We start from the raw sequence: 144,179 nt of genomic DNA on the forward strand, positions 1-144,179 counted from the left end.
TTGGTGTATATTCCTAGACACCACCTCATGACCAGTGCCCACTCCTGTCCATTGACACAAGACCACATCATCCACTGTTATTTTGGCATCTTAATGTTTCAATTTGGGCCTGTCCATATAGGCCAGTTCCATTGAGTTTAAGAAGCTACCGTTGATGTATCTTCACTATACTGCAAGCATCAACTGCAGCTTCTTTCAATTCTGTCATTAGCTACTGTCTTGTACAAAAGATAGTGTGCACTACTACACCACACTACTATGTTATTTCTCCTAGTACTTATTGAAAGTAGAGAAAGCTTTGCTTTTAAATCCCAATGAGAACATGTATAATATATGACTGGAAGCCTCCTCCTTGTATTCCTTCTCCTAAATAAACAGAATAATTTCAACTCTGAGATTTTTTTTAAAGAGACCGAGAGGAATCGTCTGATGTTCTGTGAGACGTGGAGAGGGGGCTGCTACGCTGAACGAGGGTTCCACTGGCATGGGTTAATTAGACTGTGTGTAGTGCGTCCATGTCATGTACGCACATGCACATTTGTGTGTGTTTTATGTGTGTGTGTTACTGTGGGGACCATGTGACTGACATGCTCTTGTATGGGCCTTAGAAGCCTTTCTACACCTCACTAGGAGGTCTGTGAGGCAGGGGTCTGTCTTTCAATGGCAAACCCAGGGCCTTTGATACATTTTTTAATAGGCCCCCACTGCTCAGGCAATGATACTCACTGTGTGTCGGTGTCCCAAAAGGCATCCTATCCCTATATAGTGCAGCGCACTACTTTTGGCTAGAGAGACACAGGCTCTCATACGATGCCATTTGGGACACAACCACTGTCCTCACTTTGCTCTTTTTCTTCTCCCTCCCCATCGTAGATCTTTTCATGCTCAATATTTCTATCCCACCCCGTCCTCTCTGTTCACTCGCTGCCTCTGTATCTCGGTCTGAGTGGATGTACGTGTAGCTAGCTAGCCATCCTACGTACACATGCTACCCACCACTATGACACATTTATTTCAACATTAATCGTAGTGTACCGGATCTATTCTGTTTGTGCTTTAGCCTTTAGCTCTACAGGGGGTGAATAGCTAACAACAGACTACTAGAGTTTCCTCTGGAAGATTTCTTGACAACTAGAATATGAATTCTACGGCGACATTCCAAGGATGTATGCATGCGTGAAAGTAACTGGTTTACATTTTTCTTGCCGCTATCTCTCCTCAGAGAGGGAGAAAGAGAGAGAGGAGAGAGGAAGGCAGTCACGCCTGTGGTGTCCCACTTTTCCTACTTCTATCCCTCCACCCATCCCCCCACCCTATCCTCCCTTTTCTCTTTTCCTCTGTCTAACGCCTACAGAAGCACACACACGTGGGGGAGTCTTGCTGTGTGTGTGAGTGTGCCTGCGGGCATGTCATGCCAGCTCGGTCTCATCAGAGTGGCACTGACATCCTGCCCTCCCCCTAAGACTATCTGTTATCCCCTGAACAGCTCACCTACCCATGTGTGTGCCCACCTGGAGGTATCCGGAGTCCTGCACCCCCCCCCCCCCCGATGGTCCCTGTCTCGTCACATCGAGTAAGGCAGCCTTCAACAGGAATCCCACGGGAGACTGATATACTATGAGACGTTAACCTTTGTTCAGGAATTATGCGTGGAAACCGAGCTGAACAGGCTTTCTCCGTATCTTGCTTTCTTTCTTTAAAGCTTAATCCCTTTTTGTGTATTTCTTCGTTCCGTGGTTCCCCACATCTCCCTCAGGTGATTCCTGGGTTTTGTTCCTTTAGAAACACTCCGTTTACAGGTTTACCAGATCACTGCTGCAACAGGGTCCCCAGGGAAATTTTACACACACACACACACACACACACACACACACACACACACAGGTTGAACGGAAGAAGGGTCGTTCCATCTCAAATAGCATAACAAAGAGGATTTCGACACCCACCATCTCAGATTTTTCTGAAATCGTTTCTGTTATTAGAAACAGATAAGGTGAGCGTTCTCTGAAGAATTAAGCTAATTGATTGCATCCAATGGCTAATTTTCAATTATAGGATTCATATAATTTTCAATAAATATGGTACCTAGAATCGGATTTGGACCAAACTTTTTTCTAACAATGAGTTAGACATGAGGGATCCAAAGCAATGATCAAAAGCCACTCAGACCCCCCTCAGCATTTACATTTACATTTACATTTAAGTCATTTAGTAGACGCTCTTATCCAGAGCGACTTACAAATTGGTGAATTCACCTTCTGACATCCAGTGGAACAGCCACTTTACAATAGTGCATCTAAATCATTTAAGGGGGGGTGAGAAGGATTACTTATCCTATCCTAGGTATTCCTTGAAGAGGTGGGGTTTCAGGTGTCTCCGGAAGGTGGTGATTGACTCCGCTGTCCTGGCGTCGTGAGGGAGTTTGTTCCACCATTGGGGGGCCAGAGCAGCGAACAGTTTTGACTGGGCTGAGCGGGAACTGTACTTCCTCAGTGGTAGGGAGGCGAGCAGGCCAGAGGTGGATGAACGCAGTGCCCTTGTTTGGGTGTAGGGCCTGATCAGAGCCTGGAGGTACTGCGGTGCCGTTCCCCTCACAGCTCCGTAGGCAAGCACCATGGTCTTGTAGCGGATGCGAGCTTCAACTGGAAGCCAGTGGAGAGAGCGGAGGAGCGGGGTGACGTGAGAGAACTTGGGAAGGTTGAACACCAGACGGGCTGCGGCGTTCTGGATGAGTTGTAGGGGTTTAATGGCACAGGCAGGGAGCCCAGCCAACAGCGAGTTGCAGTAATCCAGACGGGAGATGACAAGTGCCTGGATTAGGACCTGCGCCGCTTCCTGTGTGAGGCAGGGTCGTACTCTGCGGATGTTGTAGAGCATGAACCTACAGGAACGGGCCACCGCCTTGATGTTGGTTGAGAACGACAGGGTGTTGTCCAGGATCACGCCAAGGTTCTTAGCGCTCTGGGAGGAGGACACAGTGGAGTTGTCAACCGTGATGGCGAGATCATGGTTGGCACACGCCAATGCCAACCCAACATCAAGTATATGGTATCAGTTATCTGTGTCTGACAAGTAGTATGAAGCTGTGGCTCTGAGCAATGTTTTTTCATCCTTTGAAATGTATTCCCAGTGAATTTGGTGATTATTTTCCCCCTCTGTTCAGGCAAAATTGTCATTGAAGTTGTTAGAACATAAACCTATCTTGATATTATGAGGTTCTGAGCATTAGATGGTGCTCTTCCTGCTATTAGGTGAAAAGAATGTGAAGAAGTACAGTTCCCGCTCAGCCCAGTCAAAACTGTTCGCTGCTCTGGCCCCCCAATGGTGGAACAAACTCCCTCACGACGCCAGGACAGCGGAGTCAATCACCACCTTCCGGAGACACCTGAAACCCCACCTCTTCAAGGAATACCTAGGATAGGATAAGTAATCCTTCTCACCCCCCCCCCCCTTAAATGATTTAGATGCACTATTGTAAAGTGGCTGTTCCACTGGATGTCAGAAGGTGAATTCACCAATTTGTAAGTCGCTCTGGATAAGAGCGTCTGCTAAATGACTTAAATGTAATGTAAATGTAAGAATCGCACCCCGATGGTAGTTCACCTAAATGACAACATCACATTGGTTTCCAGTCAATTGACAAGGTAGGACAGCAACCCAAGCTTTGGTTTTGTTTATAACATTTTCACTCTTCATGTTTCAAATAATCTTAATGTTTTCAAAAAAGGATTGTGCAACTTATAGAGGATATGGATATGAAGCCGAAAAGTGCTAATATTGGTTCCACAAATGCTAAAAGGTTTACATTTGAAACAGTGGCCAGGTAAACTAAACCAAAGCATGGGTTGTTGTCATACCTTGTCCATAGACTGCTTACAGGGTAAGGAAACCAATATGTCATTTTGTAATTTAACATTTAAGGGAACCTTTTTTTAAATGACCTAATAGCAGGAACATCAACATCTAGTGGTCAGAACCTGGTAATATTAGGATGTAGATGTTGATCAGACATAGAGAGCTGATACGGTATACTCGTTGTTGGGTTGGGATTGGCGTGGATTGTGAGTGGTCCGTGGGTGGCATTTGAGCCCTAAATAGAATGTGATGAGTGTTGAGATTTCTCAGTGGATTATGTGATTGTGACTGTGTTGTGTTGAGTATGAAAGAGGACCAAAGAGGTCAGCTGATCGAAACAGAGAGAAGGCAGAGAAGACAAGAACTCGCACAGTCGCGCAGATACAGCCACCTCGAATGGCTCCTGATTTAACATACTGTATTTCATTCTTTCTTTTAATTGTTATTGTCTTTTTTTATATGTTTATTATTTTCCAATGAAAAAAAGAAGACAGAGATACAAACATTGACATTTGTGCTGGAGAGGATGGCTGCCGTTGTATTGGCTCTTAACCAACAGTGCTATTTTGTTTATTTTTTTTGCATTCTTGGAACTTATTTTGTACATAATGTTGCTGCTACCGTCTCTTATGACCGAAAAGAGCTTCTGGACATCAGAACAGCGATTACTCACCTCAAATTGGACTAATAATCTTTTTTAAATGAGTCGGACGGGAAGGATTTACTCCAAACACCTGAACAGGCCCTCATCCCCGTCATTCGCTGGAGAAAGAAACTAAGATTTTGCGGAAAGAGATCGGGGTGCCTTGTGAGGATCAGGCGACGAGTGGCTAATCTGCCTTTGACATCCGTACTGTTAGCCAACATTCAATCGCTGGAAAATTAATGGGACGAACTGAAGCACGTATATCCTACCAACGGGACATAAAAAATTGTAAGATCTTATGTTTCACCGAGTAGTGGCTGAACGACGACATTAATAACATACAGCTAGGGGGTTATACACACTATCAGCAGGATAGAACAGCAACCTCTGGTAAGACACAGGGCGGCGGCCTATGTATATTTATTAACAACAGCTGGTGCACGATATCTAAGGAAGTCTCAAGATTTTGCTCGCCTGAGGTATCTCATGATAAGCTGTGGACCACTCTATCTACCTAGAGAGTTTTCATCTGTATTTTTCAAAGCTGTTTAAATACCACCACAGACCGATGTTGGCACTAAACCTGTACTTAATGCTCTGTATAAGGCCATAAGCAAACAGGAAAACGCTCTTCCAGAGGCGGTGCTCCTAGTGGCGGGGGACTTCAATGCAGGGAAGCTTAAATCAGTTTTACCTCATTTCTATTGGCATGTTAAATGTGCAAACAGACGGGGAAAAAACTCTAGACCACCTTTACTCTACACACAGAGACACATACAAAGTTTTCCCTCACCCTCCATTTGGCAAATCTGACCTTAATTCTATCTTCCTGATTCCTGCTGACAAGCAAAAATTAAAGCAGGAAGCACCAGTGACTCGGTCAATACAAAAATGGTCAGGTGATGCAGATACTAAAGTACAGGACTGTTTTGCTAGCACAGACTTGAATATGTTCCGGGATTCTTCTGACGGCATTAAGGAGTACACCACATCAGTCACTGGCTTTATCAATAAGTGCATCGAAGACGTCGTCTCCACATGTACATACCCCAAACAGAAGCCGTGGAATACAGGCAACATTCGCACTGAGCTAAAGGGTAGAGCTGCCACTTTCAAGGAGCGGGACTCTAACTCGGAAGCTTATAAGAAATCCCGCTATGCCCTCCGACAAACCATCAAACAGGCAAAGGGTCAATACAGGGCTAAGATCAAATCATACTACACCGGCTCTGACGCTTGTCGGATATCGCAGGGCTTGCAAACTATTACAGACTATAAAGGGAAGCACACCCGAGAGCTGCCCAGTGACACAAACCTACCAGACAAGCTAAATAACTTATATGCTCACTTCGAGGCAAGTAAAACTGAAACATGTATGAGAGCATCAGCTGTTCTGGATGACTGTGTGATCACGCTCTCTGCAGCTGATGTGAGTAAGACCTTTAAACAGGTCAACATTCACAAGGCCGCAGGACCAGACAGATTCCCAGGACGTGTACTCCAAGCATGCTCTGACCAACTGGCAAGGGTCTTTACTGACATTTTCAACCTCTCCCTGTCTGAGTCGGTAATACCAACATGTTTCAAGCAGACCACCATAGACAATGTGCCCAAGAACACCAAGGTAACCAGCCTAAATGACTACTGACCCATAGCACTCACGTCTGTAGCTATGAAATGCTATGAAAGGCTGGTAATGGCTCACATCAACACCATTATCCCAGAAACCCTAGACCCACTCCAATTTGCATACCGCCCCAACAGATCCACAGATGATGCAATCTCTATTGTACTCCACACTGCCCTCTCCCACCTGAAAAAAGGAACACCTATGTGAGAATTCTATTAATTGATTATAGCTCAGTGTTCAACACCAGAGTGCCCTCAAAGCTCATCACTAAGCTAAGGACCGTGGGACTAAACACCTCCCTTTGCAACTGAATCCTGGACTTCCTGACGGGCCGCCCCCAGTTGGTAAGGGTAGGTAACAACACATCCACCACGCTGATCCTCAACACAGGGGCCCCTCCGGGGTGCGTGCTCAGTCCCCTCCAGTACTCCCTGTTCACTCATGACTGCACGGCCAGACACGATACCAACACCATCATTAAGTTTGCCGATGGCACAACAGTCACCTAAAATGATGAGGCAGCCTATAGGGAGGAGGTCAGAGACCTGACCGTGTGATGCAAGGACAACAACCTCTCCCTCAACATGATCAAGACAAAGGAGATGATTGTGGACTACAGGAAAAGGAGGACCGAGCAAGCCCCCATTCTCATCGGCTGTAGTGGAGCAGGTTGAGAGCTTCAAGTTCCTTGGCGTCCACATCACCAACAAACTATCATGGTCCAAGCACACCAAGACAGTCGTGAAGAGGGCACGACAAAACCTATTCCCCCTCAGGAGACTGAAAAGATTTGACATAGGTCCTCAATCCTCAAAAGGATTTACTGCTGCACCATCGAGATCATCCTGACGGGTTGCATCACTGCCTGGTATGGCAACTGCTCGACCTCCGACCACAAGATACTACAGAGGGTAGTGCGTACAGCCCAGTACATCACCGGGGCCAAGCTTCCTGCCATCCAGGGTCTCTATACCAGGCAGTGTCAAAGGAAGGCCCTAAAAATTGTCAAAGACTCCAGCCACCCTAGTCATAGACTGTTCTCTCTGCTACCGCACGACAAGCTGTGCCGGAGCACCAAGTCTAGATCCAAGAGGCTTCTAAACAGCTTCTACCCCCAAACCATAAAAATTTTGAACATCTAATCAAATGGCTACCCAGACTATTTGCATTGACTTTGTGCTGGTACCCCCTGTAAATAGCCCTGCTATTGTTTTTACTGCTGCTCTTTAATTATTTGTTATTCTTATCTCTTACTTTTTTTTAGGTATTTTCTTAAAATTGCATTGTTGGTTAAGGGCTTGTAAGCATTTCACTGTAAGGTCTACACCTATTGTATTCGGCGCATGGGACAAATACAATTTGAGTTGGAAGTTGTGGGAACCTACGTTTTTTTGTTTCTAATTGGTTCTGGGAACGAAGCGATAAGTTTCCTGACTGGTAAAATTTAACGCGTTTTTAAACATTCTGAGAGCAGAAGTGAACATTTTTTTGCGTATAGGAGGGTCAGAGAACATTTTACTCTGGTTCCTTAGAAGTTTTTTTCCTGGGAGGTTTTATTAATGCTCTGAGAACAGAAATGATAAGTTATTTGGAGTTGTTTTTATAACTCCCTTAATAACTGTTTCGATAAGACTTTTAATAACACTGCTAGCATGGAAATTAATTTCCTTAGGAATTATTCATGCAAACACATATTTTTTTATTGTGACACAGCATCAGTGAGATTCAGACCTACAGTGTCTTCAGAAAGTATTCCGACCCCTTGACTTTTTCCACATTTTGTTAAATTACAGCCTTATTCTAAAATTGATTAAATTGTTTCCCCCCCATCAATCTACACACAATACCCCATAATGACTAAGGCAAAACTGTTTTTTAGAAATGTTTGTTAAGTTATTCAAAATATAAAACTGAAATATCACATTTACATAAGTATTCAGACCCTTTACTTTGTTGAAACACCTTTGGCAGCGATTACAGCCTCAAGTCTTCTTGGGTATGATACTACAAGCTCGGCACACCTATATTTGGGTAGTTTCTCCCATTCTTCTCTGCAGATCCTCTCAAACTCTGTCAGGTTCAATGGGGAGCATTGCTGCACAGCTATTTTCAGGTCTCTCCAGAGATGTACAATCGGGTTCAAGTCCCGATCTATTAGTTAAAAAAGAACCATGAGGAAACCTGTAGGAAAAGTTATGCTGAAATGCCTCTTTCTTAACATTCTCTGAACTGTCTGAGAATATTCTCAATGTCAACCCAGTTGGAGAACATTCCTGGAACATTACCAAAATTGAAATTAAATGTAACCATTTTTGACCATTTAGGAAACACCAAGAAAATAATGTTTTTTTTGTCAAGTTCCTTAAATGTGCTGAACATCATAGTATGAGTACCATAGTATGAGTCATAATACCCATACAACCTAGCGGTCAAACAGGAAAATGGTTCCAGTCATTTTTCCACCATTCATTTTTCCCATAGGGGATTTTAGAAATAATTCAAATAAGGGCTGTGTATTGTGTCGGTTTACTTTGGCATGACCTTTTTATAACCATGTAAGTCTCTCTCGGACAAGGTGACTTTTATCAATATATTTGCCTGTATTTACCTCCCAAATATGAAATGCTAATTAGCTGCTAATGTGGCTATCATAAAGAACTACAAATGCCATGATGATCTGGATGAGACTGACAAATCGAGGCAAAGTATCTAATGACTATCTTATGTTAGCTAAATGTAGTACATTTCTTTATATTGACAATTCTGAACTGTCTTGTGCAAGTTTTACATTGACACAGTAATGGTGTCTGTTAGAGATGACGTGCAGGAGCTTGCAGGAATTTGTAGTTTTGCATGATGTCTACTTTGATGCTAATTAGCATTTTCAAATCTGAGAGTAAATGGAGCTGAAAATATTGATAAAAGTCACCTTGTCCTAGCGAGATTTCCATCACTATCAAAATGTCACGCCAAGGTAAACATACACGAAACACAGCCCTAAAATCTCCTGTGAGAAAAATGAATGGTGGAAAAACGTTTTGAACCATTTCTCTGCTTGAACCATTTCCCAACTCCACTGTGGGGCTCTATGTTCCAAAGCCAAGCAACTATCCTGCACCATTTCCAGAAAGTTGTGGGAAAGTTTTCTGCAAAAATAATCATAAGACAACCACGCTCTCACCAAGCTCAAAAACACATGTGGTTCTCAGAACGTGCTATGCGCTAACTTGGTAATAATACAATTAATTAAACATGACTAAATAACAAACTGTATGCAGGAGAGAGGGAGAGAGGGAGAGCAAGCGAGAGAAAGCTCCAGAGTCTAATGAGCTGTCCGCGGGCCCCTCTTCTCTTGTACTCCATGTGATTGCACGGTAATTGGGTCAGTCAATAGCCCCATACGGGTGGGAGGGTGGCTGGCTGAGCTGTGCCGTGCTGTGCTGGGGAGAGCAGAGCAGAGGAGTTAAGTGCACTGTCTGATGAGAGTCCTCACCATGGTGGGAAATGTGGGCCAGAGGAGCAATGCAAAGCCCCATGGCTCACCCTACGCTGGGAAAATACCAGTCACCTGATCAGTGGTGGGTGGGCGAGCCAGAGGGATACACCAAACTGGGCTAAGGGGAAAGTTGGAGTTCCAAAGTTGTTTGTTTTAGGGGGGTTTCTTCTTTTTTTGTGGCTTTGTTCGACACACATCAGTTCTCATATGAACATATCGGAAGCAATTGTCTAATGTCATGTAACCTCATAGTGCATAATAAGCCTGATATGTCAATGATTCAAAGTTGGCCTTAGTGAGAGTGAATTCTATGAGAGTGACCTTACTGACTAAAGTATTTGTCATCATTTAATTTTTATGAATCACACAACTGCGAGGCGTAGCTCTGTGCTTGTGGTGTACTAGTGTACGGGGAAGGTTAAGGGGAAAGTTCTTGTGGTAGATTGGCTGCTAGTTTAAGGACTAGATTCAATCAGATCAAATGTTAACCGGCACAAGCCGACACCCGCATAGCTGATGTTTTGGCTGTGCCTAAGAAATCGGTGAGCAGCTGCTCTTGTGATCATTGTCAGGAAGCCACACCCATCCCACTCTCGTTAGAAGGTCAGAATGAGAAAGTATGTAGGTTGTATACAAATAATAACGCTGAAATTAAAAGTTATTTAATTAAAGATATACAAAATAATGAGGGTTTTTATCAGCCTAATAGAGGTCTAGATTAAATCTCACATTCCAGGGTTTGAATTTGTAAACATGGCTGCATGGGATTTCTCTTAATTCAACTCTGTGCAGCCAATGGCACTTGTGGATATGACAACTCTAACACCGCCAAAATAAATGGTATGCGGGTGTCAGCTAGCGTGGATCTGATCAATCAAATAACATTTTATTTGTCACATGCTTCGTAAATAACAGGTGTAGGTAGACTAACAGCGAAAAGCTTACTTACAGGCCCTTTTCAACAATGCAGAGAGAACAATTTAAAAAATAAGTTTAAAAATAATAACACAATGAATAAATACACAATGAGTGTATACATTGGCTGTATACACAGGTTACCAGTACCAAGTCCATGTTCAGAGGTACGAGGTAATTGAGGTAGATACAGTGGGGAGAACAAGTATTTGATACACTGCCAATTTTGCAGGTTTTCCTACTTACAAAGCATGTAGAGGTCTGTCATTTTTATCATAGGTACACTTCAACTGTGAGAGACGGAATCTAAAACAAAAATCCAGAAAAGCACATTGTATGATTTGTAAGTAATTAATTAGCATTTTATTGCATGACATAAGTATTTGATACATCAGAAAAGCAGAACTTTAATATTTGGTACAGAAACCTTTGTTTGCAATTACAGAGATCATATGTTTCCTATAGTTCTTGACCAGGTTTGCACACACTGCAGCAGGGATTTTGGCCCACTCCTCCATACAGACCTTCTCCAGATCCTTCAGGCTTCGGGGCTGTCACTGGGCAATACAGACTTTCAGCTCCCTCCAAAGATTTTCTATTGGGTTCAGGTCTGAAGACTGGTTAGGCCACTCCAGGACCCTGAGATGCTTCTTACGGAGCCACTCCTTAGTTGCCCTGACTGTGTGTTTCGGGTCGTTGTCATGCTGGAAGACCCAGCCACGACCCATCTTCAATGCTCTTACTGAGGGAAGGAGGTTGTTGGCCATGATCTTGCGATACATGGTCCCATCCATCCTCCCCTCAATACGGTGCAGTCGTCCTGTCCCCTTTGCAGAAAAGCATCCCCAAAGAATGATGTTTCCACCTCCATGCTTCACGGTTGGGATGGTGTTCTAGGGGTTGTACTCATCCTTCTTCTTCCTCCAAACACGACGAGTGGAGTTTAGACCAAAAAGCTCTATTTTTGTCTCATCAGACCACATGACCTTCTCCCATTCCTCCTCTGGATCATCCAGATGGTCATTGGCAAACTTCAGATGGACCTGGACATGCGCTGGCTTGAGCAGGGGGACCTTGCGTACGCTGCAGTATTTTAATCCAAGACGGCATAGTGTCTTACTAATGGTTTTCTTTGAGACTGCGGTCCCAGCTCTCTTCAGGTCATTGACCAGGTCCTGCCGTGTAGTTCTGGGCTGATCCCTCACCTTCCTCATGATCATTGATGCCCCACGAGGTGAGATCTTGGTATGGTACCCCAGACCGAGGGTGATTTACCATCATCTTGAACTTCTTCCATTTTCTAATAATTGCACCAATAGTTGTTGCCTTCTCACCAAGCTGCTTGCCTATTGTCCTGTAGTCCATCCCAGCCTTGTGCAGGTCTACAATTTTATGCCTAATGTCCTTACACAGCTCTCTGGTCTTGGCCATTGTGGAGAGGTTGGAGTCTGTTTGATTGAGTGTGTGGACAGGTGTCTTTTATACAGGTAATGAGTTCAAACAGGTGCAGTTAATACAGGTAATGAGTGGAGAACAGGAGGGCTTCTTAAATAAAATCTAACAGGTCTGTGAGAGCCAGAATTCTTACTTGTTGGTAGGTGATCAAATACTTATGTCATGCAGTAAAATGCTAGTTTCAACTGTTCTGCCTTATTATTATTCGACCATGCTGGTCATTTATGAACATTTGAACATCTTGGCCATGTTCTGTTATAATCTCCACCCGGCACAGCCGGAAGAGGACTGGCCACCCCACATAGCCTGGTTCCTATCTAGGTTTCTTCCTAGGTTTTGGCCTTTCTAGGGAGTTTTTCCTAACCACCGTGCTTCTACACCTGCATTGCTTGCTGTTTGGGGTTTTAGACTGGGTTTCTGTACAGCACTTTGAGATATCAGCTGATGTACGAAGGGCTATATAAAAAAATTGATTTGATTTAATTAATTACTTACAAATCATACAATGTGATTTTCTGGATTTTTGTTTTAGATTCCGTCACTCACAATTAAAGTGTACCTGTGATAAAAATTACAGACCTCTACATGCTTTGTAAGTAGGAAAACCTGCAAAATCGGCGGTGTATCAAATACTTGTTCTCCCCACTATATGTACATATAGGTTAGGGGTTAAGTGACTAGGCAAAAGGTTAGATAATAAACAGTAGCAGCACCGTATGTGAGGAGTCAAAAGAGTTCATGCAAAAAGGGTCCATGCAGATTGTCCAGGAAGCTATTTGGTTAACTATTAAGCAGTCTTTTGGCTTGGGGGTAGAAGTTGTTCAAGGTCCTGTTGGTTCCAGACTTGGTGCTTTGGTACCATTTAACATGTGGTAGCAGAGGAAACAGGCTTTGACTTTAGGGCCTTCCCCTGACACCACCTAGTATAGAGGTCCTGAATGGCAGGGAAATCAGACCCAGTGATTTACTGAAGCTTTCGACCCACTCCACTACAGCCCGTCAATGTGGATGGGCGTGCTTGACCCTCTGTTTTCTGTAGTCCACAATCAGCTCCTTTGTCTTGCTGACATCGAGGAAGGTCACTGACCTCCTCCTTATAGGCTGTCTCATCGTCATCTGTGATCAGGCCTACCACCGTCGTGTCGTCAGCAAACTTAATGATGGTGCCTCACCACCTGGGGGTGTCCCATCACATAAAGTCCAGCATCCAGTTGCAGATAGAGGTGTTCAGTCCCAAGGTCCTGAGCTTAGTGATGGGCTTGGAGGACACTATGGTGTTGAACGCTGAGAAATGGTTGTTCCTTATGTCCAGGTGGGAGAGGTTAGTGTGGAGTGCAATAGAGATTGCGTTATCTGTGGACCTGTTGGGGTGGAATGCGAATTGGAGTGGGTCCAGGGTGTCTCGGATGATGGCGTTGATGTGAGCCATGACCAGCCTTTCAAAGCATTTCATGCCTACAGATGTGAGTGCTACAGTTGGGAGTGCTACAGTGCGATAGTAATTTAGACAGGATACCTTGGCGTTCTTGGGTACAGAGACTAGTGGACTGCTTGAAACATGTAGGTATTACAGACTGGGTCAGGGAGAGGTTGAAAATGTCAATAAAGACACTTGCCAGCTGGTCAGCGCATGCTCCAAGTATGCGTCCTGGTAATCCATCTGGCCCCGCGGCCTTAAGAATGTTAACCTGTTTAAAGGTCTTAAATAGGCTACATAGAGGGAGATCACACAGTCGCCCGAAACAGCTGGTGCTCTCATGCATGGTTCAGTGTTGCTTGCCATGAAGTGAGCATAGAAGGTATTTAGCTCGTCTGGTAGGCTTGCGTTACTGGGTAGCTCACGCCTGTGTTTCCTTTTGTAATCTGTGAAAGTTTACAAGCCCTGACGCATCTGACGAGTGTCAAAGCCGGCGTAGTAGGATTCGATCTTAGTCCTGTATTGGCGTTTTGCCTGTTTGTTGGCTCGTCGGAGGTCGGAGCGTGATTTCTTATAAGCGTCCAGATTAGTATCCCACTCCTTGAAAGTGGCAGCTCTAGCCTTTAGCTCAGTGCCGATGTTGCCTGTAATCCATGGCTTCTGGTTGGGATATGTATGTTTGCTCAGTGTGGGGACATCATTTCAGTGTGGTAAACGTATCCATATTATTGGGTGAATCCTGGAACATATTCTAGTCTGTGCTGGGGAACCAGTCCTGTAGTTTAACATCTGCTTCATCTGTCCACTTCTGTATTGAGTGTGTCACTGGTACTTCCTGTTTGAGTTTTTGCTAGTAAGCAGGAATCAGGAGGGTAGCTATGGTCAGATTTGCCAAAGGGAGGGCGAGGGAGAGCCATGTATGTGTTTATGTGTATGGAGTAAAGGGTATCTAGATTTTTCTCGCCTGTAGTTGCACAGGTGACATGCTGGTAAAAATGAGGTAAAACCGATTTCAGTTTCCCCTGCACTAAAATCACCGGCGACGAGAAGCATCACCTCCTGATGTGCATTTTCTTGTTAGCTTATGTTCTTCTACAGCTCGTTGAGTGGTGTCTTAGTGCCAGCATTGGTTTGTGGTGGTAAATAGACAGCTGCGAAGAATATAGATGAAAACTCTCTCTCAGTAAATAGTTTGGTCTGCAGCTTATCATGAGGTGTTCTAACCCAGGCAAGCACAACTTGAGACTTCCTTAACATTAGAGGTTGCGCACTAGCTGTTGTTAACAAAGAGACACACCCCTCCCCTCTTTGTCTTACCCCATGCTGCCGTCCAGTCTAGACCATGCATGGAAAAATTAGCTCAAATGGAGCTCGTCCAGTTTGTTCTCTAGTGACTGTACGTCAGGGTAGCGGCGGTTAGGACCTGGCCCTAAGGTCAGAATAAGGTGTTTCTGTAGAAACACCTCTGCCACACCTTCCTTTCTGATGATCTCCACCCCAAACGAATAGAGGGTGAATAGCATGCTAGGTCAGAATACGTGTAGAGAGAATAGTGCATTAATTAAAGGGAATTACATTCTATTTACGCACACTTTAAAGTTGCACTTGGTAAACATTTCTTGACCAGGTTTAACTTTAAATGTAAAATGTTTCCTTACAAAACTAGAATCTTGGTTTGATAAGGTAACTGCCAAAATAATGGAAACACTTGAGTAAATGAGGGATACAAAGTGTATTGAAAGCAGGTACTTCCACACAGGTGTGGTTCTTGAGTTAATTAAGCAATTAACATCCCATCATGCTTAGGGTCACGTACAAAAATTCTGGGAAGCCCATTATTTTGTCGACCATGGCTATGCCTCCCCCCAGTCTTTTCTACCAAAATTAACAAAACACCATATTGTGGAATATCTTGAAGAAGAATGGTGTTGCATCCATCCAAAAGAGTACAAAGACGCTTGTAGAATCTATGTCAAGTTGATTGGAGGTTGTTCCAGCTCGTTGTGGTCCAATGCCTTATTAAGACACTTTATGTTGGTGTTGTCTGTATTTTGGCAGTTATAATACGACCGATAGTGATTTGACCAAATCAAATCGTATCGGTTGCGTACATAATTTAGGAGGTGTTGTGGCGGGTCCCGCAAAATGCTAATGTTCCTAGTTCCTATCAATCCTTGCGGTAAATGTCAACCAGCACACAATAAGTCAAAATCAAAAAATTTGCCAAATGTAGTACAGCAGTAGATATTGAAATAGTATGTAAACATTATAAAAGTGACCCGTCCTCAATGACTATGCCCATAGTGCAGCAGTACCTAGAGCTTACTACAAGCTCTATGCAGACACAATATTTGACTATTCATTTATTCATTAAAGTAGCCTATTTCAAATTGATAAACAAATATAATATCAGCGACTGTTCAAATAATAAACCAAACAACAAGAATCCACCCAAAAATGTATAAAAAATAAATAATAATAATATGCACGCCGAGGAACTTCAAGCTTTTGATCCCCTCCCCTGCGGACCCATCGATGTGGATCGGGGCGTGCTCTCTCTCTGCCACAACCATGTTTCATGAGTGGAACTGAATGGTTTTACCTCTCTGTCTGAAACATCGACTTAAAAGCAAATGTCTTCCAAAGTTTGAATTTGATGTATTCAATCTTAAATTCATGACCTAAGATACAGTAATCAATGACGAAGCAACATTTACATGTCTTCGTACCTCTGCCACAATATCAAATGGGGTATGCATGCTCATAAGAGCGTTAACAATATATACTGTAAACAGCATAGCTATTGCAACATATTCTAAGTCATTGTCATGTATAAAAACTGTGACGCCCAAGGTAGGGGGATGAATTCAAATCAGTCAAACTGATGGTCACAAGCAAGAAACAACCAGTTATAAGAAAGAACAGTGGGTCATATAATCTGGACAAACAACTTTATTTCTGGTAATGCATCTATACACTGTACATTCAGTCACTGTGGTATATAAGCATAGCTATTTTCAAACATAATCTCATAAAGTCCTTTACTTTACAATATAGTCCGTGTCATGAGAGAGGGAGAGGGTGTCGATGGGGGGAGGTGGAAAAGGCGCGCTAAAACATGGGAAAGGAAGGAATAGATAAATAAGCCAAGCTTTTTTTCATACTATATGCGTGATTAATAAACGAGAAAGCACACATTTACCTCTTACATAAAAATATTTCTAGAATTGTAAAGTTGATATAGTATTAGCAGCAGCGTAGGGCTAAAAAGATACAAGGATGGGAAAAAAATCTACGAGGTGACGGTAGTTCCTGTGTGACTCATTTTTACCATGGGGACACTATTTGATATTGAATATATTGTTAAAAATATATATGAACTGGTGAAAAAAGTCATTCAATATAAAGACTCTACAGTAAAAAAAAAATATCCAAACAATGGGATAAAAACATATTTATGTAGGGTATATTCTCTAACGCACTGCAATAATGATTTTTTAAAAACATGTTCTCGGTTAAAACACAAACTCAAAAAAACAAGACAGCTATTGTGTCAGAAAAGATTTCTTTTTGAATAAGGATAAACCTTGTACATATATAATACAATATTGTAAATGAAAAATTATTTACATTTGTAAATTCTTCTTTTTTAATCTTCACACTGGCTAGTTTTGTCTATGAATATTTACTGTTATTGCTGCTTTATTGTCGTCCATTTAGGAAAATGGTTCTTGTTTAGAAAATGATAAATAATTTAAGCGTTTTTTTCTTTTACTTGGGAGCGAAGCGCCAATGTCGTCATTTTCTCCCCTTTTTGTAGAAAACCATGAAAAGGAAACTACAAATATCAATTTGTTTGAGTGTAAAAACAACTATAAAATGTGCCAATTTAAGGTCTGTCAAAGTCACAAACTCAGTGTTAGTCTCTCAATAACATTGCCCTTTCTAACGTTGGTTAAGGCTTCAACATAATGCCCTCTTCACTAGTCATAGATGTCCACCTTTGGATAGGCAGACCAGATCATGTAAAACTGGTATGACATCCTTATCTACAACCAAGATTAACCTTATAATACCGCATAGCTATGGTATGTTGATACCTATAATTGTTTTTGACATGCATATCTCTGAAAGAGCATTTCTGAATGAATTACAGATATTATTGTTTTTTTAGCAGTTAAAAGTAATTAAATTGTTTTATTGTTGGTAATGTAGAGTAAATGTAATTACTACCGTAAACTGCAATAGCTTCATCTTGTGACTTGAGCAAGGTAGTCAAGTCAGGCCTGTCGAGAGGGATAGTGCTGAGAGGAGGGAGAATGTTCTAGATACTCCCCTCGAGAGTGCAAAAAGAAAGTATCCCCTCCATTGACAGTGTCTGCACTGTGTGACAGGCTTGACATCTGCACTGTGACGGGAATGACATCCCGTGGTGGAGTTGACTCTGAGCATGTCCCTATGGGCCAGCTACAATTACTTCATCGCCAGTGTTCCTGATCTGGAAACCATCTGCCCACTTTCAGGCACTTGAGGTTGTCCAGCATTGCGTTTGAACTTGTGTTGTGTTTTGGGGTGTACTTGTGAAGTAGTTCTTCTTCTGATCTATGTAATAAACAAAGTTAAGTTTCCTTTAAAAAGGAGGGTTTTTTTTCTTTAAAAAATACATGTTTGCTGTATATTGCATAACACAATAAAACCCTTACATGTACAGTATCAATGCCCAATAATGACTATATGTATGGTAAACCTTCTCAAATGTCATGCATATGAAAGAAAATATGAGTTTTCGATTGGAAAAACAGACGAGCAATAAAAATATCCCACGTTAAAAACATCAAGAACATCAACAACCAAAGGAAAATGTCATAAACACAACGTACATTCGGATTGCATTGTACCCACTGTGTATTTGGAGCATTATTAAATGTATTTTTTAATTAATCATGAATTTCTCCCAGGTAAACACGTGAGCAATGTGTCTTCGGACTCTAACAACCACTGCTTTTCCATGACTGGTCAAACAGCTTTGTTTAACATCTTGGAACTTCGATGAATCATTGGCGTATTAATAAATACCAAAAATGTAGGAGAGATGGGCACTCAAAGACATTCTGTGTTTTGCAATCTTACATCCCACTATCTTTCTATTTTGAGGAGTGTCAATTGATTAAACAGCCAAAAGGGTATAATTAGTGCCAAAAAATGATTGAAATGACATTTTTCAACAGCCCAAACTGTATCAGCAAGCAAGCGTGTACACCCCTTTTCTCTCTCATTTTATTTACAATATTTTGTCTTAAACACATGAATACATTGCATTTAAATGAGTTGCATATAATTAACAAAATGCTCACTTGGATTTATATTGTTCTTGTCATGGATATGTCCTCTCCAATGGAAGATTGAAGACAATAGTGGGAGTATAATGCATTATAACAGTATTTTGTTATGACAAAGTGCGATTTATAATTGTAACATAAAAAAAACATATCTATATTTACATAACATAATTTAATTAAAAATAACATTTTGTGGTTCTGGCTAAAGGCTCCACTTCCAGCCCTAAAATCATAATATTCAAATGTTTAATTTTTTTATCTTAATTTGAGCAAGGCATGTCAACTCTCTGTAATCAAATGAAAAGGAGGAAACACAGGCAAGCTAGTTTTAACCAACAGTCCCAGGGAAACTGACAGAGGTCTGGGCTTCAGATTGCACCCAGATCCAAATTGATCACAAAGTTTATCTTTATAAGTTCTTTACAAGTTCCAAAGATATAAAATATCTAGTCCAATGCAATCCTCCTCACCTCTCCCATAGTAAACGTTATGTATTTCTGGAATAGTACGAAAAAAAAAGATCAAACTTTTCCTCGGTGGATCGCAATGGCCTGCTCTACACACCGACGAACCATGGTGGTACTGGCGGTAGTTTGCCTTGCTTGTTGTCTGTTAATATATTTTGTAAATCTTTTTTTAAGCTCCGATAGAACAAAGAATCAAAGATTTTTTTAAAATATTTTTTTTTATATCACTGTGCACTCTTAAATAGCTTATAAAGTCATAAAATTATTTAACTTCTTCATGGGAAATGGAGTAGAAGTCCTGCTGGGGCACGTGTGCAGAGTCCAGTCCTCCTGCTCGGCTCGTCTGCCATTTTGAAAGCCCTCCATTTTGTTTCTATACAGGCCAGTCTAATATCTTGTATTATTATCATGTTTTTTTTTCATCATAGAAAAGTCTGTATCCAAAATGTTCACCAGTTTTTGTCTCAGAGAAAATACAGGCACAACCATATTTTGTGCTATATTGTTTTCTTCTTCAGATTCAATTTTCAGTTTTTGGAGGAGAGGTGCGTTTCAGTGCTTGTCCTTGTAACACATACAGAGTTTGACTTGCTTTGTTTCTTGCTCCAAGGATGCACCCAAGCACTCATACATTTTTTGTGAGGATGGATACGTGCACATATAGAGGTTCGATATATCTGCTTTTCTCTATTTTGTCTCTGTTAACTCAGTCTCTCTGGTTGGGTTGGGTGGGGTGGGCGTATTTTTGTTTTGGGGTGCTGATGGTGAGGGATTGGAAGGGGGTTGATGGTGGAAGGGGCTAGTTGTTGGCGGGGGTATCCTTGGTTGTCTTGTCCTGCTCCTTGGGCCACAGCTGCTGCTGCAGCTCCTTAACCACTCTCTCCAGGTGCTCCCTGGCCTCCCGTTCCAGCATTAGGTCTGCCCGGAGCTGCTCGCGGTCTGCCTCGGCATGCTGGAGCTTCATTTGCAAGTCCTCGATCTGGAACAACAACAAAAACACCATGAAGGGTTGAGCTTAGGAACCAGACAATACACCTGCTTAGTGTGTCTACTTTCAGCATTGTATGCCTTTTTTTGTTTACTGCCTAATATCATCTCTTTAACTCTTAAAACTTAAATCACACACACACACAGCCAGTGTGACAGCAAGACGTCATAGCCACATCCTTCCCCCCGCCATTGCAAACCTCTAAGCCTCTCCACTTCCCGACCCAGACACACAACAGTGAACTGGCGACACAGACCCAACTTAGCTGTCTCTCCAAATACCACAAACACTGTAAACATTCACTCAAGTAAAGGCTTTTAAGACAGGGCTAGAAAGCTAATTGCTCTTTTTAGAGAAACTAGGACTCAAGGCCAGTGTACTTCTCTTTTGTTTTGTCTAATCTACATTTCCCATGATGCTTAAAAGGAACTACACGTCTCTTCCTGTTTCCTCTTTAGGCTAGCACTTATCTTGTGTCTGTGCTCTTTGGGTTACACCCATATGTTTTCGACCACGCAGAAGGAAAGTTTTTTTTCTTAGCTAGTTGACTTTGAGCGCTTAACCTTGGTGTTAGACAGAAATGCTGCAATTACTTTCAGGGATAGCCTCAGCTTCAGAGTGTTTATGTAATCGGACTACAGACACTTTGACTATGGCCTCTTCTCTATCTGAGTTTGAGTAGCCTATGGTGTGTGTGTCCTCACCTGTGCCGAGTACTTGGCGCGCAGGCGGCCCGCCTCGCAACCCTTGTCACACACTCGGAGCTGCCGGGCCTGCTCCAGCTCCCTCTTCAGGCGCATGCGTGACTCATTAGCCTCCTTCATCTTCTTCTCGCTCTCAGCACGCAAGCGCTCAATCTCCTTCCTCAGGTTCCGCTTGGCCTCCGTGGCCTCTCTGAGCTTCTCTTTCTTAGCCACCCGCAGGAACTCCAACTCCTATGGGACAAAGTTGACGTAAACATTAGGATGAGCTAACTAGCAGTAGCATTACTGAGTTACCAATAGCGTGTACAGGTTAGCAACAGCAAATTAGCATTAGCCTACAGAGGAAGAGTTGGCATTAAATGTAGTCAGGGACGCTAAACCAGACAACAAGCTAACTGTTGAGATTGCGCCTGAGGAATCCCTGTTGAACTTTGAATCCTCTGAATCTCATAGTGAACTCCTGGTAAACAGATAAAGAGATGGCGTTAAATTATTTTATAAAAGTTATGAAAGTTCATCCAAACTAACAATGCAAGTTTACTGTAACATTAAATCTGTTGAAAACGTTCTACTGCACAATGTACTGTGTTATAATACATACAGTTGAAGTCGGAAGTTTACATACACTTAGGTCATTAAAACATGTTTTTCAACCATTCCACACATTTCTTGTTAACAAACTATAGTTTTGGCATGTCGGTTAATTAAGATATCTACTTTGTGCATGACACAAGTCCATTTTTCCAACAATTGTTTACAGACAGATTATTTCACTTATAATTCACTGTATCACAATTCCAGTGGGTCAGAAGTTTACATACACTAAGTTGACTGTGCCTTTAATCTGCTTGGAAAAGTCCAGAAAATTATGTCATGGCTTTAGAAGCTTCTGATTGACGTCGTTTGAATCAATTGGAGGTTTACCTGTGGATGTATTTCAAGGACTACCTTCAAACTCTGTGCCTCTTTGCTTGACAAAAAAGACATTGTAGACCTCCACAAGTCTAGTTCATCCTTGGGAGCAATTTCCAAATGCCTGAAGGTACCACGTTCATCTGTACAAACAAGAGCACGCAAGTATAAACACCATAGGACCACGCAGCCGTCATACCGCTCAGGAAGGAGACACGTTCTGTCTCCTAGAGATTAACGTACTTTGGTGCGAAAAGTGCAAAGCAATCCCAGAACAACAGCAAAGGACCGTGTGAAGATGCTGGAGGAAACAGGTACAAAAGTATCTATATCCACAGTAAAATGAGTCATATAATCGACGTAACCTGAAAGGCAGCTCAGCAAGGAAGAAGCCACTGCTCCAAAACCGCCATAAAAAAGCCAGACTACATTTTGCAACTGCACATGGGACAAAGATTGTATTTCTGGAGAAATATCCTTTGGTCTGATGAAACAAAAATAAAACAGTTTGGCCATAATGACCGTCGTTGTGTTTGGAGGAAAAAGGCTGAATGCTTGCAAGCCGAAGAAAACCATCCCAACCGTGAAGCACGGGGGTGGCAGCATTATGTTGTGGTGCTTTGCTGTAGGAGGGACGGGTGCACTTAACAAAATAGATGGCGTCATGAGGAAAGAAAATTAGGTGCATATATTGAAGCAAGATCTCAAGACATCAGTCAGGAAGTTAAAGCTTGGTCTCAAATGGGTCTTCCAAATGGACAATGACCCCAAGCATGCTTCCAAAGTTGTGGCAAAATGGCCTACGGACAACAAAGTCAAGGTATTGGAGTGGCCATCACAAAGCCCTGACCGCAATCCTATTTGTCACGTGGGTATGTCACAATCGCATTTGTCACGTGCGCCGAATAATACAGTGAAATGCTTACTTACAGGCTCAAACTAATAGTGCAAAAAAGGTATTAGGTGAACAATAGGTAGGTAAAGAAAAAAATTAAATAAAATACAGGCTATATACAGTAGCGAGGCTACATACAGACACCGGTTAGTCAGGCTGATTTAGGTAGTGTGTACATGTAGATATGGGTAAAAACTTCTTCGGGCTGCAATCCCGTCACCGGGATCAATATGACAACAGTCAGCGAAAGTGCAGACGCAAATTCAAACACCAGAAATATCATAATTAAAAATCCTCAAACATACATGTATTTTATACCATTTTAACGGTAATCTCATTGTTAATCCCACCAAAGTGTCCGAGTTCAAATAGGCTTTACAGCAAAAGCACCAAACTATTATGTTAGGTCACCACCAAGTCACAGAAAAATCCAGCCATTTTTCCAGCCAGAGAGAGTAGTCACACAAAGCACAAATGGAGATCAAATTAATCACTAACCGTTGATGATCTTCATCAGATGACACTCATAGGACTACAAGTTACACAATACATGTATGTTTTGTTCGATAAAGTGCATATTTCTATAAAAAAACCTCAGTATACATTGGCGCTTTACGTTCACTAGTTCCAAAAACGTTCGGTGATGAGAGCCACATCATTTTACAGAAATACTCATTATAAATGTCGATGAAAATACAATTGTTAGACATTGAAATATAGATACACTTCTCCTTAATGCAACCTCTGTGTCATATTTCAAAAAACTTTACGAAAAAAGCAAACTATGCAATAATCTGAGTACACCTTTCAGACAACAAAGCAGCCAAAATGATATCCGCCATATTGGGTAGTCAACAGAAATCAGAAATAGCATTATAAATATTCCCTTACCTTTGATGATCTTCATCAGAATGCACACTGAGGTATCCCAGTTCCACATTAAATGTTTGATTTAGTTCAATAATGTCCAAAGAGCTACTTTTGTTAGCACGTTTGGTAAACAAATCCAAAGTCATGAAGCGCGTTCCCTAGTTTTAGACGAAATGTCAAAAGGTTCCGTTCCTGTCCGTAGAAACATGTCAAACGATGTATGGAATCAATCTTTAGAATGTTTTTAACATAAATCTTCAATAATGTTCCAACCGGAGAATTCCATTGTCTTCAGAAGTGTGATGGAACAGAGCTCCCTCTCATGTGAACGTGCATGGTCAGAGCATGGTCAGCTCATGGCAGAACTGACTCATTCCTCTCTCATTCGGTCCCACTTCACAGTAGAATCATCAAGCAAGTTTCTAAAGACGGTTGACATCTAGTGGAAGCCTTAGGAAGTGCAACATTACCAATATCCCACTGTGTATTCAATAGGGGCTGGGTTGAAAATCGACCAACCTCAGATTTCCCAATTCCTGTTTGGATTTCTCCTCAGGTTTTTGCCTGCCATATGAGTTATGTTATACTCACAGACATCATTCAAACAGTTTTAGAAACTTCAGAGTGTTTTCTATCCAATATTATTAATAATATGTATATATTAGCCACTGGGACTGAGGAGCAGGCTGTTTACGCTGGGCACCTTTCATCCAAGCTACTCAATGCAAATAGTTCGGGTAGCCATTTGATTACCTGTTCAAGAGTCTTATGGCTTGGGGTAAAAACTGTTGAGAAGCATTTTTGTCCTAGACTTGGCACTCTGGTACCTCTTGCCATGCCGAGCAATTGCAGTACCAGGCAGTGATACAACCAGTCAGGATACTCTCGATGTTGCAGCTGTAGAACCTTTCGAGGATCTCAGGACCCATGCCAAATCTTTTTAGTTTCCTGAGGGGGAATAGGTGTTGTCGTGCCCTCTTCATGACTGTCTTGGTGTGTTTGGACCATTCTAAGTTTGTTGTTGATGTGGACACCAAGGAACTTGAAGCTCTCAACCTGCTCCACTACAGCCCTGTTGATGAGAATGGGGGCGTGCTCGGTCCTCCTTTTCCTGTAGTCCACAATCATCTCCTTTGTCTTGGTTACTTGAGGGATAGGTTGTTATTCTGGCACCACCCGGGCAAGTCTCTGACCTCCTCCCTATGGTCTGTCTCGTCATTGTCGGTGATCAGGCCTACCACTGTTGTGTCGTTTGCAAACTTAATGATGGTGTTGGAGTCGTGCCTGGCCATGCAGTCGTGGGTGAACAGGGAGTACAGGAGGGGACTGGGGAGCTCCAGTGTTGAGGATCAGCGTGGCGGATGTGTTACTACCTACCCTCACCACCTGGGGGTGACCCATCAGGAAGTCCAGGATCCAGTTGCAGAGCGAGGTGTTTAGTCCCAGGATCCTTAGCTTAGTGATGAGCTTTGAGGGTACTATGGTGTTGAACGCTGAGCTGTAGTCAATGAATAGCATTCTCACATAAGTGTTCCTTTTGTCCCGGTGGGAAAGGGCAGTGTGGAGTGCAATACAGATTGCATCATCTGTGGATCTATTTGGGCGGTATGCAAATTGGAGTGGGTCTAGGGTTTCGGGGATAATGGTGTTGATATGAGCCATTAACAACCTTTCAATGCACTTCATGGCTACGGACGTGAGTGATACAGGTCTGTAGTCATTTACGCAGGTTACCTAAGTGTTCTTGGGCACAGTGACATGTTGGTATTACAGACTCAATCAGGGACATGTTGAAAATGTCAGTGAAGACACCTGCCAGCTGGTCAGCACATGCCCGGAGCACACGTCCTGGTAATCCATCTGGCCCCGCAGGCTTGTGTATGTTGACCTGTATAAAGGTCTTACTCACATCGGCTATGGAGAGCGTGATCACACAGTCATCCTGAACAGCTGATGCTCTCATGCATGCCTCAGTGTTGCTTGCCTCGAAGCGAGCATAGCTCTTAGCTCGTCTGGTAGGCTCGTGTCACTAGGCAGCTCGCGGATGGGCTTCCCTTTGTGGTCTGTAATAGTTTGCAAGCCCTGCCACATAAGACGAGCATCGGAGCCGGTGTAGTGTGATTCAATCTAAGCCCTGAATTTTTTTCCCCCAGGTTGCACATTTAACATGTTGATGGAAATTTGGTAGAACTGATTTAAGTTTCCCTGCATTAAAATCTAGAGACTTCCTTAGATTTTGTGCACCAGCTGTTGTTTACAAATGTGCAAGGACACCCCCCAGTCTTACTGGAGTGTGCTGTTTGTTTTTTCGGAAGAACTGAAAAACCGTGTGCGAGCAAGGAGGCCTACAAACCTGACTCAGTTACACCAGCTCTGTCAGGAGGAATGGGCCCAAATTCACCCAACTTATTGTGGGAAGCTTGTGGAAGGCTACGGTTGACCCAAGTTAAACAATTTAAAGGCAATGCTACCAAATACTAATTGAGTGAATGTAAAGTTCTGATGTAGGAAATAAAAGCTGAAATAAATCATTCTCTATTATTCTGACATTTCACATTCTTAAAATAAAGTGGTGATCCTAACTGACCTAAGACAGGGAGTTTTTACTTGGATTAAACAAAATTGTGAAAAAATTGAGTTGAAATGTATTTGGCTAAGGTGTATGTAAACTTCCGACTTCAACTGTAGTTGAACAAGTCAAGTGGTTTCAGTCAAGGGATGCAAAGTTAAGAACGTGTAGGCTAGCTACTGATACATTCATAGGCAGGTCACCAAATAGAGCTTTCCTCCATATACTGTACATGTACCTAGAATTCCTATTTCAATACGCCACAGCCCACAGTGTTTACTATAGGGATGGGTGAGGTCCTCTGAGTGAAGGGTTAAGGAGATGAGGGGGCGAACAGATGTGAGGTTTCCTTCCTCTTTGAAACTGAGAGACTAAGACATTTCTCTCTCTCTGTGTGTGTATATGTGTGTGTGTATATAGAAACACCCTTCTCATGGGAACCTAACTGCCAGGACCAGCATGTCTGTCGTCAAGCTTTGTTAGCTATTTCGTAAAAGTATGATTAAAAGGACAGAAAAAAAAATCCCCCGTTCTACTTGCTCAATTTACAAAATGTCCTAGTTGGTCACTTAAGTGGAACTTTTGAATAATGTTCCATGTCGGAGGATGCATGTTGTGTACCTTCACACACACACAGTTGTCGTTTGTTTTAAAAAGTGTTTCTTTCCAATACCAAAATAAAAATGGAAGTCTGCTCCGACTGCTTTTGCAGCAACATCCGTTTAAAATGTTTTTGCCAAGTCATGGTGTAAGCCGCCAGTCATCTGAGTTCTTAACATTTTGCCCTCCGTCTGGCACTTAGAGTTTGAGGAAACTAAGACAAACTGGCATAAGAATAGGGCTAAAACCTAGACATTTGCCCTGGGAGTTGTCAGATCTTAGCCCCCATCACACAGAGATAGTTCATCAACCGGTCTCTGCAATTCTATATATTTTATATTTTATAAATATTTATGGATATTTGATTAAATATACACTGAGTGTACGAAACATCAGGAACACCTGCTCTTTCCATGACATAGACTGGCCAGGTGAATCCAGGTGAAAGCTAAGATCTCACTTGTCAAATCCACTTCAAACAGTGTAGATGAAGGGGAGGAGACAGGTTAAAGGAGGAATTTTAAGTAATTTAACAATTCAGACATGGATTGTGTATGTGTGACATTCAGAGGGTGAATGGGCAAGGCAAAAGATTTAAGTGCCTTTGAACGGGGTATGGAGGTGACAGGTGCACAGGTTTGAGTGTGTCAAGAACTGCAATGCTGCTAGGTTTTCCACGCTCAACAGCTTCCCGTGTGTATCAACAATGGTCCACCAACCAAAGGACATCCAGCCAACAACTGTGGGAAGCATTGGAGTCAACACGGGCCAGCATCTCTGTGGAATGCTTTCCACACCTTGTAGTCCATGCACCGACGAATTGAGGCTGCTCTGGGGGTCAAAGGGGGTGTGGGGTGTGTGGTGCAATTCAATATTAGGAAGGCTTTCCTAATGTTTAGTATACTCAGGGTACATGAATTGGGATATATGATAGTTGATTGATGGGTCTCTGTACCTGTTGGAGGCTGCGTTTGGCCTGCAGAGCTGAGCCAAGCTTTTCCTCCTGCTTCACCCTCATCTTGACGATCTCATGCAGGAACTTCTCCTTAGAGTCCTTGGAGTCCAGCCCGCTGTCCAGCGCCTGCCTCAGGGTCTCCAGCTCCGACTCAAGACCCCCGGCCCCGGGTACATCAGGGGCCAACACCACTGCCACTGCTGCTGCTGCTACCCCAGTGAAAGGGCCACCCGCTGGGGTCAATACAGCCGACGTCAATGTACACACTGGGCCCTGTGCGCCAGGCGAGCTCAGGTCCTTAGCCGAGCTGGAGGAGGTGAAGGATGGGGAGGAGAGGGAGGAAAGGGACGAAGTGACTGGGAAAGGAGGGGATAGAGAGAGAGTAATGTTAAGTTTTGAGTCAGAGAAAGAGGTTTTCGGCTGTTGACAAACTTAATCTTACACATGCCATGTTTCTGGGATACTCACATTCCTCTCGGCTCTCCACCTCAATCTCAACCTCTGAGTCCTCCTGTGGGGGCTTGCTGGCTGCTGCTGATGGGGGGCAGAGGGGCTCAGGGCCTGGGTGCGGGAGCTCCCCGGTGACCATCCTCTTCCGGGGCCTGGAGATGGCCCCGTCTCCTGGGGCCTCCCTGGCGCTGGGGTGGAAGGTGCTGGGCACGGACGGGGACAGCGGCCCCGCCTTTGCCGGGGGGAGGGGTGTGAGGGCAACGTTTGGGGCCACGGCACTCTCCGTCGTCTTGAAGTTGTAGAAGCTAAGAGGGAGAGAAAGAAAGAGAGAGGAGGATGTCAGAGGTGGTTGGTTTGTAGGTGTTTTTGGTTGGACTACTGGGAAAGAATTTAGAATGTTGCGGATGCTTTGACAATGAGATAACAATGAGCATGCGTGATACTTTATGTCACAATCCAAAATGGGTTCAACAACCACACGTAATAGTCTGTTAGATATTCACTCCTACTAAGTGAAAAATTGTGAATGTAATGTGTGTATTATGTGCTTATGTGTGTGTGGTGATTCACTCCGAGTGGGTGCACACGGTTGAGTGTGTGTGAGTGGTGCCGTGTGGGAGGCGGCGGTACAGTCAGCACTACCCCCTGACCTCAGCCCACCCAGACAAGCCGGTGGGCCCTCCTGATCGTGAGGCATTCTGGGAGGGAGCACCTCCGTGACATAGGAATGAGCACAAAATTCCCATCCAAAATGGCTGCCGTGGTTGTGCTCTCAAAGCAACCAAACTGTTGCTGCTTTTAAACAGTGGTTTTTTTTCATTGTTTTAGAGCAGGGCTGTTGAACTCATTTTGTCCCGGGGGGAGCATTCAGTCTTCACCCAAGTCCGGAGGGACACTGAAAATTGGTTATATTTCCTTGCCGTTGAAACTTGGAAAAAAATAGTCTCTCTATCCATGTGTTTTATTTTATTTTTTGTTCCCTGACTGTCAATAAATAAACTGTATGAATGTAGGTTCATTGACTGTGCGCGGTGATTATTAGCGAGCTGGACAGTCAAGAAACTGTGTGAATATTGGTCCATAATCATTTCTACACAGTTTCGATTTGGTTGTAGTGATTTTAAAGTATATTGAGTCATTTTAAAGTATTTTAACTCTAACCACCCACGGGCTGGATTGAACACCCTCACAATGTTTGATACCCCTGTTTTAGAGGCTTGGATGATTGACGTGTGTTTAAAGCATGGACTTGGTGTACTATGTCGACATGTGTGTTTCTTCAGGGTAGTGTGCTGTTGTTTGTTGTTGTGAGTATGTTGAGCTCACCTGTCTCTCAGTGCAGCCAGAGGGCGGGTGGGCGTCTCTTTGTCCCCAGCCGAGAGGTTAGGGGACCAGGGCCTGAAAGCCGAGGGTCTCTGTCTGGGCTGGATGCAGTTGAGCCCCGTATTGTCTGAAGCCGAGAGGGATCTTAACCAATCGGGTTGCTTCTCTTTCTCAGCGGACAGAGGCAGCGATGGGAAGTCTTCATGTTTGGACTTCTTGGCTGGGATGGGATCTGATGCCTGGGGAGAGAAAAGAAGGGAGAGAAGAGAAAATGTCATGTAAGACAAATTGTAGGGCAATTTTAGAAGTACAAGGTCAAATCTATGTTCTATTCAGAGACCGGACGTTTCCTTTGTCCAGCGGATGGCAATTTGAGCCGCACTGCCTGCTTGGCATCCTCAATGGCCTACCAGTCTCTAATGCCAGTGAACTGAAAATGCATCCAGCGGTGTAAGGTGGCTCTCACCTGTGTGTGTGTGTGTGTGTGTCCGTGAGCCCAAATCAACGATTAACTCCTCGAAACAGGTGTCACAGAAAAGGCGTCTGACAACTCGGATTATAAGTGTGTGTAAATTTAGGAGTGGTGTTGACTGTGTGTGTGCGTGTATTTGCTATAGTTGGGAGTGCTTGAGGGTTATTATAGTGTTAGACAACACAAGACGGAAGCCTCAACTCTCACACTGGGGCTTGCAAGCCCTTCTTAACCAGCTGGTATATTGACATACTGTATGACCCACTTATAAGTTATACAGAGACTGTTTGACTGAGGTTGAGCTTGTTTTGGTCAAACAAACTATCAACAGTGACAGCTTTTGAGCAGTGTTGCAATAATGTTGACACTAAAATAGGCTACATTGCTTCAAACACTTACAGTACACACACACACGCTCACACTCACACACAGTCTGCACACGCCAGTACTCCAGACAATTGTACTACAGTGTATTTCAGCAGAGGTGAGACGTCTCTCTCTATCCCTTTCTCTCTCTCTCTCTCTCTCTTTCTGTCTCTGAGCTGAGGGAGTCTTTAAAAAGCAGACAAGGGCAGGTCTGTGTTCTGGACTGCCATGACCTCAGCCTCTCCAAGCTGTGGCTGTCACTAGTCTCCCCCGCCCCCCCCCCCCTTCCCCCGCAGCCCTCCTCACTGCAAGTCTCTGTCTCTCATCTTCTTCCTTTTTTCATTCTCTTGAGCCAACCAATAAACGTAATGCTGTGTATCCTTTACTAATATCTTGCTTGAAAAAGAGATACACATGTTTTTTGCAAATGCTAATAGTTGGACCGAGAGTGAATGACAACAGAGCATCTGGAAATTATATAGAAATGTATAATAGCTATATAATTCCACTCCCTCATCATTAGCATCATAACACAAACCAAACCGTATGTCACAATTGCTGATTGTAATATATTGTTGTACACAAGAACAACATTAGAGAGCCCAAATCTAGCTTTCGTTCTATCACACATGTAGCCTATCGTTACAAAATCGACTCAAATGATTGAGAACGTGGAAATGGGAACTAGGACATAGGAAGAAAAGACACTTTGGAATATTGGGACGTGGACGTGTCTCTGAGAGGAGCAGATGTCTTGCTTCCGTCTACCTGACCACCTAACCAGGGCTCTGCGTGTGCGCGCGTGTGTGTGTATACGTACGTACTCTGGACGCGTGCCAAGGTCTTCCAGACCAAACAGGAAATGCTGGGAGCAGTGCTTTGTGGAAGGAAGTGAAATCTGAAGGACGGGCCGAGGTGAATCGAAACATTGCTGTCTCCCAACGTATTGTCTCACACACACCCCAACACTAACTGTGTGTGTGTGTGTGTCTGTACGTGTGGTGTGTCCTACACAAGGTGGGACACATCTACTTTTATTAGAAAGCCAACAGCCCTATGCTGATAAGCCACTGCGTTGCAACAGGATTGCCAATACCACCGATTATTAGAATAACTTTAGAGAGAGAAAATCTTGGGCTGCAAATGTGGGGCAAGAGTACATGCTTGTATAGCAAGAGTGTGGTGGAAGAAAGGGAGGGGCAAGGCTTGTTTTTATGATCCTGTCTGGATTACACAGCATAGACAGGATGTCACACTCGAATATAAGGCCTTTGATTAGCAAGTTGTGTGAGAGACATGCCCAGACGAGTTTCGGCTCACTGAAAATACCCGCTTTTGAAATCTCACACCTCCGTGGAGTCATAGTATCTGCACCTCCACCGCCTAGGAATAGCCCGGGGTTGAGAGCGTGACAAAGCCTTTTCTCATGAGGGCTGGCTGTGTGGATGGAGGTAAGGGGTAGAAAATAGAGAGAGAGAAGATAAAGAGAGTAGCGGGTAATGCTCAGCTGCCAGGAAGCTCTCCGGATGAGTGTGTGGCATGCATGTCTGCCAGCGTGTGTGTCTGCTCATGTGGGTGGGGCACGTCACACTCTGTCAGTCACGCTCTGTTTAAGTCTATGTGCCCTGTATGAAACTCTTCAAGTTCTTCTGTCTGCTAGCTATCACAGTGTGGTACACCAAGGTAGCATCCAGCTCAGCACAGTCAAACACTCATGCTATGGCTAGCTAGCGCTGAGGCTAACACTAGAGCAGACGAGGAAGCAAAGGTCACCTCTGGCCACACAGGCAGGGGGCTCTTACTCAGACAACTCCATGTCTGAGCCCTCAATGTTACACATCCAATGAGGGTTTTGGATGTTACAGAGCCAATCAAATTCCTAGTAAGTTAGAGAATTGCTTGATTCTGGGGGGGGGGGGGAATGTGACTTGGCAATTTTGGTGGGAGGATAATTGTCGGATCTAAAAAGGCTTGAAAAAAATCCTCCTTGCCGAAAAAGCCCAGGCTTTGTGGTACAGTGGATAGACGGTCTGTTTTCTCAAGAGGTAGAACTGACACTCCCATGACACAATCTGTAATTTTCATTGCTCTCTCCCTCGGTCTCTGTCTCTCACTGTCCCTGCCTCCCTCTGTCTGTTTGTCTGTCTCAATTCAACACTGCATTTCTTGTGACACAGATTACAGGATGTCCTCTCCAAACAAGCAGAATTCCATTCAACAAAAGCAAGCAAGCAAATCCAAGCTAGAATGAAGAAAAAAAGTCCCGACAACACACGGAGGTAAACAAACAAACTGTCAGGGGTAAACAGTCAACCGTATCTCAACCCAATTTAAAATTCCCATCTCACGATCAAAATGAAACCAAATTCCTGCAACTCTCGGACAATGCGGTTCAATGTCATACTCTGGTCTTATTCTGGTCCGGTTTCAACTATACTACATCTTGGTTGTCTAGGCAAACCCTGACCGTGACATTGACCGCGTGAATGAGGTCACTTCCTGTTTGGCCTGCCGACCTCACTTCCACGTTGAGTTTGCGGCCTGAGTGTGAAACCTTGTCAACAGTGTCAGTGACGTGGTTGTGTCAGAGAGAAGAATGGCCCGTGGCGCTAGATCATGTATATGTGGCCCCAAACATGTTGTGTTAGCTAGTGCAAAGCTAACATCCTCTCAGACTAAGGGGAAATTAAAGTCTCTAACTATCGAGTCCCACCCTGCCTGTGACCTGTCTTTGACCTCCTTGCTGGAGGGGCCACACTGTGACTGCAGGAAGGGAGGGCCTTCCTGGAAATTAGCCTAGCACCTTGTCTAGCGTTCGCTGCTAGCTCGCAGAAGGACATGAAGCGAGAGATGTCTCACTGCGCCTTAACCGCAGAAACCTAAAGTCTACATCTGCTGGCAAACAAACAGGCGTCAGACAATGCGTTTCCGTGAAAATGTGATTAAAACACACACACACCTGTGTCTCTGTACTCGGTGAGGTAAATAACTATAAACAGGTTTTTGAGTTACAGCAACACAAGCTCAACGCTGCAGACTAGGCTCAATTTCATCTTAAGTGTCTACTCTATACTATAATTATTTAAATATCTAAGTACGGTGCAACTGGATATGTGCATTTTGGAGATTCTACTTTTCTTCGCTTTGCTGACTAAACTTGAAAGTACCTCATTTAGTATTCACTTTGATATACCGAGGAACACTTTCTCTGTGCTCAGCAGTTAAGTGAGTATGTTTAGTCCTTCTAGTTGGGCTGCTGTATAGAGAGGGTGTATTCAGTTGTTGATTGAATATTCCTGTTCTAAGGCAGTCATGTTCAAAATATACAGCCAGGGATTTACTGACACGTTTCTGTGTGCGTGTGCGCGTGTGTGTACTGGTAGCAGCAAGGGGTGAGACGGGAGGCATATGTTCAGGTAGCTGACTTCTGTAGTGAGAGAGAGGGGTCAGCATCTGTGCTACCTTTACATACACACAAACACCCTCATCTAGCAACCCCATCTCTTTTCATGTCTCCCTAATACGAGAACAAAAACAGCCCAATTCCACAACTTAACCTTAACCTGCAACTTCAACCTCCAACGGTCCTAGCCATCCCTTATCAAATCAAATCTGATTGGTCACATACACATATTTAGCAGATGTTATTGCCGGTGTAGAGAAATGCTTGTGTTCCTAGCTCCAACGGTGCAGTAATTTCTAACAATACACAACAATACACACACATTTTAAAGTGGAATATATAAATATCATGTAAGTCCAATGTTAACACTTTGCTCCTGACAGCATTCTCTCAGTCTCCACGTCCTTATGGAAGGACAATGTTGATAACTTTCAGAAAATACAGACTACAGAACATAGTTGTCTTTTTTTTATATGGCTGATGCACTTTGGGCTTTCCCAGAACAGAATGCGGTCTGGTGTTGTTCCTCCTCAACTGAGGTTTCCACTTCCAGGAAGAGTCCATGGGGACAGACATAACAGACCCTTCTACGTGGTTGTGCTCGGCTACATTAGGCTAGGCTAGAAGCCCAGGCTAGGGCCACCACAAAAAGGGGAGAACAGGCTAGCCAGCCGCAGCTAAATTAGGCTCAGGTCCCAAGGGGACAGGAGTCTCACACACCCTAGCCACATCAGAGAGAGAGAAGGGGAGGAGGAGAGAGAAGGTGTCTGGGCAGATGGAAAGAGAGGGAGGGAGCGAAAGGGGAGAAGGGAAAGACTGAAGTAAAAGAAAAAGAGGCAAGATAACCACTGCGTGGCGAGGGATCATATTTAAGCAGACTACAGAAACTCTCCCTTAAATACAAATGTATGAGAGAGAAGCAAGAGAGAGGGAGAATGTGAGATAGAGGGAGAGAGAGCAGTTAATGACTTTCCTTGTTCCACAGGCCTCCCATCCTGCCTGAAAGTAACTTTCCAGTGAAAATCTCACTTTTAAAAGTTAACATGCTGTTAACTCATAACTAAATAATGCATATTTTTGTTGTGCTCCGATTACAAGCAAGCGCCTAGTTCAGCAGTTTAAACATGGGCTGCTGGGTAGCCTAGTGGTTAGAGCGTTGGTCTAGTAACCGGAAGGTTGCAAGTTCAAATCTCCGAGCTGACAAGGTACAAATCTGAACAGGCAGTTAACCCACTGTTCCTAAGCCGGCATTGAAAATAATAATTTATTCTTAACTGACTTGCCTAGTTAAATAAAGGTACAATTAAATTCAAATATGTGAAAAACCTTACTAGCGAGCTAACGAGCTTTCCTCTTTTGTTAGTTAGCAACCTAGCCAACGGTAGCTCTCATTTGACTGGTATAACGTTACGTTAGCTAGCTAACTACCTAGCTAATTAAAACAAAACCACATTCATTGGCTGGCTACCTTTATTTGCCTCTTCGCTAGCTAGCTAGCTTTCAGTTGACTGGTGTTAGCTAGATACAGCGGCTGGCTAACTGCTGGGCTTTGTACAAGCAAGCTAACGTTAGCTAACTAAAATATCTGTTTGCATTTATTGATTAACCTCAGCTTGAATACCACCATATAGCTAGCTATATTTTGTATTTTTTTATTTCACCTTTATTTAACCAGGTAGGCTAGTTGAGAACAAGTTCTCATTTGCAACTGCGACCTGGCCAAGATAAAGCATAGCAGTGTGAACAGACAACACAGAGTTACACATTGAGTAAACAATTAAAAAGTCAATAACACAGTAGAAAAAAAGGGTCTATATACATTGTGTGCAAGAGGCATGAGGAGGTAGGCAAATAATTACAATTTTGCAGATTAACACTGGAGTGATAAATGATCAGATGGTCATGTACAGGTCATGTACAGGTAGAGATATAGAGTAGCCTAGGTTTGTTAGCATGCACTTCAAATGACTGGCAGCAATACTCTTGAGTTTTGGCTAAAAAACATGTTAGCATTGTCAGAATTTCTACAAAAAAGTGTCACAATGTTTCTTAACGGATTATTAAATTATCAATTTAATAAAAACTGTTGCACCCTACAAACTTAATCAATTCATTTTTAAGTCCAATGATAACTTTATGGATGTTATAGTCTCGTTTTAATTCAACGTCTAGAATTTGAGCTAGGTACTATAAGAAATACTCTTAAAACTGAACTGCTAACCACCCTGTTATAAAATCTGGTACGTGGATTTTTGGTAATGGACAGACGGATAATGACGAGAGGCGGGGAGTGCGTTGTGTACCTCCAATCAAGTTGATTTGCTAATTTTCATCGAGATTGGTGTCATATTGGCTTATTTATAATGATAGGGAGATTTTAATTTAGCACTGAGCTTCAACCTATAACCAGAACAGGGTTGACTCATCCTATACTCATATGTGGCCAAAGCATACATTAAGAAAGAAAAAAAAAGAAACACAACTTTTATCTGAAACAGGCTGTTTAAAAAATGCTTGCCATTTCCTCATAGAGGATTGACGTCATCCACCTGAGGAGGATGAGCTGTCCACTCAGCAGTCTACTCACATTAATATTTTTAATAACCAGTAGACGCCCTCACCATTCTGTTGTTGGGGTACGCCCACACCATTCCAACACAGAAAAGCTGCTTTTTAACGCATATTGTAATAGTACGTCATATTTCATAGAAATCTGGAAACACTGGAAAGTTACTTGAAGGCCTAGCAGAGAGCAGTGAACACACAGCCACTCTGACACACACACAAAGACCTGGCGCAGCGCCAGTGCTTCTGAATAGTCTAAACCAGGTCGGAGAGTGAGAGAAAGAGGGAGAGTGAGAGAAAGAGGGAGAGGAGGGAGAGTGAGAGAAAGAGGGAGAGTGAGAGAAAGAGGGAGAGTGAGAGAAAGAGGGAGAGTGAGAGAAAGAGGGAGAGTGAGAGAGGGAAAGGGAGAGTGAGAGAAAGAGGGAGAGTGAGAGGGAGAGTGGGAGAAAGAGGGAGAGGAGTGAGAGAAAGATGGAGAGTGAGAGGAAGAGGGAGAGGAAGAGGGAGAGTGAGAGAGAGGGAGAGTGAGAGAAAGAGGGAGAGGAGGGAGAGTGAGAGAAAGAGGGAGAGTGAGAGGAAGGGGGAGAGTGAGAGGAAGAGGGAGAGTGAGAGAAAGAGGGAGAGTGAGAGAGGGAAAGGGAGAGTGAGAGAAAGAGGGAGAGTGAGAGGAAGAGGGAGAGTGAGAGAAAGAGGGAGAGGAGGGAGAGTGAGAGAAAGAGGGAGAGTGAGAGGAAGAGGGAGAGTGAGAGTGAGAGAAAGAGGGAGAGTGAGAGAGGGAAAGGGAGAGTGAGAGAAAGAGGGAGAGTGAGAGTGGGAGAAAGAGGGAGAGGAGTGAGAGAAAGATGGAGAGTGAGAGGAAGAGGGAGAGGAAGAGTGAGAGAGAGGGAGAGTGAGAGAAAGAGGGAGAGTGAGAGAAAGAGGGAGAGTGAGAGGAAGAGGGAGTGTGAGAGAAAGAGGGAGAGTAAGAGAAAGAGGGAGAGTGAGAGAGGGAAAGGGAGAGTGAGAGAGGGAGATTGGGGGGGGGGGGCTCCATTTCCTATGGCCAAATTTGCTTTGGCAACTGTTTCCGTGGGAATAGTGCGAGACTGGTTCCCCTAAGCCAGAGAGGGATCAGCTCCACTGGAGGAAGAGTTGAAGCATGGGGGGTGGCCATGGTAAGCAAATGCAGCTGGACTTTTCCATCCTCCATCCATATCTATACCCCCCCCCCCCGTGCCAAAGCAAAACATGAGCCGGTCTGTCTGCTAGATGAAGCTAGCTGATTGTGGAGGGATCAAATGCTAGCCAAATGCTAACACGACACGTTGGATGGCTGTGCATAGCTATACACAAGGACATGTCCACATTGTGACATGACATGTTATAACTCTGCACCAACTGGCCATAAAATGGCTTATGAACATGCCATGCTATGAAGCATGGAATGATGTCTGATTTATGTGAAGGTTTTAAAGCCAGCTTTGTCACCTTATGTGTCTCAACGCCAGTGGGTAGTGGGCAATTAAGAAGAGTGTTGGAAGACTCAAATATCACAACTAAATATTTGTTGCTTTTGACTTCTTTGGCCCCTGGCCAAGTAAGATGGGCCAAAGACCCAAAGTGCCCATTTTCCCATAGGCACGTAATGCTAGAAAATAATTCAATGTCTGCCTTACTATCCAAACAAGTAATGTTTTATAGCCATCTAAAAGCTTGATAATTCAATTGACTATATTTTAAAAGTTGTTCTAATCCCTGCCACACACTAATGGACAGTTTTATCGATCTGCCTCTGTGTGTGTGTGTGTGTGTGTGTGTGTGTGTGTGTGTGTGTGTGTGTGTGTGTGTGTGTGTGTGTGTGTGTGTGTGTGTGTGTGTGTGTGTGTGTGTGTGTGTGTGTGTGTGTGTGTGTGTGTGTGTGTGTGCACGGGCGCTCGCGCATGTGCATATCTCCTCCTTCCTGGCCATGAATGGAGAATAATTGTACTCCCCATCTTAATGATAACATGACTGACCATCAAGTAACCCAACTCATGGATAATCAAACATGGACATGTGGCCATGCCTTCTCACCATATCACAGTGCCGTACTTCTCATAGCTATTGGGTGCTGTTGGGGTAGCTAGCCTAGAGAGAAGAAACAACATTTCTCAAAGGAATGCCGGCCAATTTAGGTGGGGCTTCATTGCCGTGGGTTATGACAGGGCTTTACAGTCCACTCCAGATAGTTTATTTGGCGTCAGAAGGCCTCCCCTTCATATGGATTATTCTGAGTGGGAATGGCAGAAGAGAACAAGAATGCCAGTCTTTACAGCCTCGTAAAGGCTTCCTCTGGTTAGGGAAAGGCTGAGAGGGATGGAGGAGATCCACTGAGGAAAACTAAGGCCCGTTTTCACAGGAGCAGATGTGGACAACAAGGCGAGGGGAACGGTGTGTGTGTTGGGGGCGGGGTGGGTGTACAGTTGAGCCTAGTGTGTATGTGAAAGCGCACCCCCGTTTTTAATGTAACCTTTATTTATCTAGGCAAGTTAGTTAAGAACTAATTCTTATTTCACAATGACGACCTACCCCGATCAAAACCTCCCCTAACCCGGACGTTGCTGGGCCAATTGTGCTCCGCCCTATGGGACTCGATTGTGATACAGCCCAGGGTGGAATCAGTGCCTGTAGTGACGCCTCTAGCACTGAGATGCAGTGCCCTCGGGGGCCGGTTGAGGTTGTATGTGAAAGGGTTAAGCCCGCATGGCTGAGTGAACACATCAATTGCAGTGAGGGGTGTGTGGGCATTGCATGCTCCAGCTGGCACGGAGGCACACACACACACCGCCAGTTTGATTTCCAAGTATTACTTACGGGGCAGTGGAACACCAGCGGGTACATTGTTTTTGGGTGCTCAGGCTATTGCTGCACAAGCCTCGACATGTGACGCCCTAAACCTACCACACACAGACAATCCCCAGAAAGCAGTGTGCAAGTTCTCACTGCTACAGACACACACACAGGCATGTTTACACACCTATGCCAAATTTCACACACACACACACACACACACACACACACACACACACACACACACACACACACACACACACACACACACACACACACACACACACAAGCTGTGCCACACAAAAAAAAGCAAACATGCCCACGGCCACACTTCAAAGAGCTGCAGTGTGGGGTTAAGTTGTGGAGACAAGCCTTACTCCATAACAATAAATCACAGATCTGAGGACCTAAAACTGACTCCCAACTGTTCCCAACTGCACTTCTATAGACACCCCAAACAAAACACACCATGGGGTGCCCTGCACTCAAATAGATAACGTTAGGCCCCCTCTCAATACTTGAAAACAGGCATTTCTCCGTAATCCTCTTTTGGGGATTTTGCTGTTTGACAGAATACGGATAGGTTTAAAGACAACTTCAAGGTAGAAAACCTATCACGTTAAATCAGTGATTGCAATGGGATAGGAGGAAGGAGGGATGCATGTCTCAAGTAGTTGAGACCAGCCACAGGACTTTCCCCATGCAGTGTGCCTATCTGTTGCTAACCTTGTTGTAACTGCTTTAAGTTATTGAACAGAGCTGCATTGACAGCTGAGCAGCAAGCTGCCTTTCTCTATGTGTGTGTGTCTGTCTGTGTGTTTGTGTGGTGCACGGGGTGGGGAATTTAGTCAGGCTAGTTGTGAGGCAGCACAGGCTAGACATCACAATCCCCCCTCCCCTGTCTATAAGGCTAAAGCCCTTCCCTGGAGCCTGCCAATACCAGGGATAAGGACAGACGACCAATTACAATCTTAACCTCGATCGCCCGCGCCCAAAGCCGCTTTGCTGCTTTCTCCTTTTTCCCTCTCTCTCTACCAATCTACCAAAGGGGGGAGCCGCCACACACAGAACCAGGAAGAGGAGACGTCGGCTCACTCTAGAGGGTGGTGCCATTATAGAAATAGAACAATAGAACAGAAGTGGTTCTGAAATGTAGGACCTGGACTTGTTCTCTTTTTCTACAGCCACTATGGCTGCCTGTCTGTATAGCCCATCGCCTGCGCTACGTTTCAATATTCACACTGGCATACCACTTGGAATGTAATCCTTTGCTTCATTGCAAGTGGTATTCTGGTATGAGTTTGGGATTTTGTGCCCATAGGGGCTGACTAAACTTGGTAGCTCCTATATGGAATTCGGCGTAAGGAAAGAGGACCTTGAAGCAATCACTTAGAGGTGGAGTGGTTTGTTGATGAAAGAGTTGGATATTGTGCCACATGAATAGGAGTCAATGGAACTCGAGACACTGAGGATAATGAAAGGTATGAAAATGGTAAAAGGTGCGAGTAGAATGAAGGGTGAGTATTCTGGGGTTCTCGAGTAATCGTACTCACATCGAAGTAGCACTCGAGACCGATCCACGGCATGTATAAGGGGACTATTCATGTCAATATCAAGGTCCACAAGGAAGCTGGAGAAATGAGTGTATTTGTTTAAAATGTATGGAGTCTGTGTGTGTATAAGTAGTTTGTTTATTTGAACGTGAGTGTGTGTACGTAGGGTCCAATGTGCTAGAGTATACCGGGTAAAGGGTAGTTGTTTACCACTGTGATGCCATTCCAGAGTGTGTGACACTAGACAGACTGGGAGGCTACTAGCCCGTATTGAGTAGAGTGCAGGTCAAAGAGCAGGAACCCTTTCTCCCCTCTGCCTGAGCTGGAGAAGTCTGATTATTGCCACCTGGCATTGTCTGCCGTGTGTGTGTGTCTGCGTGTGTGTGTGTGTGGTGTGTATATGTGAATCTGTGTGTTGGACTGACTCTATGTCAGCGCCGGCCTTCATTTTCATAAGAAAATCCTATAAATCCTCTCTCTACCTCCTTCTCTATAGCAACCCGGGGAGACACTCCGATTAAGCGGCTCCATCTCAGCCGGGCGCCCCCGTCCTTTTCATCTTTTAAAATTCTAATTGAGGACTCTTTTCAGAATGGAGCTTTTATGGCTTTTATGGGTCACCAAAGTCCCAGGCTCCCGTTTTTCCTACAGTTTTTCCGGTTCTTTCCGACGGATGTTGAGATAAAACCGGGGGCTGGATGTGGGATGTGGCGGGATTAGGCTCTTCGGGGATTGACCCCAGCCGAGCTGTCTGCTCCATCCTCCTGATTAAAACCGGTGAGTGTGTGATACAACAAACGGATCTCTGTCGTGGTTTCCCGCCGGGCGCAACTAAGGTTAGGGCCTTAGACAATCCTGAAAGAAAGCATCCAAAACACGTGTGTGTGTGTGTGGGTCGGGGTGGGGGGAAGCAATGCTTCCCAGTCCTCACACACACAACTGCATAAGCCCTGAACCATCTGAGTTTTTCAGATCTCTAACACGCCAGAGAACACATTTATCCTGGAAGAGAGAAGGTGTTCACTCTCCTTCCCTTTTGTCTTCTTCCTTCCTACGGGGCAAGGTAGGTTAGCCATTTTACAAACCGATTCAAGTCCGCCGTGGTGGTTGACGTATGGCGTATGACGTATGACTCCCAATGCCGATTTGGGACACCCAGACTTCCTGAGACACAGCCACTCCTGTGGAGCGTACAGAAGGCGGACTGTGTTCACTGACGGACATGTTTGTTGTAGTTGGGCATTCGGTGGGCCGCTCGTGGCTACGGTAATGAGCTTTTAGACATGCAGGTCAGTAGATGGACCACGCTGGGTACATCATCATCGGAGCAGGAGAAACAAGTTCTAATACATAGTAGGACTGACGTGGAGGACTCCATTATGTAGAGAGGGACAAAACAAGGAAGGCGGAGGGGAAGGCTGAGTCTGGATGAAATGAATGGAGCATGCTGTGTTGAATTCCATAGTGACTGCAATGTATGATAGTGCAGGAGAACAAGTGGGAGATGCAAAGAATAAGCTGCCAGAAAAGGTTTCAGGAAAATTACAGGGCCTTTGTGGGGGGAAACGTTGACAATGTGACGCATGTTTTCAGAGATAATTCGGATATCATGTCCATCCACTTCAATTACAATAAGAGATTTGGATTGTAGAAAATGGCACATTGTAATTCGGATATCATATCTTGTATGTAAAGTAGCCAATGTATTGCTGCTGTTCAGTTTAGCAGTTCACTGGTTATACACTCGCTTCCATAGAGCCAGCTTTTCCGCTTCCCTTCCCATTTAGACTGCAAGACAGTCAATAGTGGAACAGCTGCAGCCACCCCTAGTCCTCCCTCTCCTACCCAGAACAAACCCGCCTAGGACAGGCAATCATATGTCAATACTATAGCATTAGCACAAATTCCAACACTTTAAACGCAATGACAATGAGTGTGCTTGTCCACAACTGGCATGACAAAACACTCTATGTGATGGCCAGCCAGCTGTTTCCCTCCACCAGTCAAACACTATGGAAATGATGTGATGGGCAACTTTTGCATATAGTGGCCAGCTCCTGTGGTGCGAGGTTGGGAGGGGGGCGAGACATTTACGGTCGAGCCACTGGCATTTTGACAGTGGCTGCCATCTCATTTGCAAACCACTAGAAAGCAGGAGTGGCTGAAGTCGCCCAAACAAACACTATTAAATGTTAGACTATCAGACAGGAAGCTGCCAATCACAATCGGGAAATAGGCCAAGCCGAGAGACGTCAGGTCACATTGTCGGGGGATACTGCATGGTGGCCTGAGGAGCATGCGATGCATGGCCAACAAAGTTTCTCCATTGACTCCAATGGCTCAGCTTAACAACTCCCCCAAGTTGTTAAGCCTAGCCTAGCGGTGTCTTCCAGCCTGCACTAACTGTGACAGCGATGAGGTTATTTTTGGAAAACCACAAAAATGTCCAAGCCAACCGTCACAACTGTCAAGTACTGCACAGCACCGAGCTGACGCCACACCAAGACACTGACATTCCAGCCTTGGCTGAGCGGGAAGAAAATGTCAGCTTCTGTGCTTTTGTCTACCGCAAAGTCGCATTTCAGTGTCTGCAGCAGCTTGTCTTGCTAGTCAGTGGCTTGACTCAAAGTCAAGGCTGTTCTGTGAGTGAGGCATAGTGGTCCGGGGGTTGTTACAGCTCCAACGTTGGTGTGATGGAATGTTTGTGACAGCTTTCAGACACAAGCTCACTAATGACGCTCTGCATGCCCGATGGGCAATTTGGATTTTTTTCCCTTCTCTCGCTCCCTTCCACAATCAATGTACCATACAATTTAACCAGCCATGCAAACAAGCAGCAGAATGCCAGCCCATGAGCTCATCCAAGGTAAATACTATTGGGGAGATGTGTGTCCAAGTTAGAACTGTGTCTACGCTAATACTCTTTAAATAAGGCTTTGGTCGTAACCAAGTCTATTGGAAAATATTGACGCTTAATTCATGTCTATAAAAAGTCTGCCTGGGATACTTCCTAGGTCTAAACTATAAAAGCAACCTTTTAACTATAGTATGTGTGTCAAATCTTTGTTACCAAACAGTGTTATCGGTTTGTTCTTTTCTCTGTCTAGCTAACAATGATAGATATTAGACATTTACATTTAGAAACTAAAATGACATCTATACTAATCTACCAGTCTACTGTTTGTCAAATCCTTGTTATGTCTACACTGTAGCCTATTGTAGGTCGAAGCCTAGTTCCACCAGCCAGTAGTGGGAGGGAGAGCAGCGGACATGAGGGACAAACCAATGAGCAGCACCATCAGGGGGGTGGTAGGGTTATTGTTAATCAATGAGCAGCCAATTCATTTCCATTGATACCATCAGCCTAATGACACTGTGTAATAAAATTATAATCAGGACTTTAGCTTGCACGGATGCAAAGTTTGGTATCAGAATGACGGCACAAACATCACAAACCATCATTCTGTTACCAAACTTTGCATCTGCACCGTTCTTTAAGTAAATGTGTTTTTGTAAAATATTCGGTGGAAATGATTAAAACTAGTCATTGTGCATAGAGTTGTATGGTTTGTTTACCTTTGCAATGGTTGTTTTTTGTTTGACGTACATTTTAAAGTGAAAAATCGTAGTCTCAGCGTTATTCTGCTACCGTGGAATTGCCATATGGCTACAAAAAGTTGTTTTTTTATTGGTTAAACAGTCGCTGAGATTATACTTGGTTATCTTTTTATTTTATTTAACTAGGCAAGTCAGTTAGGAATAAATTCTTATTTTACATTGACGGCCTACCCCGGTGAAACCCTCCCTTAACCCGGACAATGCTGGACCAATCACAGCCCGGGATTGAACCAGGGTCTGTAGTGACACCTCTTGCACTAAGATGCAGTGCCTTAGACCGCTGCGCCACTCAGGAGCACTTATCAATGCAATAGACTGATTATTTGATTGAAGCATGGTCTATAGATCAGATGAAGATCTTCGCAACACTGCCCCCCACCCCAACGTACGGAATAATACATTGCACCAAAAAATTGGAGCAGAGAAAATCTGCGTGGCGCCATAGCCAAGCCTACATGTAACAGAGAGCCGCCCATTCCGTGACAAAAAAACGACATGCACATACTGCGCTATGCTCAGAATCGCTACATTGCGTGAATTCTGCCGAGGCTCTAAGCCAACCCACATTCCCACTGTACTGGGGGAATGGGATCCATGTTCAGCCCTTTGAGAACCACAGACATCTGACACGACAACCAATCAACTGAGACAAACTATCAAAAACCAGAGGTGACGCACTTAGGTCAAACCACAAATAAACACCATTGGATAGCGGATCACGGCCGGGCTATGTGCGAGTGAGAAAAGACGAAGTCGTTTATCAGAAATATTGTTAATGTTTTAGATTGTGGCGGGGCCAAACATTCCTGGAGTCGAGGGTTCCCGTTTGGCTGTTGTTGACGTAGAGAATTAAATGTGGGTCAGCCCATTGTGAGGCCAGCTGTCGGAGCCTAGTTACCCATGGTCCATTGGTCCGGCTCATTAAAATGACCCCGCACCCCTCCCTTCAGCCCAGCCAGAGAACACATCAACTGAACCCTGTCTGGGTCCAGGTGTCACACAGACAATTGCAGATGCCTAAAATGCCTCACGTGAACAGTTAAGGCCCCCCCTGTCACTCCCCTGAGCCTAGTATGAGCTTCCTCTCTGCTTGCCACGCAACCTTAGCCCATACGCCATCAGACAGACAGACAGGCAGGGGAGTAGAAATAAACACTGACTACTGCCAAGCTCCATGCCCTACTTCCCCCCCACACCCATGTGCCAGCCCCTCCAGTGCGGTGCCAAGCTCCATGCCCCCCCCCCCCCCACACCCATGTGCCAGCCCCTCCAGTGCGGTGCCAAGCTCCCTCTATGTTGCCAGCCATTATAGAGGACAGGGCGATGCCACAGGAGCCGATGTCACTCATGTGAAATCTATATCTGTAAATCAATTCTGTCTGGCGGCGAGCGTGTGCACTGACGACAGATGAAGTCTTTGAAGATGGGTTTAGTCTCGGGCACTTGGGAGACACGAGCCAGAGTACTATCAATCGAGGTGGCGTCGTAATAGGGTTCCACATAGTTCACATACCTAGTAGATCAACGCGCTCCAGCTCCCTTGTGATTTGCCACGTCTGTATGACAGAGGGAGAGAATATCTTCCAATATCTTTTCATAGATACCGCAGCTACCTGTAAAATCCTAATTTGGAACCTTTGCCACACACGTAAAAAAAACAGGATCCACTCAGCTGAAGCAGGGATACTGTCGGTCTGTCAGAACTGAGGAAAAGGTGGCGGATTGATGAGAAGAAATTAAAAGAAGTAGTAAAATAAAGTGAATGTTGGAATGAAAGGGGTGGGGGCAATGTTAAGTGAGTGGGGGGGGGGCATATAGTGAGCCATCCCATCAAAGTCCTGCTACAGGGGCAGGAACAGGGGCAGGGGGTGAAGTTGGGGTCGCATTGTTTCGCCTGGCAGGAGGATAGTTGTGTCTGTTGCAGGAGTTCACCCAGAGGTGAGCGACAAGACTGGTGCTGTAAACAAGTCTGAAGTTTATAGCCACTTTTGGGCTTGTTGTTCCTTCAGCCCATTCTACCCCACTGCTCTCGGGTGGGCGACAAAGCAACGATGGCGTCAAGAAAAGCAAGGGCAGGCCATAAAAGAAGAGTAAAAACAGCCATGTGGTAGCTCAGGGGACCAACTGGCCCGTTAAGACTGGGGTCAACTAAAGAGCAGCTTCAGGTCAAGCCCCCATGTCTTTCATTCCCTTCCTCGGTCAGGTCAGCCCAGGAGCCATCTCGTTTTACCTTAGCCCTGTTTTGGATTCCCTTCTGTTCTACTAGGAAGTTCAGTCAATGTAATCTCAGGGAACTACAGTTTAGACACACGCAGGACAGAGAAGAGAGAGGGGGGGGGGCAAAGGGATGTTGTGGTTGAGGAAAGAACAGAGAGGGAAATCAAAGAGAGAAAAGGCCGGCACCCTCTTTTCCTCACCGGAATCCGCTTTAATTAAAAAGGATTGGTTTTTATGTGACTGCCCGGGGGGAGATGTGTTTACTGCAAACATGTTCAGAAATGAGGGAGAGACTGGAGGAGGGAGGCAAGAAAGGGGAGGAGGCTATGGGAGGGTGAAGTATATGGCTATTCTTTCCTAGTAGCTCACAGCTACGGGGCAAAGCCCTACTTTATTGCAGGCGATGAAAGCTAAATGAGTAGGTGGTTTGGAGGTCGGGTGAGAAGCAGATTAATAGACCTGGCTGGGACTACTTTTCATCAGTTTTGTGCCACTGAAAATCACAGTGAAAAACCCCATGTGACTGTTTCGTTCAGGCCCTTGTCTCCAGACTGGAACAGTTGGATCCTTCCCTGTCTCGTCAATCGGGATTTGTTTGGTAGGATGTGTTAAACACCACCTCCTTCGCCAGCAACACACATCGCCATGGGAACCTTATCCTCCATAAATACCAGTGCTGAAACAGTATTTTTACATTTACGTCATTTAGCAAGACGCTCTTATCCAGAGCGACTTACAGTATTTTCATACTTTTTTGTACTAGTCCCTAGTGGGAATCGAAACCACAACCCTGGCGTTGCATGCTCTAACAACTGAGCCACACGAAACTACAACTGATAGATGCTGGTGTTACTGGATATTTTATGGCGTCAACCTCAGGGACCACTGTCACACACAGAGATGGAGATTGATGTCACCAATAAGCTATTCTGTTCAATTAAATAGGTTAATTATGTCAATGTAAATGTATAACGTTCCTTCAACAGCGACGTAATGTATTATTTTTATGTATCTATTTATATTTAAAAATTGAATCACAAATCATCCTCCATCAATTCCAGTATTTGTTCAAGCCCAGATATGTCCAGGCGATGAGGTAGGTGGCTTGGACTGTGTGACATAAGAATAGCAGACACATTCCTCCGTCATGGAAGATGTTGCGAGCCAAAGGGCCGACCGAACAGGACTCTGCACCATAGCAACGAGTAAACCCAACAGTTGTGGAGAAAGGCTAGACTAAACTGTTCACGCTCTCTGACTCAAACCAGAACAAGCCCTTTGATCCCTTGACCAGACATAACGCATACACACAGGCATGCAGACACACACACACACACACACACACACACACACACACACACACACACACACACACACACACACACACACACACACACACACACACACACACACACACACACACACACACACACACACACACACACACACACACAGCCTTTCTGCCCACAGCCTGTACAGGGGGCATTGTGACCTGCCAAAAGCCAGGGTACATGATGTTGTTGGTCAAGGTGACATCTGTTGGGCAAGGAATTTGACCAAACGGGGTGTGTGTGTGTGTGTGTGTGTGTGTGTGTGTGTGTGTGTGTGTGTGTGTGTGTGTGTGTGTGTGTGTGTGTGTGTGTGTGTGTGTGTGTGTGTGTGTGTGTGTGTTAGCTGGGCAGGGGTGTGTGGGAGTGGGTGGCTGAGAGAAAGCCCACCCGGCGTGGCTGGAAGGACACAGATAGTGAGTCACCTCGCCAGTCTACCATCACAATTGGCGAGGGGGCTTTGTGTGTGTGTGTGTGTGTGTTGGCACCGCGTGTGGGAGCAGTGGCTCAGTTCCCTTACTGCAGGTGAGCTGCATACCAAAGCCTAGGCACAGCTAGACAGATAACAGGCAAGCAGGTACGGGCACGATCCACACACACAAACACTTATTGAGGAAAAACGTAACGCAGCTGTGTATGTGAGAAAGAGATCTTACCAAAATACACAAATGAGAAAACAATAATGTATCCCCAAAATTCTTAAAACAAACACACACCAATCAATAAAATGGATGAGTGGTAGCAGCCGTGCACTCTACTCTGACCTTTCACTCACTTCAATTTGTTAAATAAAACGCACCCCATCAATCTACTGTCTGACAACACTAATATACCTCATCTCTCATTCATTCTCTCACACACACACACGCACACGCGACCCCACATACTAATGCACCTCATCTTTCATTCATGGGGGGGGGGAGCATGAAAAAGCCACAACTCTGTTCATACTAAAATGTCTGATAAGCACTCCTATGCAACATCCTAGGTTAGGGCCAGGACAGATTTAGAATGAAAAGGGCCATGAGAAAATGTAACAATAACGATCATATTCAAATGGTGGTGCATTCCAGCTTGGCTTTGCTTGAGTTGTTTTCTCTACACCAAATATTTGAGGGGATCTTTTCCAGCATAGACATGACTCCTCCTTACGCCTGCCAGATCTGGATAGGTATTTTACATATCAGCTAACCACTTCATATGTTACAGCAATCTGTCAGTCGCTGACACAATCAATGAAATGGCAAGCAAACATTGGTTGATGCATGCAACGTCTGAGTAGGGGAACGCGACCGGAGTCTGTTGACTGAGACAGCAGCCATTTTGTTTCCACCAGACTCCATTTTTCATCCACTGTCTGAGGGAGGCTGTTACTCCTCATTCACTCACTCCAGTCTCTCTCTCTCCACGCCCTGCAAATTCTTGGATCGAGGTTCCTCGCTTTTTTTCTTTCCAACATGTGTTATTTTTTATTCCTTGTACTCTTCGGAGTCTGGCATGGCCTGTGTTATTCACCATAGAAACCGACATAACAGGCCAATACGCAGCCAAGCTCAAGCTCTGCAAACAGAACCAAATAAAATCTATCATTCAGTTGCTCTGTGCGTATGGGAATACCCCCCCCCCCCAACCCATAGTTTAGAGCTGGGAGGTTTGAATTAGGTTTAAACGTGGTGTTGGGTGCACCTTCCTGACTGCTAACACAATTAAGCTAGCCATTCAGGCAGAAAATAGCCCCCCCATCTGATCCGTTTATGATGTAATTCCCCTAAAACTTGGATATTTGTTTTAGTTACGTAAGTTCTCGTGCTACAGATGGAATGAGTGACAAATCTCAGATGTTTGGTGTTCCCTGTCCAAGAGGTGGTAGGGGTAATTTTCAACAATTTCCCAATGCATAAGAACAAAAGCATTGAAATCTGGGAAGCACAAAGCTACGTGAAAATCCTTAAGCCTGACTGTCATACGAAGTCGTGTACAGTACATATAAGGAATTACACACAGTATGTCCAGAATATACAGCAAAGGTGTTATATGTGTTTGCCAGTATAAGTAGGCTAGTGTGTGTGTGTGTGTAGCCTGTGACAGTCGCACACACACAGTGGACCACACCAGCTGACATTGGCCAGCGCAGGCCCCAGCCAACCAGAAGTCTGCGCCTCCAACCAATCACCTCTCTGCCCTCAGCCAAACTCTTGCCCTCTGGGATATGTGTCCTTCAAGAGCGGGAGATCATGATTGGTGGGCTGGGGAAGTGGACATGACACACAGACAAGAGCCAGAGAGACAAGCTATAGGAAGACGTCATAGTGCCGCTATCACCGGCCTGCTCTGGACTTTGTCAGCTCTCCGTCTGTCTCTTCCAATATCTATCGTTCTCCCTCCCTTTTTCTCCTCCTTTCCCTAATGATCTCTTTTCCTCTTTCCTTCTTTCTCTCTCTCTGTCTCTGCGTTTCCCTGTTAGCAGGTGGACCTGGGTTTGCATCACACCCCAAAAGAAATCCCCCAAAACTCACTAAAACACTCCTCTCTGAGTTCCACTTGGGTCTCATCCATGACACCATTACATAATGGCATTTAGTAAACAATGAGCCCCCCCCTCGGTTATGCCAGGGCCAGCATGTTGTGTCTGGGGCGCAGGAGATGGATTCCAGACAGACTTATCGCAATCTGTTTGTTACAATGCTAGGCACACAGAGTTACTTTTATCTGCCATCTCGTTCTCTTTCTAAAGGCAAATTAACGAGAGATGACAGAGTTCCTGACCCAATATTCCTTTTCCCGCGATGCCGAGCATTGCATAAAGGGCTGATAGTAAACTCTAAGAAAAAGTTTATCAGTTGTTATAGGTTAAGACAAAAAAAAATAGCTTGTAGGTTATTATAGGGTTACAATGGAAAAGTCTCTGAGCTCTTACACTAAATATTCGGCTTTCTTTCTGACACAAGCCCATCAACACAACTGTAGGTCGTGTCAGGAACTCCAGTCCTGTGCCAGGAACTGATGTTTGGTCTAATTTGTCCCTGGTGACGCCTATATAAGCCACGCACAGAGGGAAACGGACTAAGTGGGAGAGCAGAAAATGAAAACAGCTGTCTCTCTATGAGAAGGGAGGAAATACAAGTGTTCTCTCCAGAGCTAGGCCCCAAGATTTTTCCACTGACATGTTTCCCCAAGGTTTCTCTCTTCTTCCTTTTCTCCCTCTCTCTTTCTTTCCCCAACTTACCCTGCTCATAGAGTGCACACACACACTGACCTAGCCAGAGAGATAGAGAGAGAACGTGGGGATGTGAGAGAAAGGGAGCGGGCATTTCCTTGACTTTTTCCATACTCTGTATCTTGGTTAGCCGAGGGGGAGGAGACAAGGTTCCATAGCCTACCGGCGAAGATGAAAAGACAGGAGAGGGAAAGCAAAGAGGAAAAAAAGGGAATATGAGGGGAAAAGAGAAAGAGAGAAAAAACACACTGAAGAAAAACAATAAAAAATGCATCGGAGGGGAAGCAGGAAGCAGCCTGTGGGCCTAAGTGCTGTGGAAATTATCATCAAACCGTCCCTGATCTGCAGCTAGCCGCAAACAAGGCCTGCCCCTCCCCCCGCGTCTATAGAATCATAAAATATACATTTAAAGAGTGGAAATTCACACATCCCCTCCTGCAGCTGAGGTTAGACAGAACACAGAATGGTCTAGGATGAGTTGTGCACCAAAAGATACTGTAGTGTACTACACGTAAAGACGTGAAGCTAGGAGGATGTGCGTGAAGGCCTGCGGAGATAGACACAGAGTACAGACTGAACCTGTCTTCGCTAAATAGCTACATGAGGAAGCCTAGTGGAGAGTTCATCTCAACCACTGTGACACACAACGTCGTTTGCCGCTTCACTCTCGAAGATGTTGTGGCCACGTACATGAACTTCCATTGTGTAGACGCCAAAGAGATGTGTTGTATCTAGCTGTGTTGGACTAAGACCGAGCGTGATTCAACACCAAGCCCTTCCGGCTTAAGGGCTTAGGCAGGCAACCCAACACTAGCAGATCTCCACTGGTGTGTGTAGGCAGCTAGCTACACATATCGATTTCATTGAGCAGATTAGATTTGGGGGAGTACACAGGCTCACATCGATGCTACTTTGTGAGGGGGGCATGAGGCGCCTGCCTAGTCTTTTGGAGTCTGGCTGAGGCATGTAGACACACACACACACACATACACAAGCCCAGGGAGTAGCTAGCAGTCAGGCAGCTGTTAGCGTTTCAGAAAAGATTAGCACCAGGTTTGACTGTCAACAATGAGCTCATTCTCCTGCGCGGCCCGAGTTGCAAAACTCTCTCCACATCTGCTTTGGAACAAGCTGCCTTATTCAAGCCCCACAGCGAGCGAGCGAACAACCCACGTACACCCCCTTGTAAAATAAAGAAGAGGGAAAGCACATGTGGGGGAAAGGGGCTACTTTCGAGTCATGCTGTGTAATGGTATGTCGTTAGCCATGTAGCTCGTAACCGACCATGTTCCCGATTCCTTCACCAACGCTTGGCTATGGCTAAATGCGTAATGCCACCGCTAGTCCGCGGGGCCAAGCGGCCTCCCATAACGTGGCTTCCTGGTTACGTTCCGTGCTGGAGTGTTGTGTATCTGAAGTCCACAGCCACACACTCCTAGCGAGGCTTTATAACTGCTCAAGATCAAAGTGGCCATTTTGAAGGAACACTCTGATTCCTACTCTGTCTTCAATAAGCTCTTGGGTGAAGCATGAGCTTGGCGTACGACCACCTATAGTATACACACTAGGGGGGGAGGGGGGTAGTGAAGTCAAAAGCACATCCCATGAGTCAGGCTTGGTGTGTGTGTGCGTGCGTGTGTATGTGTGTGTGTGTGTGTGTGTGTGTGTGTGTGTGTTTGTATGCAGGCATGTCATGTAATCATGGAAGTGTGTGTGTGTGTGTGTGTGTGTGTGTGTGTGTGTGTGTGTGTGTGTGTGTGTGTGTGTGTGTGTGTGTGTGTGTGTGTGTGTGTGTGTGTGTGTGTGTGTGTGTGTGTTAAGCTGGAGGACGGGTCTGCTGGCCTGCGAACCACAGACGAGGGGAACAGGTGGCACCCAGGTGGGGGTTGGCGTGGAGGGGGTTAGGGCTCAGAGCGGACCGGGCGCCGTTGCCCTTTCACGCTCCACGTGCCATCTGCCTCTGTTGGCACGGCAACACTGCAGTGACTCACCTCCGAGCGTGCGCGCGGGAGAGAGAGAGAGGCAGGGAGGGAGGGAGGGAGGGAGGGAGAGGGAGAGGGAGAGAGAGAGATAGAGAGAGAGAGAGAGAGAGAGAGAGAGAGAGAGAGAGAGAGAGAGAGAGAGAGAGAGAGAGAGAGAGAGAGAGAGAGAGAGAGAGAGAGGGAGAGAGAGAGAAACATCTCGTTGTGTGTGTTATTGACAACGGCTAATACCTACTATTATCACTAAGAGTGGTATCATTATTAGTGGTTGTGGTAGCAGAGGTAGTCATAGTGGAAGTGGTGGTAGTTGTGGAAGAGCAGTAGTAAGAGGCGCATAATGGTAGTGATTAAGGCTGGAAATTACCTGGGACCTGATAGTACGATATCACGATACTTGAGTGCTGATATGATATGTTTGCAATTCTCGCAATTCTATTTGTATTTCAATTTTATACAGCAATTATATTGCAATTTGATTTCCCAAACATATTGCTCAATATACCGTATGTCTGCTGCAGAGAGACAAGAGACAGCATTAGAAAACGAATTTTGATCAGTCATGGAAATAAAAGTGCTGAAAACATGTTGGCTCACTATTTAAATAGAAGATGGAGAACAAAGCTATAGAATGTTTTGGGGCAGGTAAAGATATGTAACTGTATAGATGTTTTAATCCATCACCAGTAGTGATAGTAGTAGAAGTGGTACCAGTCATAGTAACTGCAGTAGAAGTGGGAGCAGTCATAGTAACTGTAGTAGAAGTGGGAGCAGTCATAGTAACTGTAGTAGTGGTGGTAGCGGTCATAGTAACTGTAGTAGAAGTGGTAGCAGTCATAGTAACTGTAGTAGTGATGGTAGCAGTCATAGTAACTGTAGTAGAAGTGGTAACAGTCATAGTAACTGTAGTAGTGGTGGTAGCAGTCATAGTAACTGTAGTAGTGGTGGTAGCAGTCATAGTAACTGTAGTAGAAGTGGTACCAGTCATAGTAACTGTAGTAGTGGTGGTAGCAGTCATGGTAACTGTAGTAGAAGTGGTAGCAGTCATTGTAACTGTAGTAGTGGTGGTTGCAGTCATAGTAACTGTAGTAGAAGTGGTAGCAGTCATTGTAACTGTAGAGAAGTGGTAGTATTAACACCACACCAATAACAGCACACTGTCTCTGTTTTTAGGAATACAGACCACAGTGCATCACATTTCACCAAGCAGAAGAACAAAAAACTGTGGTAAAACTTAGTTGACCGAGTCTCCAAAGACTTGACGATGGTCGCACTCTGCCAATTTCATTTGGCAACCCAATTCATGGAATTGTTAATTGCAACACTGTTCTATTTAATTGTCCAAATGAGTTAGAGGGGGTGTTCTGTACCGTGTCCTCGAAGAAGTCAGAAGTGTGCTTGTGTCTTCTTGGAATTATGAGAGAGAAAGCAAAATTGCTGTGGCGTAATGCTCAATGGCTGTTTGAGTATTTGGCGTGAAGTAAAATGGCATTCACTTCTGGTAATTCTTTACAAAATACTTGAAATCTCTAAGTGTGTGTTAATAGACAATTGACAATGTGAACAGGCTTTTCAAAATTTGAGAATGGATGTTGTTGTGTATACATGTGTATTTGTATATGTATATTTAAACATGTATGTTGTGGCCAGTGTCCATTCACACCGAAATACGATTCAACATACTTCTCCGCTCAGATCTGTCAGGAATTTTTCTCTCCTTACTTCTCTCATTTTTGCCCTTTTCGAAAGAGAGTAGAAGAACAAAATGATATGTTCTATTTGCAAGCAAGGTCAATAAGAATGGGCATGACTAGAAGCCAACATTCTCTTTCTCTCTACCTCCCTCCCACTCCCTCCCTCTACCTCCCCCTCACTCCTTCCCTCTCTCTCTGTCTGTTAGGCAGGCAGGCAGGGAGGGGAGCCACTGCTCAGGAACTCAATAATAACTTTCAGCAGTCTAGCCAGGAGGCTGGAGGCCCAGACTGCAGCTGTTCTGTCATCTTGAGCTCCCTCCCCCCTCCGCAGCCTGGCTCCCCTCTGTTCCCTCCCCCTGTCGGCCTGCTCCACAGCACTAATGCATTCTGCAGGCAAGTCTCTCTCTCTCTCTCAAAGGGCCAGGCGCCTAATTTTTCTCCAATAAAATCGCTTCAATTAGATACCGCCGCTAACTAACACAGGCAGCCATTATTTTCCTTCCCTCAGCTTTTCGATCTCTCTCTCTCTCTCTCTCTCTCTCTCTCTCTCTCTCTCTCTCTCTCTCTCTCGCATGGCCTTTTTCTTTTTTGTCGGTCCCCATCTCTTGAAAACTCAACAGACCCACCACAGAGGAGTGGGCGAGAGGAGAGCGGAAAAGGGGAGATTGGGTGTGAAATATGTTAGCGACTTTGAAGGAAATGGAGCGCAGCAGCGGTACAGCCAGTGTAGGGCAAACGCACCTTGTCGAGGGCTTCCTTTTGATCTTTCATTTAGAGAGCGATGTGAAAAAAGGAGAGGAGTAGAAGTGTTGAGTGTGCTGAAACCCCTCTGTTTTCATCAAAGGATTTATGATTCTTTCATATATTTTTTTTTCATTGCACTGACGAAGTACTACAAACAGAAGTAGCAGAGTGCGGGAGAAGAAGAAGGGAGTGTGAAAAGGAAGTTAGCAGGGTTGCGTTTGCTTGGGCAGTTTGGGTTGTGATCTTGTGCGGGTCTAGTTGTTGTTTTTTTACTACATTTGTCAATCATCCACCTTTGTGTGTTTGAGGAGTGCTCGCTGTAGTGAATGATAACAAGGCGCGACATGAATGAACCTTGAAGGTATAGAGCACTATAGGTATACAGTATAGACTGACCCGTCATCGTCTTCCTCTTCCCTCCTCCCCTCTATCCCCCCCCCCTTCCCATCCTTTAACTCTCCTCTACTCTCATCTGGTTTCCACTCCTCTTCTCCCCATTCTACCAAACTCCTTTCCCATCCTCTCTTCTTTCTCATCCCCTCCCCTCTTCTCCTGCTCCCATCCCTCTCTTCTTTCTCATCCCCTCCCCTCTTCTCCTGCTCCCATCCCTCTCTTCTTTCTCATCCCCTCCCCTCTTCTCCTGCTCCCATCCCTCTCTTCTTTCTCATCCCCTCCCCTCTTCTCCTGCTCCCATCCCTCTCTTCTTTCTCATCCCCTCCCCTCTTCTCCTGCTCCCATCCCTCTCTTCTTTCTCATCCCCTCCCCTCTTCTCCTTTCCCATCCCTCTCTTCTTTCTCATCCCCTCCCCTCTTCTCCTGCTCCCATCCCTCTCTTCTTTCTCATCCCCTCCCCTCTTCTCCTGCTCCCATCCCTCTCTTCTTTCTCATCCCCTCCCCTCTTCTCCTGCTCCCATCCCTCTCTTCTTTTCTTCTCCTCTGCTGGGGAGTTTTCCGTTTGTGGTCATTGGGTGAAAAAGTGGAGCTGTGTGCCAGGCAGAGGGAGGAAGCAATTAAAAATGAATGGAAGCTGAGTGATAAGAGAGACCTGCAAGGGCGTGCCGCCCGCCAAACACACACACACACACACACACACACACACACACACACACACACACACACACACACACACACACACACACTCTGCTTCTCCCAGCCGTCAGCGCTTTTCCATCCATCCATCCATCCATCCCTCCCTCTCTTTCTTTCTCTCTCTCTTTTCACTCACTCGCTTGTTCCCTCTCTCCATTGCTCATACAAGGGACGTCCAAAACGGGAGAAAGATTATGTTATTCGGTCTAACCAGTTTCTTCAGAGGAAATGGCACACAAAAATAGAATGCAATTGTGGCGTATAGGTAAATCGCGGTTAATTACCAACATACAATATATGGGAAAAGTAGTGTGTCCATCTCCACACTCTCGCTCTGTCTCTGTCTGTCTCTCTCTCTCATCATGTGACACAGGCTTGCACTTTGCTCCTGCTTCACTCTGTGCTGCTGTACTCTGTGGAGAGTTGAACCACACTCCCCTCCTTCCAACCTTACCTCCCCTCCCCCAGAGAACCCCTCCCCCGTTCTTACTCTCTCTCTCTCTCTCTCTTTCTCAGCTGGTCCTGACTGATCTCTCCGCGCCAGGAGACCCCCTCGCCAATATCCCCCACAAGTCCCCTGAGGCACGCCATATTAACAACCCCGGGGCTCATTTGCATGTTGGAGACCTTGCCGCCTGTCCCTCCGGAGAGGCCCGACCCCCCTCCAGGGGCCACTTCTAACCCTTGACCTTTCTTTGTCCCTTCCCCTAGTCTCCCACAGATGTGGCTCTCTCCCCAGGCTGGTGCATTATTTTAGCCCTACAGAGATAGATGGTTGTTGCAGGCAGTAACCCCATTGTCCTAGGTGAGACACGTCAAAGTGGGCATGGAGGAGTGGGTTGAGGAGCAGGGTGGATGGAATTCCCTCCATTTTTTGACCAATGTGTGTCTGGCTGAGTACAGTCTGGCTGGTTACAAGAATGGACATTGAGGGACAATACAGGTCTCGTCATGTCAAGTCGAAATGAAGCAAAAATGAAGCACAATATTGATAGGTGCAACCATCTACAGTCAAGACAGCATGTCACGGGACAGATGCTACGCAGACAGTCCAACACTGGCACTCTCCAAAATTCTGCCTCATATGAACTACTATCTTCTGTGACAATAGAGACAATGGAGAGAGGGGTGGTGGAGGTTAAACGTACACAAAACAACAACTTCACTTAGACATACTATCAAGCAAACGTGCGTCTGTCATTCAGTGTAGTAGCTTGTGTGATTTGGGTTTGTTGCATCAAAGCAGAAAATAACCCACGCGGTAAGCCCTACTGGCGTCCTCTATCAGAGAGACTGTTGTGGGCGGCCATTTTGGTTTTGGTAAGCCAAGGTCGGTCTGCACCGGGGTTTCAGTACTGTGGCGCGCAGGCGCTCTGAACCCCCCTCACCACAACAGCTCCCTCTACTTAGTTCCTCCCTTAGAACACAACAGCAGCACTGATAGTTATCAGATGAATCTCTGCTTACACAGGAATCCATTTTAAGAAGAGGGGAATGCAATTCGTGTAATGTAGGCTGCATAGTGGTTTAGACTGTTTCGGTGGTGCACTGGGGTGTAGTTGGGTATTCAAAGTGATGTATTCAACACACTCTCCTGTCCAACAACCTTTAGAAGGTATCTTAGAGGCAGGCCATTTTTTGGGACATTATTTTGGCCCCCATGGCTATGGCCCATAGGATGAAAATCACCCATCCACGTGGCATGAGTGGTCACTGAATGGTTTGATGAACATGAAAACACTGTAAACCGTACACCAAGGCCGTCTCAGTCACCAGATCTCAACCCAATTTGAATATGTACGTGGGACTCTGGAGCGACGGCTGAGATAGCAGTTTCCACCACCATCAACAAAACACAAGTGGAAGAATGGCGTTGCATCCCTCCAATAGAGTTCCAGACACTTGTGGAATCTATGCCAAGGTGCATTGAAGCTGTTCTCGTGGTGCCCCAACGCCCTATTAAGACACTTTACGTTGGTGTTTCCTTTATTTTGACAGTTACCTGTATGTGTTATGTGGTGTGTCATCTGCATGTAAGGATATATGTGCTGTAGGTGTAGAGGGCAGGCAGCATGGTCTTGCAGGGAGGAAAGGGCCCACTAACTGTACAGCTGATTCGGTATGAAATATTAGAATTGGAATGAAAGACACTCACCTATTGATGACCAAGGACAGCATCAAGGAGACATGGAATAAAAAATAAAAAAAATAGGAAGATTAGTTACATGACAACGTATCACAATTATCAAAGATTATTTTGCTTTGTGGTATGAAAAACAGCTGAAGTTCACGGAGAGGAATGCCTAAAGTCCCATAGGGGTAACCCCCCCCCACACACACACATCTCATGAAAGGTGGGCTATTTTTTTGCATCTGCTACTCTATGGGCGGCAGCTTTTTTCAGCAGTTGTTTTATTTTTCCTCCGTCTGCTTAACTGACACGGCGAGGAGGGCCTGTGAAATTCCCCACAGGCTCATTAAAGGCAGTAATTGCTTTGAGAACAGTGGCTCGTAAAGGACTCCGCTGCCTCCATCTCTTTCTAGAAAGTAGGGGAGAGGGAGGGGCCCCAACTGTGGTGGTGGAGGGGGGGGGCTCAACAGCCCTCCGCTCCCCCCTAAATTACCTTTCCCCGTGAACGTGAGACTGAGTCCCAGCACACACATCACACTGTCAAGCACACAACTAACATGCGCAAATACACATTGACAACGGCAAAATAAAACCAGACAGAAGCAGAAACCTTACTATCTGACTCCATTTACTTATTTTATCTTTGGAGGGTAAGCTAGGAAAGAGGCTATGACCGCAGTACCCTTTATAGCTTCTTAACCACCCCTCCACCACCCTCTTCCACCCCTTTATCCACATAGCCAGGGGGCCATAGGCACTGAGTAAGTTCCCCTGCACTAGGCTGGTTAATGAGGGTAAAACCTCCACACGCGGCTCTGATAATTACTTCCTAGCTATACTATAACCCCACCGTTGATGCTTCGGTCCTCCATGCTAACGATGGTTAAAACGGATTGGCTGTAAAGCATGAGTTAAACCTCGAATAAATATAGCCTGTGTAGTTTGCGTAGCCAGGTGTGGGGTAGCTCGGCTCGGGTATACAAAGGGTTGAGACCGAAAAGTGGCTTTCTTGCACGGGCAAGTATAACGTTCGTGTTTTATGGAATTTCAATGTTCTCTGATGGAATCTGTATGGGTATCCGGTGAAGTACAGTATTTTTCAAAGTGTCTCAATCCCACCCTGTTTTAATAGTTAAGCATATAACATCCGTTGTAGAAACCCAATGTCCTTTGCTGGGAAAACCGTAGAAAATATCCCAAAAACCTCACCCAACCACGCTACTGTTAGTTTAACTCTGTGCTATTTAGGCCCAGGGAAAAAACACATCAGAGATAAATAAGTTAACATTTCAAGGTGGATAATTCTTGATTGTCGATTAAAACCACTTAAGAAGATTGCCCCCTCCTTCTCTTCTTTTACATTGATGCCGCTAACAGGATTGGTCTGGCTAATGTTCCCTGCTTAACATGTTTTCAGGCTGGCTGAAAAGTGTTTTCATGTGAAAGGGTGGATCATTTCGAAAGACAAAAGAGAGATGATAGTCCTTGACTTTCTCTTTTTGGGGGCTCTTTTCTCTCTCCTTCACTGGGTCTCAACAGGCTTGGCTTACCCTCCACATAGGCTCACCACATCCTCCCAGCTAGCAGGGGGGCTAAACTTTCTCTGCGCTAAAGGGATTAGCTGTAATTGGGACAAAAGGCTTGTCCCCTAGGTTTTCTAGCCATGGGACTCCCATTATAGACTGTTAGTTGTTGTATATCCTCTCAATTCAACCCCCAAGTTAGCCTCTTTGCTGATGCCTCGCTCTGATGTAGCATTTTCCTTTCAGGCTGATATATTTCAGCTTCTCTAGTGCTAAAGCTAAATTCTCTTGTAGAGCTCCTAATTCTTGGCCACCCAATTCAGCTACAAACGCTAACTGACCCATTCATTAAGTCTCGCTGGTGAGGTGACGCATGCATTTGGTGGCTGTACGTCTCAGGATAAGAGTGCATTTTCCTTTATCTCTGTGTGACCTTTGAACTGGGACTGCTGTTATATCTGCCCAGTCTATCTCTGGTGGCGTTGAGAATGTTCGCATGTTTCCTTTCTCACTCTCTTATCTGTCTGTCTACATGGTCTAGTCAAGTCAAGTACGAAAGTGGTGGTATTAAGGCAGAGAAGAGAGAGAGAAAAAAAGTGTTAGCGAGAAGAAAGAAAAAAGAGTGTAAGAGAAAGAGGAAGAAAGAGAGGAGAAAAGCCTGTTTCTGTGACGTATCTATCGAAAGTGTCAGCAAACAGAGTTCTCTCTGTTTCTCTTTCAGACTTACAAGTCTGAGCGGAAAGGAGACTGCTGTGTAAAATGTTACCGCTGCACCCTCCTCGCAACCTTCGGCACACGTTCCACGGCCAAACAATCTATAAATAATGACGAGAGCTCAACATCTGGGGCTCGCTACTGAATTTGTCAGTCGCGTGTTTCTCTCTTTAACGTGACAACCTGGTGACGCACTCCCCCCCCCCTCTTAACCCCGGCGAACGACCCCACCCGGACAGAAACACTTACTTTCCGACCAAAATCAAAAAGACAACAGGTTTGAACTTTTGACCCCCTTAGCTCCCCGGATTTGGCGGAGTGAAGCTGTGTGGAACTCTGGCGGAAGGTGAGAAGCCAGGGGCAACCCAGGAGTCCACTACTTCTCCCCTTCCTTTCCCTCTCTCTCACCCCCTAAGAGCCCCATTAAAGAGCACAAAAGTCGGACTTACTGGGCTGACTTTATGGCTACCAGATGGCATGAGCTGGGCCTGGGCTGCATGTGAACTAGCCTCCACCCCTGTAAAAGGCTGACCAGTTGACCCTGAGTGCATATAAACCTTCCGTCTAAGACAACAAGGCTCCAACCGCCGAGACACATCACGCCAGACAGTCAGCCAGTCAGTCACACAAGGAGACCCACCGGCTCTGTCTTTAAACAGTTCTTCCTGCCGCCATTTTAACTCATGGTTTGGTGCGCACTACAGAGCTGTTCTCTGAAGCTAAAATGGCTGTACAGTGGAGCCTTGGAGTGGAGTGTTTTCTCCATGCACAATGGGGGGGGGGGTATAGAGACTCAGTTGAAGGCCAGGTGAACGTTGGAATCATAATATTTCCTGAGATGAGCGATTTGACCCAAGGACAACTGGACTATGGGATTTTTTTAACAGCACGTATACCGTACAGTTGAAGTGGCATATCCAGTTTGTGATCAACAATTACACACTTAATAGCCATGTATAGGTTAATGTCGATAGCACTGAAATATGTTGTCGGGCTGCTGCTTAAGCCGGCATCTTATCAGTGACCCTCATGATGGTGCTTGATAAGAGAAGCGTGTTCAACACCCGACTTGCAATACATGAACCCCGGGTGTCTTGGAGGGTTCACGATCCTCGCTGACCTCGCTCTGGAACGGCCAACCCCCCTCCCCCCCCCGGACTAGGTTTACGGTCTGAACCACTGTAAAAAATAAATCAATAAAAACATTTAAAAAGGTGGGGAAGGAAAGGGAGGGGGAGTCTGGCTGTTCCTTTAGAAATGCAGCCTCGCTCTTTAACGCTATCATGAGAAGTAATGAAGGGAGGGACACTTAAAGCTTCATTCCACCAAATGTCTTTTAATGACTCCAGTCACAGCCTCCTTAATTAATGGCCAGGCTGGGGAGCCAGGAGCCTGGCCTGCGGGATTCAGGAGGGGGTCAGGTTGAATAACAGGGACGTAAACCCTGGGTCGCCTCCAGAGGATCGGCCCACATGGTGGGGATAGAGAGGAGAAACTGGAACTGGGAGCTTCGCAGAGGCTGCAGGGGCGTCAGGAAAGGCATTTGTTCAGGAAGGGATGCAGGCCTAGTAGGCAAGCCAACTTTTAGACGCCAAGAATAAAATACCATCTACGGTTGGAGGGGGGTAAACTAAGGGGTAATGATGTCATATCTGTGTGGCTGTCGTATTTGTGTGACGCCACGCAACATTATTTTGAGCAACTGAGTGGAGTGTCATTGGAGCCAAAAGCAATCAGTAAAAAATAGTCATATTTAGAGAATGGGGGAGAAATCTTTGCTAATTTCCATTTTTTCTTCCTTCCTTTCCCTTCTTTTTTGCACACATCTGGAAAGCAAGACTGTGCCAGCCCCACGCCTCGCTCCAACACACACACACACACACACACACACACACACACACACACACCCCTCTCGCTCCCAGGCACTGACATCATGTGTATCTTACTGCGTGATAGGAAACACATTATGGGGGGTCATCCGAAAACTGCCAGAACTTTCTACTCTTCTCTAGCCTTTCCCCACCTTATCACACAGCTCTGGTGCTAGAAGATTCCCTTCCCCATTGACCGCAGCATATTCTCATCCACGCGGCCTTCCAAACACAATTTTTTCGCCATAAACTTTTCAAACAGCCGACTGTGCTTAAAACGAATGACCGATAACTGTGATGCGACCCCCCCCCACACACACATCCCACCCACTCCTATTGCCATAGTTAGCAAAACAACAACATTCAGGCTATATATATATACTTTTTTTTAAAGAGCAACTCGCTGGTTTTGAACATGAAACTTATGTCCACATTCATTTGTCCTCCTCCCTTTAGCAAAATAAGCCGAGCGTGGAAGGGGTAACAAACCATCTGGGCTGGGGGGAGACTTTCTTGCCTCGGGTGGCTAACTCTTCCCATGGCTTTACTGAGCACAACCCCACGGCGTCTCTACCCTGTCCTGTGTCTCAGCTTCTACTTTCTTCTGCCTGTTGGTGAGCCACTGGAACTCACAAGGGGACAAAATGGTAGAAGAGGTGAAGGAGAAGAGGGCTTGATCGATACTTGTGCACTAACCTTTTGAAATTATACATAACAGTGTGCTGTAATCATAATCATCACAAACACTGTCCTAATACTGCACAGAGACACACACACTCCCACACACAGGCTACTCTGCATTCATGAAGCTAATCCTGTAGGTGCAAGTAAACAACTGGCTAATGCAATTAATTGGAGCTGCTGTTGGAAGAGGACTCAATGGAAGCTTCATTTCACACAGTTCAGATAAGCTTGTGTAATGAAACAAACCCCATTTCCCCTGTTTCATGTGACAGAGTGAGAAAGGCACACTGCCACATTTCCTGTCCCTGCCTCCCTCTCCCTCTCTCAACAACGTCTCAGTGCGAGTCACGCCTGCCAACATGGGTTAGGTGCGAGCTCCAGCCGATACACACGCACACACACAAACATCTACAAGCACTGATGCACTCTCACAAACAAACGGAGACCAGTCCAAATGAAGAAACACAATAATGAACACAGACACACCCACACGCACTGCAGCGAGTGCAATACATACAACTAAACAAAAGAAGATTAGAGTCTCAAGTGGAGGAGGCGGTGGTGTAAATGAATTGTGCGCACTCTGCAGTTGATAAGCCCCTTCGTGCCGAGGGGCATGCTAATAGCGCTAATTCAAGAACAATGAGGCATGCCCGCTGCAGTGAAGAGCAGAGGAGCTGGCTCTATTTAAGGCTAGCTAGCCCTCATCTACCCATCCCTGAGAGAGTGTAGGCACGGCTGGAAATAAGGCCAGACACCACCCCCGAGAGAGAGAGAGAGAGAGAGAGAGAGAGAGAGAGAGAGAGAGAGAGAGAGAGAGAGAGAGAGAGAGAGAGAGAGAATTACCGAGTTTGCACGATGCTAATCTGAAAAGCTGCTTGGGAGTTGTTTTAAGATATACGACTGTGTGGTTGAAGGCTGTCCTCTCTCGCCTGTCTCTCTCCTCTCCCTCCCTCGGCCTTGCCAGGGATAGATTCCGAGGGATGCTAATAGCGCTAATTCAAGAACAATGAGGCATGCCCGCTGCAGTGAAGAGCAGAGGAGCTGGCTCTATTTTAAGGCTAGCTAGCCCTCATCTACCCATCCCTGAGAGAGTGTAGGCACGGCTGGAAATAAGGCCAGACACCACCCCCGAGAGAGAGAGAGAGAGAGAGAGAGAGAGAGAGAGAGAGAGAGAGAGAGAGAGAGAGAGAGAGAGAGAGAGAGAGAATTGATAAGGGACCAAAGGTTTTCCTCAGGAAGGGGAGCTAAGTGTGAGTGTGTTGGTGTCCTCCACTCTGATGTTAAAGGCAACTCGCTTTGTCTAAACTGGACAACAACACCAGTAGACCTTCTCTCCTGTAGTCCACCTCCACCTCTCCCCAGTCCCTCCTTTTGTCTAAACTGGACAACAACACCAGTAGACCTTCTCTCCTGTAGTCCACCTCCACCTCTCCCCAGTCCCTCCTCTTTGTCTAAACTGGACAACAACACCAGTAGACCTTCTCTCCTGTAGTCCACCTCCACCTCTCCCCAGTCCCTCCTCTTTGTCTAAACTGGACAACAACACCAATAGACCTTCTCCTGTAGTCCACCTGTGTCCACCTGGTGTCCACCTCCACCTCTCCCCAGTCCCTCCTCTTTGTCTAAACTGGACAACAACACCAATAGACCTTCTCTCCTGTAGTCCACCTCCACCTCTCCCCAGTCCCTCCTCTTTGTCTAAACTGGACAACAACACCAGTAGACCTTCTCTCCTGTAGTCCACCTCCACCTCTCCCCAGTCCCTCCTCTTTGTCTAAACTGGACAACAACACCAATAGACCTTCTCTCCTGTAGTCCACCTCTCCTGTAGTCCACCTCCACCTCTCCCCAGTCCCTCCTCTTTGTCTAAACTGGACAACAACACCAGACCTTCCCCTGTAGTCCACCTCCACCTCTCCCCAGTCCCTCCTCTTTGTCTAAACTGGACAACAACACCAATAGACCTTCTCTCCTGTAGTCCACCTCTCCTGTAGTCCACCTCCACCTCTCCCCAGTCCCTCCTCTTTGTCTAAACTGGACAACAACACCAATAGACCTTCTCTCCTGTAGTCCACCTCTCTCCCCAGTCCCTCCTCTTTGTCTAAACTGGACAACAACACCAATAGTCCACTGGACAACAACACCAATAGACCTTCTCTCCTGTAGTCCACCTCCACCTCTCCCCAGTCCCTCCTCTTTGTCTAAACTGGACAACAACACCAATAGACCTTATCTCCTGTAGTCCACCTCCACCTCTCCCCAGTCCCTCCTCTTTGTCTAAACTGGACAACAACACCACCAATAGACCTTCTCTCCTCCTCTTTGTAGTCCACCTCCACCTCTCCCCAGTCCCTCCTCTTTGTCTAAACTGGACAACAACACCAATAGACCTTCTCTCCTGTAGTCCACCACTCCTCCACCTCCACCTCTCCCCAGTCCCTCCTCTTTGTCTAAACTGGACAACAACACCAATAGACCTTCTCTCCTGTAGTCCACCTCCACCTCTCCCCAGTCCCTCCTCTTTCCCTAAAAACTGGACAACAACACCAATAGACCTTCTCTCCTGTAGTCCACCTCCACCTCTCCCCAGTCCCTCCTCTTTGTCTAAACTGGACAACAACACCAATAGACCTTCTCTCCTGTAGTCCACCTCCACCTCTCCCCAGTCCCTCCTCTTTGTCTAAACTGGACAACAACACCAATAGACCTTCTCTCCTGTAGTCCACCTCTCCTGTAGTCCACCTCCACCTCTCCCCAGTCCCTCCTCTTTGTCTAAACTGGACAACAACACCAATAGACCTTCTCTCCTGTAGTCCACCTCCAGTCCACCTCCACTGGACTCTCCCCAGTCCCTCCTCTTTGTCTAAACTGGACAACAACACCAATAGACCTTCTCTCCTGTAGTCCACCTCTCCTGTAGTCCACCTCCACCTCTCCCCAGTCCCTCCTCTTTGTCTAAACTGGACAACAACACCAATAGACCTTCTCTCCTGTAGTCCACCTCCACCTCTCCCCAGTCCCTCCTCTTTGTCTAAACTGGACAACAACACCAATAGACCTTCTCTCCTGTAGTCCACCTCTCCTGTAGTCCACCTCCACCTCTCCCCAGTCCCTCCTCTCTAAACTGGACAACAACAGTGTCTAAACTGGACAACAACACCAATAGACCTTCTCTCCTGTAGTCCACCTCCACCTCTCCCCAGTCCCTCCTTTTGTCTAAACTGGACAACAACACCAATAGACCTTTTCCTGTAGTCCACCTCCACCTCTCCCCAGTCCCTCCTCTTTGTCTAAACTGGACAACAACACCATGACCTTCTCTCCTGTACCATCCCCCAGTCCCTCCTCTTTTGTCTAAACTGTTATTAAAGTGTGTAGACCTGTGTCCACCTCCAGTCCCTCCTCTACCAGTGTCCTCTTTGTCTAAACTGGACAACAACACCAATAGACCTTCTCTCCTGTAGTCCACCTCTCCTGTAGTCCACCTCCATGTCTGTCTGTCTAAACTTGACCTTCTCTCCTGTAGTCCAGTCTAAACTGTGTCCCTCCTCTTTGTCTAAACTGGACAACAACACCAATAGAAAACTATCATGGTACAAATAAATACTTTGCCTGAATCTTCTTCCACAGCTACTGTAATTGTCCCTCCTAACAAACTGAAACCAGTGACCTTTAAGATTAAACTGGACAGACTTCTCTCCTGTAGTCCACCTCCACCCAGTACCTCCACACACACTCAGTGCATAACATGTGGATCATAGCCTCATGACATCCGGTTATAGAGTTGGCCAGTGAGTCTTTAAGGTACAAATAAATACTTTGCCTGAATAGAATCTGTACACCAGTGAGCTTTAGTACAGTGCATGGAACATAACATGGGCTGGAGTTGGCCAGTTAGGTCCTTACATAAACGCCTCAACAGTGGCTTCGCTGGCCACCTCCTTGATGTCACAGCGAGAGGGACAGAGGGAGAGATGGAGAAAGAGAGGAAGGAGAGAAAGAAAGGATTAGAGGGATAGAGGCCGAGTCCCATGTCTGGGTAATTGGGGGTGACAGGCCTGGGATGCTGCATCAGCCTCCCAAACAACAGGCCATCTGAGAGAGAGGGAGAAAAGGGTTGGATGGAGGGGAGAGAGTGAGAAAGAGAGAGAGATAGGGGACCCTCCCTCCAAAAAACTTCTGAGTCAGCCATAAAAAAAATAGGGAGAGAGAGGGACGAGTGCTAATGAGCGGGGTGGTGGGGTGGGGGAAGTGGGGGGGTGGAAATGGGATAGGAGAGGGGGAGAACTAAGGGGAGACATCAGCCCCGTCACGGCGTCAGGTTACATGGCTAGCGAGGTGGTAATCTAGAACGTGTCTAAGAGCACGCTGGCTTCGTTTACCTCTCAGGGTTTCTGTCGACATGCCGGGCCCCGTGTGTGTGTGTGCGCGTGTGTGTGTGTGTGTGCAGTGCAATGCACATGTGCCAAAGTAGATATTCCCTAACCCTGCAGAATGCGTCACACACCGACCGAGCTTTCCACCCTGCCTCACAGAATGCTGCAACGTAAAGCGTCACTGTTTACACGTGTATATGTTACACTGACCTCATACACCAACGCCATGAAGTAGTCCATCTAATACGTAGCTGCTTTGTAAGAAAACAATTATGGCATTGTCATTTTGGATCGCTTTATATTGCTATAAAACAGACTTCATTCGTATTGTCATGTTATAGGGTAGGTATACTCCATAGGCTATGCCGCCACCAACACCCAGTTTGTCTGTACTGTAAGTAACTGAGGTGTGTGAACATGCCAGGCCGGGCTGTGGGAGAGGTGTGTGTGTGTGTGTGTGTGTGTGTGTGTGTGTGTGTGTGTGTGTGTGTGTGTGTGTGTGTGTGTGTGTGTGTGTGTGTGTGTTGTGTGTGTAACTCTGACTGTGTGAGACCGAGCTGTGCTGCAGAGTCGCTGAGGCTCACAGTAATGTGGCTCCGGAGTGGGGGAGAGAGAAAGAGGAGAGACGCACACGATGCCGACTAGAATCAGGTCAGAGCAGGCACAGGAGGCCCCCTCAAATAGAACTGGGCTACAGCAAAGCTCTGTACTCAGTGGCCTGCCGTTCACACGTTCCCACCGACTCTTTCTCAGGCCCTTTTGTTTCTAAACTATTTAGTGGTCAAAACAGCACTTAATAAAAATTGTAATGATGTCGATAGTACTTTTCTATTTGTTCTATAGCGTGTCATAGCTGTCCCACAGCACAAATATTATTTGTGTGCTGTTTATTTGAGCTTATGTGTAACTGGCAGTGGAAATACATTCAGAACTGTCGGATGAATACGGTGACTGAGTTCATCAGGAAGTGGATAGGAGATGTTGTACCCACTGTGACTATTAAACTACCCAAACCAGAAACTGTGGATGGAGGGCAGCATTCTTTAGGAAGTGGATAGGAGATGTTGTACCCACTGTGACTATTAAACTACCCAAACCAGAAACTGTGGATGGAGGGCAGCATTCTTTAGGAAGTGGATAGGAGATGTTGTACCCACTGTGACTATTAAAACCTTCCCAAACCAGAAACGGTGGATAGATGGCCACATTCTTTAGGAAGTGGATAGGAGATGTTGTACCCACTGTGACTATTAAAACCTTCCCAAACCAGAAACGGTGGATAGATGGCCACATTCTTTAGGAAGTGGATAGGAGATGTTGTACCCACTGTGACTATTAAAACCTTCCCAAACCAGAAACGGTGGATAGATTGCCACATTCTTTAGGAAGTGGATAGGAGATGTTGTACCCACTGTGACTATTAAAACCTTCCCTAACCAGAAACCGGGGATAGATGGCCACATTCTTTAGGAAGTGGATAGGAGATGTTGTACCCACTGTGACTATTAAAACCTTCCCAAACCAGAAACGGTGGATAGATGGCCACATTCTTTAGGAAGTGGATAGGAGATGTTGTACCCACTGTGACTATTAAAACCTTCCCAAACCAGAAACGGTGGATAGATGGCCACATTCGTGCAAAACTGAAAGCGCGAACCACCTCATTTAACCAGGCCAGCGTGCACGGTGTTTCCTCCGACACATTGGTGCGGCTGGCTTCCGGGTTTGATGGCGCTGTGTTAAGAAGCAGTGCGGTTGGGTTGTGTATCGGAGGACGCATGACATTCAACCTTCGTCTCTCCCGAGCCCGTACGGGAGTTGTAGCGATGAGACAAGATAGTAGCTACTAAAACAATTGGGGAGAAAAAGGGTTAAAGTTCGCACAATTTTTTTAAAAATAATAATGTTTACATACTGATTTACTCATCTCATATGTACAGTATATACTGTATTCTACTGTAATTTAATCAATGCCACTCTGACATTGCTCAATCTAATATTTATATATTTCTTAATTCCATTCTTTTACTTTTAGATTTGTGTGTATTGTTGTGAATTATTAGATACTACTGCACTGTTGGAGTTAGGAACACAAGTATTTCGTTGTACCCGCAATAACATCTGCTAAATATGTGTATGTGACCAATTACATTTGATTTGATTCAGCATTACATGGAGGTCTGAGCATTGCACTATGGGAAAAGGGAAGCTCTGGGATAGGCTACATATCAACTATGAGACTTCTGAGTAGAAGCTTACTGTACACAGAAAATGAATGTGTTCCAAGTAGAAGTCGACTGCACATATAATGTGTTAAGTTAAGTAGCCACCAATGCTGAGAAGGTCAAAGTAAACGACACACACACACACACACACACACACACACACACACACACACACACACACACACACACACACACACACACACACACACACACACAAACACAAACACACTCTCACACACAACCCCAAACAAATGTGTTTGAAAGTGGATCCCGTTCTCTATCTCTCACGTCATACAGTCACATCTTGGCATCTGGCTACGCTAATTGCTGCGCCACCTGTCTCGGTGTCCTGTCAGAATTCTAGCCAGGCGCTAAACGCAAGGCTGCTCTCTCCATCCAGCAGTTTATTTAAATTGCCTTGAAGAACTGACCCTTTCCCCCTTCACCTTCCCCTGTCTCTCTTCCAGGCGGACAGTTGACCCACACCTGCAGGCTCGGATTACAGAAAACCTAGTCGACAACTAACGGGAGAGCACTATAGCTACGCTAGGCTATGCTAAGCTAAAGTTAACGCTCCTGGGCTATTCTAAGGTAAAGCTTCTTCTCCAGGAGAGGAGGACGTTTCACCGGCTGGGCCACCCAGAAATAGACTCAGTTGTGGCCCAAAGCCATAATACGGTTACACCTAGGCTAGCTTAGTAATGAGTTGTGTTAGCAAGATAGGCCAATGATCTCTTCACAGCAGGCACTTCCCTCGCCCATTCAGGATGGGCAAAACGGATTAGCGCATCAGCCTATGATATGATTATTATATTATGATTACTGGGGTGATTTCATTGAGAAACTCCACGTTTCCTGTTGTGCTCCCTGGAGGGCCTGGCTGCTTCAGCACAGACAGACTGACGGACAGACTGCTTCCTGGGACAGCCAGACATGCAGACAGAGCCAAGGCCCACGTGCAGCTGTGTGTGTGAGTGTGTGTGTGTGTGTGTGTGTGTGTGTGTGTGTGTGTGTGTGTGTGTGTGTGTGTGTGTGTGTGTGTTTGCGAGCGTGTGTGCAAGCATGTGCCTTCGTGTGTTAGCACACTGGCATGCTCCAGTCCAACCCACCAGCCAGGAAGCAGGCGACCCATTATTTTTTTAGCACAGGAAGGGCAGATTTGCTTAGCAACCACATTAGTGCTCCAATCAGAGTGGCATTTGGGATAATGTGGGGCCAAGCGTGCGCGGGGGGCAGTGCGTTAGACACATAAACACAGAGAGAATACCGCTTCCCCCTTAATGCTCCAGCTCTCTCCAGGCACGAGAGAGAGCGTGGTAGAGTACAGTTTGTCACACTAGCCTTTCCCTTAATGCTTGAGATGTCTCTACGCACAGTCTCTCTCTCAGAGAGAGAGAGAGAGAGAGAGAGAGAGAGAGAGAGAGAGGACTCCCCCCGCTGTCTGGCACCTTGACACACACACTTAAGTAAATACATTATCACTCCCCCCTCCCTCCGTTATCCCTCCCCCGTCTGCCATAGAGGTGTCTGACTGTCTGCATCACCACATCAAACTAATAGACTGAAAAAGAAAATACTCTGGTGTGAGCCGCTGCCTTGGAGCCCTGTACTGGAAGCCTTTCATAGCAGAGGACACTGTCTGCTTCCCAAATGTCACCTCATTCCCTGTAGTGCACTATATTTCACCATAAACCTGCGGACCCTGGCCAAAGGTAGTGCACTACATAGGGAATAGGATGCCACCTGGGACGCACACACTGCACTGCAGCGCTATAATTCTATAGTGAACTCTGGGTCATTGAACTTGAGGTCAAAGCTAAACACACCCTTCCAATGGGAGTTCCTTCAGTAGTATCTCCTACCATATATAGCCTAGCTTTCACCAATGCCATTGTATTTATACAGACAGATGTTGGAGTTATATTTAAGCCTAAACATTTTTATTTGTGTGATATGTTACATTTTGTGAAAGTGTTACATGTAGGATATTTGAGACATAGACATGCACCAGAGGCTCCTGCACCAGAGACTGTGTGGTTATCGACGGCTAAATAAACATTTATCTACCCCCGGGCTGTGTTTACTACGGTAGACATGGCCAAGGCCCTGAGCCAGGGTTCAAAGTTCACCAGGCACACCTATAGTTGAAGTCGGAAGTTTACATACAGTTAGGTTGGAGTCATTAAAACTCCACAAATGTTTTATGAACAAACTATAGTTTTGGCAAGTCGGTTAGGACACCTACTTTGTGCATGACACAAGTCATTTTTCCAACAATTGTTTACAGACAGATTGTTTCACTTAATAGTCACTGTATCACAATTCTAGTGGGTCAGAAGTTTACATACACAAAGTTGACTGTACCTTTAAACAGCTTGGAAAATTCCAGAAAATGATGTCATGGCCTTAGAAGTTTCTGATAGGCTAATTGACATAATTTGAGTCAATTAGAGGTGGATGTATTTCAAGGCCTACCTTCAAACTCAGTGCCTCTTTGCTTGACACAATCGGAAAATCAAAATAAATCAGCCAAGACCTCAGGAAAAAACATTGTTGACCTCCACAAGTCTGGTTCATCCTTGGGAGCAATTTCCAAACACCTGAAGGGTCCACGTTCATCAGTACAAACAACAGTACCAGGTATAAACACCATGGGACCAAGCAGACATCATACCGCTCAAGAAGGAGATGCGTTCTGTCTCTTAGAGATGAACGTACTTTGGTGCAAAAAGTATGTGCAAAAAGTGCAAATCAATCACAGAACAGCAGCAAAGGACCTTGTGAAGATGCTGGAGGAAACAGGTACAAAAGTATCTATATCTATATCGACATAACCTGAAAGGCCGCTCAGCAAGGAAGAAGCCACTGCTCCAAAACCGCCATAAAAAAAGCCAGACTATGGTTTGCAACTGCACCTGGAGACAAATATCGTACTTTTTTTTGAGAAATGTCCTCTGGTCTGATGAAACAAAAATAGAACCGTTTGACCATAATGACCATTGTCATGTTTGGAGGAAAAAGGGGGAGGCTTGCAAGCCGAAGAACACCATCCCAACCGTGAAGCACGGGGGTGGCAGCATCATGTTGTGGGGGTGCTTTGCTGCAGGAGGGTCTGGTGCACTTCACAAAATAGATGGCATCATGAGGATGGAAAATTATGTGGATATATTGAAGCAACATCTCAAGACATCAGTCAGGAAGTTAAAGCTTGGTCGCAAACGGGTCTTCCAAATGGACAATGACCAGAAGCATACTTCAGAAGTTGTGGCAAAATGGCTTAAGGACAACAAAGTCAAGGTATTGGAGTGGCCATCACTTAAGCTAGGATTAAATGTCAGGAATTGTGAAAAACTGAGTTTAAATATACTTGGCTCAGGTGTATGTAAACTTCGGACTTCAACTGTACATATACACACTGAGTAAAAAATACCTTGTTAAGAAATAGACATAGTAAAGGGTGTGTTCGGCTTGAACAGTGTTCTTTGCCCTTCCTAGGGGAAACCTCCTTTGCCCTTCCTAGGGGAAACCTCCTTTGCCCTTCCTAGGGGAAACGTCCTTTGCCCTTCCTAGAGGAAACGTCCTTTGCCCTTCCTAGGGGAAACCTCCTTTGCCCTTCCTAGGGGAAACCTCCTTTGCCTTTCCTAGGGGAAACCTCCTTTGCCCTTCCTAGGGGAAACCTCCTTTGCCCTTCCTAGGGGAAACCTCCTTTGCCCTTCCTAGGGGAAACCTCCTTTGCCCTTCCTAGGGGAAACCTCTTTTGCCTTTCCTAGTGGAAACCTCCTTTGCCTTTCCTAGGGGAAACCTCCTTTGCCCTTCCTAGGGGAAACCTCCTTTGCCCTTCCTAGGGGAAACGTCCTTTGCCCTTCCTAGGGGAAACCTCCTTTGCCCTTCCTAGGGGAAACCTCCTTTGCCCTTCCTAGGGGAAACCTCCTTTGCCTTTCCTAGGGGAAACCTCCTTTGCCCTTCCTAGGGGAAACGTCCTTTGCCTTTCCTAGGGGAAACGTCCTTTGCCCTGTTGCGTGGTCATTGTGACTTAGGATATGAGGGGAAACTGAAAAAAGTCCTTTCTACAGAAGCTTCTTCCTCTTACCATTCACAGTTTTATTGGTAACCTCCATAACGTTGATTATGCTACTGTACAAACAGGTTGGTATGTGTATTTATTAAAATATATCTATTTTTACGAGGCGAGGCACAAAGGCGGTTTAGTTCAGGGAGCCTCAAACAAGCCAGGGTGGCCAGCACATGCTGGAGCTTTCCACCCCAGCCCCGGACATTTTGTTCCAAATGAGTGAACTCTGGGAGATAGAAAGAGGAAGAGAGAGAGGGGGACAGAGACTTCGCTCGGAGGCCAGATCACAAGAGCTCAGAGTGGCCAAGTCTCAACAGAGAGGGGGGAATGGGGTAGAGAGAGAGAAACATAGAGGGGAGGGGGAAAGGTGGGAGACTGGTGGGAAAGAATGAGAGAAATAAGAGGAGCGGCAAATTGAGACACACTAATATTCGGGTAACATTCAATGAACGATTGAGCCCTCTCGTACTATTTCCTGTACACTAGAGATGTGCCATAGGCCTATGCTATGCTCACAATCCAGCTTGCCAGGTAATACACCAAGCTTGGAGTAGCTAATAATAGGCTGAAGATAATTGATAAAGTGCAGGAGAGGTGAAACTCCCAGAGTGACAGTCGAATGCAGAGTCACAACAACCTAACCCTGGCTGGGTGTGTCACAGTCACATAAGAAATCACTGTGGTGTTACATCTAAACCATAGTCTCCGTTCCACCGCAGCCAGGGAGGGGGGGAAGAGTCATAGCGAGACACTGCAGACTAGTAGCAGCGCCCACTTATTGAGGCATCTGCATGCTTAGAATTGTGTGATGTTTTGTTCGTTTTGGACTTCGGTCAGGGTTTTTTCAGCTGTCCGAGCACATTACATTTTTTCTGAAGGCAAGCCGAAGTCTACGCCCCTTTGTCGGTTATTGGTCAATAGTAGGGATTCTTAGTGCGACTAAGATTTCTTCGATAAAAACGTCAAAATTAATGACAGATTTAGTTTTTCAAGCGAAGGTCTTTTAAGGGAGTATGCGAGCTCACTCTTTTGGTTCGGTTAGCCGGTTCGGCCGAACTGAAGCATGCTAACGCCTTTAGTCATTCAGGAGGAGGAAGTGGAAGTCTCTGGATTGTGTGTAGGGGGGACTCTGTGGAGGGGGGATATGTGTGTGTGTGTGTGTGTGTGTGTGTGTGTGTGTTTGGACCGTCCGTTCCTGCGTGACCCCTGCTGCTGTTTGTCCACTGGGCGATCACCCCACTCAGAACACGTGACACGCCCACATAGGCGGCCCACTGTTTGGGGATAGGGGTGGGACAGGGGGTAAAGAGGGGTGGGGGCTAGCTGGGACTCTCCAGAGAAAACTCTGGCATCAGCAACCTCGATGACCTTTGAACTGTGGCCGGCCTGGCGCACGCAGAAGGAAACAACAATGGCCTTTGACATCCCCGCTGGTGGAAAATACCAAAATACACACAGCCAGCTAGCATAGCATGGAAGCTCGGATCTGTGGGAAGCTAACTCCATTCAATAACATGCCAAAAAACATAGCATTGAAGCTACCAAGCTAACTCCATTCACCCAGAGCTTGATACAAAAAACCTGTCTCCACTAAACAATATCACAAGAGTGGAGTGTTCAATTTAGCAGTTTGTCGGCAGCCATTTTGTCAAATTGGGCTATGAATGAGCTCAGTACATTGGAGAAGGAGATGTGTTCTGTTCTTTCCTTTCCTCCTCACCAGTCTTTTCTCTCTAGTTTTGTTAGTTTCTCCGGCAGAGGACGACGCTAATGGACATATTAGCTGCTGGGTTTTCCCAACATGACGATTAGGTGCCTGTGAGGTCATCCTTTCACTTCTGGCCTGCTCACATCGGAGTTCTATCATTTAATTACCGCTGCACTGAGGGAGGGATCCTCCTTCCATCCCATCCAAATGCCGAGTGTAGTGGGTTTAGCTTGTAGCCTAGCACTGGTAGCATTTAGCATAGGATAAACAGTAAAATGAAGTCTGAAAGGTTTTGCTAGTGCTGTTTGCAGTGGCTCTGGGTGAATTGCTGAAAGCTTGCAGACAAGGCATAGCAGTATCCCTCCACACCACATCCGTTTTCAGCCAGGGAGGGTGGGGTGCTCTGATTCCCTGCCATTTCCAGCAGTTAGTCTGAATACCACAGACATTTTGAGGCCGCCACTACATAAATGGTGCAATAAACCTTTTTATTTTTGGCCAAGTCTAATTCCAACACAAGGGCAATTAGATTATCCTCTTTTCAGATGTGTGTCCCGAGGACGTGTGTGTGTGTGTGTGTGTGTGTGTGTGTGTGTGTGTGTGTGTGTGTGTGTGTGTGTGTGTGTGTGTGTGTGTGTGTGTGTGTGTGTGTGTGTGTGTGTGTGTGTGCGTGAAAGCATGCCATTGCAGATGTGCGTGTGTGCACGCATTCCCAGCCGTATGCCGATGTGTGGGTCTGCACAGGACCTGAGATGTATTGATTTCTGCAGGAAGTGGATTCTGATGTTTCATGGCACGTCCTGAGTCGGATGGCTTCTACATGAGAGCCAGGGAAGAAAGGAACCCCAGCCAAGGAGAGAGGGAGGGAGGGATGTGGTGGCAGAGAGACAGAGGAAGAGAGAGCTAAGGAGAGATGGGGAGAGAGAATACCAGTCAGAGAGAAAAAGATAGAGTAAAAGAAAACGAAAAAGAGAACATTAGAGAGAGAGAAGAAGAAATTGATCATGAGAAAGAGAGACATAACATCTCTCCCTCTGTCCATTCGTAAAGACTAAACACTTGCCCTGCATCTAATTTCCTCTTACAATAATACCGACCGGCTAGGCAGGAGCGTGGAAAATCAAACATGTACAAAACCCAAGCTCTCGCTCACCCCTATGAAACCAACCTTGCTAAGGTATCATTCCTACCACAAAATACAGACGGATTGGATTTCCAAATCTAAAATAAATACACAGACTCGGAAGAGAGGCGGGGCCAAGAATTCTCTCCTTCTTTTGTGACCGTCCAACAAATTCAGGCGGCAGCATGTAGGCCTATCTGTTGGACTGATGGGCGTTGCGACACAGACTGTCGGTGGCTAGTGTTTGTGAAAAGGTGCATGCTGTACAGACCACAGACATACAGAGAAAGACACACACACACACACACACACACAAAGGAGTCCGTTTAATCCAGAGCCTTGCAGACCACCAGTTGTCAGGCCTGGAGATGGGGAGTGGAAGGAGGGAGGAAGGTTTTCCATCATTCTCTGCCTTCTCCAGAATCTGGATGAGTCTGTGTGGCCCAGAGGGCAAGGTTCACCGGGAGCCTTGACCTGTGTGTGTGTGTGTGTGTGTGTGTGTGTGTGTGTGTGTGTGTGTGTGTGTGTGTGTGTGTGTGTGTGTGTGTGTGTGTGTGTGTGTGTGTGTGTGTGTGTGTTTGCAAAGATAATTAAACAGGGCAAACAGATGAGCTGAGTGAAGGGGGTAGAGGTCACAGGAGATGGAATAAGGATAAGATGACCGCTCGCCTGCCACCGCCCCACACCCATACACACAGACACACACCCCCACAACACACGTGTGTGGAGTGAGATTAACAGGGACGGATATAAATGGTGGTATGCTTTATATAAACAGATGTCCTACTGCTGAAGATAGCTTTGACAGTCTCCCCCTTGAAGAACAGCTAGGGATAGGGTCTTATGCAGGGAAATAATGCCTTTGTCCTGGGGAGGCTTTACACTGAGGAGGCTGTTAAACACTCCACACATTTGCCTGTCTGCACATCTACAATTACGTAAATTATAAGCCAGAGGTTTCAAGAGATCCATTGTCTGCCCTGGCGGAGTGTTGGTGGTGCAAGTGTGTGTAAATAGCATGTGCGGATGTTTGACTGTGTGAATATTTATGCATTTGGGCTTGGACTATGGGCGTGTTTGTTTCATTGGTGGTGAGTGTGTTTGACTGGAGTGTGTGTGCATGCCGTCATTTATTTGTGTGTGTGTGTGTGTGTGTGTGTGTGTGTGTGTGTGTGTGTGTGTGTGTGTGTGTGTGTGTGTGTGTGTGTGTGTGTGTGTGTGTGTGCGTGCGTGTGGCACAAGGGACATTAAATCAATAGGTTGCACTCAAGCGTAGAGAGGTGGGGAGAGAGAGAACCATTGGATATGTAAAGGACAAATTAAAGAAAGAAAGAAAGAACAAAAAAATGAAGAGTTGTGTGCCGTGGTCGGTGGCAGCTTCTTAATTTAAGACCCAGGCGCCCTATAGCCAGGACTCCAGGAGGAGGGATCCCCTTTCAACACCTTGTTTTATTTAGTATCTATGCTGCCAGTTCATTTGCCAGAGTGGGCTAGAATGGGATTAATTGGGGAGATCAGTGACTTGGAGGTGGAGGTGGGGGAGGCTGGAGGGAGAGACTGCAGGAAATATGTTAATGACATTATAAGACATTGTTTCAGAAACTTCCTTCCTGGGGCATAAACTGAGCCAGGGAGCATGGCCAGGAGAGGAGGGGGTACACACATTCACATCCCACCTCTGCTTCCTGAAAAGCTGCCACGGTGTGACCGGCAGCCGAGTTCCTTTCTTTTGCTGCCCCGCTGGCTGGCGACAGGTCTTCACCAAAAGCTCTAAACTGAACCAACATTGCTCTCAAAACAGTGAGCTACCTGGCTCCCTTGCACCAGTCTAAATTCCATCTCTTTGCTCACTAGTTCCAGTCTAAACTTCATCCTCAAAGCCCTCCTTTATTGACTGACTAACAGACAGGCGTAGAAGGTGGATAATTTGGGACAGACATTCTTGGGGAACCAGTCCGGTGACTTGACTTCCGGCAGCCTGAGGGGAAGAGTGGCATGTGACTAGAAGTTGATCTCTGATCCCCTGGGTGAGCCACCAACAGCAGAATACCTTATCTCTCTCTCCTCGAACCCCCTTCTCTCTGTAACTTCTCCACTTCTTGACTGTTCTCCAGCCTACATCTAATATTTGTATTGGAAAAATAATTACTTGAATCTAGAATCGGTAAAATTACCAAAAACGAACCAAGTAACTGTTGTTGGATCAATGTATAGCAGTTTACATAATATGGATAGCTAGTCCAACTGAGTACTGACATCTATAGTGGATAGTTAAGATTGGAGTACAGACAGAGAAATGTGTTGTTCTATTTGTTACTAAATGTAGCCTAGCCTGGTGATCAACATTTGCAGTTTCTAGTCACCGGTCAAAGTTCAGAACAAGTGCTTTGTTGGATCGATAGGGCAATTACTTCCGTCTCTCCCCGTCGGATTCATCTTGTGTAAGATTAACCCAGGCAGAGAGCAGGCAGACATCGCAATGAGCCGGTCGACTAAACAAAGCAAAGATCACGGACTTTTACAGATTCATATCGCTGCTCTACCCTCTCTCTCCACACAAGAGAGATGCCACACGTCACACAATTCCTGCCCTGCCCAAAAGTAAACAGCCGCACGTACATGCAGTTGTTTCCGAGGAAATGTTTATTTAGTTTTTACCTCAGAAAGAAGAGGCTAAGCTACATTGTGGCTAGCTACATCATGACTCTATAAAATGCTCTATAATCTTCTCCAGTATACTATAGGATATAAGATAATATAAATGTTTATGATGCTACGGTGTCAATGTCCTGGGTTCAAATACTTAGAAATATCTCAATTACTTCACATAAAATCGAAGTAGGTATTCAGATATACAGTACCAGTCAAACGTTTGGAAACACCTACGCATTCCAGAGTTTTCTTCATTTGACTATTTTCTACATTGTAGAACAATAGTGAAGACATCAAAACTATGAAATAACACATATGGAATAATGTAGTAACCAAAAAAGTGTTAATTAAACAAATAATATTTTATATTTGTGAATCTTCAAAGTAGCCACCCTTTGCCTTGATAACAGTTTTGCACACTCTTGGCATTCTCTCAACCAGCTTCATGAGGTAGTCACCTGGAATGCATTTCAATCAACGGGTATGCCTTGTTAAAAGTACATTTGTGGAATTTCTTTCCTTCTTAATGCTTTTGAGCCAATCAGTTGTGTCGTGACAAGGTAGGGGTGGTATATAGAAGATAGCTTTATTTGGTAAAAGACCAAGTCCATATTATGGCAAGAACAGCTCAAACAAGCAAAGAGAAACGACAGTCCATCATTACTTTAAGACATAAAAGTCACTCAATCTGGAAAATTTCGAGAACTTGAAAGTTTCTTCAAGTGCAGTTGCAAAAACCATCTAGCGCTATGATGAAACTGGCTCTCATAAGGATCACCACAGGAAAGGAAGACCCAGAGTTTATTTATTTATTCTTCATTTAACTAGACAAGTCAGTTAAGAACAAATTCTTATTTTCAATGACGGCCTAGGAACAGTGGGTTAATTGCCTTGTTCAGGGGCAGAACAACAGATTTTTACCTTGTCAGCTCAGGGATTCAATCTAGCAACCTTTCGGTTACTGGCCGAACGCCCTAACCACTAGGCTACCTACTGGCCCAATGTAGAAGTTACCTCTGCTGCAAAGGATAACTTCGTTAGAGTTAACTGCACCTCAGATTGCAGCCCAAATAAATGCTTCACAGGGTTCAAGTAACAGACACATCTCAACATCAACTGTTCAGAGACCGCATGAATCAGGACTTCATGGTTGAATTGCTGCAAAGAAACACTACTAAAGGACACCAATAATAAGGAGAGACTTACTTGGGCCAAGAAACACAAGTGTATGATGAGTCCAAATTGTAGATTTTGGTTCCAACCGCCGTGTCTTTGTGAGACGCAGAGTAGGTGACCGGATGATCTCCACATGTGTTGTTCCCACCATGAAGCTTGGAGGAGGTGTGATGGTTTGGGGGTGCTTTGCTGGTGACACTGTCAGTTATTTATTTAGATTCAAGGCACACTTAACCAGCATGGCTACCACAGCATTATGCAGCGATACGCCATCCCATCTGGTTTGTGCTTAGTGGGACTATCATTTGTTTTTCAACAGGACAATGACCCAACACATCTCCAGGCTGTGTAAGGGCTATTTGACCAAGAAGTCGAGTGATGGAGTGCTGCATCAGATGAATTGGCTTCCACAATCACCCGACTTATTGAGAATTTTCCAGAACATGTGTGGCCATTATACATTTCAGGATAGTCCGCAAGACTAGGTCATTAGACACCATTAGACATGCACCTGTCTGGGGAGTGGACATGACTGGTTATTTCTGTAAAATGTATCTATGGACTGTTGCTATGGTCCTACATGCATGAACCTGTTTTAGTCGAGAACATGTCTGTATTTTTGAACTATTGCTGTGGCTCTACAGGTTCAATGCCCTAATGTGAAACCAAACTAAAATTAGTGCAGGGCAATAAGATAACTGTGGCTAAATGCCAGAGGGGATGAGTCATTAAGAGGAGTTGCTGTGTGTGACGTCAGGAGGAAAAATGTATAAGAAGTATGTGCCAAGACTGGAAAGATAGTTGATTTCATGAACCAGCTCGGCTTGTATTATATTGTAATAAAAGTCTATTTGAACTCACAGGCTCCGCCGGTATTTGAGAAATATGATTGACTGAATATTTACACGACAACCTCAACTCAATTGAGATGGTTTGGGATGAGTTGGACCGCAGATTGAAGGAAAAGCAGCCAACAAGTGCTCAGCATATGTGGGAACTCCTTCAAGAATGTTGGAAAAGCATTCCTCATGAAGCTGGTTGAGAGAATGCCAAGAGTGTGTAAAGCTGTCTTCAAGGCAAAGAGTGGCTACTTTGAAAAATATAAAATATATTTTGCTTTGTTTCACACTTTTTGGTTACTATAGAGGTCGACCGATTAATCGGAATGGCCGATTAATTAGAGCCGATTTCAAGTTTTCATAACAATCAGAAATCGGTATTTTTGGGCACCGATTTGGCTGATTTTTTAAAATATATATATATTTTTTTATACCTTTATTTAACTAGGCAAGTCAGTTAAAGAACACATTCTTATTTTCAATGACGGCCTTGGAACGGTGGGTTAACTGCCTTGTTCAGGGGCAGAACGACAGATTTTCACCTTCTCTCAACTTATCTTATAAAAAACAATCACTCAATCATAATCATTAGTTATAACTACACATGGTTGATGATATTACTAGTTTATCTAGCGTGTCCTGCGTTGCATATAATCGATGCAACGCTGGGGGATGATTTAACAAAAGCGCATTTGCAAAAAAAGCACAATCGTTGGACGACTGTACCTAACCATAAACTCCAATGCCTTTCTTAAAATCAATACACAGAAGTATATATTTTTAAACCTGCATATTTAGCTAAAAGAAATCCGGGTTAGCAGGCAATATCAACCAGGGGAAATTGTGTCACTTCTCTTGCGTTCATTGCACGCAGAGTCAGGGTATATGCAACAGTTTGGTCAGCCTGGCTCATTGCAAACTAATTTGCCTGAATTTTACGTAATTATGACATACCTTGAAAGTTGTGCAGTGTAAAAATAATATTTAGAATTAGGGATGCCACCCGTTAGATAAAATACCGAACGGTTCCGTATTTCACTGAAATAATAAACATTTTGTTTTCGAAATGATAGTTTCCCGATTTGACCATATTAATGACCAAAGGCTCGTATTTCTCTGGGTTATTATGTTATAATTAAGTCTATGATTTGATATTTGATAGAGCAGTCTGACTGAACGATGGTAGGCAGCAGCAGACTCGTAAGCATTCATTCAAACATCACTTTCGTGCGTTTTGCCAGCAGCTCTTCGCAAGCACAGCGCTGTCTATGACTTCAAGCCTATCAGCCTAATGGCTGGTGTAACCGATGTGAAATGGCTAGCTAGTTAGCGGGGTGCATGCTAATAGCGTTTCAAACGCCACTAGCTCTGAGACTTGGAATAGTTATTCCCCTTGCTCTGCAAGGGCCGCGGCTTTTGTGAAGCGATGGGTAACGCTGCTTCGAGTGTGGCTGTTGTCGATGTGTTCCTGGTTCGAGCCCAGGTAGGGGCGAGGAGAGGGGCGGAAACTTTACTGTTACAATGGCAATACTATAGTGCCTATACGAACATCCAATAGTCAAACGTATATGAAATACAAATAGTTTAGAGCGAAATAGTCCTATAAATACTATATTAACTACAACCTAAAACCTCTTACCTTGGAATATAGAAGTCTCATGTTAAAAGGAACCACAAACTGTCATATGTTCTCATGTTCTGAGCAAGGAACTCAAAAGTTAGCTTTTTTACATGGCACACATTGCACTTTTACTTCTCCAACACTTTGTTTTTGCATTATTTAAACCAAATTGAACATGTTTCATTATTTATTTGAGGCTACATTTATTTTTATTGATGTATTATATTAAATTAAAATAAGTGTTCATTCAGTATTGTTGTAATTGTCATTATCACAAATAAATAAATAACAAAATTGTCCGATTAATCGGTATCGGCTTTTTTTGTTCCTCCGGTATCGGTATTGGCATTGAAAAATCATAATCGTTCGACCTCTAGTTACTACATTATTCCATGTGTGCTATTTCATAGTTTTGATGTCTTCACTATTATTCTACAATGTAGAAAATAGCAAAAATAAAGAAAAACACTTTGAATGAGTAGGTTTGTCCAAACTTTTGACTGGCACTGTATTTTACTTGAAAAGACATGTAGTTTAATATTTTAATGTATTTGTAAATACACTTGGAAAGTATTGGAAAACTAAAATACACAGAGTTAAATGCACTCCCATACGTTTAACACAGCTATCGAAAATAGTATTCAAAATAAGTATTTGAATATACTGTCAAATACAATTTGCAGACAATTTGGTTTATACAAATAACCAACTACTACTAATACTCAAATAAAGGTATTTGTTTGGGCTGTATATTTGAAAATACTAAAATACACAGAAAAACTATATATTTTTAAACCAGACACTCAAACACACATGTATATAAACCCAGGTCTGCTATTTATTGGTAGGCCTATCCCTTCTTGGCACCTTAGCTAGCATTCATACATTTATAAGTAAAACTCTAGGGAGGGAAGAACAAACAGAGGAGAGTAAAGGTAGAAGAGGGGGAAGGTAGGGGTCCGATGATGAGCAGTTGTCTGTGACTCAGTAGCTTGGGACAAGTAATGGGGTGATAAAGGGGGGTGGGGAGAGCGCAATGTCCCAGCTGATGCCCTCCATAGAAAGAGATGACAAAGGCCAGCCACAAAACCCCGTAGAGGAGAGGGTCACAATACCCCCCAGAGCCCATGGGACCTGCCCTTCGACATGGCTGCGGCTAAGCATGCACAACCACTCTTTAATAACTAACCCAACCCCCAAAAGAGGGGGTTGCAGCCTCCCTCCACAACGGAATAGCCCCAAGCCTATTCATAATTCAATAGCCACACAGGGCCTGGCATCCGATGTTTGCAGTGATAGATCATGACGCCGCTATTTACATTTTTGGGGGAGTGGGGGGCTGTGGGAATTGTGACATTTGAGTCCCCCCATCCTCTGAATGAGAGATGCAGTGTAGGGGACAGCAGGCTCTCTCCGTTTGCTATAAGCATGTATGTGGTAGCACCTTTCAGATGCAGAAGCCTTGTTTTTCCAACCAGTCCACCCCCGATCCCCACCATTTTATTCTTTTTATTTTACCTTTATTTAACTAGGCAAGTCAGTTAAGAACAAATTCTTATTTTCAATGACGGCCTAGGAACAGCGGGTTAACTGCCTGTTCAGGGGCAGAATGACAGATTTGTACCTTGCCATCACCATCACCCACATACATTACTGAACATATGCAGCCTACATGCAGTACATCCACTGTGCAAAGCAAAGCGATTTCCCCTATTCATGGGTTGCACGTTTTATCACAATATTGTTCGGAACGTTTGTTTCGGACTGATGCCTGACTGAGCATTTTACTCAATGCATCGTCAATGAGCACTAATGAAGATCTCATCAAAAGTGCATTACAGTGGCATGGAAATACAACAACATTCGAAGGGAGGCAAATAACTAGTAGGAAAGCCTTTTGTCATCATTTTGATGTCGCCAGATTGGCTTTACATGCTGTATAAAATTGACCGGATTTTAGCTAGCTAACGTTAGCATTGCTAGCTATTTTTGACAAACTTTGCTAGCTAATGACAACATTGCCATCAGTCTAAAGTAAATTTGACGACATGATAAGGCTGACAAAGTATTAATATTTGACTACTTTAGCAATGTCATTGTATTTCCAGGCACTATAGTGTAATTTAGATGAAACCGTGGTTCGCCTCCGTCCAGAATGACTGGGTTTCTCACCACTTTAGGGCACCACTATGGCGCCACTGTTAGAGGACGACTTGAGAGCGGCCATAACAATGGCATGATGCGACCGAGTAACGGAGGTGCCACCTATGAGAAGTACACTTAGCGGCTGCCCTCCAGTCTAATCGTGCTGTTTCAATCTGAAACAAGATTAGCCAGGCATTGGAATTGGCTTTTCCCATTACACAGTGGGAGTAGGATCCTGCCAACCTCATGACTCTCTCCTGTGAGCCGCCTAACAGCCTCATAACAGTGCCTGCCTACACACCTGACACCGGGAGGTGTGTGTGTGAGTGTGTGTATGTGTGGAGAGGGGGCAGGGAGAGGCAAGCCTCCATCACCGTGGGAGACAGACAGATGGTAGAGGCAAGCCTCCATCACCGTGGGAGACAGACAGATGGGAGAGGCAAGCCTCCATCACCGTGGGAGACAGACAGATGGGAGAGGCAAGCCTCCATCACCGTGGGATACAGACAGATGGGAGAGGCAAGCCTCCATCACCATGGGAGACAGACAGATGGGAGAGGCAAGCCTCCATCACTGTGGGAGACATACAGATGGGAGAGGCAAGCCTCCGTCACCGTGGGAGAGAGACAGATGGGAGAGGCAAGCCTCCATCACCGTGGGAGACAGACAGATGGAGATGGAAATGAGTAGGCAGTGAGCAGTTGCAAACCTCCTCCTACAGCTGATCCAGGCATAAAACAAAGCAGACACACACACGCTTGCCCATGCACAATCACAAACCAAAAGAGGCAGAATAGGCCATTCCTATTCAAATGTTCCCTTGTCGCTCACATGGGTATTTGGCTAGTTAAGCATTAGATGATTAGATGAGTGTAAATATAAAAAAACACCTCACTGCGAAGCATTAAATCTACAAAACACTTTCACCAAAGCAGAATGTAGTGTTCTTTCCTTTTAAATGACTGTACTGTTGACAAGAATTTGTGATAGTGCTGTATAATACTTTTTATGTGATTGCGAGTATGTATGCTGCAGTGTGTGTGTTTTTGTGTGTGTCTGGCTTCTTTCGTCAGACAGCCATCTGCCCCCGTGGGAGCTGTTCTGAGGCACACTATTGGCTTACGCGAGCTGAAAGAGCTGAGAGGGTGAGAGGGATCATCATTTGGGGGGAGGTCATGTGACAGACCGTTCTTTCAAAAGGCCGACACCACTGTCACACAAAGAGAGTCCGGGCTGACGCAGCACAAATCGCCCCCAGCCAGCCATGCCAATGAAGCACCCCCCCTCCTAATCTCCCCTCTCTCTCTCTCTCTCTCTCTCTCTCTTTCTTTCTCTCAGCAATCGGCTACCTTCTACACACAGCCCCTTTCCCATTACAAACCCAGACAGGATTGGACCAATAGTACTTCAATGAGCGTCATCAATTCACAATGTTTACTGACACTCCCTAATAAAAATGTTCATGCAATTTCATTCAAATTATAATAAACTGAAAAATAAATCAGCTGAATTTCAATGGTTGGAGGAGAGCATATAGTCTCCCGGTTGTTCATGACAAGTTGTATTATTAAAGTATATGGAGGTAGTTTCTCTCTTTGTCTCTCTCTCTCCCAGAATGATTGAGTTTATAGCAGGCTGAAGAGTCTGAGTGCCTGTGTGTGCCAACGACAGAGTCCTTGTAACTGGGCCACTCCTTCAAACAAAACATGAAAAAAGAGAGAGAGATAGAGAGAGAGACAAAGAGAGAGAGAGAGAGACAGTGAGGGAGAAAGAGAGACAAAGAGAGAGAGACAGAGACAGAGAGAGAGAGAGAGAGAGAGAGAGAGAGAGAGAGAGAGAGAGAGAGAGAGAGAGAGATACCGGACATACTACTACTGTACCATAACGGCTCGCCAAACACTGCATCTATCTTTATCCACACACAGATGCATGAGAAAACTGCGTCGTCTCATTTTTAGCCTCTTGATATAGTGTGATATGTGGCCGTGTGTCAAAACAAAAACTATCCACTCCGAGGGGGGTGATGATTGTCAGCCGTGTGAACACGGAAATAGACTGGGATGTTTATCGTGCGCACACAAATACTTGTAGGGAATTCCCTGTCTGGCGGTGGGCTAATATCTTCACAGTGTGAGATTTATTTTAGAACCAAGTACTGTTGGTTACCAAAGTGTTTGGTTTTTCATGTCGGGCATATATGCTTCATTGAAAACTTTTCCAGTCTTGAAACCCAATAAATGCCCTACGTCATAATTTAATTAATTGGCTGACGGCTGTAGTAGCTCTGAGGCAATTGGACGAGGCGGCGGTCGTGGTTGATTGGATGGAGGTTGAATGTGTAGCCTGGGAAACCTGCTGGCACTACTTTTTCAATTTGGGTAGTGGAAGGATACCCATAGTCATTTACTTGTACCAAGACATTTCCCTGTATCCCCCTCCTCCTCTCTCACCATCCCTCTTTCCTTCAGAGCGTCATAGCACACCAGGTCCTGTTCACTACTCCCCAGTCGCTCAGGCAGTCAGGTATATTAATGCACTCTCCAGCCCTCTTGACCTTTGCCGCTCATAAAGCACGTCCCCCAGATCGCCATTTGTCATATGCAGACACTCCTGACTGACCGGGAGGCAGGCAGACCAGCAGGGGGAAGACAGGAGGCAGGGACACACTGGAAGAGGAGAGGGAGGAGGCAGGGCAGACAATGGCTTGTGACGAGGGGTTGAACTTCTCTCTCTTTTTGTCTTTTTGCTCCCTTTTCCAGCACATAGGATTTGTGCTATTCCCCAAGGACGACAGTAGTGGCAAAGTTGGTGGAAGGGGAGGGGGTCCCAAGGGACGTGTGTGTGTGTGTGTGTGTGCAGACGCAAGTGTGTGTGGAGGAGGATGGCAGGCAGTGAGCTTCTAGAAAAGATCGCTAAGGAGAAAGGGAGAATACTCAAAGGACTCATGGAATCTATCGACATACAGAGCAGCCACAGGAATAACACCAAATCCCTGGGAGCTTAACATGATAGTATACGAATTACTGTACGGTAAATTCCATTGAAAATGCTGCATGTGTCAGAACTAAACCTGTGTGTACTAGCCATATTAATTCATCATGGAGAAATTAAACAGAAAATGCAACAACAAAAAATGCCCGTGGAAAAAATTAACAAACGGAACATAGATCACTATTACATCTGTTGTTTTATCAAGTATTTCCAGTGAACATTCAGCCTTTCGTAGAGAGAAGCCCCATTTGTTAGACTAACTTTAAAAGGCTGTGAATTAAAATAGCTGCCGGCAGGGTGGAAATGAAAGGAATCGGCGCATTTAATTTATTCTCCCTCGCTGTTATTGTGCTCTTTTGAAGAATTTCCCAGACGCCACAGTCAAGCATGTCACCTGTGATTCCCTGTTTGCTTCTCGTAATAATGTGTGTTGTGATGCCGTGTTACGGAGGGGAGATGGTTTTTTTTCTCCCAGCGAGACAATATAAACCAGTGCAAGTCAGCGGCACATGTTGCAAATAATTAACGTGAGCCTCTTTGCACATGAAGTTAACTGCTAATTCAAATAAGAAACGCAATTGACTTGCATTTGAATACCATTCAAAAGCTACAGAGCAACAATCATCCAAATTGTTAACAGGAGGTTTCCTCCGCCACCTTATCTACACTGTGGAATCAGCATCTGTTTGTCAGTATGAAATCCACCCCTTAGGTCTCATTGAGAAAGAAAGCCCTCTTAGCTTAGACAAGTATTAGTAAAGCGCTAGATGTCAGAGTCATGTATAACAACGTATAGAATTAGAACCATATATAGTATCTCTCGACATACAACTCTGCTAAACTCAATAATCAAACCAACCGCGACGTGGTGTTCATTGCACAACTGCCCTGTGTGGTCGATAGAACTGATATGAGGTCAGACGAGAAAACGGACATCACCGTGTCCCTTCTGGTTATGCAGTGGAGGTGAAGGAGAGATGGACTCTTCAGCCGCCCTTGACAGGGGAAGACCCCTGGCTGTCGATATCCTTATTGATCCCGCTGACCCGTCACGCTGGTCCAACAAGGCAGGGCTCACAGTACCCAGACAACTCAAGAGTAGTCACAGTCTGCCTGGTCAGATATAGAGATTGGAGGAGGACTCATTTAGCTAGGCACTATGCAGGCTTCTGGAGAGTTTGTCATTTCTCGGTCATGCACACACACACACACACACACACACACACACACACACACACACACACACACACACACACACACACACACACACACACACACACACACACACACACACACACACACTACAATCAATTCAACCACTACTCCAAAACAACTGGACCATCGCGGCCGTATATGTATTTTAATGCAGCGGCGGTTGCTGCATTTTCCCTACTGAAAACCCTCCCAAAACTAAGTGAAGAGGCATATTCTCTCTGTGGCCATTGATATGCATGGCTACCAGCTGTTGTGCTGTCCACAGTGTGGATATGGTTCTCCATCAAAAGGCTTAGCCGTGCCTGTGCCTTGCATATGAAACAGGACATGGTCTTCTGTTCCCTCAAGGAGTTCACTTCCTACCCCTTCCTTTCCCTCCCTCACTCTTTCCCTCCCTTTCCCCCCTCCAACAAGCAGCCCCTTCAGCTGGAGGCCAGATATCCCAAGGTGCACTGGGGACATTTTTGGGCAGTGGGAAGGGAAGTTTCAGCCCCTGTGAAACAGGGTCTGGAGCCCAGCCACACTTTTGGAGCAGTGCTTTTGAAAACAACGAGGCCCCCAGATCTCCTTGCTAGAGAGGGCTGACTCTGCAGAAAGAGAGAGAGGGGCCTGCCTGCTACCTGGCTTGCACTCTACAAAATGGGATCTCTTTGCACTTTTGCCACCCTTTTGAGAGTCCACAAAAGAGCTTGTAGTCCAAACTCAGTTTTAGGCTTCTTCCATTTTCAACCTTAATTGCAACTGCAGACCAAAAGCATCATGATGCAAGTCCTGTCTGAATGCATCTGCCTTCACAGCCTCTCTCTAACAGCTGCTCTTTGCCTACAAAAGCCTTCCTAGCCACCCCGGCGCGAGAATGAAACATGGGAGGGAAAACAACTTGATTTTCCTGTCCCACAGAAAATGGACGGTGGAGGGTTGGATATAACAGTGCCGCGCAGGTGTGGGGACATGTTTCATTCATGCCTACTGAAGAGGGTTTGCTGGGGCGGCAGGTGGTTAGAGCATTGGACTAGTTACTGAAAGGTTGCAAGATCGAATCCCTAAGCTGAAAAGGTCCCAAAAAAATCTGTCATTCTGCCCCTGAACAAGGTAGATAACACAATGTTCCTAGGCCGTCATTGAAAATAAGAATTTGTTCTTTAACTGACTTGCCTAGTTAAATAAAAAATGTTTTAAAAGGGTTTGCAGTTGATGCTTGCGTAATGGGCTTGTCTCCTCTCTCTCTTGCAAGGAGTGGCGGGTCTGGAATGTAACGTCTGTCGCAACTCTCCTGTTTCCCAGACTAACTACTAGTTTTTCCCTGGCTAACTACTAGTCTTGTCTGCTGGCTTCCACAAGGCGACGTCTGCCAAAACACACAACAAAACAACGTCTGATAGCCCTGCCGCACTAGAGAGCAACAAACCAGCTTGCTACAGTCCAGGGCCAGGCTGGGAGAACCATTGAGCCATTGAGATTTTTACGCTCAGAGTCTGAATGCTTTTGTATTCTGTTTTTCGCCTTATGCGACCAAAAGACTGTGCTGCTGCTAAATGTCTCAGCAAAACTTGGCCGTTGGTGGAAACGTAAACTGCCTGTGCATAAACTAAGCTCTCTCCCATTCTTTTTCTCTCTCGTTCATATCTCCTCCCAACAGATGGGGTGCATATAAATCACATCGTCTTGATGTGAACTAAAACCTAGGGAGGTCCTAAATCTGCGGCCGCCATCCTTATCTAAACATCCTGATGCGGAAAGCCACGGATGATGTTTGCCACCCACATGTGTTCTAGCCAGAAACTGTAATAAAGGCAAGCCAACATTGGCATGGTGAACTTAGAGGCCAAGTCTACTGCTCCACACCCGACTTGTAAACTTTGAACCCATTCAACAGTTCACTGAGCTAACTCACTTGCTCATTCGCAGCTGTTTGCACTCCCACAGTCAACACCGGCGTGCTCACATCTAAAATGAAAATGGAGAATGCACTTTTATTGCAAATTCCAACACAGCCTTTTATAAGGGAAGTAGGCTGCAATAAGGAAGGTGTACTGCAAAGTCGGTGTGGTGTCATTTTCCTGTTTTTGGGTGGGATGTGTGTGTGTTGGGTAATGCCCAGACTAGAGGTCAACCGATTATGATTTTTCAACGCCGATACCAATACCGATTATTGGAGGACCAAAAAAAGCCGGTTCCGATTTTATTGGCAAGTCAGTTAAGAACAAATTCTTATTTTCAATGACGACCTAGGAACAGTGGGTAACTGCAGTGGGTTAACTCATCTCGGGAGTTGATAGGCTTGAGGTCATAAACAGTGCAATGCTTGACGCACAACAAAGAGCTGCGCGAAAGTGCTGTTTGAATTCATGTTTACACGCTTGCTTCGGCCTACCACCGCTCAGTCAGATATTTAGATACTTGTATGCTCAGTCAGATTATATGCAACACAGGACACACTAGATAATATCTAGTAATATCATCAACCATGTGTAGTTAACTAGTGATTATGATTGATTGTTTTTTATAATATAAGTTTAATGCTAGCTAGCAACTTAACTTGGCTTACTGCATTCACGTAACAGGCAGTCTCCTTGTGGAGTGCAACGACAGAGAGGCAGGTCGTTATTGCGTTGGACTAGTTAACTGTCAGGTTGAAAGATTGGATCCCCCGAGCTGACAAGGTGAAAATCTGTCATTCTACCCCTGAACAAGGCAGTTACCCCACCCCACAGTTACCCTAGGTCGTCATTGAAAATAAGAATGTGTTCTTAACTGACTTGCATTATTAATAATAATAAAAAATAAAAATAGAAAAAAAAAATATCTGCAAATCGCCGCCCAAAAATACTGATTTCCGATTGTTACGAAAACTTGAAATCTGCCCTAATTAATCGGCCATTCCGATTAATCGGTCGACCTCTAGCTCAGACGGCTGCTACCAAGCAGCAGTCTGCTCCTCAGAGGAGCAAAGCGTCTCCGAGGCCAGGAAGTCCTTCGAGCTCACTTCCTGTGTCTGACTGTGAGATGGCTGCCAGCTACATTCACAAACTTTCACAAAAACCACCCTTTCCTCTTGCCAACAACTCAAGAAAAAAAGGTATTGAAAGCACAATAAATTCAATCCGGTCTATCACGTAACTTACTTCTCGGAAACGCATTTCAAAGTAACACCCCTGGTGAAATGTGCTGACAAATGGAAACTTGTACAGTAGCGAGAGAAGTTTAGCAATATTATCATAATTCAAGATTCTGCTAATTTTCTCTCATTAGCATTGCTTTTGCAAAGACACTTGATAAAAAAAGAGTGAATTCAAAGGACAGTCATATTAACAATTTCTAGCCTTTTGAGACCCTCTAAAAATAGAAGAGAGTTTTAAAGAGGGGTCCTTTCGGTTCCCCCACTCAAACCTAAACACAGATGAGTGCCAAGAGAAAGTATTGACTGTGGCATGGCAAGGCTCTAGCCCTCCTAAAATACTGGCAAATGGAAGGGTAAAGACTGTGGTGGTGAATTGTTAGACCTCTGTTGGTAAACACTTCCACTTTGTTTGTATGGCCCACCGAAAACTGCCTTACCATAATCACCCACTCTCCTTTCACCCTCCTTTCATGCTGAGGGGCAAAGGAGTAGGTAACAAGGGGGAAGGGAAAAGAGTGTGTGTGATGGGGGAGGTGAATGTACCCCTTTGTTGGGATCATATTATGTTTCCACCACAATACTCCTATCCCTGCTTCATCAACTCTATTCATGTTAACAGTTCATGCAAATGACCATGCTTGCCTTTCATTTGTGGAGGGGGCTCTTTTATCAGTCTTAGCTGGGGGAAGAGGGGAGGGATGATCCCCCCTCTGCCTGCCTACCCACCCCAAAGCGCAGGCTTAATCCCCCCATATGACTAAAGGCCCGCTCACATCGAACTGAATGTGGATCTGGCGTTCGTCTGCCAATCGTTCAGCGAGCTGTGTTTTAGGGACAACCCGCTGTAGACGTCTGACTGATGACATTTTTCAAGTGATTCTACGTGTAAAATCGGTGCGCACTCGGTTAGCAAATTACATTTAGCGGTGCCAAGTACTCTCCGCCAGCAAACGCTATTGGTGTGAGCCCTTAGGATCAAGGGTCTGCCAGTTGTAGTAGCAGTTCTAGGCTAAAGCCTATATATCCTCCAATGTAAAAGTCAGGGTTAGGCAAACTGAGGCCCCCATACTCTACACAGCGCTCAATTACCCCGAAACGGGTGAGCCTGGGTGGCATGCGAGACTCTGGGCCCCTCTTACCCGTGTGATAGGCTCCACTCTCCTTCATTTAGGGCTCATCAGATAGCCGGCAATGAAAGAGATGCGGGAATCCACCTGATAAATCATGGCTTGATGTGAACGAGCCGCTCTTTTTGAACAGATATTGTTGGTGAACATCGGGAGCCGAATCGCATCTGTGAAAGAGACGTTCATTTCGCTCCCTGATTTGCATACTGCTACTACTGATTTATTTGCTCAAAACAACGTTTTTCTGCAGAAAGTTACAAAATAATTATATTAAGAGGGTGAACCCTCACGGTAGAAACAATAAATAGTGGGGAGCGCGTAAATCTGGTCCCCGCTGATTTTTTTCGCGCCATCTAATAATTTGGCCAAGTAAAAATGTATTTGAACGTATGACATAATGGTAGTCTACCTCTTGGCATTTACATTGGAGATGTTCAATTGTTTCATGGTTATAGGTAGATTTTTAAGCATTTTGAATGAAGAACCGGTTGGGAGCCAAATGAACAAGCTCTTTTAGGTGAATGCATCTAAATGGGCCAGTTCCCCGAAAAGACTCAGAATGCCCATCACTAATGGCTTGCAGAAACAGTGCTGGTCTCCCCTCCCTCTCGTCATTAGAATATAAGTGCTCTGAAATAATATAATATTTTTTAGAATCACTGCATTTGGAGGGGGAAAAGGGATAATAAAAAAGTGCTTAGTAATATTTAACATATTTTGTTGTGGCATAGGATTTGATCTTATAGTAACCCATTGGCACAAACACAGACAGATTGAAGCGATAGTAGCCTAGTTATTCAGCTGACAAAGTCGGAGTCTTCTACTGTAATGGGCTCTCTAGACAGACACAACAATGAACCTATCTCGCGCGTCCTAATAAAAAGCCAGCCCCCCATTACGCACGGAAGAGCCCCTCGTTAACGAAACATCCATCTTCAAGTACCTGAGATAACTTGGCCCGACCAAGTGCCTCTTTCTCAAACACAGCCAGTCTGCCACAATACACTGAAAAGTGCGAACTGAGAGAGCGGCAGCCCCCACCTCAAGAGCTGTAAAGGGGGAGTGGGGTGCGTGCAACTGGGGGGGGGGTGCTGTAGGAGGTGTTCTCCGGACTTAAGAAATGACGACTTTATTTCCTCGTCCCGTCCTTACATCACATGAGTTCTCGATAGTTGTTGTAACACTATTATAGGGTAATTTGTTGGTAAATGGGATTGTTTTTAAAGTAAGGTCAATAAAATTGAGCCATTGACACCCGCGGAGGTTTTTCACAGGCAAATAATGATTTTATTGCCACCAGAGGCGTTTAGCTGGTATTGGTGGACAATTAGTAACAATATGTTAAGTGTAACCAAATCCTGGAAAGACTCGTCTCCAGTCTAAACAAACCCATGGCAGGGACAAGTCATTGCAGATTGCACCAATAGTATACTGTACTCTAGATAGGAGTCGTTGACGTTCTAGATAGCATTATATTTACAAGAAGACAACACAACAACACACCAGAAAGAGAAATGGAAACAAACGTTCAACAATGTAACAACATTCGTATAATGCAACAACACTTGCAACACAGTGCAACTACATTGTAACATAGACTTAAACTCACCCTTGATGCTTTCCTCTTATATTTGTTGGCGAAGTCAAATTTCTCTTTAATCTCGTCCAAATGCTGCTCCAGGCGCGCCTTCTCCTCTTTCCCCGTGTAATCCTGGCCCAAGAGGACGTATGCCCTCCAGTTGGCGGAGTCAAAGCCCCAGTGGCAAGTCCTGTTTTCCAACGATTTGTGACTGTGCACCACGAACTTATGGGTCGGGTACATGAGTCTGCAGTCCATGCACTGGATGCAAGCTGCGTTGGGGCTGGTGTACAGCTCCGGGACGAAGAGACCCTTGCACTTTCCGAAACACTCGTGGTATATTTTGAAGCTTCTCTCCGTGATCTCCAGCTCCAGGGAGCCAGAAAACTCTTTCTTGCAGTGCGGAGGGTAGGTGCCCCCGTAAATCAGGGCATTGCATAGGCGCTCCGCGTCAGTTTTGGTTATGAGTCCGCAGGAAGGCGCGGAGAATGGAAGAATCCCCATGACTTTGAGGATTTCCAGCTGTTCCGCCGTGCACCTGGAGCAGTAGATGTGGAGGTCGTCGCACACCGAGTTGATCTGCTGGAGGGAGAAATCCCGAAGGACGGTGTTAAGGATCTGCGGCAAGCACAGACGTTTCTCGCCGCCGACCACGAAACAGGAGACAGTCTCCGTCTCCAAGACCGTCTCGCACCTCTCAGTGGAGCGGTCGGATGGGATGAAGAGAGGCCCCGGCATCACTGTCGGTGGCTGCATGGGCAGATGCAGCACGGGCTCGGGCTCTTTCCCATCCTTCTTGAACAGGAGGTCATGTGGCCATCGAGCAGAAAAAGCCGCCGGTCCGCCGAGGGAGCTCATAGAACTCAGATGAAACTGCTTGAGAGTTTGTTGCAGTCCTGGGTGAGGTTGGAAGCTTTGTCGAGTTACAGTCTCCATGTTTTCACTACGACTTTGAAAGCGAGAGTTCCTTTCAACTGGGGAAAACTAAAACAATCGAAAGACACGATAGGTCCCGGTTCCTTGTAAATCCAAGGTATCCCAGAATTAGCCAAGTGCGGAAAGCGCTTCATCAAACATCCACAAAAAAGTCCCAGGTAGTGAGTTTCCAATTCCGTTGACTAGGAACCTACTAGGCAAATGGTGACACCGGCGAGTCTTCCCATGCAGTAGACTCCCGACTGTCCATATCTAAAACGCGTCCCTCTGAAACTCCTCCAAAAAGGAATGGTACGCTTTTGAAGTTCCAGAAAAAGTATCGACCGATAAAGCAAAGCCTTCTCTCTATGTAACAGGTGTAAAACACATACAAAAATCAGTTTGAAATACTGCAGTAGAGCCCGATGCAAACACTCCGTTTACCCACGCAGTTCGCTACGCCTGTGTGGAGATGGCTAGTCTGTGAGCTGGGTTGCGTTCGCTCACTCACTCACTTGCCCTCTCTCTCTCTCTCTCTCTCTCTCTCTCTCTCTCTCTCTCTCTCTCTCTCTCTCTCTCTCTCTCTCTCTCTCTCTCTTTTTGTCTCTCTCTCTCTGTCTCTCTCTCTTTCTCTCTCTCTCTCTCTCTCTCCCTCTCTCTCTTTTTGTCTCTCTCTCTCTGTCTCTCTCTCTCTCTCTGTCTCTCTATCTCTCTCTCTCCCTCGCATCCCTCTCTCAGTGTTTGTGAGTGTCTGGCTCAATCATTGAATCCCAGCCAAGAATGTGACTGACTCCGCAGGCTGGCTCTTCCAGGAACAAGTCGGCACTCCCCTACTTCTCCTAGAAGCCTTGTGCGGAATATGCAAAGGCGAAAAAATGCACAGGGCTCATTGAATCCCTTGATTCACAGCTAGGAACGGCTGTAACCGAAAGAGAATGGGTGGAGTTTGCTACAGACAGTCAAATTTAGACTTTAAGGGGAAATGCAAATTATACGACTGACTGCGGTTTGTTTATTTAGGTTTATCTTTCCAGGCTGGCTCATACTGTGAATTGCGGAAACTAGGGAAGAATACATATTAGGGCCACATATTTTCAGATATAGCAACATATGAATAACTATTATTATTATTGTTATTTGGACGCAACATTCCAATTTCATTAATTTTACGCATAGGCTGTTTTTACGCATAGACTTGTTTTACTCTATAAATGTGCCAGTTAATTGCGCAAGCACGGCTATACTGTTCGAGCACCCCTATAGTAGCAGCAGTCTATGCAATTATGTTTGAGTCACTTTCCCCCAGGGTTTTTTAGTTTTAATTGTAATGTGCAACAACGAGGGTATGAATACGCACACTTTAAACGTATGAACAATTGAACAGAGCAGCGGGGGTTAGGCTGCGATCAAGTGGACTAGCCTACATCGAATCATTCCTACTGTGCTGAAGAGTTGGGAAAGGTGAGAAAATACAAACTGAACTGTCACTGTGCATTTAAAATGTACATTGTTACTTGGGTGTAATTAACAGGAGCAATTTGTATATTTTTTTCAATGAATGTGATTGAATAAATAATATAGCCTACGCCTAATACACTTGTGGTGTGTAGATTAGCTTTTTTTTACTACTACACGGTTTTAATACTAATCGGCCTTCAAAAGATTCATGAAATTAACTGTATGCCCTTCTACACCTGCATTGTAATGTTGTTCATTTGGTCGGCTCTGTTGTCGTTTGCTGTCATCTCCAATAAAGATTTACTGTGATGACGTGAGCTAAAAAATGAAAGGTGAGGCAATTGTTTGCCGTTCCTGTGGCTCCTCCTAGCCATGAGGCAATGTAACTGCAACCGCATGGCAATTGGAGATATGCTCAGTCACATAGGTCATTAGAATATAAATTAGGCCATAAATTAGTACTCTGGATATTAAACAAATATAACCATGAGTAGGCTACAATTTTCATGTGAGCAATATTCTGACCCGTAGACCAAAGGCCAATATGTTATATTGAGTGCCAAGAAAAAAATATATTTTTAACCTTTATTTAACTAGGCAAGTCAGTTAAGAACAAATTCTTATTTTCAATGAAAGCCTAGGAACAGCGGGTTAAATACCTGTTCAGGGGCAGAACGACTGATTAACCATGTCAGCACAGGGGGTTGAACTTGCAACCTTCTGGTTACTAGTCCAACACTAAAAACTAGGCTACCCTGACCTACCCTCCAGAGGCAATCCACTTGCTAAAGCCTCAACCATTTTCCACAACGGATCAGTCCAATTCTTTTTGAAACAAATGACAATTACGACAATGTTTGAGTGCAAGTGGACAAACTGGTACCCAGGCTATGATTTTTCCATTTTCCTCAGAAACCCACCCACAGTAATTGACATGGTGGGTTGCCAGATCTGGAGCTATAGTGATGAGCTATATCCCGAATGTCTTGCAGATAAGTTACCTTTTTGGAGGGACCTGGGGCTTAGTCTATTTGCTAAGGGATAGAAGTGATGCAGTGTATGCGGTGGCAGGTAGGCTAGTGGTTAAAACCCTGACTAGCAACCGAAAAGTTGCTGGTTTGAATACCTGAGCTGACCAGGAGAAAAATGTGTCGATGTGCCCTTTAGTAAGACTCTTAACCCTAATTTGCTCCAGTGATGCCATACTACTATGGCTGACCCTGTAAAAAAATGACACATTTCACTGTACCTATCCGGTGTAGGTTACTATATACACACATATATATATACACACACACACATACAGTACCAGTCAAAAGTTTAGACACACCTACTCATTCAAGGGGTTTTCTTTATTTTTTACTATTTTCTACATTGTAGAATAATAGTGAAGACATCACAACTTTGAAATAATCACGTAGTAACCCAAAAAAGTGTTAAACAAATCTAAATATATTTAGATTTTAGATTCTTCAAAGTAGCCACCCTTTGCCTTAATGACAGCTTTGCACACTCGTGACATTCTCTCAACCAGCTTCACCTGGAATGCTTTTCCAACAGTCTTGAAGGAGTTCCCACATATGCTGAGCACTTGTTGGCTGCTTTTCCTTCACTCTGCGGTCCAACTAATCCCAAACCATCTCAGTTGGTTTAAGGTCAGGTGATGGTGGAGGCCAGGTCATCTGATGCAGCACTCCATCACTCTCCTTCTTGGTTAAATAGCTCTTGGAGGTCATTATCCTGTTGAAAAACAAATTATCGTCCCACTAGCGCAAACCAGATGGGATGGCGTATTGCTGCAGAATGCTGTGGTAGCCATGGTGGTTAAGTGCGTGTTGAATTCGAAATAAATCATTGACAGTGTCACCAGCAAAGCAGCCCCACACCATCACACCTCCATGTTTCACTATGGGAACCACATATGCAGAGATCATCCGTTCACCTACTCTGCATCTCACAAAGACACATCGTTGGAACCAAAAATCTCAAATTTGGACTCATCAGACCAAAGGACAGATTTCCACTGGTCTAATGTACATTGCTTGTGTTTCTTGGCCTAAGCAAGTCTATTCTTCACATTGGTGTCCTTTAATAGTGGTTTCTTTGCAGCAATTCGACCATGAAGGCCTGATTCACGCAGTCTCTGAGTGTGCATAACAGTTAATGTTGAGATGTGTATGTTACAGAGAAGCATTTCTTTGGGCTGCAATTTCTGAAGCTGGTAACTAATGAACTTGTCCTCTGCAGCAAAGGTAACTCTGGGTCTTCAATTTCCTGTGGCGGTCCTCATGAGAGCAAGTTTCATCATAGCGCTTGATGGTTTTTGCGACTGCACTTGAAGAAACTTTAAAAGCTCTTGACATTTTCCCGGATTGACTGACCATCATGTTTTAAAGTAACGATGGACTGTCATTTCTCTTTGCTTATTTGAGCTGTTCTTGCCATAATATACACTTGATCTTTTACCAAATAGGGCTATCTTCTGTATACCCCCCGACCTTATCACAACACAACTGATTGGCTCAAATGCATTAAGAAGGAAAGAAATTCCACAAATTAACTTGTAACAAAGCACACCTGTTAATTGAAATGCATTCCAGGTAACTACCACATGAAGCTGGTTGAGAGAATGCCAAAAGTGTGCAAAACTTTCATAAAGGCAAAGGGTGGTTACTTTGAAAAATCTCAAATCTCAAATATATTTTGATTAGTTTAACACTTTTCTGGTTACTACATGATTCCATATATGTTATTTAATAGTTTTGATGTCTTCACTATTATTCTACAATGTAGAAAATAGTAAAATAAAGAAAAACCATGGAATGAGTAAGTGTGTCCAAACTTCCGACTGATACTGTATATATATTTTTTACAGCTGCTGAGCCACTCGAGGCCAAGCCTGAGAGACAGTTGAGAGAGAGTGAGCGGCGAACAGCTTTCCTCTTTTCAATGATTCATAATACATCAAGTCCTTCTCCTCTCTTTCGAGCCTTCCCCCCCCTCTCTCCCTCTCACTTCGGCTCCTCTCTGTTCTTTTGGATGAGCCTGCTTTTGTGAGCCTGGATGGTCAGTTGGTTCTGCTATTTTTATTTCCCCCGTCTTCCTTCCTGTATCCATGGCGATGGCACACAACAGGATCACAACTCCTAAATGACATAACCTTTCTTTCCAGGCGCCTGGTCGCTTTTCCCAGTGTAACACTGCAGGCAGGCATCCATAGCCTGCCTTGCCTGGGTCTGCGTTTGTGCTTTTCCCTCTGCGGTAAAGGACTACCCATGTCAGCAATCTAGCCCTCTGGAATTCTCATCTTCTGGGGCACTGTTTCAAAATTGTCCTCACCTATTTTCAAAGTGGCAGGTTTTCCCATAGTGTTATTTTTCCCTGTTGCCCTCCTCTCTCTTTTCTTTTCCTTCCATCCTTTAAGCTTTTTTCCTTGTCTTTTCCATTACATAACCCCCATAGCTGTTCTTTCTGTTCGTCCTCGCTTTTGTCTCAAAGCTTAGCTTAGAAAGTCCCACTATTATATGACTTCAACTTTCCACCACCTAGTTCTGTGTTCTAGGATGACAGTATAATAACAGGCTACAGTGGCCATTGCATAACTCAACCCTTGCATTGGCCCTTAGTGACCTACACCGCTGACTGCAGTGTGGTACAATAATAAAGTCAAGAAGAATTAAAAGCATATAGCTTTTTCCTGTATATCATTGTAAAGTAAAAATGATCCTTTCTTACTTACTGTTAGTTATTGTACAAATAACTACACTTGAGAATGACAACAACATATTTTATAAACCTAGGAATGACATCAAGAGAGAAGCATATGAACTATACAATTGCAGAAAGTTCATAAACTGTAACTAATTGGAGTTGATATAAAAATTATAAATGTACATTTCCCAGTGGCCGATATTGTGAATGCAATATGTTGGTTAGTATTCTGCAAAGCAAATTGGCTCACTTTATTTGTGTTGAGGAGCAAGCTTTGCTGGTAAACATTTGAACCATCGAGTTTGCCGGCTGGTTACAATGTTCCAAATAACTTTCAATCTGCGACTTTTTATCCGGTGTCGGAGACCCACTTGCATGTTTCACCCGACGAGTGTTCCTGCGCACTGACGTCATCACACAAACACGGAAGTCTGTGCTGTTCGGTCAATGCCGCGAAAAGTATAACTGTGGCAGACTAGAGAGATATGGCTGAGAAATGCCCAAAGTCAAAACTAAAAAGAAAGAAATTGTCTATCGAGGAGCCCCTAACTGATATATTTTTCAGGAACACGCTGATAAAGAACAACGAAAGTTCCAGTGCGTCGATTAAAAGCTTGCGTTCAACGAGGTATGCGAGCAGTCACGCTAGCCATCTGTCTAGCTCCCCCCTATCACGATTTACTCTTGTTTATATTGCAATACAGAATATGTATAACTGATACCCAGATTGAACATTAGCTTCAACAATTACTCTGTGTTGTGGTGACAAGAAGATCGTGTCTTCCTTGATTGCAATGCATTGTCTTCATTTCACATAGATAGTGGTTGGTTCTCATAGACATGTCCATATTAAATGAAGAAACATAATTGCTCGTGTTTTCTTTACTAGTCATATTTCTGTGTTCTGTAGACCTGTGGTCCCTACAGAGACGTGGTGGTCCAGAGGTGACCTGGCTGCAGTTGAGAGTCTCTGGGCCCTGACTCTGAGTTCTGCTCTTCCCTGTCTTGACGCTCACCCCTGGGACCCAGTCCCTGACCTTCCAACAGCTTCCACACTGGTGAGTTAGCAATCCCAAGAGTGTGGATGCATCTCAATAGTTGTGTTGGCGCAGGACTTTGTTTCTACCAATCAGTAATAGATTGTACTAATCAACTGGTCATCGCCTTAAATCTAGACCTTTATTTGGGGCAGCAGGGTAGCCTAGTGGTTAGAGCGTTGGACTAGTAACCGGAAGGTTGTGAGCTCAAACCCCCAAACTGACAAGGTACAAATCTGTCATTCTGCCCCTGAACAGGCAGTTAACCCACTGTTCCCAGGCTGTTATTGAAAATAAGAATTTGTTCTTAACTGACTTGCCTGGTTAAATAAAAGTAAAAAATAATAATAACAATAATTTAATGTAGCGCGTTGTATGGCTTGAACAAAAGCTTTTATTTACAAAGTTAGCAATCCCACTATAAAGTAGATAATTCTCCATCCAATTGGAGACAGATTTTCATGCAAAAATAAAAATCTTCATAAAGAAATATGCATTTTCCCATCTGTGGTGTTTCCATCAAACTGACTTATGGATAAAAAAAGCAATGCTTGACGAAGTGCACGTCAAATGTACCCTTTTCGCTTAGAATAAAAATATAAATTTCAATGTGTTTCCATTGCATTTTCAAATGTGCCTGTAGTTTTGTCACAAAAACGGTTGTGGTAAATAGCATATGTGCCTACTCTGGACTTGGCACTTGTGCCCTAGCTAACAGCTCGCAGATACAATGCGGGTAGAGTGTTCGGATTGTCTAGTCTACATTGAGATTATTATGTATAAGAGCGAGACTATTTTGATCTGTCAAATGGCAGCCAAGCGTCATCATCATGTCACCAGAATAAGATCCTCAATATTTATTGGAAAGGAGCATCAAGCTCATCACTGTGCACTTTCACCACCCTGTGAAGTTCATCATAACTTATTTCATCTGTAGCCTAATTTATGCTGGCTTCACGTGCTCATGGGAAGTCGAACGTCCAACCATGATTGTGTTCAAGTGCTTTTGAAGTCAGAACAATTCTTCAACCAATAAGATTGTAGTTAGCCAGATGAGCTTGCTAACATTGCTAATTGAAGTGATCAGCTTGCCAGCAGAGTGAATGGAGATGATGTAGCCTTTGGGGACATTACTCCCTTGCCCTCCTATCCCATTTGGACAGTTTACCAATTGGTTTCTATCAGGCTTGTCGTGACATTTTTTTATCCGGCATATACTTTACTCAAATAAAAACGTTGGATGAAAACCTGGTTAGCGATGATTTCTCAACTCTCAACCACCACTGTTGTGCAAATTCCACCTTGTACCATGCAGGACTAAACAGAGAATATCTCAGAAAATTGAAATTTCTCTCACATACAACAGCTGTTTTTGAACAGCACTCTGCACTAGACCAGTAGAGGAGAAAAACAATGTGTCGTTGAGTACTGCTGAGCTGACTAAAATGGTGGTCACTGTTGACCTCCCAGACGGCTATAGCCTGCTGGCTGGCGCTGGCTCTCAGAGCTCCGGTCAGACAGTGGCAGTTCTGGGCCACGCACGCCACATGAACCAATCACTTTGACAGGTAGCTGATGCAACCTTGCATTTGCTGAATAATTGACTCCAGTGGGCTTCTCTTAGAAAAGCCCTGCTAGCTACCAGCTAAAGGAGCAAACTAAGCCCCTAAATGACAAACATATGGCCCAGACCAAAGACTGGATAAAATTATATGTGATGTGCCGCTGGGCGAGCAACTCCAAGGCTAGCGTCACCTTTTCTTTTAACACTCCCAGTCCTTCCTTATTACGTATTTGGACACATTAGACTTAGTCACATTTGAGAGGATCTCAAGGGCCCTGCTTGATGAGGACAAAGTTACTCATGCCCCCACTCTCTGGCTCTCTCCTTCCCATTCTCCCTCCTTTCTATTGCTCTCATCTCCCTATCATTTCACTCACCCTCTCTTTCTGCCTCTCCTTTCTTTCTGTCAAACCCACCCCCCACACATTTCCCCTTTTCTTTCTCTCTCTCTCTCGGTCTTTCTCTGTGTTTCAGAGCTCTAATGTAGACCAGCAGATTGAATGGAGATGGTGTAGCCTCAGTGAGGACATGACTCCCTTGCCCTCCTCTCCTCCTCTCCTCTGAGTACTCCCACGGCCCCACACTGTTCCACCCCAGACTCTCCTCTCAGTCCTTCTCCTGGGCTGGAAAAGACTCTCCTCCCAGTCCCAGTACCGACTAGTCAGACAACATCCACCATCAATGGCCCTCCTTCGAAGTCTGCTCCCTGTCTCGAGGGGCCCGGAGAGGGGACCAGTAGTAGTGGTACTGGCCGCCCCAGACCACCAAGTCTGGGAGCCCAAGTGCCTTCTAGCTACGGAAGGGGAGGCCCATGGAGTGGAGGGGGAGTGTCATCCAGAAAGGACACAAAACAAGGGGAAGGAGGGCAAAACACGGCAGCGGCCAGACCCCAGCCTACAGCCAGGCGACCAGGAGGAGAGAAGGAGAGTCACCCCTCTACTTCTCAGCTATTCATCAGAGCAGGGAACGGAGAATCATCATTACCATCAGAAGCAAGAAAGGGTGGAGGAGGAGGAGAGGAGGGCGAGAAGAGGGGGATGAAGAGGCTGCAGCTACCTGCAAACCAGGTGGATGCCACGTCCTCTACCTCTGACAGCTTCACTGCTGCTCCCATGGAGGAGGCGGAGGGGGAGAAAAGGGAGGAAGGGTTGTCTGGGATGGGCAGAGCTGATTGGGTTGCTGGCAAAGGAGGAGGAGGAAGGGCAATGCAGAGCTGCCCCATGTGCCTGGTGCCGTTTCCAGCTGGGTAAGTTAGGGCTGCCTGCCTCTTCAACCCCTCTGTATTAGAGGTCAACCGATTAATCGGAATGGCCAATTAATTAGTGCCGATTTCAAGTTTTCATAACAATCGGAAATCTGTATTTTTGGACGCCGATTTTGCCGATTTTTTTATTTTATTTTATTTTTTACATCTTTATTTAACAAGGCAAGTCAGTTAAGAACACATTCTTATTTTCAATGACGGCCTAGGAACGGTGGGTTAACTGCCTCGTTCAGGGGCAGAACGACAGATTTTCACTCGGGATCCAATCTTGCAACCTTACAGTTAACTAGTCCAACACAATAACGACCTGCCTCTTGTTGCACTCCACAAGGAGACTGCCTGTTACGCGAATGCAGTAGGCCGCTAGCTAGCATTAAACCTATCTTATAAAAATCAATCAATCATAATCACTAGTTAACTACACATGGTTGATGTTACTAGATATTATCTAGCGTGTCATGCGTATAATCTGACTGAGCATACAAGTATCTAAGTATCTGACTGAGCGGTGGTAGGCAGAAGCAGGCATGTAAACATTCATTCAAACAGCACTTTCGTGCGTCAAGCATTACGCTGTTTGACTTCAAGCCGATCAACTCCCGAGATGAGGTTGGTGATGAGGCTGGTGTTACCGAAGTGAAATGGCTGGCTAGTTAATAGCATTTCAAATGTCACTCGCTCGCTCTGAGCCTTGGAGTGGTTGTTTCCCTTGCTCTGCATGGGTAACGCTGCTTCGAGGGTGGCTGTTGTCGTTGTGTTCCTGGTTTGAGCCCAGGGAGGAGCGAGGAGAGGGACAGAAGCCAAACTGTTACACTGGCAATACTAAAGTGCCTAATAAGAACATCCAATAGTCAAAGGTTAATGAAATACAAATGGTATAGAGAGAAATAGTCCTATAATTCCTATAACTACAACCTAAAACTTCTTACCTGGGAATATTGAAGACTGATGTTAAAAGGAACCACCAACTTTCATATGTTCTGAGCAAGGAACTTAAACGTTAGCTTTCTTACATGGCACATATTGCACTTTTACTTTCTTCTCCAACACTTTGTTTTTGCATTATTTAAACCAAATTGAACATGTTTCATTATTTATTTGAGGCTAAATTGATTTTATTGATGTATTACAGTGGGGCAAAAAAGTATTTAGTCAGCCACCAATTGTGCAAGTTCTCCCACTTAAAAAGATGAGGCCTGTAATTTTCATCATAGGTTCACTTCAACTATGACAGACAAAATGAGAAAAAAAATCCAGAAAATCACATTGTAGGATTTTTAATGAATTTATTTGCAAATTATGGTGGAAAATAAGTATTTGGTCAATTACAAACAAGCAAGATTTCTGGCTCTCACAGACCTGTAACTTCTTCTTTAAGAGGCTCCTCTGTCCTCCACTTGTTACCTGTATTAATGGCACCTGTTTGAATTTGTTACTAGTATAAAAGACACCTGTCCACAACCTCAAACAGTCACACTCCAAACTCCACTATGGCCAAGACCAAAGAGCTGTCAAAGTACACCAGAAACAAAATTGTAGACCTGCATCAGGCTGGGAAGACTGAATCTGCAACAGGTAAGCAACTTGGTTTGAAGAAATCAACTGTGGGAGCAATTATTAGGAAATGGAAGACATACAAGACCACTGATAATCTCCCTTGATCTGGGGCTCTACGCAAGATCTCACCCCGTGGGGTCAAAATGATCACAAGAACGGTGAGCAAAAATCCCAGAACCACACAGGGGGACCTAGTGAATGACCTGCAGAGAGCTGGGACCAAAGTCTACCATGAGTAACACACTATGCCGCCAGGAACTCAAATCCTGCAGTGCCAGACGTGTCCCCCTGCTTAAGCCAGTACATGTCCTGCTCCGTCTGAAGTTTGCTAGAGAGCATTTGGATGATCCAGAAGAAGATTGGGAAAATGTCATATGGTCAGATGAAACCAAAATATAACTTTTTGGTAAAAACTCAACTCGTCGTGTTTGGAGGACAAAGAATGCTGAGTTGCATCCAAAGAACACCATACCTACTGTGAAGCATGGGGGTGGAAACATCATGCTTTGGGGCTGTTTTTCTGCAAAGGGACCAGGACGACTGATCCGTGTAAAGGAAAGAATGAATGGGGCCATGTATCGTGAGATTTTGAGTGAAAACCACCTTCCATCAGCAAGGGCATTGAAGATGAAACGTGGCTGGGTCTTTCAGCATGACAATGATCCCAAACACACCTCCCGGGCAACGAAGGATTGGCTTCGTAAGAAGCATTTCAAGGTCCTGGAATGGCCTAGCCAGTTTCCAGATCTCAACCCCATAGAAAATCTTTGGAGGGAGTTGAAAGTCCGTGTTGCCCAGCAACAGTCTCAAAACATCACTGCTCTTGAGGAGATCTGCATGGAGGAATGGGCCAAAATACCAGCAACAGTGTGTGAAAAGACTTACAGAAAACGTTTGACCTCTGACATTGCTAACAAAGGGTATGTAACAAAGTATTGAGAAAAACTTTTGTTATTGACCAAATACTTATTTTCCACCATAATTTGCAAATAAATTCATTAAAAATCCTACAATGTGATTTTCTGGATTTTTTTTCTTCTCATTTTGTCTGTCATAGTTGAAGTGTACCTATGATGAAAATTACAGACCTCTCTCAGCTTTTTAAGAGGGAGAACTTGCACAATTGGTGGCTGACTAAATACTTTTTTGCCCCACTGTATATTAACTTAAAATAACTGTTCATTCAGTATTGTTGTAATTATTACAAATAAAAGCAAAAAATTGTCCGATTAATCGGTAGTGGCTTTTTTGGTCCTCCAATAATCGGTTTAAAAAAAATCATAATCGGTCAACCTCTACTCTGTATTCAGCACACTCATCTGCTCTCTCTCTTTCCCATATGCCTGCTGCCTTAAACTACTTTCCTTCCTACATACTCAAATTCAATGGTAGTTGGCTGCTCTTCTGCAGAGGTAAAACCTTGGTGTCTGACAAATCCAAGGTCCATTGACTGTATGGATTCCATTCTTTCACATATGCAGGGCATTTAAAAATGTAGCTCTAGGATATACATCCTAGACAGAATTTTAAAATGTAGATCCTTTACATCCTTGATTGTATAGCGGACCATGCTGAGTTTGCATGTAAACAGTGGAAAGGAAGTGGGTTGAAGAAAAGTACACAGTAAATCATTAATTGAAATGGGTCAAAAAAGACAGGCCGTTTTAAGTGAGGTAGAGGAGGAGTGAATGAATGACGGGGCTAAAAAGCAGGGCTCAGGGCCGGCCTTTGTGTTGGCCAGGGCCTGGCCCCGCATCATGGTCTGCTCCCCTAGCCAGCTCTGTGTACCTTGGCTCGGCCACACAACCCCGCTGTACTCCCCTCCCAACTATATCTCTCTCTCTCTCTTGGCTGGACTAGCAGGAACAATGGCTTCCTCTGTATGGAGAGATAGAAGGAAGAGGATAATGACCTAGAAGGGGGAAGAGAGAGGGGTCTCTTATCTCTCGTTTAGAAATATGAAGAGCTTTTTTCTATAACGGCATTTATCCGTCGTGTGTGTTTAGTGTGCATGAGTGCAGGAGGGTACGGGTGGCAAGCGTTCTTAGAAAGTACATGATTTGGAGCAAAATAACTCTGCTCCAATTTCTTCTTTCTCAGTCTCTCTCCTGGAGAGGACTCTGCCCGCGCATTACCCTCCAGCAGAATGACATAGAGAGAGAGATGCAGAAAGAGTGATCGAGAGGGAGCGAGAGATACTGAGAGTAAATCTCAGTAGGCCTTTAAAACAGGGCAAGTAAAAAGTACGAGACACACACTGTGCGAGCGGGCCGAGCAGGAGAGCAGCAGTAGCAATCTGAAGTTAATAAGCTGAAAGCACTGAAGCTCAAGAAGAGACACTGAAAAGATGTCTGTTCCATCCACACACCCATCCATCCATCCAGATTCAGTGCACTTTCAGTGCAGTCGACAGTTGTGTCGAGCTTGAGCATCATATCGATACAATACATGCGATGAATGTTGTGATCATTGAAGGTACTACATTGGCGGTTATGATTATAGACTGCCGTTTTAAAGTAGGCCTCGAATTGTTACTTTTTTTTCTGTAAGAAATATTTGATTGCTGCCTTCTTGGGACAGATTTCTCCTGTGGAAAGAGATTTGAACCACCTGGGTTGATAAAAGACAAATGACTGAAATGCTGTCCATCCATCTCTCCAGGTTCACTCAGATGGACTGTGACAGCCACCTGGCCAAGTGTCTGTCGGAGATGACCCTCGACATGACCTGGTGATAGTCCACAGAGTCTTCTTCTGACACCAAGGATGGATGGAGGTCTGGAAGGACAGCCAGGTGGCTGTTGTACCACATTTGGGTCGTGCACAAAACAGAAGAAAATGGACTGAATTGGGGAGGTGCTATCGGAAATGCTTGTTTTTGCCATCCGTCACAAAACATTTTGCTACAGTGTGCTCTAATGAGGAGTTAGTTTCACTCCACTCACCCTGTTGTTTGGCTAGTTGGTCGTTTTGATTCAAACTCCAGTGGTATCTATCCCCCTGTGATGGACGGTGGGTCCAAACAACGGTAAAATACAGTATGTGATTCGACTGATCATCTAGTCTTCAGTCATGGGTTTAATTTGTAGAATCTTGTGTTACTGTTGGCTGGAGCAAAAAACCCGCCTTTACCCTTTGTAAGATTTACTGACTTACTGTCCCACCTCCGCCCCTTCCCACCAACCTATCATCATGCACTACAAGGTTGGAATCATAGAGATGGATAGAGGGCACACCTGCCACTAAGCATTTATGAGGTGTACCACTTCTCATCGCTATGGTTGGGAACAATCTCTGATGGGTCCCATATTGCTTCATTCAGATACACATTTTGTTCTCTCCTCCGCTCCTAACTGCATATGCTGCCATAGAAATAGAATGAATAGAACGGGCGTCCCCATTCAAGTCAACAAACGTATAATGGGTGGACTGGTGGCCAAAGCGAGGAGAAAAGTAGGAAGTGTACCCTGTAGAAGTAGTTGCCATGGCGCCCTGGTAGCCTAAGCAGAGAGCTCCTGTAAATACTGCCTTCAGAAAGTCTTCACACCTCTTTACCTTTTCCACATTTTGTGTTACAGCCTGAATTTAAAATGGATTCAATTGACATATGTCGTCACTGGCCTACACTCAACACCCCATAATGTCACAATACCCCATAACTGGAATTCTGTTTGTTTATTTTATTTGACAAATTAATGAAAATCTGAAATGTCTTCAGTCAATAATTATTCAACCCCTTTGTTATGGCAAGCCTAAATAAGTTCAAGAGTAAAAATGTGCTTAACAAGTAACTTAACTTGCATGGACTCACTTTGTGTGCAAAAAAGTGTTTAATTAGATTTTTAAATGACGACCCCATCTCTGTACCCCACACACACAAATCAAATTAAACACTTATCTGTCAGGTCCCTCAGTCAAGCAGTGAATTTCAAACACAGATTCAACCACAAGGACCAGGGAGGATTTCCAATACCTCGCAAAGAAGGACACCTATCGGTCGATGGATAAAAGCAGATATTGAATATCCCTTTGAGCATGGTGAAGTTATTACACTGAACAAAAATATAAAGGCAACATTTTTAAAGATTTTACTGAGTTTCAGTTCATATAAGGAAATCAGTCAATTCAAATAAATAAATTAGGCCCTAATCTATGGAATTCACATTACTGGGAATATAGATATGCATACAGTGCATTTAGAAAGTATTCAGACCCCTTGACTTTTTCCACATTAAGTTATAGCCATATTCTAAAATGGTTTAAATGTTTTCTTTTTCCATCAGTCTTCACACAATACCCCATAATGACAAAGCAAAAACAGGTTTAGAAATTTTTGCAAATATTACAAATAAAAACGGATCATATTTACATAACTATTCAGACCCTTTACTCAGCACTTTGTTGAAGCACCTTTGGCAGCAATTACAGCCTCGAGTCTTAGGTGTGATGCTACAATCTTGGCACACCTGTATTTGGGGAGTTTCTCCCATTCTCTGCAGATACTCTCAAGCTCTGTCAGGTTGGATTGGGAGCATCGCTGCACAGCTAATTTTAGGTCTCTCGAGAGATGTTCGATCGGGTTCAAGTCCGGGCTCTGGCTGGGCCACTTGAGGACATTCAGAGACTTGTGCCGAAGCCACTCCTGAGTTGTCTTGGCTATGTGCTTACAGTAGTTGTCCTTTTGGAAGCTGAACCTTCGCCCCAGTCCTGAGCGCTCCGGAACAGGTTTTCATCAAGGATTTCAATGTAGTTTGCTCTGTTCATCTTTCCCTCGATCCTGAAACAGGATGCACCTGAGCTCAATTTCGAGTCTCATAGCAAAGGGCCTGAATACCTATGTAAATAAGGTATGTTTCTTATTTTCTACAAAAAATTCTAAAAACATTTTTGCTTTGTCATTATGGGGTATTGTGTGTAGATTGCTGAGAAAAAATGGTTATCTAATCCATGTTAGAATAATTCTTTAACGTAACAAAAATGTGAAAAAGTCAAGGGGTCTGATTAATTTCCCTAATACACTGTGTGTTGGCCACAAATACCTTATAAAAAAAAAAGGCAGGGGCGTGGATCAGAAAACCAGTCAGTATCTGGTGTGACCATCATTTGCTTCTTGCTGTGCGACATCTTCACATAGAGTTGATCAGGCTGTTGATTGTAGCCTGTGGAATGTTGTCCCACTCCTCTTCAACGGCTGTGCGAAGTTGCTGGATATTGGCGGGAACTGGAACATGCCGTCGTACACGTTGATCCAGAGCATCCCAAACATTCTCAATGGGTAACATGTTTGGTTAGTATGCAGAACATGGAAAAACTGTTCACAACATTGATATCAGCAAACCGTTCGCCCGCACGATGCTATACACGCTGTCTGCCATCTGTCCAGTACAGTTGAAACCAGGATTCATCAATGACGAGCACACTTCTCCAGCGTGCCAGTGTCCATCGAAAGTGAGCATTTGCCCATTGAAGTCCGTTATGTTGAACTACAGTCAGATCAAAACACTGGTGAGGACTGGGAGCACACAGATGAGCTTCCCTGAGACTATCTGTGCAGAAATTATTTGGTTGTGCAAACCCAGTTTCATCAGCTGTCCGGGTGGCTGGTCTCAGACAATCCTGCAGATGAAGCCAGAGGTGGAGGTCCTGGGCTAGCGTGGTTGCACGTGGTCTGCGGTTGTCAGGGTGGTTGGATGTACTGCCAAATTCTCTGAAACGACACTGTGGTAGAGAAATGAACATTAAATTCTCTGGTAACAGTTCTGGTGGACATTCCAGCAGTCAGCATGCCAATTGTACGCTCCCTCAACTTCAGACATCTGTGGCATTATGTTGTGATACACAACTGCACATTTCAGAGTAGCATTTTATTGTCCCCAGCACAAGGTGCACCTGTGTAATGATCATGCTGTTTAATCAGCTTCTTGATATGCCACACCTGTCAGGTGGATTGATTATCTTGGCAAAGGAGAAATGCTCACTAACAGGGATAGAAAGACATTTTTGACAAACGTTTAAGCATTTTGTGTGTATGGAAAATATCTGGGATTTTTTATTTCAGTTCATGATACATGTGACCAATATATTGCATGTTGCGTTTATTTTTGTTCGATATAATTACACTTTGGGTGGTGTTTCAATACACCCAGTCACTACAAAGATACAGGTGTCCTTCCTATCTCAGTTGCCGGCGAGGAAGAAAACCGCTCCGGGATTTCACCATGAAGCCAACGGTGACTTTACAACAGTTTCAGAGTTTAATAGCTGTGATAGTTTTCTCCTGAAGTTGGATCAACAACATTGTAGTTACTCCGCAATGCCAACCTAATTGACAGAGTGAGAAGACGGAAGACTGTTACAGCATTTAAAAAAATCCAAAACATGCATCCTGTTTGCAAAAAGGCACTAAAGTAATGCTGCAAAAAATGTGACAAATCAATTCACAATTCACTTTTTGTCCTGAATACAAAGTGCAAATCCAATGCAACACATTACTGAATACCACTCTCCATATTTTCATGCATAGAGTTTTTCAGGATAAAAATATACGGAATGGAGCTAAGCACATGTAAAATCGTAGAGGAAAACCTGGTTGTCTTCTTTCCAACACACTGGGAGATGAATTCACCTTTCAGCAAGACAATAACCTAAAACACAAGGCCAACTCTTCACGGGAGTTGCTTACCAAGAAAACAGTGAATGTTCCTGAGTGGCCTAGTTATAGGTTTTGTTTTTGCCAGGCATAAATGGGACCCGTCCAAAAAGTTGACTCAAGTTTGCCAGAAAGCACCTGGATGATCATCACGACTCCTGGAAGAATGTTCTATGGACAGATGATTCAAAAGTATCACTTTTTGGATGAGATGGGTCCCATTATGCCTGGCTAAAACCAAACACTGCATTCCACAGTAAGAACCTCATACAAACGGTCAAGCAAAGGGGTGGTAGTGTGATGGTTTGGGGATGCTTTGCTGCCTCAGGACCTGAACGACCTGCCATGAATTCTGCTTTGTATCAGAGAATGTCAGGGCATCTGTCTGTGAGCTGAAGTTGAAGCGCAGCTGTGTCATGCAGCAAGACAATGATCAAAAACAAACAATTAAGTCTATGAAAATAGCTAAAAAGCAACATATGAAGTTTTGGAATGGCTTAGTCGAAGTCCAGACCTAATCACAATTCAGATGTGACTTGAACCGAGCATACTTGAAAACCCACAAATGTAGCTGAGTTAAAGCAGTTTTGCATGGAAGAGTGGGCCAAAATTCCTCCACAGCGACGTGAGAGACTGATCAACAACTACAGGAGTGTTTGGTTGGAGTCTTTGCAGCTGTAGGTGGCACAAACAGTTAGTGTATGGGGCAATGACTTTTTCACACAGGGGCATTGGGTGTTGCATAACTGTTTATGAAATAAGTATGTAATTGTTCACTCAGGTTCCCTTGAGCTAATATTAGGTTTTGGTTGAAGATCTGATAATTCAGTGTAAAAATATGCACAAGTAGAGAAAAGGGGGCAAATAGTTTTTCACAGCACTATAAAAATTAGATTTCTGCAGTTCATTTTCAATTAATGTGCAAACATTCCTAAATCAACCATTTATCGGATCATCACGAACTTCAAGGAGAGCGGTTCAATTGTTGTGAAGAAGGCTTCAGGGCGCCCAAGAAAGTCCAGCAAGTGCCAGGACCATCTCCTAAAGGTGATTCAGCTGCGGGATCGGGGCACCACCAGTACAGAGCTTGCTCAGGAATGACAGGCAGGTGTGAGTGCATCTGCACGCACAGTGAGGTGAAGACTTTTGGAGGGTGGCCTAGTGTAAAGTAGGGCAGCAAGAAGCCACTTCTCTCCAGGAAATACATCAAGGACAGACTGATATTCTGCAAAAGGTACAGGGATTGGAGTGCTGAGGACTGGGGTAAAATAATTTTCTCTAATGAATCCCCTTTCCGATTGTTTGGGGCATCCGGAAAAAAGCTTGTCCGGAGAAGACAAGGTGAGCGCTACCATCAGTTCTGTGTCATGCCAACAGTAAAGCATCCTGAGACCATTCATGTGTGGGGTTGCTTCTCAGCCAAGGAAGTGGGCTCACAATTTTGCCTAAGAACACAGCCATGAATAAAGAATGGTACCAACACATCCTCTGAGAGCAACTTCTCAAAACCATCCAGGAACAGTTTGGTGACAAACAATGCCTTTTCCTGCATGATGGAGCACCTCGCCATAAGGCAAAGGTGATAACGAAGTGGCTCGGGGAACAAAACATCGATATTTTGGGTCCATGGCCAGGAAACTCCCCAGACCTTAATCCCATTGAGAACTTGTGGTCAATCCTCAAGAGGCGGGTGGACAAACAAAACCCCACAAATTCTGACAACCTCCAAGCATTGATTGTGCAGGAATGGGCTGCCATCAGTCAGGATGTGGCCCATAAGTTAATTGACAGCATGCCAGGGCAGATTGCAGAGGTCTTGAAAAAGAAGGGTCAACACTGCAAACACTGACTCTTTGCATCAACTTCATGTAATTGTCAATAAAAGCCTTTGACACTTATGAAATGCTTGTAATTATACTTCAGTATTTCATAGTAACATCTGACAAAAATATCTAAAGACAGTGAAGCAGCAAACTTTGAAAATTAATATTTGTGTCATTCTCAAAACTTTTGGCCACGACTGTAGATGGGTTATTTTTGTTTTAATACATTTTGAATTCAGCCTGTAACAACAAAATGTTGAATAAGTCAAGAGGTATGAATACATTCTCAAGGCACTGTACATATTTCATTATTTGTAAGTTTTTGTGTGGTTTTTAATCAGCTGTTTTGATAACATTGAGTTTAATTGCATATTTCTGCTGGTTAGGTCAACTATTTTTGGCAGGGCTAGCTAACCAGCGAGCTAGCTAATTGTTTTTGTTTGAATGATGCATCAGGACACCGTACCAGAATTTTTGTTTAAACTGGCTGCTAGTTCCTGGTCTATTGAAAACATCAATTGAGGAGTCACCTGAAGCTTGAGAGGAATGGGAGAAGCAGTGAAGTGTGTGGTTGCTTTCCGGTGCCCAGAGCTGCTGAGGTATCACCAAAGTGGGTGCTACAAGTCCAGTAGTTGCACGACTGGTTCCCAGAGGAGCCCTCGTCACTAGACTCTTCATCAACCATCTCCCTGACCACCTTCCTCTGATCAAGCTCTGAACTGTCCCTCCCCATCTTTGTAGGATGCACCCAAAGACTTGGCCTCTGTTGCTTACCCTAACTATAGTTAGGCTACTCAATGTGTTGCTTGTTTGTTTTTTGCTTTTGAAGCGCTTTGAGATTCTTATGAAAACGCTATAGAAATAATGATTATGTATTTAGTGAGTTGTTTGCTGTTTCTGCATTATGATGCATTACATGACACTTTACCATTCTATGGCAGCCATATAACTGCCCCATTAACATTACATGGGGAATATTAACTAAAACTGAATCTCTAGAATGAATGATGATGCTTTTACATGACACTACAACATTCTATGGCAGCCATGTTACCTCCCCATTAACATTACATGGGTAATATTTAAACAATGCTTTGTAACTGAATGTCTAAAATTAGAACAAAATTCAACATTCTTACTCTAAAGCTGCATTTACCTCCAGTGTATCAGAGTTCACTCTGGGTCGTTCGTAAATTAAGTGGTCAGATTGTCTGTTCATAAGTTCGGAGCATTCAGAATGGACACTGGCGGAGGAGTAGGGTTGATCAGAGCCTTCTGACCTCAACAGCAGTCAAGCACCCACGCTAACTGGCTAAAGGTGGCTAGCTTCCTAGCTACTTGTGGACACATGAGAGAACACCTCATTCTGACCATTTTACTTGACCAAGCAGAGCTGGTTAGGCTGTTTTCACATTATCTAGAGTTTAAGGACTAACTGTGCTGCTGGTAACAATTTTACATCCCCTTTTTTCCCCCGTTTACGGACACCGGTTATATTCAATGGTTGTTGCGCGTTCGTAAATTCATCAGTTATTCTGCACTCTGGCACACTCAGACGAGAGTGCTCTGAAATCGGCATAGATAGCCAGAGTGAATTTACAAACACACCCAAAATATATGGCTCTGGTTAACATAATTTGAATGAACAGTCATCATTACCAGGGAAATTATTGCATCATAATACCAGGCAGTCATTGCGACTGTATCCATGAGTTTATCAGACCAAATTGCCAGGGTTAGAGTTTCCAAGCCCGTTCTAATCATTATATATATTTTTTTGTATTTTTCACCCCTTTTTTCTCCCCAATTTTGTGGTATCCAATAGTTACAGTCTTATCTCATAGCTGCAAACCCCATACGGACTCGGGAGAGGTGAAGGTCGAGAGCCATGCGTCCTCCGAAACCCAACCAAGCCGCACTTCTTGACACAATGCCCATCCAGCACCAATGTGTCGGAGGAAACACCTTAATCCTGGCGACCGTGTCAGCGTGCACTGCGCCCGGCCCGCCACAGGAGTGGCTAGAGTGCGATGCGACATGGATATCCATGCCGGCCAAACCCTCCCAAACCCAAACGACGCTGGGCCAATTGTGCGCCGCGACAGAGCCTGGACTCGAACCCAGAATCTCTGGTGGCACAGCTAGCACTGCGATGCAGGGCCTTGCGCCACTCGGGAGGCCTATTCATTATATTTCTATGTGTGTTGCTGCTGCAGGGAGGGGGGTGTTGCTTCGGCAACCGAAGACTTTTTTGCTACACCTTGCTTGTTTCAGCAAGGAGCAACAAAGTTTCATTACGTTGTTAAGAGTCCATGTTACCGCAGAAACGGACTCAACCACATGAATGCCCGGCCGTCCCGTCTTCAGTCTTCGTTCCACACACGGTAATTGTGCCAGCCCTAATGATAAACATTATAGTTTTCACGTGATTTGAGTCTATAAAGTGTTTGTTTACAAACATTGGAGTAAAACAAGCTTATATTTTAGGTGCTGAAGGGGTATGACAGTTGAACTAAGCCCATGAGGCATTTACAAGTTATATTATTTAAGAATCAATGGGTATACAGTGCATTCATTAAGTATTCAGACCCCTTGACTTTTTCCACATTACAGCCTTATTTCTAAAATGGATTAAATATTTGTTTTTCTTCTAATCAATTTACACACAATACCCCACAATGACGATGCAAAACAGATGTTTGTCCAAAAATGAATGTAAGTACTAAGGATTCTAGCTTAAACCATTTTTTTCTATGGGATAGAACACACAAGGAAACCGCATGGCAATAATTATGAATGAGTAAGAAATGTGCTTTTCAAAAATGTAGATTCTTTAAAACTAGCGACCAGAGATCTAACAACTAGGGTTTTCCGATTTTTGCAGGGTTTCTTCCAAAGAAACTGCAGAGACAAATATTGAGCGTGGAAAGATTTCCTCATGTTGCTGCAAAAAAACAACAACCAAAAAACGTGATCAGTTCACGGGAAACCATTTTTGTTTTTAATAATTACAGATATTTACAGAGATGAGTTAAAGCAGAATTAAGCACATCCAACCAGCAAACATGTTAGAACACAAATCATGGACTAAGTTTTTTTTTATTTTTTTACAGATACTCTGAGTGAATCTCAATTGTATTGGGAGGAACTTCCGATCTTCTGCTCCAATGCATTTTTAGAAGGAGAGGAGGCGAGGAATCAAGGAAATACAATTGAAATGAACCCTTTTTCTGGTTTTAATGGCCGTTGCTGTAGCGTTAGGAACATTTTCAAGAAGTACCGGTTCAGTTCATCCGTTGGTCCCCCAAGAGACAATGTCAAGTGAATGTATTCCTGTGAGTTCAACATAAAACACAGTTCATAAATAAAACAAAAAATGGTGACACTGATGTGCTGTCGAAAGTGAGATGGCTTTGAAAAAGTTTAACCTCCCTTTACATGGATGAAGAGAATCTTGGTCCTTGAAAAGTGTGTGTGTGCTTTCGAGTTTGCGACTAATCAGTGAATATGCCACAGCTTCATTATCTCTCTCTGTCTCCCTCAGTTTCCCTCCATCCTTCTTTTCACCCACATATTGGCCTGCCAGCTAATTGAAGCCCTTTAACTTGGGATTATCTAATTAATCTTATTACTCCGTTATCAAATTAATGCGGGTCAGATTTCATCAAATAATTCCCATCCAAAAAGGCCTTTTTCATTTCTCTAGGAAACACAAACGTTCTAATCTCAAAGCTCATTTTCGCTGGGGACTTAAGAGGCAAATTGTTATTTCGGTTATCTTTGCACTGAATGTGTTGAATTATTAATTGATGGCAATGCATTGTGGACTTCATTAGATCTCTCAACTTAAGATAGTACTGGTTCCTTATTTGATATGGGAAGTAAGTTATCTCTTCTTTATGCACTTCAAGGGTCTAGTATGGATGATATTAGACTTTCCTGATAAATGTCTTCCCTTAAGGATGTACATATGTACACACAACATGATCTGTATCTCTCGGTGTATGTGTAGGAAACATTCCTAAAACCCTCAGAGACAGTAGAGCTCTGCCTATTCACTAACCCCAGGTCAGTTGTAGCGCAGGTCAGCATGTACACTTTGACAATGTCTTCCCCCACCACCATGTCCAGTCCTGAACTGAACTATTAGAATCAGTGTAGCCTTCTGCTGGTGCAAATTCCAAATCACCAGCCTGCCAGTTACAGACATCCAACACGGTTTGTCACATTGTGCACTAGTATATGTAGACAATAACTTAAAAGATCCGATCATTCAGGCGTGATGTAGCTCTATACTGTATTTCCAACCTGGTCTCAGAGCATTTCATATTATTCTGTATGTAAATCCAATACACTCCATTTAGTATGATATGTTACATTTGGTTATATAAGACAGATGGTTACTTAAGGCTATACCGAAATGTGGTTGGTCGGGGTGGAAGGGTAACGCGAACGACTAGCAACCCAAAGGTTGCGAGTTTGAATCTCATAACAGACTACTTTGCAACAACTTAGCATGTTAGCGAACCCTTTCCCTAACACTTTAACCTTAACCCCTAGCCTAGCTAACTAACTAATGCCACCTACCTAGAAATCGTAACATATTGTACATTTTGCAAATTGGTAACGAATAGAAATGGGTGATGGAGAGCCACAAATGAATACATACAGTTGAAGTCAGAAGTTTACATACACCTTAGCCAAATACATTTAAACTCCTGACATTTAATCCTAGTAGAGAATTACCTGTATTAATAAGTCAGTTAGGATCACCACTTTATTTTAAGAATGTGAAATGTCAGACTAATAGTAGAGAGAATGATTTATTTCAGCTTTCATCACGTTCCCAGTGGGTCAGCAGCTTACATACACTCAATTAGTATTTGGTAGCATTGCCTTTAAATTATTTAACTTGGGTCAAACATTTCGGGTAGCCTTCCACAAGCTTCCCACAATAAATTGGGTGGATTTTGGCCCATTCCTCCTGACAGAGCTGGTTTAACTCAGGTTTGTAGGCCTCCTTGCTTGCACACCGCTTTTTCAGTTCTACCCACACATTTTCTATAGGATTGAGGTCAGGGCTTTGTAATGGCCACTCCAATACCTTGACTTTGTTGTCCTTAAGCCATTTTGCCCCAACTTTGGAAGTATGTTTGGGGTCATTGTTCATTTGGAAGACCTATTTGCGACTAAGCTTTAACTTCCTGACTAATGTCTTGAGATGTTGCTTCAATATATCCACATAATTTTCTTTCCTCATGATGCCATCTATTTTGTGAAGTGCACCAGTCCCTCCTGCAGCAAAGCACCCCCACAACATGATGCTGTCACCCCCGTGCTTCACGGTTGGGATGGTGTTCTTCGGCTTGCAAGCCTCCCTCTTTTTCCTCCAAACATGACAATGGTCATTATGGCCAAACAGTTCTATTTTTGTTTCATCAGACCAGAGGACATTTCTCCAAAAAGTACAATCTTTGTCCCCATGTGCAATTGCAAACCATAGCCTGGCTTTTTTATGTCGGTTTTGGAGCAGTGGCTTCTTCCTTGCTGAGCGGCCTTTCAGGTTATGTCGATATATAGGACTCGTTTTACTGTGGATATATATACTTTTGTACCTGTTTCCTCCAGCATCTTCACAAGGTCCTTTGCTGTTGTTTTGGGATTGATTTGCACTTTTCACACCAAAGTACGTTCATCTCTAGGAGACAGAACGTGTCTCCTTCCTGAGCGGTATGACGTCTGCTTGGTCCCATGGTGTTTATACTTGCTTACTATTGTTTGTACAGATCAACGTGGTACCTTCAGGCGTTTGGAAATTGCTCCCAAGGATTAACCAGACTTATGGAGGTCTACAATGTTTTTTCTGAGGTCTTAGCTGATTTCTTTTGATTTTCCTATGATGTCAAGCAAAGAGACACTGAGTTTGAAGGTAGGCCTTGAAATATATCCACAGGTACATCTCCAATTGAATCAAATTATGTCAATTAGCCTATCAGAAGCTTCTAAAGCCATGAAAGGCACAGTCAACTTAGTGTATGTAAATTTCTGACCCATGGGAATTGTGATTAAGTGAAATAATCTGTCCGTAAACAATTGTTGGAAAAATTACTTGTGTCATGCACAAAGTAGATGTCCTAACCGACTTGCCAAAACTATAGTTTGCTAACAAGAAATAATTTTGTGGAGTGGTTGAAAAACGTGTTTTAATGACTCTAATCTAAGTGTATGTAAACTTCCGACTTCAACTGTACCATACAAAATGTAACATATACTAAACGGATTCTCAGATTTACATACAAAATGCTCTCAGACCAGGTTGGTATTTCAACAGAATGGTAACCATGTTTTCATCAGAACCATGGCTGGCTACTGTGCTCCATAACGTTCATTCCTTTTTCAAGATTTAACCATTTGGATTACCTAAGACATTGGGCCTCATTTATAAAATCAGTTGCTATACTAAATTTAAGCATTCAATCAATTCTCAAAGTTTTAGTATGCACAATTTAAAGAGCGACTGCCTTTAAAAAGCAACGAATCCCTTTGAAAATGGCCTATGTGGCACCGATATGAGTCAGAAACAGTTATTCTAGTGTCAAAATTGACTCATGTAAATGGGATAATTTTGGTCATAAAGTCAGTCTTGTCTAAAACGGAGTTTGCGTCACAACACGTAAATGAAGGTAAGGTTTTGATTTGACAATGTCGATTTGCCCACTAACATGGGGTGAACAGCTGCGGTGATTTATCTCTATCCAATAGCATAAGCAATGTGACAGATCTGCCCAGCAGCCCGACTTTGTTAATTTAAGACAACATGTCGCACATTTGTTTTACCTCAGAAATACTGCCCCAAATGTAAAATGGATGTAAAGTTGCACTAAAACATCCTCTTCACAAACATCAACATTAATTACAGATTTCTTTAGTTATCTTGGACTAATTCTGGGGATTTTGAGGACGGGAACTAGGCTACAGTGTCTCATGGGGATAAACATTCCCCAAATGCAGAATCGGTCAGGAAACACACCGCCAAGACTGAATTCTCGTTTTCTAACGAGCAACAGAAAAACACACGTGCCAAACAGCGTGTTCAGTGGTTCTTTAAAAATATCTCCCCATTAAACAGCTTTCACTCAGCATCTATGGTGATCAACTACATTTTTATATGCGCTGTGAATGGTAAAGGACTATGGCAACAGACTTCTCAAGTTTGAAGTATAGAGACTTCCAGTTGCCCATACTTCAGTGCTGAGGACCATGCACTATCCTTCAAAATTCTGTTGACCGACAGATGATAGTTTGCCTCTTTGTGCTATCAGGGTATTGGATGATCTACAAAAATGCTTCCTACTGCATATTTTCTTGTCAAGCTCAAAGTCGTTAAAGATTTAACTCTTAAAACATTGGCATAATTAACATTTACGTGTATGCGCAATTTACAATAAAATCTGTGCACAAAAACCCTTTAGAAATGAGGCCCTTGGTCTGTATGCGCGATGTGTTCCACTGTCTTTCTTGACCAACCCACCAGGCAGCTGAAAGGAAATGGAACAATCGATAAGTGCAATCAGAAACATGGTGTAGATTGGATCTTTGAGGCACTTCTTAAATAAAAAATAAACTTTTGTCTCAGTTTTTTTTTCTGTTAATGAAAATCAATGCCGAGGAAAACGAACAAAAAGAAAGTTCATGGTCATGAATAAAACGTGCCACTTTGCATCAATAGAAAGGCATCATCAATTTGGAGTTGCTACCTACATTATAATACACAATAACTTGTATCATCATTTTTTCCTTCGTCATTGTACATTCTTATTTTGCTCGAGGCAGCGGAGCCTCCTACAAGTAAAAAAACAAAAAAAATGAATTAACAAAACAAAGTGCACATAACTTCAAGTTCTAGTCGTAGAACTGTCATATTCCATCCAGGGATGCGAGGGGCGGGACTGTCAAATCTGTTTTACGATGGCAGGCACAGAATGAAGTCGCTTTCTGTTTTTGAAATGACATAGCCAGCCGTGCTGCTGACACAGAGATGGAGTTTTTGGGGAAACGAACAAAAAACGTGAAGACAATCAACAACCAGGTTTTGGGAATGTTCCTGTGTCCTTTTTTTATGTTGACCACCTCCAAAGAGTTTTTCCCAGGTGACAAAATAATGCAATGCATTATTGGGGATCCACAAAGAAACAAAAGTATCATTTTCGCCCCCATGTCCTCGAACCTCGTGCAAAGCCGGGAGTTTCTGGTCCTCCCTACATCCCAGAGGGAGTTGTTCATAGATTTGGCTGAGAGGGGGGCTGGACAGACACAGGTGGGAGAAGAGGTCTCTTCTCCCTCATACAGACTCCTCTGCGGATAGCAGCAGAGGGTTGATGTATTCAAATCCCTCAAACTCGGACTGGTCTATTCTCTTGATGACGTCCCTGGGAGAGGAGAGGGAGAAAAGAGGAGAGAGAGAGAATGGGGGAAAAGGTCATTTAACCCAGAACAAATAAAAATTGCTACAATGTGCTTTAGACTTATTTTCTAGACATTTGTACAAGATAGTTATATGTAGGGAGGCGACGTGGCATATGTTCACGAGAGGGTAGCAGCTTACGGCTCCAAACATTGCCGGTTCGTTTCCCATGTCAGACACTCATCTTCAAATATAGCAGTGTGACTCTTTGGCTACTTTGTCTACTCACAAATTGTGTATCTGTTGGTTTCCTGTGTTTAATGTTTTTCGTGGCTATATGTGTTGCTTTTACCCTATCAGTCCCGAGACTCCAGCAAAAATCGGCTTTTCATTTATCTGACTTTCATTTATCTGCATGCCCAGCCCTTATATTTAACCTCACTATGATGTTCTTTTCAGGACAACCCGGGTTACAAGTAGAAATCAAAACTATTTGATATAAACAGTTGCATTCATGAGTTTTATTGATAAATGTCAATGAAAAAAAGATCTGCCAAAGCAAAAACCTGCTAAATGTATTTATATGAATGCTGTAAGTACAGAAATGACTTGTTCAGTGGGAAATGAATATCCAACTAGTCAGTGGCAACTGGGTGGAGTTTGTGACAGTAACTATGTGACCTTATTACAATATTATATTATATTATATTCTGGGATGTCCTATGATCTATGTAGAAGAACCCCATACCTTCTAATGAGCCTTGTGTAACATATGTGACAGCCATATGTTACATTTGCGTTTTGTGAGAGTCTCAGATTTGCATATATAGCTTTTAGTAGTTTCTCGCTCAAACCATTCACTCTTCAGACATTTTTGTAAAAAGTCCTAGCTCCGGGCCCCTTCAGGATACGCTCTTGTCGCACATACAAATGGTTGATATCTACTGATGCAGAAGAAATGGAAAAATACAAATGGTACAATTCTCCTGTATTTTTGTATACTTTTTAGCCAGTAGTTCTGAAAGTAACGCTCATGAGCCAAAAGTGGTCCCTGAAAATTGCTTTGCGCACTCTTGGCATTCTCTCAACTAACGTCACCTGGAATGCTTTTCTGTGGCTAGATCTGAACTTCTTTGGGACTGGGGGGGGCAGTATTGAGTAGCTTGGATAATAAGGTGCCCAGAGTAAACTGCCTGCTACTCACCAAAAGACCAAAAGCTAAAACTGTCTGAATGATGTATGTGAGTATAACAGAACTCATATGGCAGGCAAAAGAAAAAAATCCAACCAGGAAGTGGGAAATCTGAGGTTTGTAGGTTTTCAAGTCATTGCCTATCGAATATACAGTGTCTATGGGGTCATATTGCAACTTCCTAAGGCTTCCACTAGATGTCAACAGTCGTTAGAACCTTGTTTCAGGCTTCTACTGTGAAGTAGAGAGGTAGCTGCGTTCCTTTTCATTTCTAAAGACAAAGGAATTGTCTGGTTGAAATATTATTGAAGATTTATGATAAAAACATCCTAAAGATTGATTCGAGACATCGTTTGACATGTTTCTACGAACTGTAATAGAAATAACTTTGTCAGAACTAAGCGATCGCACATTGAACATTTGGATTACTGGGCTAAACGTGCGAACAAAAAGGAGGTATTTGGACATAAATGATGGACTTTATCGAACAAAACAAACATTTATTGTGGAACTGGGATTCCTGGGAGTGCATTCCGATCAAGATCATCAAAGGTAAGTGAATATTTATAACGCTATTTCTGACTTTTCTGACACCTCTCCTTTGGAAAATGGCTGTATGTTTTTCTGTGTCTAGGTGCTGACCTAACATAATCACAAGGTGAGCTTTCGCCGTAAATCCTTTTTGAAATCTGACACAGCGGTTGCATTAAGGAGAAGTTTATCTATAATTCCATGCATAACACTTGTATCTTTTATCAATGTTTGTTATGAGTATTTCTGTAATTTGATGTGGCTCTCTGCACTTTTACCGGATGTTTGTTTGAGACAATGCATTTCTGAACATAACATACCAATTTCAAATTAGGTTTTTGGACATAAAGATTAACTTTATCGAACAAAACACACATTTATTGTGTAACATGAAGTCGTATCTGATGAAGATCAAAGGTTAGTGATGAATTTAATCACTATTTCTGACTTTTGTGAGCCCTCTCCTTGGCTGGAAAATGGTTGTATGGTTTTCTGTGACTAGGTGCTGACCTAACAATCGTTTGATGTGCTTTCGCCATAAAGCCTATTTGAAATCTGACACTCACTGTGGCTGGATTAACAAGAAGTGTATCTTTAAAATGGTGTATAATACTTGTATGTTTGAGGAATTTTAAGTATGGGATTTCTGTTGTTTTGAATTTGGCGCCCTGCAGTTTCACTGGCTGTTGGCGAGGTGGGACGCTACCGTCCCACATATCCCAGAGAAGTTAAAGGAGTTCCCCACATGTGCTGAGCACTTTTCTTCTTTTCCTTCACTCTGCGGTCCAACTCATCCCAAACCATCTCACTTTGGTGGAGGCCAGGTCATCTGATGCAGCACTCCATCTAACTCCTTCTTGGCCAAATAGCCCTTATACAGCCTGGAGGTGTGTTATTTCATCACTTTGATGTCTTCAATATTATTCTAAAATGTAGAAAATAGTAAAAATAAAGAAAAACCCTGGAATGAGTAGGTGTGACCAAACTTTTGACTGGTACTGTATGTCACATATGTGCATCATGTTGCATTCTCTCTTGCTCTGTTGTGGATGCATGATGTGCCTCTTGTTAGCTGTCACTCAAATGGTGAAGTGCTGAAGCCATTGGTTAAACTTGAATTGCTAGGGGGCTGGCCCATGAGGGGGGAAATGTAGCGCAGCACAGCTTCCAGAAAAACAGTTGCTTTCAGACTAGGGATTTCGTGGCTAATTGAGATAAGACAGTAATTCTTCTCATAGATTATGCATGTGTGAACTACACATTGACACATCCAGCCCAAAGCGGGATGTTTAAAAAATACGTAGTAGTCGACAGAGTTCTGGAGCATGTCTTTAAAGGGTATAGACATGCTAGTGCAGTACTTCAGGAGCTACCTTTACAGCTCTCCTATTCATAGGGAATCTTTGGCAGTCGGGTGAGAATAGTCCTATTTCAAGTCATACATGGACATCATTACTAGGGCGCCAATGAGGAAGGCTATGATCCACCTAGTAGCTTACGGTTATTTCAAGCCAGCAATGTTCACACAATCTACCATTAAACCCCAGCAAAAAAACGTCCCTTTGCACAATGTGAGAACGTAGAAGAAAGATCAGGATGTTGTTGCTTCATCAGTGAACTCTCCCTGTGCCTATTACTCTCTCCCCAGCTGAGCCCCCGGTTGGTTCCATTAACAAAGCGGTAATCATCTATAAATGAAGTGAACCGTGTGACTGGTTTGGAGTGGCTGTGTAAAAATAAATGTACTACTCTGAGAGCGTAGCTTCTGCTGCAGCTGCTTCTCCAACAACAGCAACATGTTGTTCCTTGCATCTCAAATGGCACCCTATTCCTATTATAATGCACTACTTTTGACCAGAGCCCTGTCAAAAGTAGTGCACTATATAGGGAATAGGGTGCCATTTGAGACGCATCCCTCATCTGTCGTAGTAAAGAAGACTGACCACACTCCCCAGGAGGGTAGGGTGGAGCCGCAGGAAGGAGGCCTCTTGGAAAGAGAGAGGAATAGAGAGGCTTCCGTACTGGAGATGTAGGTTGTCTTTAAACGCTGGTCCTGTTTGGTTGTGGTTATTTTGCCTGTAATGGCTGAGGTGAGTCTTAATGTTGGTCGAGATGATCCTAGACCAGCTTTAAGGAGAAGCCTCATCTCCAGCTCATTGTAATCTAGATCCAGACACAAACACATCACCATGCCTTTAGAATCCCATTCAACACCCAGAAAATGCCATCTGTAAGATTCAACTGAAATTATACAAACGGTCCAAAATGATCGATGGATATTCTATCTGTGAGCACACTTGGGTGCTGCTAGCTAGATAACATTGTTTGAGTGAAGTCAGTGAGTAGCAGCAAACTTGAGGCAGTGAGAAAAGGAGGGGAAAGGCACAAGACCACAAAAGAGAAACAGAGCGAGGAGCGAACATTTGGGACACAACCAAAACAAACAAGAGTGCTCACTCGCACAAATGTTGCCTTTTTTCCAGAGACAGCTTAAAAGTGCTACCAGATGCAGAGAGAGGGAGAGAGTGAGCAACACAGAGAACGAGAGCATGGGGGAGAAAGAGACTGAGAGAAAGAGAGAGAACCAAGTGAGTGGAGGAAAGGGATGAGGAAAAAGGTTGTCAGAGCTGGGAGCTGAGAGAGAGGGGCTCAAGGGAAGAAAGACAGGCAGCCTTGTATTTCATGGTGGTGCCCACACACACACAGCATTCATAAAACAAAGTGGGACGGAACCAATCCAATCAACCTCCTCACTCTACCTACAATACAGATCCAGGGATTTAAAAACATTTCGTCCCTGTCTATAGACAAAAAAATAAAGCCTTTGAATCTCTGTGGCTAGCCATAGAACATAGAAAAGACTGAATCCTTATTGCTTTGGGTCTCGCCGTACTCGCCATTTCCAAGACTGGTGAAGTCACGGCGCTGGCAAAAGCAAATGAAATCCTCTCTCTCACCCTCTCTCCTAGCTCCTTGGCAAGGGCTCTCAGGAAGCTAGGGTTTTTTAATGCAGCAAAGTAAATCCAAACAAGGAGGGTTTACCCATTTTCTCCCTCCCACTCACTCTCTCTCTCACTTTTCTTTTTTCGTCTGCCAAACCCATCACAGAAGAGGAGGGGGCGTGATTTACATCACTCCCTCTCCCGTTCGGCAGGAGTGGGCGACATCACCCCTCTCTCCTGAGCGACACAGAGAAAAAGAGAGAGAGAGAGAGGCATTGCGTCTCTCCTTTTGAAGTGCTGTGGGGCTGCCATGCCATGGCGTTTGAAGCCTGCTTGAGATCTCTTCTCCCATTGAACTGGCAGAGCTGCCAACTCACAACCCCCCTTCACCTCTTTCTCCTCCCCAGCGCTAAACCCCGTAGACTGTCACAGCAAACCTCAAATCCCGCCGCAAATTACTCCAGACAAGTGGGTGAGCCCCCAGTTGGCCCTAATGAGATGAAAGGTGCAGCTCTGGTTGATCTGACACACCTCGGTATAGACACCTCGGCTGTCAGAACCCAAGAGATAATGTGGGCTTATACTGAGGGTAGATGGATAGATGATGGGACTATGTTAGAGTTCGAAACAGACAAAGGCAGGCAGGATACAGAATTTGAAGTTCAAATTGACTTAAAAATAAAAAAACATATATAGACTTATGGACCACAGTTTCCAAGTATTCTGAAAACTATGTTCCTCGAAGTGCCTAGAATTTGTATTGTTCTCAGCCTTTTTCTTCTGATTTGTATGGCATCTGATTGCCAATATATTTATATAGAAAGCTGAATGGATAGAAAACAAACAAACATCGAGCCTTAACATGAAATTAGTCCACAATGTATCATTTAATTTTGCTAGCACAGACTGGAATATGTTCCGGGATTCTTCCGATGGCATTGAGGAGTACACCACATCACTCACTGGCTTTATCAATAAGTGTCCCCACAGTGACTGTACGTACATACCCCAACCAGAAGCCATGGATTACAGGCAACATTCGCACTGAGCTAAAGGGTAGAGCTGCCGCTTTCAAGGAGCGGGACTCTAACCCGGAAACTTATAAGAAATCCCGCTATGCCCTCCAACGAACCATCAAACAGGCAAACAATACAGGACTAAGATCGACTCGTACTGCACCGGCTCCGACGCTCGTGGATGTGGCAGGGCTTGCAAACTATTACAGACAACAAAGGGAAGCACAGCCGAGAGAGCTGCCCAGTGACACGAGTCTACCAGACAAACTAAATAACTTCTATGCTCGCTTCGAGGCATGTAACACTGAGTCTGTAATACCCACATGTTTCATCCCAGAAACCCTAGACCCACTCCAATTTGCATACTGCACCAACAGATCCACAGATGATGCAATCTCTGTTGCACTCCACACTGCCCTTTCACACTTGGACAAAAGGATCACCTATGTGAGAATGCTATTAATTGACTACAGCTTAGCGTTCAACACTATAGTGCCCTCAAAGTTCATCACTAAGCTAAGGACCCTGGGACTAAACACCTCCCTGCAACTGGATCCTGGACTTCCTGATGGGCCGCCCCCAGGTGGTAAGGGTAGGTAACAACACATCCACCACGCTGATCCTTAACACGGAGGTCCCTCAGGGGTACCTGCTCAGTCACCCCCTGTACTCCCTGTTCACTCATGACTGCACGGCCAGACACGACTCCAACACTATCATTAAGTTTGCTGTTGACAAAACAGCAATAGCACTGATCACAGACAACGATGAGACAGCCTATAAGGAGGTGGTCAGAGACCTGACCGTGTGGTGCAAGGACAACAACCTCTCCCTCAACGTGATCAAGACAAAGGAGATGATTGTGGACAAAAGGAAAAGGAGGACCGAGCACGCCCCCATTCTTGTCGAAGGGGCTGTAGTGGAGCAGGTTGAGAGCTTCAAGTTCCTTGGTGTCCACTTCACCTACAAGCTATCATGGTCCAAACACACCAAGACAGTTGTGAAGAGGGCACGACAATACCTATTCCCACTCAGGAGACTGAAAAGATTTGTCATGGGTCCTCAGATCCTCAAAAAGTTCTACTGCTGCACCATCGAGAGCATCCTGACGGGTTGCATCACTGCCTGGTATGGCAACTGCTCGGCCTCCGAACGCAAGGAACTACAGAGGGTAGTGCGTACGGCCCAGTACATCAGAAGGGCCAAGTTTCCAGCCATCCAGGGTCTCTATACCAGGCGGGGGCAGAGGAAAGAGCTAAAAATGGCCAAAGACTCCAGTCACCCTAGTCATAGACTGTTCTCTCTGCTACCGCATGGCAAGCGGTACCGGAGCACCAAGTCGAGGTTCAAGAGGCTTCTAAACAGCTTCTACCCCCAAGCCATAAGACTCCTGAACAGCTAATAAAATGGCTACCCAGACAATTTGCATTGCTCCCCCCCTTCTACACTGCTGCTACTCTCTGTTAGCATCTATGCACAGTCACTTTAATAACTCTACCTACATGTACATATTACCTCAACACTGGTACCCGTACCCCCTATATATAGCCTCGCTATTGTTATTTACTGCTGCTCTTAATTATTTGTTATTCTTATCTCTTACATTTTTGGGGGTATTTTCTTAAAACAGCATTGTTGGTTCATTGTTGGTTGCTTGTAAGTAAGCATTTCACTGTAAGGCCTACCTACACCTGTTGTATTTGGCGCATGTGACAAATAAAATTGGATTTGATTTTAAATGAAAATGTTGACAAACTTCAGCCCAGTAATATCTATTGGCACCGCCTGCAAAGCCACATTGGAATAGTTTCCTGCAGCCGTGGAGAAAAGCCTGGCTTGTTTGTCATACTCTGGCTACAGAGCCCCTCGGTAGGACAGCAGCCACCTCTGTTGCTATGCCAAATCTTTTCAGCCCATTCTTTTGAAGTTAATCTAAAACAAGGATTCTGTCAAAGCCCCTGTGGACAACATGTCCACATTGATCAAAACATGGCGCATACACTGGAGAAAGAAGTCATTGTTGGAACCAAGGGCATTTTCTTTTTCTCATTGAAGACAATTTTTTTCAAAAACATTGAGTCGGGGACGTTGCATAGTACCACTCGTAAACAGACTGAAGAAATGTGGATAGCTGTTACAATATAAGATGTTGACACTTATGTTGCCGATTCTCAGGTGGTGAATGCTCTCTGGTTGTTCAATTTTAAGATATTGAAGATCTTCACCACTACTATCATAGACTATTGATGACTTTGAATGACCGTTATGCACTGAGTATACAAAACATTAAGAACACCTGCTCTTTCCATGACATAGCTTTCACCTGGTCAGTCTATGATCCCTTATTGATGTCACCTGTTAAATCCACTTCAATCCGTGTAGATGAAGGGAAGGAGACAGGTTAAATAAGGTTTTTTAAGCCTTGAGACAATTGAGACATGGATTGTGTATGTGTGCCATTCAGAGGGTTAATGGACAAGACTGTAAGTGCCTTTGAATGGGGTATGGTAGTAGTTGTCAGGTACACCAGTTTGTGTCAAGAACTGCAACACTGCTGGGTTTTTCATGCTCAACAGCTTCCTGTGTGTATCAAGAATGGTCCACCACCCAAAGGTCATCTAGCCAAATTGACACAACTGTGGTAAGCATTGGAGTCAACATGGGCCAGCATCCCTGTGGAAAACTTTTGACACCTTGCCTTGTAGAGTCCATTCTCCCTACTAATTGAGGCTGTTCGAGGGCAAAAGGGGGGGGGACGACAACACAATATTAGGAAGGTGTTCCTAATGCTTGGTATAATCAGTGTAGATATCCCATGGAGCCACAAAGGGGCAGTAAAATGAGTCACACGTTGAAAAACCCTTTATAGACTCGGTCTAGAAACAACCCCTAGTGCCTAGCCGACCCTAGACACTTGTGGAGATATGAGATGTTTTGATATGTGTAAGGAATATGTAGACAGCTCAACCTTGCTCTGATAGGCTATAGGTTGAATTTTCACCATATTGTTTAAACGTATGAATTCAAGTGTCTCATAGTGGGTAGGGGCTAGGGGTTGTTCCTGGATAGGTCCCTAGTCTCAGACTCCAGTCTCCAATCCCTTATGGTACAGCGGTGACAGACTGGATTGGACTGGTCCTGAGAGAGGAGTGCCCCCTACTGGCCATCACCATTCCCAGAGTTTAACTGGCCTTGCCCTGTCTCGCTCCCCTATCCACTAACCGTCCATATGTTATCAAGTTATTATAACACTAGTTAACATTATAACATTAGTGTTTAAAATATGTGGTCATACACGCTTCATAACTAGTTTGATGACTCGTTAAATCTAAACTATATAGCCATTAAATATCTAGTCTTGATCAAATACGTAGTCTTCTGTTAGGCTAGTCATGTCGGTTTAGAGGGTGTTCACTTACTCATCGTCTGGTGTTAGCTGCACTGGTTCGTTAGTGAACTGGGTGTCAAAGTTCTCCAGGCCATAGTCGTCTGCGATCTGGGGCTTGAAGGGCGGGGCCATCTGTTTCTTCTCCAGCTGCATGGGGAGACAAGCACAACAACTTTAATGGAAAATTGGAGAATAACAGCAGACAATAGCCACTCCTATTTGCCAGATCTTCAATTTAAGCCTACTAGAAAGTGTGTGCCCTCAGGCCTGGAGGGAAGCAAAAGTCATTCCGCTACTGAAGAACAGTAAAGCTCCCCTTTACTGGCTCAAACAGCTGACCAATCAGCCTGTTACCAACCCTTAGTAAACTTTTGGAAAAAATGGTGTTTGAGCAGATACAGTAAACAAATTGACAACAGACTTTCAGCATGCTTATAGGGAAGGACATTCAACAAGCCCAGCAAATGACTGATGATTGGCTGAGAGAAACTGATGATTACAATATTGGGAGCTGTTTTGTTAACCTTCAGTGCGCTTTTGACATTATCGATCATAGTCTGCTGCTGGAAAATCTTGTGTGTTATGGATTTACACCCCCTGCTATATTGTGGATAAAGAGTTACCTGTCTAACAGAAGACAGAGGGTGTTCTTTTATGGAAGCCTGTCTAACATAATCCAGGTAGAATCAGGTATTCCCCAGGGCAGCTGTCTAGGTCCCTTACTTTTAAAAATCTTTACTAACAACATGAGTAAAGCCAGTGTGTCTATGTATGCAGATGACTCAACACTATACATATCAGCTACTACAGTGACTTAATTGACTGCAACACTTAACAAAGAGCTGCAGTTAGTTTCAGAATGTGTGGCAAGGAACAAGTTAGTCCTAAATATTTCAAAAACTAAAAGCATTGTATTTGGGACAAACCCTAAACCTCAACTAAATCTTGTAATGAATAATGTAGAAATTGAGCTAGTTGAGGTGACTAAACTGCTTGGAGTAACCCTGGATTGTCAAACTTTCATGGTCAATACATGTTGATTCAAAAGTAGCTAAGATGGCAAAAAGTCTGTCCAAAATAAAGCTGCTCTGTGTTCTTAACATCATCAACAAGGCAGGTCCTAGAGGCCGTAGGTTTGTTGCACCTGGACTACTGTTCAGTCGTGTGGTCAGGTACCACAAAGAGGACAGGGCAGCACGGCTGGCCCTTAAATGTACATAGAGAGCAAACATTAATTATATGCATGTCAATCTCTCATGGCTCAAAGTGGAGGAGAGATTGACTTCATCACTACTTGTTTTCGTAAGAAGTATTGACAAGCTGAGTGCACCACGCTGTCTGTTTAATTTACTGGCACACAGCTCGGACACCCATGCATACCCCACAAGACATGCCACCAGATGTCTCTTCACAATCCTCAAGTCCAGAACAGACTATGGGAGGCGCACATTACTACATAAAGTCATGACTACATGGAACTCTATTCCACACAAGGTAACTGAAGCAAGCAGTAGAATCAGATTTGAAAAATAGATAAAAATACACCTTATGGAACAGCAGGGACTGAAGAGACACACACTGTTTTATCTTTTGTTTTATGTGTAATTTGTCTTAATGTGTTTGGACCCCAGGAAGAGGAGCTGCTGCCCTAATAAAATACAAACAACACAGCCATTAGTGCACACCGTAGAAAAACATTTTGCAACGGACGACTAAAACAAGCATTTCCAGAAAGTACAAGGTTCAGGTAGTCCCTCCATGTTTCAGTCCGTTTTCGGAGTCTGGTAAATATTACCTGGTCCAGATTGTCACAGAATAGTAATTACGTATTTGAAAGGAAACAAATACTTATGTGACCCAGGTGTGACATGCACACGTTATCTTTGTAAATGTTGCACTGTACGTTTGTTTATTGGCTTTGTTGAATATACAGTATCAGTCAAAGCTTTGGACAGCTAACCATTCCAGAGTGTTTCCTTTATTTGTACATTGTAGAATAATAGTGAAGACATCAAAACTGTAAAATAACACACATGGAATCAGGTAGTAGCCAAAACAGTGTTAAACAAGATTCTTCAAAGTAGCCACTCTTTGCCTTGAAGACAGCTTTACACACTCTTGGCATTCTCTCAACCAGCTTCATGAGGTAGTCACCTGGAATGCATTTCAATTAACAGGTGTGCCTTGTTAAAAGTACATTTGTGGAATTTCTTTCCTTCTTAAGGTGTTTGAGCCAATCAGTTGTGTTGTGACAAGGTAGGGGTGGTATACAGAAGATATCCTTATTTGGTAAAATACCAAGTCCATATTATGGCAGTAACAGCTCAAATAAGCAAAGAGAGACAGTCCATCAGTCAATGCGTAAGATTTCAAGAACTTTTAAAGTTTCTTCAAGTGCAGTCACAAAAACCATCAAGCTCTCTGATGAAACTGGCTCTCATGAGGACCGCAACAGGAAAGGAAGACCCAGAGTTACCTCTGCTGCAGAGGATAAGTTAGTTACCAGCCTCAGAAACCACCTCAGATTGAAGCCCAAATAAATGCTTCCCAGAGTTCAAGTAACAGACACACCTCAACATTGGGGCGGCAGGGTAGCCTAGTGGTTAGAGCGTTGGACTAGTAACCGAAAGGTTGCAATTTCAAATCCCCGAGCTGACAAGGAACAAATCTGTCGTTCTGCCCCTGAACAGGCAGTTAAGAAGGAAAGAAATTCCACAAATGTACAAGGCCGTCATTGAAAATAAGAATTTGTTCTTAACTGACTTGCGTAGTTAAATAAAGGTTAAAAATTATTATTTTTTTAAATCAACTGTTCAGAGGAGACTGCATGAATCAGGCCTTCATGGTGGAATTGCTGCAAAGAAACCTCTACTAAAGGACACTAATAAGAAGAAGACTTGCTTGGGCCAAGAAACACGAGCAATGGACATTAGACCGGTGGAAATCTGTCCTTGGGTCTGATGAGTACAAATGTTGGATTTTTGGGTCTAACCGCTGTGTCTTTGTGAGACGCAGAGTAGGTGAACGGATGATCTCCGCATGTGTGGTTCCCACCGTGAAGCATGGTGTGATGGTGCTTTGCTGGTGACACTGTCTGTGATTTATTTAGAATTCAAGACACACTTAACCAGCATAGTTGGACTATCATTTGTTTTCCAACAGGATAATGACCCAAAACACACCTCCAGGCTGTGTAAGGGCTATATGACCAAGGAGAGTGATGGAGTGCTGCATCAGATGACTTGGCCTCCACAATCACCCAACCTCAACCCAATTGAGATGGTTTGGGATGAGTTGGACCGCTGAGTGAAAGAAAAGCAGCCAACAAATGCTCTGCATATATGTGGGAACTCCAAGACTGTTGGAAAAGCATTCGATGCTTGAGAGAATGCCAAGAGTGTGCAGAGCTGTCATCAAGGCAAAGGGTGGCTACTTTGAAGAATATAAAATATATTTTGATTTGTTTTAACACTTTTTTGGTTATTTCATGATTCCATATGTGTTATTTCATAGTTTTGACGTCTTCACTATTATTCTACAATGTAGAAAATTGTTTAAAAAAAATAAAGAAAAACCCTTGAATGAGTAGGTGTGTCAACTTTTGACTGATACTGTATATCATATGAATAAAATAAAGAAAAAGAGAGAAAAGCAGGAGCGGAAAAAATATGATGGCGGAAGGAAGGGTGAGCCTATCAATATTGTTAGTGGGTGATTCACTGGGCCCTGCAGAGTGAGTAAGGGTTCACATGTGGTTCGTTTCCATGGTTTTCCAGTCCTTCTCAGTCATGCAATAGTCCACTGAGGACCTTACATTGTTCAAAAAAACATTGTCTCTTTGTTTTATATACACTCCCCTCCATATGTATTTGGACAGTGAAGCTTGACATTTTTATTTGGCTCTATACTCCATCCAGCATTTTGGATTTGACATCAAATGTTTCATTTCAGGCGACAGTAGGCTACAGAATGTCCGCTTTTATTTGAGGGTATTTTCATACATATCTGTTTTAACGTTTAGAAATGAAAGCACTTTATGTACAGTTGAAGTCGGAGGTTTACATACACCTTAGCCAAATACATTTAATCCTAGTAAAAATTCCCTGTCTTAGATTAGTTAGGATCACCACTTTATTTTAAAAATGTGAAATGTCAGAATAATAGTAGAGTGATTTATCACATTCCCAGTGGGTCAGAAGTTTACATACACTCAATTACTATTTGGTAGCATTGCCTTTAAATTGTTTAACTTGGGTCAAACATTTTGGGTAGCCTTCCACAAGCTTCCCACAATAAGTTGGGTGAATTTTAGGCCATTCCTCCTGACAGAGCTGGTGTAACTCGCACACTCTTTTTCAGTCCGGCCCACACATTTTCTATAGGATTGAGGTCAGGGCTTTGTGATGGCCACTCCAATACCTTGACTTTGTTGTCCTTAAGCCATTTTGCCACAACTTTGGAAGTATGCTTGGGGTCATTGTCCATTTGGAAGACCCACTTGTGACCAAGTTTTAACTTCCTGACTGATGTCGTTTCAATATATGCACATCATTTTCCAACCTCATGAAGTCCTCTATTTTGTGAAGTACACCAGTCCCTCCTGCATTAAAGCACCCCCACAACATGATGCTGCCACCGTCGTGCTTCACGGTTGGGATGGTGTTCATCGGCTTGCAAGCCTCCCCCTTTTTCCTCCAAACATAACGATGGTCATTATGGCCAAACAGTTATTTTTTTGTTTCATCAGACCAGAGGACATTTCTCCAAAAAATACGATCTTTGTCCCCATGTGCAGTTGCAAACCGTAGTCTAGCTTTTTTTAATGGCGGTTTTGGAGCAGTGGCTTCTTCCTTCTTCCTTGCTGAGCGGCCTTTCAGGTTATGTCGATATAGGACTAATTTTACTGTGGATATAGATACAAAATTATCTGTTTCCTCCAGCATCTTCACAAGGTCCTTCTTCTGGGATTGATTTGCACTTTTCGCACCAAAGTACGTTCATCTCTAGGAGACAGAACATGTCTCCTTCCTGAGTGGTATGACGGCTGCGTGGTTCCATGGTGTTTATACTTGGTCCTGCCGTACATACCTACATGTGACCATAGCGTACAAGACGCAAGCTTCCTAATTGTCCCTAGAATTTCTAAGCAAACTGCTGGAGGCAGGGCTTTCTCCTATAGAGCTCCATTTTTATGGAATAGTCTCCCTACCCATGTGAGAGACGCAGACTCAGTCTCAACTTTTAAGTGTTTATTGAAGATTCATCTCTTCAGTAGGTCCTATGATTGAGTGTAGTCTGGCCAAGGAGTGGGAAGGTGAAAGGAACGGCACTGGAGCAACGAACCGCCCTTGCTGTCTCTGCCTGGCTGGTTCCCCTCTCTCCACTGGGATTCTCTGCCTCTAACCCTATTACAGGGGCTGAGTCACTGGACTACTGATGCTCTTCCATGCCGTCCCTAGGAGGGGTGCGTCACTTGAGTGGGTTGAGTCACTGATGTGATCTTCCTGTCCGGGTTTGCGCCGTGGAGGAGATCTTTGTGGGCTGTACTCGGCCTTGTCTCAGGATGGTAAGTTGGTGGTTGAAGATATCCCTCTATTGGTGTGGGGGCTGTGCTTTGGCAAAGTGGGTGGGGTTATATCCTGCCTGTTTGGCCCTGTCCGGGGGTATCATCGGATGGGGCCACAGTGTCTCCTGACCCCCCCCTGTCTCAGCCTCCAGTATTTATGCTGCAGTAGGTTATGTGTCGGGGGGCTAGGGGTAGTCTGTTATATCTGGAGTATTTCTCCTGTCTTATCCGGTGCCTATGGGATGACATACATCAAACCTTGAAATACATAGCCTATATATTTACATAGACCCAATTCAATGAAGAATGACCATGGTAATTTGTTGTATAACTACTTCAGGAATATGAGCCCATCATGGACAGAAAATGTGAGGAATATACTCTGCAATGGTTATGAAAATAAATAGGTAATAGATTCCTGTGTCTTATTTTAGATTCCAAAAATAAAACACATGATTTTCACTATTCTCACTAACAGCAAATGGCTGCATCTTATCTGCCATTTGCACCAAATAGTTAAGCCTTATTTCAATACAATGCTTCAAGCACTAGAAGATGTGCGTATGCATGGTCTAAAGTTTGCGTGGAGGAAAGGACAGTTCAGTTTTTTATAAATGACAACTTGTACACGCACATTTTGGGGTATATTTTGTACGTACGCATGGTTCATAAATGAGCCTCTCCTACTCAGAGGAAGTGGCCCAGGAGCCCGAGGGAACTTGAAAGGGGAGCTGGAGCCAAGGATGAGCGGGGTAACCAAAGACCCTTAGATCACATCACCATCTGACGTTGCCTGTGTGCGTGATGGCCGAGAGAGTAAGAGAGAGAGTGTGTGTGTGCGTGCGACTGTGTGTCTGTGACAGAAAGTGCGTGCCTGTATGTGTTTGAGAGTGAGTGTGTGATACGGTAGCAGGGAGGACTCCAGAGGGGTGAGGAGATGATGATGATTACTAATTACAGCCAATCAACAGCAGGGGCCCGGCTTAGAGCTCTCACTGTCACATACTCTCTCATACACACACACTCAAATGAACACACACACAACTCATTTTTCACATCAATGCGTAGTTCTCAGTTTTCTCCCTCTGAAACCTTTAGTCAGTCTCTTGTTGAGTCATCTGACAAGTTATCAGGGCTGTTTAACTTCTTCGATATAGGGGGCGCTCTTTTAATTTTTGGATAAATTTTTTTCCCGTTTTAAACAAGATATTTTGTCATGAAAAGATGCTCGACTCTGCATATAATTGACAGCTTTGGAAAGAAAACACTCTGACGTTTCCAAAACTGCAAAGATATTGTCTGTGAGTGCCCCAGAACTAATGCTACAGGCGAAACCAAGATGAAATTTCATACAGGAAATGCCCCAGATTTTGAATGCGCTGTGTTCCAATGTCTCCTTTATTTGGCTGTGAATGCGCCAGGAATGAGCCTACACTTTCTGTCATTTCCCCAAGGTGTCTGCAGCATTGTGACGTATCTGTAGGCATATCATTGGAAGATAGACCATAAGAGACTACATTTACCAGGTGTCCACTTGGTGTCCTCCGTCAAAATTATTGCGCAATCTCCAGCTGCGTCCACTTTTCCATTAGTTTCAGAGGAGAAAGGCAACTGCCACGAATGATTTATCATCGAATAGATATGTGAAAAACACCTTGAGGGTTGATTCTAAACAACGTTTGCCATGTTTCTGTCGATATTATGGAGTTAATTTGGAAAAAAGTTTGGCGTTGTAATGACTGAATTTTCGGGGTTTTTTCTTAGCCAAACGTGATGAACAAAACGGAGCGATTTCTCCTACACAAATAATCTTTTTGGAAAAACTGAACATTTGCTATCTAACTGAGAGTCTCCTCATTGAAAACATCCGAAGTTCTTCAAAGGTAAATGATTTTATTTGAATGCTTTTCTTGTTTTTGTGAAAATGTTGCCTGCTGAATGCTAGGCTTAATGCTATGCTAGCTATCAATACTCTTACACAAATGCTTGTGTCGCTATGGTTGAAAAGCATATTGAAGAGGGGGATGACCGCGGCAGCTTTCCAATCTTTGGGGATCTCAGACGATATGAAAGAGGTTGAACAGGCTCGTAATAGGGGTTGCAACAATTGCGGCAGATCATTTTGTCTAGCCCAGCTGATTTGTAGTGGTCCAGATTTTGCATCTCTTTCAGAACATCAGCTATCTGGATTTGGGTGAAGGAGAAATTGGGAGGCTTGGGCAAGTTGCTGCGGGGGGTGCAGAGATGTTGACCCCGGGGTAGGGGTAGCCAGGTGGAAAGCATGGCCAGCCGTAGAACAATGCTTATTGAATTTCTCAATTATTGTAGATTTATTGGTGGTGGCAGGGTTTCCTAGCCTCAGCGCAGTGGGCAGCTGGGAGGAGGTGCTCTTATTCTCCATGGACTTTACAGTGTCCCATAACTTTTTGGTATTTGTGCAACAGGATGCAAATTTCTGCTTGAAAAAGCTAGCCTTAGCTTTCCTAACCGCCTGTGTATATTGGTTCCTAAGTTGCATATCTCGGGGGCTATTAAATGAGTGAACCAAGGGCTATATATTTTATTTAAACTTTAACTAGGGAAGTCAGTTAAGAACAAATTCTTATTTACAATGACGGCCTAGGAACAGTGGGTTAACTGCCCTGTTCGGGGGCAGAACGACAGATTTTTACCTTGTCAGCTCGGGGATTCGATCTAGCAACCTTTCGGTTACTGGCCCAACGCTCTAACCACTAGGCTACCTGCCACCCCATACCTGTTCCTAGTTCTACATTTTTTGAACGGGGCATGCTAATTTATGATGGTGAGGAAAGCACTTTTAAAGAATAACCAGGCATCCTCTACTGACGGAATGATTCAATATCCTTCCAAGATACCGGGGCCAGATCGATTAGAAAGGCCTGCTCACTGAAGTGTTTTAGGGAGAGTTTGATTTTGAGTTTGACGCAGGCAGTGATCGCCGAGATCCTGTTTGAAGACAGCAGAGGTGTATTTGGAGGGCAGGTTGGTAAGGATGATATCTATGAGGGTTTACGGATTTGGAGTTGTACCTGGTAGGTTCATTGATAATTTGTGTGAGACTGAGGGCATCTAGCTTAGCTTATAGGATGGCTGGGGTGTTAAGCATGTCCCAGTTTAGGTCACCTAACAGTACGAGTTCTGAAGATAGATAGGGGGCAATCAATTCACATATGGTGTCCAGGGCACAGCTGGGGGCTGAAGGTGGTCTGAAGCAAGCGGCAACGGTGAGAGACTTGTTTCTGGAAAGGTGGAAGCTCGAATTGTTTGGGCACAGCATGACAGAACTATGCAGGTTATGTCTTTAGTAGATTGGAACTCCGCCCTCTTTGGCAGTTCTATCTTGTAGGAAAATGTTATAGTTAGGGATGGAAATTCAGGATTTTTGGTGGCTTTCCTAAGTCAGGATTCAGAAATGGCTAGGACATCCGGGTTTGGCAGAGTGTGCTAAAGCAAACTTAGGGAGGAGGCTTATAATGTTAACATGCATGAAACCAAGGCTTTTACGGTTACAGAAGTCAACAGAGAGCGCCTGGGGAATGGGAGTGGAGCTAGGCGCTGCAGGGCCTGGATTAACCTTTACATCACCAGAGGAACAGAGGAGGAGTAGGATAAGGCCTAAAGGCTATGAGAACTGGTCGTCTAGTGATTTCAGAACAGAGAGTAAAAGGAGCAGGTTTCTGGGCGCGGAAGAATAGATTCAAGGCATAATGTACAAAAAGGGTATGGTAGGATGTGAATACAGTAGAGGTAAACCGAGGCATTGAGTGACGATGAGAGAGGTTTTGTCTCTAGAGACATCATTTAAGCCAGGTGAGGTCACCGCATGTGTGGGAGGTGGAACAAAAGGGCTAGCTGAGGCATATTGAGCAGGGCTCGAGGCTCGACAGTGAAATAAGACAATAATCAGTAACCAAAACAGCAATGGACAAGGCATATTGACCTAAGGGAGAGGCATGCGTAGCCAAGTGATTATACGGTTCAGTGAGTAGCTAGGCGAGCTGGAGACATGGCAATTCATACAGCTAGCGGGCCGGGGAAAGCAGGCTAGCAGGAGTGCCTTAAGGGACGTCGCGACGGAAGAGTCTGTTGAAGCCCCCTCGGACGGTTACGTCGGCAGATCAGTCGTGATGGATCGGCTGGGCTCCGTGTAGGCAGTAAAAGGGTCCAGGCCAATTGGCAAAATAGGTATTGTAGCCCAAGAAATTGACTGATGGAGCTCTTCAGCGAGCCGGGAGGTGGGCCTAGCTCGGGCTAGCTCCAGGCAAACTGTTGCTTGCTTTGAGACAGAGACGTTAGCCAGGAGTAGCCACTCAAATAGCAGCTAGATAGCTGCGATGATCCTGGTGAAAAGGTTCAGAGCTTGCGGTAGGAATCCAGAGATGTGGTAGAGAAAAATCAGCCTGATATGCTCTGGGTTGAGTCGTGCTGTGCAGACTGGCAGGAGTTGTCCAGGCTGAGGTTAGCTGATGACCACTAGCAATGGCTAGCTGACTACTAGCTAGTTAGCTGGCTAACTTCTTATGGGGGTTCCAGTTCTAAAGTATAGAAAATATCAGATCTGTATCACATTGGGTGAAGCGGGTTGCTGTAGAGTATGTTGAAATTGAGGTTAAAAATATATACAAAATATATACACGGGACACGACAAGACAAAGTCACCTGACTGCTATGCCATCTTGGATAAAATGTGTTGTGATTCATATTCATATGCTTAAACAACAGTAGTCAAAGTGCTGCTCAGAGCCCGGGAGTTCTGTCTGGGCCAGAGACGGCTAGGTTTCTGTTGGAAGGACGTTGCGTAGTGTACGAATTCCACACCTTCAATGGTCAACTGCCACTGAGACACGCTGTCAAAGCTTTGTCAAGCCTTTTAACATGGAGGTTTCACGGGGGCTGGGGGGAAAATATCAAAGTGGCCAAATTCACAAGATTTTTCCTTTGCTGTCTGCACTGCACCACGCGTCATGGCAAGGCACGTTACTGATATTTAGAAATATTTATTTCCTTCTCACTTTTATGGTGGGACCCACACCCAATTTCCCCAAGAGGCAAACATTGTATGTTTAAACCAGCATCTCGGTTGCATCCAAAATAGCACCCTAATTCCCTCCAGAGTGCACTACTTTTATCAAGGGCCCATATGCCCTATTTTTTTGCTAGTGCCCTATCGGCCCTGGTTAAAAGTACTGCACTATGTAGTGAATATAGTGCCATTTGGGACGCAGCATATGCTGTTTATTCATATATGAGTAGGAGTGTACCTCACGGCATTAACACAATTTATTTTCATTGCATGCATGACAAATCTGATATTTTAAGCTATTGGGAGATTATAACCTGCTCAAAAAAATAAAGGGAACACTAAAATAACACATCCTAGATCTGAATGAATGAAATATTCTTATTAAATACTTTTTTCTTTACATAGTTGAATGTGCTGACAAAAAAATCACACAAAAATGATCAATGGACATCAAATTTATCAACCCATGGAGGTCTGGATTTGGAGTCACACTCAAAATTAAAGTGGAAAACCACACTACAGGCAGATGTAATGTCCTTAAAATAAGTCAAAATGAGGCTCAGTAGTGTGTGTGGCCTCCACGTGCCTGTATGACCTCCCTACGACGCCTGGGCATGCTCCTGATGAGGTGGCGGATGGTCTCCTGAGGGATCTCCTCCCAGACCTGGACTAAAGCATCCGCCAA

General features: G+C 44.4%; 3 protein-coding genes across 5 annotated transcripts in view; 1 reads left to right on the top strand and 2 right to left on the bottom strand.

Moving 5' to 3' along the window:
- Positions 1 to 16,350: 16,350 nt before the first annotated feature.
- Positions 16,351 to 96,996, bottom strand: skia (v-ski avian sarcoma viral oncogene homolog a). Its single transcript, XM_064955903.1, has 6 exons — positions 95,465 to 96,996; positions 29,490 to 29,725; positions 28,182 to 28,468; positions 27,714 to 28,069; positions 20,913 to 21,143; positions 16,351 to 20,199 (listed from the first exon to the last, which is right to left on the bottom strand). The coding sequence occupies exons 1-6, from the start codon at positions 96,368 to 96,370 to the stop codon at positions 20,020 to 20,022; spliced, it is 2,196 nt and encodes a 731-aa protein (XP_064811975.1). The 5' UTR covers positions 96,371 to 96,996; the 3' UTR covers positions 16,351 to 20,019.
- Positions 96,997 to 101,943: 4,947 nt separating this feature from the next.
- Positions 101,944 to 115,491, top strand: si:ch73-70k4.1 (uncharacterized). Its single transcript, XM_064955908.1, has 4 exons — positions 101,944 to 102,146; positions 102,429 to 102,576; positions 104,594 to 105,365; positions 109,602 to 115,491. Exons 3-4 carry the CDS (start codon positions 105,157 to 105,159, stop codon positions 109,672 to 109,674), a joined length of 282 nt encoding a protein of 93 aa, XP_064811980.1. The 5' UTR covers positions 101,944 to 102,146; positions 102,429 to 102,576; positions 104,594 to 105,156; the 3' UTR covers positions 109,675 to 115,491.
- Positions 115,492 to 118,385: 2,894 nt separating this feature from the next.
- Positions 118,386 to 144,179, bottom strand: part of prkcz (protein kinase C, zeta) — a 184,888-nt gene continuing 159,094 nt past the window's right edge. For all 3 annotated transcript variants that reach the window (XM_064955906.1, XM_064955905.1, XM_064955907.1), the window contains 2 exons: positions 132,916 to 133,031; positions 118,386 to 123,840 (listed from right to left, as the gene is read on the bottom strand). In XM_064955906.1, the coding sequence (XP_064811978.1) occupies positions 123,753 to 123,840; positions 132,916 to 133,031 (204 nt within the window). In that variant the 3' untranslated portion in view covers positions 118,386 to 123,752. The remainder of the gene's footprint in view (positions 123,841 to 132,915; positions 133,032 to 144,179) is intronic.

Source organism: Oncorhynchus masou, chromosome 33 (genome assembly GCF_036934945.1).
Source record: "Oncorhynchus masou masou isolate Uvic2021 chromosome 33, UVic_Omas_1.1, whole genome shotgun sequence".
Classification (NCBI taxonomy): domain Eukaryota; kingdom Metazoa; phylum Chordata; class Actinopteri; order Salmoniformes; family Salmonidae; genus Oncorhynchus; species Oncorhynchus masou.

What these genes read in the sequence shown, in the direction of transcription:
- skia (XM_064955903.1), bottom strand. Translation starts at nt 96,370, where the DNA reads ATGGAGACTGTAACTCGACAAAGCTTCCAACCTCACCCAGGACTGCAA. An exon ending in GGTGGAGAGCCGAGAGGAAT is followed by an intron (nt 28,070 to 28,181) that starts GTGAGTATCCCA and finishes CTCCTTTCCCAG; the next exon opens with TCACTTCGTCCCTTTCCTCC. An exon ending in CCAAACGCAGCCTCCAACAG is followed by an intron (nt 21,144 to 27,713) that starts GTACAGAGACCC and finishes TTTGTCCCATAG; the next exon opens with GAGTTGGAGTTCCTGCGGGT.
- si:ch73-70k4.1 (XM_064955908.1), top strand. Translation starts at nt 105,157, where the DNA reads ATGAAGAGGCTGCAGCTACCTGCAAACCAGGTGGATGCCACGTCCTCT. An exon ending in CTGGTGCCGTTTCCAGCTGG is followed by an intron (nt 105,366 to 109,601) that starts GTAAGTTAGGGC and finishes CCATCTCTCCAG; the next exon opens with GTTCACTCAGATGGACTGTG.